At 37.9% G+C, this 143,153-nt stretch overlaps 12 protein-coding genes across 20 annotated transcripts; 5 read left to right on the top strand and 7 right to left on the bottom strand.

Moving 5' to 3' along the window:
• The first annotated feature begins 46,687 nt into the window (after positions 1-46,687).
• LOC110714914 lies at positions 46,688-50,699 on the top strand. Its single transcript, XM_021893469.1, has 5 exons — positions 46,688-48,135; positions 48,311-48,413; positions 48,602-49,434; positions 50,193-50,291; positions 50,378-50,699. The coding sequence occupies exons 1-5, from the start codon at positions 47,158-47,160 to the stop codon at positions 50,495-50,497; spliced, it is 2,133 nt and encodes a 710-aa protein (XP_021749161.1). The 5' UTR covers positions 46,688-47,157; the 3' UTR covers positions 50,498-50,699.
• Positions 50,700-51,156: 457 nt separating this feature from the next.
• Positions 51,157-52,597, bottom strand: LOC110714942 (probable xyloglucan endotransglucosylase/hydrolase protein 16). The gene is made up of 3 exons (XM_021893494.1): positions 52,255-52,597; positions 51,856-52,055; positions 51,157-51,747 (listed from the first exon to the last, which is right to left on the bottom strand). The coding sequence occupies exons 1-3, from the start codon at positions 52,555-52,557 to the stop codon at positions 51,312-51,314; spliced, it is 939 nt and encodes a 312-aa protein (XP_021749186.1). The 5' UTR covers positions 52,558-52,597; the 3' UTR covers positions 51,157-51,311.
• Positions 52,598-54,176: 1,579 nt separating this feature from the next.
• On the bottom strand, positions 54,177-55,675 carry LOC110714925 (xyloglucan endotransglucosylase/hydrolase 2-like). The gene is made up of 3 exons (XM_021893479.1): positions 55,341-55,675; positions 55,002-55,201; positions 54,177-54,790 (listed from the first exon to the last, which is right to left on the bottom strand). Exons 1-3 carry the CDS (start codon positions 55,608-55,610, stop codon positions 54,358-54,360), a joined length of 903 nt encoding a protein of 300 aa, XP_021749171.1. The 5' UTR covers positions 55,611-55,675; the 3' UTR covers positions 54,177-54,357.
• A 2,283-nt stretch (positions 55,676-57,958) lies between these two features.
• Positions 57,959-60,066, bottom strand: LOC110714789 (xyloglucan endotransglucosylase/hydrolase protein 24-like). Its single transcript, XM_021893338.1, has 3 exons — positions 59,650-60,066; positions 58,678-58,877; positions 57,959-58,551 (listed from the first exon to the last, which is right to left on the bottom strand). Exons 1-3 carry the CDS (start codon positions 59,944-59,946, stop codon positions 58,194-58,196), a joined length of 855 nt encoding a protein of 284 aa, XP_021749030.1. The 5' UTR covers positions 59,947-60,066; the 3' UTR covers positions 57,959-58,193.
• A 3,596-nt stretch (positions 60,067-63,662) lies between these two features.
• Positions 63,663-65,045, bottom strand: LOC110714924 (xyloglucan endotransglucosylase/hydrolase protein 24-like). Its single transcript, XM_021893478.1, has 3 exons — positions 64,697-65,045; positions 64,393-64,592; positions 63,663-64,236 (listed from the first exon to the last, which is right to left on the bottom strand). Exons 1-3 carry the CDS (start codon positions 64,985-64,987, stop codon positions 63,876-63,878), a joined length of 852 nt encoding a protein of 283 aa, XP_021749170.1. The 5' UTR covers positions 64,988-65,045; the 3' UTR covers positions 63,663-63,875.
• A 28,618-nt stretch (positions 65,046-93,663) lies between these two features.
• On the top strand, positions 93,664-95,241 carry LOC110714896 (xyloglucan endotransglucosylase/hydrolase 2-like). The gene is made up of 3 exons (XM_021893447.1): positions 93,664-94,040; positions 94,183-94,382; positions 94,742-95,241. The coding sequence occupies exons 1-3, from the start codon at positions 93,774-93,776 to the stop codon at positions 95,100-95,102; spliced, it is 828 nt and encodes a 275-aa protein (XP_021749139.1). The 5' UTR covers positions 93,664-93,773; the 3' UTR covers positions 95,103-95,241.
• Positions 95,242-97,573: 2,332 nt separating this feature from the next.
• On the bottom strand, positions 97,574-99,333 carry LOC110714799 (probable xyloglucan endotransglucosylase/hydrolase protein 16). The gene is made up of 3 exons (XM_021893352.1): positions 98,972-99,333; positions 98,561-98,760; positions 97,574-98,110 (listed from the first exon to the last, which is right to left on the bottom strand). Exons 1-3 carry the CDS (start codon positions 99,257-99,259, stop codon positions 97,714-97,716), a joined length of 885 nt encoding a protein of 294 aa, XP_021749044.1. The 5' UTR covers positions 99,260-99,333; the 3' UTR covers positions 97,574-97,713.
• A 4,575-nt stretch (positions 99,334-103,908) lies between these two features.
• Positions 103,909-111,988, top strand: LOC110714798 (putative E3 ubiquitin-protein ligase RF298). Its single transcript, XM_021893351.1, has 3 exons — positions 103,909-104,100; positions 104,650-106,792; positions 111,274-111,988. The coding sequence occupies exons 2-3, from the start codon at positions 104,654-104,656 to the stop codon at positions 111,814-111,816; spliced, it is 2,682 nt and encodes an 893-aa protein (XP_021749043.1). The 5' UTR covers positions 103,909-104,100; positions 104,650-104,653; the 3' UTR covers positions 111,817-111,988.
• A 2,192-nt stretch (positions 111,989-114,180) lies between these two features.
• LOC110715006 (thioredoxin domain-containing protein PLP3B-like) lies at positions 114,181-134,407 on the bottom strand. Of its 9 annotated transcripts, XM_021893571.1 has the most exons (11): positions 133,663-133,970; positions 131,336-132,381; positions 131,007-131,165; positions 128,783-128,815; positions 127,925-127,999; positions 117,291-117,338; positions 117,074-117,216; positions 115,019-115,091; positions 114,806-114,867; positions 114,552-114,649; positions 114,181-114,484 (listed from the first exon to the last, which is right to left on the bottom strand). In XM_021893571.1, the coding sequence occupies exons 1-11, from the start codon at positions 133,697-133,699 to the stop codon at positions 114,381-114,383; spliced, it is 1,878 nt and encodes a 625-aa protein (XP_021749263.1). In that variant the 5' UTR covers positions 133,700-133,970; the 3' UTR covers positions 114,181-114,380. The 9 variants fall into 9 exon arrangements, 7 of the variants coding, with proteins under 7 accessions (XP_021749263.1, XP_021749269.1, XP_021749270.1 ...); XR_002510183.1 differs by lacking the exon at positions 114,806-114,867 and having other exon boundaries at positions 133,663-133,984; XM_021893572.1 differs by lacking the exons at positions 114,181-114,484; positions 114,552-114,649; positions 114,806-114,867; ... (1 more) ...; positions 117,074-117,216; positions 117,291-117,338 and adding exons at positions 121,986-123,518; positions 123,665-123,726; positions 123,877-123,949; positions 127,571-127,683; positions 127,790-127,837 and having other exon boundaries at positions 133,663-134,407.
• On the top strand, positions 133,806-136,483 carry LOC110714817 (protein MAIN-LIKE 1-like). The gene is made up of 2 exons (XM_021893368.1): positions 133,806-133,856; positions 135,293-136,483. Exons 1-2 carry the CDS (start codon positions 133,806-133,808, stop codon positions 136,481-136,483), a joined length of 1,242 nt encoding a protein of 413 aa, XP_021749060.1.
• A 311-nt stretch (positions 136,484-136,794) lies between these two features.
• Positions 136,795-137,383, top strand: LOC110714927. Its single transcript, XM_021893480.1, has 2 exons — positions 136,795-136,984; positions 137,067-137,383. Exons 1-2 carry the CDS (start codon positions 136,799-136,801, stop codon positions 137,187-137,189), a joined length of 309 nt encoding a protein of 102 aa, XP_021749172.1. The 5' UTR covers positions 136,795-136,798; the 3' UTR covers positions 137,190-137,383.
• A 23-nt stretch (positions 137,384-137,406) lies between these two features.
• On the bottom strand, positions 137,407-140,103 carry LOC110714816. The gene is made up of 4 exons (XM_021893367.1): positions 138,816-140,103; positions 138,527-138,732; positions 138,109-138,406; positions 137,407-138,017 (listed from the first exon to the last, which is right to left on the bottom strand). Exons 1-4 carry the CDS (start codon positions 140,101-140,103, stop codon positions 137,407-137,409), a joined length of 2,403 nt encoding a protein of 800 aa, XP_021749059.1.
• Positions 140,104-143,153: the final 3,050 nt, after the last annotated feature.

Raw genomic sequence — 143,153 nt, 5'->3', positions numbered from 1 at the left:
GCGTTGCGCCATCTCTTTGATGCCTTCAATGCATAATTCCCTCAATCAGCTGTGTCTATGAATAGCGGACATAATTTTAATACCAATACATTCCCTATTACTTGTATGATATGGAATGCGCAAGGTGCCGGTAGCCGTGAATTTCTCACAGTGTTAAGAGAAGTGATTAGAGTCCACAAGCCCTGTGTTTTTGCACTGGTGGAAACACATATGGGGGGTGATCGAGCTCAACATATTGCTACTGTCCTAAACTATAGTGGCCATACTAGAGTTGATGCCCAGGGTTTTAGTGGGGGTATATGGGTGTACTGGAAGCCCGAATTGGTGCAAGTGGACCCGATTGTGCAACACAATCAATATATAACCATGGAAATTACAAGGAATGGTGAGACTCCTTGGTTTTTTACAGCGATATATGCAAGCCCCGACCCTTCAAAGAGAAATGATTTGTGGAATGAATTGAAAAATTTTGCAGCTCACAATGATAAACCTTGGCTACTAGCTGGGGATTTTAATGTGACTCGCTATCGTTGGGAAAGAAACTCAAGCTGTAATGAAACCACCAGAAGAAGTGAAAGGTTTAATGCGTGGATTGAAGACAACCAGTTACTCGAGATTGAATTTTCTGGTTCTTCCCACACTTGGTCTAGGGGGAACTCGGCTGACACTTATCAAAGTGCTAGACTTGATCGCACTTTATGTAACTCAGAATGGGGTATGCTCTTTGAAAGAGCCAGGGTCAAACATTTACCTCCGTTGCAATTTGTAGACACCCATTTGTGTCTCCCCAAAACCAAACCCAGCGATGAATACCTTTCACGTCGAACCATAATCGAATGAGGTGAAAGTGTGAAAAGTCTAGTGTTGCGGTTAGTTTTTGTTAAAAAAATTTCTATCTGTTTTCGAAAACCCACTCTATTTTATGAAAACGTCCATTCCAGTTTAGTTTGGTACATGATAAGGGTCCAATAATGGTGTAGTTGGATGGGGCTTGAAAACACCTTTCCAACGATATATTATAAGCCCAATTCCGATGAATATTGAGGAAGTTATGGCCAAAATACTAAACTAGGCCCAAACCGGATTTTACCTACGACCCAATGATCATGAGGAGGGTCCAAAGGTTTAATCCTATTCCTAAACTAATTAGGATTGATTAGAATCTTTTATAAGTTTCTAAAATATCTTAATTATCCTTTTTTGAAAAGATAAGATTAAGGAATTTGATTTAAATACAAACTTTCCTTTTTTTATAAAACTTTCCTTTTTTAAAGTCCTAATTCTATTCGGATTTAAACATGTTCAAAGACAGTCAGATATTATTTTCGTGCCTCATATTTTTTATCCAAATTTTATATGGTTGGATAGATCTTGAAATTATCTTTCCAATGATATATTATAATAATAATTCCGAGCTATAACGGAAAAGATATGAATAAGATATCAAACTCTATCCAAAACTGACACCGTATTACTATTTCGTTCATATATTTTATTATACAACATATTTTAATCTGATTCTAATTGGGTTAGAAAGTAGAATTCAAGATCTTTCCAACTACATCTTATTCATCTTATTCTGATTCCTGGATCAAAAGATATGATAAAAACAAAATCCGCAAAAAGTGCTGTCTACGAGTTTTATTTCGATTCGAATTTGGATTCTTTTCTTAATTCTTCGACCCTCTTTTTTTCCTATAAATAGAGGTCATATCTCCCCCTTTTCAATCATCAACTCTCATCAAGATTTTCTTGATTATTCTCTCTCTCTTTTCTAAACTAGCCTTTTCTCAAATAAATAATTCCGCATTCGCAAGATCTAGAAACACCTAGCCATATTCGAAGTTGCCTTCGCCCTAGACGTGAAAGGTTTTAATTTCTGAGGGTTTGGTCCCAAATCTCTTTCAATTATTTAATTTAATTGTTTTGATTATTTATTTTCCTTGAAGTTACTAACGTGTGTATTTTGTTATTAGAAAGAGGTACGGGGCATCAAAGTAAGTGCTTTAATTGATTAATTGATATTATGATGTAGAAATCATGTTTATATTGTTATTATGATATTCCTAGTATCATGTCTAGGTTAATTTTAATATCAAATATGATTGCTATGATGCCTTTTATTCTCTTCCTAATATTTATGATTGTTAGTATCATGTTAGGGCTAAAGATTTGATTTTTATTGCTTAGTGACATGCTAGGGTTTGTTATTAATCTTGTTAGTATCATGCCTAGGATCTTGCTGTGCTTTAACATGATTATGATGATTATGATTATGATTATGATTAGTAATATTATTATTAATGATGTTGATTATTTATTATGTTGCTTGATATATATTATATATTGTTATTGCTTGATCACCTTTTATGTATGTTTAAAGGGAATTGGTATTTGCAATCACGCTTGATAAGATAATTAATAATCTTGGTAGGTTAATTGTGATTATAATTCAAGTGATCGCCAATAATAGTTTATTTGTGCATTAAATTCAACCAACATAGATTAAACAGGTTTAGGGTTAATCCTATTGATTGTATGTTAGTCAGAAAGCGCACATGAATACGAGCAGAATAAAGTAGAGGCCTATTATTAGGGCAGGTTCAATCTCTTTTAGGTTGGATTTGTACCTTCATCCCCGAACCCTTATTTGGTTCATGACCTTATGGAGTTGGCGATCTCTTGGATCGTTAAGGGGTGTAACCTTCACCTCGTGAACGGTTTACAAGTTCCTTAAAAACTTGTTGGCGACTCTTTTGCTCTATCTTCTTCACTTTTGGACGCCACCGTACTTTAGTGTATGATCACAGTGGGGTTCAAGCTAGTGGGATTTTAAAGGCTTGAAATTATTTCCTACACAATCAGACCACACTCCATTGCTTATTTCCTCCAACGGATTTATTCCCCTTACCTCATTGAATAGACCTTTTCGCTTTCAAGCGGCTTGGCTAACACATGAAAAGTTTGAGGAATTCATTAAAAACAGTTGGCGCCAAAATGATCCTCTCATCCCTCTCCTCCACTCCTTCTCAATAGAGTTGCAAAATTGGAATAAAAATGTCTTCCACAATATCTTTCGTGAAAAGCGATCACTTATGGCTCGTATAAGTGGTATCCAATCTTCCCTTGCTCGTCAAAGAAACTCAAGCCTCATAAAAATGGAAGCAAAAATGAGACGTGAACTGGATGAAGTTTTCCATCAGGAAGAACTTTTATGGTACCAAAAATCAAGGGTGGACTGGCTGACTGATGGAGACCGAAACACCACCTTCTTCCATTTGAGTACCGTGGTGAAAAGATGGAGAAACAAAATTGTTGCGATCAAGGACGAAAATAACCAATGGGTCCATGACAAAGATCAAGTAAAGAGATTAATTGTCTCTTACTTTCAGAATTTGTTCACGGATGATGGTGTGCAGGGGCCCTATAACATACCAACTGGTATGTGCTCTCCTTTCACCCCAGACGAGTGGAATAAACTGAACAGACCGTACTCCAAGTGTGACATCCATTTTGTAATACAAAATATGGGTGCCCTCAAAGCCCCCGGACCCGATGGTTTTCAAGCACTGTTTTATCAAAAAAATTGGGAAGTGGCTCCGAATGTTTATTCCATGGCTCTTTCTGTCCTTGAAGGTAAAGGGCTTCCAGAGACTATCAATGATACCTTCCTAGTCTTAATTCCCAAAACGGACAATCCGGAACTTCCTTCTCAATTCCGTCCTATTGGCTTATGTAATGTGACCTATAAAATCATCACCAAGGCGATTGTAAATCGTATTAAACCCCTCCTTCCAAAGGTGATTTCTTGCTCCCAAACTAGCTTTGTTCCGGGAAGAAAAATTACGGATAATATTGTCATTGTACAAGAGATTATCCACACCATGAAGAGAAAGCAAAGCGGCAAGGGTTACATGGCAATTAAGATCGACTTTGAGAAAGCCTATGATAGGCTTAAATGGAAATTCATTAGAGACACTCTTACTGAGATGAAATTTCCAAGAGTCATGATCGAGGTAATTATGGAATGTGTTACTTCTCCTTCTATGAAAGTACTATGGAATGGAGAAAAAACCGAAGCTTTTCTTCCAACTCGTGGAATTAGACAAGGGGATCCTCTTTCACCCTATCTTTTTGTATTGTGCATGGAAAGGCTAAATCAAGTAATTGAAGAGGCCATTCTCAAAGATAAATGGAGACCGATTTTCGCTAGTAGGGGTGGTCCAAGTCTCTCCAACCTTTTCTTTGCTGACGACATAATGTTGTTCGCGGAAGCAACTATTGAACAAGCAGTTGTTGTCCGTGACTGCTTAGACAGATTCTGTGAAGCCTCGGGTGAGAAGGTTAGCTTACAAAAATCTCGTGTCTATTTTTCCAAGAACGTTCATTGGATAATAGTGCCGTGATTAGTGAAGCACTAGGGATGGATACTACAGATGACCTTGGAACATATCTGGGCATGCCAACTTTATCATTAAGAGTGACAAAAGAAACATTTGCTCACCTTTGTGAGAAGATAGACAGAAGGTTAACAGGGTGGATATCAAAATATTTGTCGTTATCAGGGAGAATAACACTCACCAAATCCACCATTACTTCCCTTGCAAATTATTCTATGCAAATCGCAAAAATACCCCGCTCTATTTGTGATAGCATAGATAAAAAAGCGAGAAGATTTCTTTGGGGTGGTAACAAAGAAAGAGCAAGGACTCGCCTGATTTCTTGGGATACCCTGCAATTACCGAGGGAAAAGAGTGGGCTGAGTCTTCGTTCAGCTCGACAATCAAACGCTGCCTTTCTAACCAAGCTCGGATGGAGAACTTTATCTGAACCAGAGGCTCTATGGTCCCGAGTGCTACGCTAAAAATATTGTCGTGGTAGGTGTGACATTGACATGTTCACTCCAACCACCAACATGTCTAATGTCTGGCGAGGCATCACAGAGAATGCGAATTGGATTAAAAAGGGCTCGATGGTTGCAATTGGTAATGGTAAAAGTGTAGGAGTTTATAGGTACTACGCAGCGGAAATAATATGAACCATATTCAATCAAGTACCAATCCCAAGAATCACATTCATAACACACAAGACACATAATCATACCTTTGACGCGTGAATTCCACGAAGCTATTCGACAGGCAAATCAGGGAGAGAACAAAGCCCCAAGCGTTGCTCCTCTACTTAGTCCACGAGATTTGAACGAGCCGTCCACCAATACTAGATTGGTCGAGTGATTGAGGAAAACCGCGATCACCACCTTTACGGACAACCGACCACCGCGACACACCACCGGCACCTAGGAGGAGGAGAGAGCCGTGAGAGAGAGAGGACTATAAGAAGGGGTGGGTTTCGTGTTTGCTAATTACGGTTTGATCACACTGATCAGCTAATTGCTTACTTGCTGCAAACCTAGGCACCTAGTCTATTTATAATCTCATTATAATTAGACTAGCGCACGAAGCCCAAAACTCCCCTGTCCACTCCATATGGCCGGCCACCTAGAGTGATGAGGCCCGTGATGGGCCTCGTCCTCTAATGCTCGATCTAGCCCCTTTCAGTGACCTTATAAGATCCGTCCAATTGGGCTTTGACCTATTTTACTAGTCCAAAGATCGTTAGTACCTCTAGCTATGGCAAAACGACGACCCAAATGTACGAACTTAATTATCTCCATAATTTGATCCAATTATATATCTAGTAATTGCACACGACGAAGACATAACTCCTTCAATCTCCCACTTGTCTGAGACAAGGGTGCAATATTCAAATTCCTTAAGTCAATATATGTGTCGATTTGATAATATGATTGCATCACATGTCGAGATCATATTAATCTACAAATTGTTTCTTGAAATCTGAGTTAGAATTACAAAACTAAATGATTACTGTGTAATGCATTTGAACGCGGCCACGTATTTTCTGAATTATCCCTCTTCAAGCGGCCATGACACATTTCCTAATTTAATAGGTAGACTCTATCCAATCTTGTGGTAACATGACTCCCACTCAACTTCTGAAATAACCGGGAAACACCCTTTATAATCTCTAGTTACGGCTAGACGTTTGAGTGTACCACAGTCACAACATCCATTGAATGAAATGAATGTTCCACTCATGTCAAAGGAATCCACTAATATATACGGAAGCTCTATACTTGAACTTCAAAGTAGGTCAATAGTTCGATCATGCATCATTCATGCATATCCAAGTGATTGACCGAGCATCACCATGCCCCTATAGCCCATGAAACTGCGCTATCCAATCAATCTTACATGCTAGTTCATTTATTGAAATCATTTACGTCCACTTTAATGATCTTGAACTAGGAACTTTAAATAATATATGAATTTTGTTCACCTGTGGGGTTTCATTTCACCTGGTCATCAACCTGATGAGCCCATCAATTCATAATTATTTTGGACATTTTATTTAATTTTCAAAACCATAATTAAATAAGAGAAATAATAATTTCTATTTTAAACATAATTCTGCAAATTGATGCATTTCTCATGTAATATGTTTTCTCAAAACATATACAACTTAAATTACATAACTTGCTACAATCCTAAGACTTTAATATGACTCTCATATTTTAGTCCATGGAAGGGGTTTAGTGATTTCTCACTCATAATAAAACTTTGCGTAACACGACCTTCCGCTGGTCAATGATCTCATAATTGAGGTGATATCTCATATCCTTTTGTTTGGATTTGTGACGTGACTCTGGCTCCTTTGTTCTTGGGCAAAGGTGACCTGTTAGTCACATAACATTTTAATCCGAACTTCCTCTGTACTTATCTGACTATAGTTTGATACACATATTCTGACATTGAGTATGCAACAGTGCTATGCTTTGAACTCTTCAAGCTCACTGTCCTTTTCCATCCAGACACAAACATGCATTTAGATCACCATCTAGAATCATCTTACCTGTTTGAAAAACTTTCATTTGTGTAACCTTTTGACAATTTGCTTAAATTACCATTTAACACAATAGCTAGAAAAATTCCTTTTAGTGCTTCTCAAGTACTCTAGGACTTTTCTTGGTAATTCTCCGTATGCTTATTCTGAATTTGCTTGAATTCTGCTACACATGCACAAGTCATATGCAACATCTTTCTTTGTAAATTTCATGGCATAAGTAATGGACCCTTTTGCAAAAGCATGAGGTACATTATCCATACAACTCAACTCTATTAGCTTTTGAAGGCATTGAGTCTTACTGAGTGTATTACCATGAAACATGGGAAGACATCCTCTCTTAGAGTCTTGCTTCATGAACTTGTCAAGATCCGTATCAATATAAGTCTCTTGATTCATTCCAATCATTCTTCAAGATTCACGTCAAGGACCTTAATTCCCAATATGTACTCAACATCTTCTAAGTCTATCATATTGAAACAATCTTTCTAATCACTGCTTGACTTATTCAAGCATTGATATATCATTTCATATGAACTGTATGTCAACTACATACTAGACTAAAAGACCAATTGCTCCCACTAAACTTCTTGTTTCTACAAGAATTCTTTCGTTCTACTAAGGAAATCAAACTGTTTGATTTCCTAATCAAAACGAATGTTCCAACTCCTTAATGCTTACTTCAATCCATAAATGAATTTCTGAAGTTTGCAAAACTTTCTAGGAATTTCTGGATTTCAAAACTCTTAGGATGTATCATATACATTCTCACCATCAAGAACATTTCATGAAAGCGATTTTGATATCCATAACTAGAATAATCCGAATAGGCTTACCCACCTAATAGGTTTGACCCTATTTGTAAGACTATTGTGGACTAACACATCTTTACAAACATGGAGTCCATACTGGATTTCATGGCTTTAAGGTCATTTCCTGAGTTGGCACTTATCCAAATCTTGATTGTAGGGCATGGATTCTAACCATTCCAATAGGAAAATTTTAGAATCCACTTTTTCTTAGAATTTCAACAAACTGTTTGTTTTGATCCCAAGTAACCTACGATAGGTATGAGCGACAATAGAATTATTCTCTTCAATTCTTTGAAGCCTTTCATTCTTGTGGGACGATAGAAGCCTCGCTAGTGGAATTAGCTTGCTTCGACACATGGTTTATCAAATTAGCTGATTTCATATGCCTTCGTCTCTGATGTAGTGTCATCCACATCCATTAGTTGCTCATCTCGAATCTCATCGAGATCTAACTTTACTCCCACTTGGCTTTGTAGGAAGACATTCTTTCTATAAAGACACTATCGCGAGCAATAAACACTTTGTTTCTACGCGATTGTAGGAACAATACCTCTTAGTTTCCATGAGAGAACCCATGAAGAACTATTTTTCTGATTTAGGGTATATTATGTCATCTTAGTAAACGTTTTACATTGATTTCATAACCCTTAATCCTGTTTAGAAAAGATAACTTTTGGAACATTTCCAAATCATAACTCTTATGACATCTCTTCTACTGCTTTGGTTAAGTTTCCCGTTTAGTATATTCGCAATTGTTGTTGTTCTAATGCATATCCTCAAAACGATATTTGTAAATCATTAAATCTTGGATCGAACAATGTCAAGCAAAATTCGATTCATTCTTTATAAACATACACTTTAGTTGTAATGTTTCTGGATTGTGAATTAATTCAACAATTCCCTCTAGATGATCATTCTTTTTGAGTAAATATTTATCACAACAATCATATTGTGGTGTTAAATTTTTCATCTCAAACTGATTTTACATTTCATTTTTGGAATTTTGAACATTTCAATGTTTCCAAGCTTTACTTCATTAAGTAATTATCGATATATTTACTTAAATCGTCAGTAAAAGCGATGAAATAGTTAAATTTATATGCTAATTTTGAACTTATTGGTTCACATACATCATATATATGAGTACCAAAAGGTCATTTTAGCTTCTTTTACCCTTTTTACTAAAAGGCAAATTGGTCATTTTAACTTATCAAGCATGACTTCTAATTCCCAAGTGATTCATAATCATATAAGAATGAGAGTCCATCCAAAACTGTGGATGTGCAAATGGTTTATGTGACCCAACTTTACTTGTTATAAGTAAGTGTACTTTGAATCATCTAAATTTACTTTTTTGATCTACTTATATCAATTTCATAAAACAAAATTAACTCATATCTAGAAAAATGAAAACAATTTATTACCTTGGTCATGGATCAACACTTGTCCAAGCCAAGTAAACTAAAATTCAGTATTCAAAACAAGAAAACCGAAATATTGTCTCATCAAAACTGGAAATTGTTCTAAAATCATGATAAACTAATCAAAAATTTAAAACTATGAAGCTATCTCTGGCCACTCAAACACTTCTAGTGAACCTTCAAGCTCCATTTCCATGCTAGCTTCACTTGTTTGCAGTTCCTGCGCAACATCACTATGTTAAGCACTGCAAGTTGGTATCTGTAGACACCCATTGTGTCTCCCCAAAACCAAACCCAGTGATGAGTACCTTTCACGTCGAATCATAATCGAATGAAACGAAAGTGTGGAAAGTCTAGTGTTGTGGAAAGTCTAGTGTTGCGGAAAGTTTTATTTCTTTTCTCTTCTCTCTGTTTTTGAAAACTTTATTTTAAGAAAACAGCCAATCCAGGTTAGTTAGTCCATGATATGGGACAATAATAGTGTAGTTGGATGGGGCTTGCAAAGACCTTTCCAACCATATATTATAAGCCCAATTCCGATGAATATTGAGGAAGTTATGGCCAATTTACTAAACTGGGCTCGGTTTGAGCTTTATATGCGGCCCAATGATCTAGGGGAGGGCCTAATATGATTTATCATTCCTAATGCAATTAGGAATGGTTTTAGTCTTCTAGATTCTTCTAGAAGGTTCTTTTCATTCCTAATTCAATTAGCATTGATAAGTTAACTTTGTTGACTTTTCAGAGTTTTAATCAAAATCAAATAGCATTTTCGAAGAAGTTATATTATTTTATCCTCCAGTACGGTAAATTTATCGGATTTTCGAAAACGCGTTAAAATCAAGCTTGGCATCCAACCCCAGGCCTTGGCGCCTGGCGCTAAGGCTGGTGTCTGGCGCCAGCTAGCCAAGGTTGGCGCCAGCTCTGTTTCCTGAGCGTCAGACTCTGTTTGGTTAATTTATCTTTTTTGGCTGATTTTCTCTATAAATATCGTATTAAAAACTCCGTTTTCATTCATCATCTACATCTATCATTCACCGATTTACACCAATTCTTTTAATTTTCTCTTAATCATTCATCTCTTTCTTTCATCTTCTTCCCTAAACTTTGTTTTCACATACAAAATTCCGCATTCACAAGATCTAGAAACACCTAGCCATTTTCGAAGTTGCCTTCGCCCTAGACGTGAAAGGTTTTAATTTCTGAGGGTTTGGTTCCAAATCTCTCTTTTAATTATTTAATTTAATTGTTTTGTTTATTATTTTCCTTGATGTTACTAACGTGTGTATTTTGTTATTAGAATGAGGTACGAAGCATCCAAGTAAGTACTTTAATTGATTAATTGATATTATGATGTAGAAATCATGTTTATATTGTTATTATGATATTCCTAGTATCATGTTTAGGGAAAAGGTTATAATATCAAATATATTAAATATGATTCCTATGATGCTTCCTATGTTCTTCCTAATATTTATGATTGTTAGTATCATGTTAGGGTTAAAGATTTGATTTTTATTGCTTAGTGACATGCTAGGGTTTGTTATTAATCTTGTTAGTATCATGCCTAGGATCTTGCTATGTTTATTATGCTTTAATATTAACATGAACATGATGATTATTATTTTGATGATTATTATTTTTATGATGATTATTCATGTTTATTCTAATGATTATTATAATTATTATGATTATTATTGATTTTTTATGTTGCTTGATTATTTATATTTATTGCTTGATCACCTTTTATTGCGTGTTCAAAGGGAATTGGTACTTGCAATCACGCTTAATAAGATAATTAATAATCTTGTTAGGGTTAATTGTGATTATAATTCAAGTGGTCGCCAATAATAGATTTATTTGTGCATTAATATTCAACCAACATAGATTAAACAGGTTTAGGGTTAATCCTATTGATTGCATGTTAATTAAAAAGCGCACATGAATACGATCTGAATAAAGTAGAGGCCTATTATTAGGGCAGAGGTTGGATTTGTACCTTCATCCCCGAACCCTTATTTGGTTCTAGACCTTATGGAGTTGACGATCTCTTGGATCGTTAAGGGGTGTAACCTTCATCCTGTGAACGGTTTACAAGTTCCTAAAAAACTTATTGGCGACTCTTTTGCTCTATCTTCTTCCCTTTTGGATGCCACCGTACTTTACTGTATGATCACAGTGGGGTTCAAGCTAGTGGGATTTTGAAGGCTTGAAATTATTCCCTACAGTTTTTGGCGACTCCACTGGGGAGGATTTCTATTTTAATTCCTGAATTTGTTTCGGCAATGATTTAGAATGAGTGGATGAGACTCGAAAAGTTCTAAGTATTTTATGTGCGTAATTTTGATTAACATTATTGTCATATGCATAAAAAGGATCTCATTGGAAAGACCATCCGTAATGAGTCAAAAACATAGGATTTTACACGTAAGAAATTTGAGGAATGTCTTTCACAACTAGGACTGAAATAACACCGTGCGAAACAGGAAGATTTTATCGAGCACAGAAAGCTGCTGAGGCATGTGGGAAGTAGCGTCAGGGGCTAGAGCTTGGCGCCAGTGTTTTAGTTGTAGCGCCAGACGCTAGTATTGGCGACAGGCGCTACAGTTAAAATCTGGCGCCAGTCTCTAATTGCTGGCGCCAATTTCCCCCAATACCGAGCCAGAAATATGCGTTCTAATTTCGACCGATTTTTCGTATTGTTTGCTCGATCCTACTTCCTAATTGAATTTTTTCTCACTTTTCTGAAACCCATATGTGTTCTACATATGGATATAACCCTCTGGGAATTCATGCTCCATCTACCCGATTGAACGCTCCGTGCAACAAAGGGTACATCCGAGATGTTGAATTCACCAAACCATGGAAGCGAGTTTTTTTCAAAAGCTCGCGGTGTCCCATCCACTCGCGCCAACCCTTCACGGTTAGGCTTCCGCGCGGTGCATCTGGACAATTAACCATGGACCCTCTTTGACTAAACCATATCCCGAACTTTAGAGAACTAGAGCCATGGTTAGGTTGCGAATGCATTGCATCATATCGTGCCTACTTGACTAATTGTGCATTATTTGTTGTGCATATATATTCTATGTTTCTCTTAACCGTTTGTTGACTTGTGTTGAGATTAAATAAATTAATGACTTAAAGAACTTTGCCTAATTAATTAATTAATTAATTTGGGTCAATAAAGTCTAATTTTTTAATTGGAATTGACCTAGTACGACTTTAGGCATACCCTAGTTGACTAATAACACCAAAAACAGTCCCAGACCGAAGCTCCAATACTGGCGCCAAGGTCTGAGCTGTAGCGCCACACTATGGAGTGTAGCGCCTGACGACAGATATGTTGTCTGGCGCCAAGCTCCACAGTGTGACGCCAGTCCTGTCGCTTGGCCGACAGTTCAGATTATTGGTCGAGTCATCACCTAGGGTCTAATTAACCAATTTTCTAATTAATTCGGTTAATTTTCGCTGTCAATAACACCTTGTTGAGTCATTAATCGAGTCTTAGTCATATAGTCTAGTCACATGGTCATGACACGAGTCTTAACGCACCATCTACACTCACTAGTCTTAGCACACACTTTGAGTACATCACCATGACCATGTCTTAGGTCCATGCATGAGTCGGTCTTTCCGTCATTTGAGTTGGGGGGTGCATTCTATTCCTAATTCTTCATATCCCTCCATCTAAATTTTCTTCACATTCTTCCATCTTTCTTCACTCCCTCCATCCATTGCATGTTGAATAAAGTTTGAGTCAAATAATTAATGATAAGTATCCCCAAATTCCTTTTCCACAGTACTTGGTCGAGGAGAGAAGGGCGATTAATCAAGTACAACCTCTTTATTCAAGTCTCACTTTTTGATAAACCAATTCGTCAAAAGAGGAAGGCTAAGAAGATAATGGCAACTCAAGAAGAAGTCAATGATCTTAAGAACCAACTGGCTACTGTGACTGAGACACTGAAACTTCTCACACTTAGGGTCGATGACCCCGTGAAGCAACAACAGATGAACCTCATGCAAGAGAGTCTAAGCAAGCTATCTAGTGACTATAAATTTCAGGGCATGAGTTCGCAAGGGGTCTCGCTGGACAAGGAACTTCTTCCACATAAGTTCAACGCCACTGACATCCCAAAATTCAAGGCAACAGATAATCCTTACTTTCATCTAAGAGCTTTTGAAACCATAATGAGTATTAAGGGTATCGATAAGAAGGTTTTCCCCTCCCTGTTCTCACTATCTCTTGAAACCGTTTGCCAACAATGGTACTTATCCCTTAACAAGGAGAAAACCTCTACATGGGATTCGATAGTAAACGCTTTCATTGATAGGTACAAGTGCAATATCCAAGTTGAAACCGACCATAGACAACTTGAGATGCTAAGACAAAAAGAGAACGAAGGCTTTACTTCTTTCTTTAATAAATGGAGGGAAACTTCCGCCAAGATGATTGAGGTCCCCACCAAAAAGGAGTCTGTGAGAATGTTTGTCAAGAATCTCCAAGAAAAGTATTCAAAGCACTTAAAATATCAACACAACTTGAATACCTTCAAAGCCGTCTATGACATAGGTATTGAAATCGAAGATGACCTCGCAAAGCAAAAAGCTACTAACAATAGTAACCACGGTGGCTGGAAAGGAAAGAAGAACGGCAATCCTTCTTCTTCCGAAAATGCCCACTCTAGTAATAATGTTAGTACCTTTGACCATAATGATGTCTTAGCCATGGAAAATCAAGGATCTAAAAGGAAACCCAGGCGGGAGTTCACATCCATTGGAATGACCTACGATGCTGCTTTCGATCGTCTCTATGATCGAGGATTAATCAAACCTATTGGCCCTACCGAGGATCCAACACCAGAAAATCGATCTTCGAGATGGAATCCAAATTCCTATTGCAAGTACCATCGAGGAAACGGTCATACCACTGATGAATGCTACAGGTTTTAAAACCTCATTCAAGATCTCATAGAGTCAAATAAGATCCCATCACCTCTAGCTAGCGAGAAGACTGGGTGATGATGACGCGAACAACACAAGAGAAGAGGCGAGCTTCAATGACAAGATTTCATGATCCCACTTTTTCTATTTCTTCTTCATTTTTTTCCTTTCCCCAATAAGTCTAGCATAGGCACCTTTCTCTTCCTTTAGATTTATTTTGTAGGATCATTATATATTTTCTTTTTTAATAAAATGAGCATTTATTTCCTTATATATGATCATCACATTGCATTGCATTAAAAAAAAATAAAAAAAATCCATGTTGAATTAAGCACAAGGTATACCAATGATTTGCGGCACCCCTTGTAGCCACATCATATCTCCTTTCACCTTTCAATTATACATCCTTTCTTCATAAGCCACTTTGAGCCTCGTCTAATAATAGACCCTTCTTTTTTAAACCTACATCTACCTAACCTTGGGATGGGATGGTGTGCAACTTATGCAATTTTCAAAGAACAAAGCTTAGTGATTTCAAAAAATCAAAATAGCAAATAAATAAATAAATAAATAAAAGTGTACAAAAGGGCAAGTGTTCCGATGTCTTTGATATGAAGATATCTTCGATAAGAACACGTCTCAGATTGCGTCTCTTATCGAGTGCTCGGTACCGTGCCTGAGAAACATGAATGCCAAGTGAGTGATAGACCGCATGATCGGGATTGCCCACACTTATAAAAATAAAATAAATGCTAAAGCAAAAAGAGCTAAAAAAGAGTAGAAAACCTCAAGCATGAAAATACAAAGATTCAAAAGCAAGGTTGCACACCTTGGGGGCTTATCTAGGGTCTTCAGCCTTTATCCCCTTCTTCTTCAAACCTTTAGCCTAACCACGTTACAACCCTTAAAAAGACCTTTTTTGAGGTATACACACACTTGTGCGAGGTTCGGCTAGAGCTGCGTTCGGCCTGATTCCTAACGGATACGTAGGCAACCTCACATCGAGTTGCGGCCGTAATAAACATGCATTCATATTCACATTAACACACTTGCACCATGATCATATCAAGGGATCTCTTGTGCTCATCCCTATTCACTTAGAGCTAGACTTGGGGGCTTGATCCTTACATCATTAGCTTACCTAGCCTAAGATTCACCACCATTTGACTCTTTTAAATAATATTTTTTCCACACACTTAGCTCTTGCGGCCTAGCTTTAGTGTCACTATCACACACTGCACATATACATGACCAAATATATTTCCCTTAGGAACCCTTTATCATGAAATCTTAACATAACGATGAAGCATGCCTTGTCACATCACTCATCACTTATAGTTGTCATTACATAGAAGTATGAAGTGCTTAGCCTCCGTGCCTAAGTTACCTAAATGCTTTCATCATTGAGTCAACAGTTGAGATAGCCAAGGATGGATTAATCCTTGCACCTTGAGAGATAGTATCAAACAACATTTGACTAAGCTCATTCAACATGCACCTTTAAAACTCCGATTCTTTTTTCGCGTCTTTCTTTTTCGGGAGAAAGTCGGTACCCTCCACAACAATGACGGAATTTTTTTTTCTTTTTTGCGTTTTCGAGTCGCACGATCACATTAGAATGCACACACGAGTCACGAGTCACATGTGTCAAGTCACATCGAGTCGAGTCAACATTGAGTCAGTCAATCACAGTGAATCAAGTTTGTACCCTGAGTCGTGTCAAATCGATGAGTCAAGCAACATTAAACCTTAGGTCAACCCTAAGATAATTAAAAATATTGGCAAAGTTCTATAGTCAAAATAAATACAAGTGCAGCAGAATAGGGAAGACCCTACTCCAATTCTTGGCTCCAGAGATATTTCAACAGCGACAGAGCTCGAAGCCTCTCAGAAAGGTGATTTCGACCTCATACAACAATTTCGGGTTCCTTGGTACGCCAGTTAGCCCCTATAAGCAATTTGACATGATTAAGTAGTCGGTTTGATTACAATTAGTGATCGACTTGACGAAAGATCGTCTAACTTAGCTTAAGCGCCTAAAACACTGGCTCATTACAATCGGTTCAAAAGCAAGCACTTAAACGACAATATTTCCAAATATGGATTGTCACGCATTCTTATTAAACGACAAAGATTTCCAAATATGGATTGTCACCCCCAACTGACAATATTTCTAAAAATGGATTGTCGTGCATCTTCTTCAACGACAATTTTTCCAAGATTGGATTGTCATCTCTGGCAAAGTTTCCAAGCGTGGATTGTCGTGCTCCTTCTTTGTTGGAAAGTTTTTCCAAGTTCGGATTGTCATACATTCATCGGCTTGTTGGCAAGTTTTCCGAGATTGGATTGTCATACACCCAGTTCCCTATAGCAAAATTTCCCAAAGGATTGTCGTAGGTCTCTACTCATCATAAAATTCGGCAAAAGTTCCTCAACGTGGATTGTCATTTATTTCAATAAGTGGCAAATTTTCCCAAAGTAGATTGTCGGTCAACTCTTTTTGCAAATGTTCCAAGACGCGGATCGTCAATAGTGGCAATATTTTCCCAAAAGGATTGTCGCATAGCGTTGGAAAATTTCCAAGGTGGATTGCTTTCAAGAGTTATATTCCAAGATGTGGATTATCGATCGTAGTAAAGTTCTTAAGAAAGATTGTTACGAAGCATTGGCAACTTTTCCAAAAATTGGATTTTGGCAAATTTTTCGAGGTACGGATTGTCGCTTCATCGTGGCAACATTTCCAAGGATGGATTGTTACGTGGCATTGACAACTTTCCCTAAATCGGATTGTCATACATCATACAAGAGTTGTGTTGGCAACTATTCCCAAAAGAAAAGAGGATTGTCATCACAGCAAAAGCACCGACATACTGGTTCACAAGAAGCAATGCGCCGACAACTGGCATAGCGACATTAAAAAGCAGTGATCTTTTCGAAGACTATCACAGCGGGAAAAAGAAGCTCTTTGTTCAGAACGTCAAAGCAGCAAGGTGGCATTCCCTAGCTTTCGGAAAGTTGTCACAAACAACTGGAGGTAATTTCGGGCGAAGTTATCTTCAATGGTATTCCCTAGGACGTGGAATATTATCAATACAGATGAGGATTTGTTTCAAGAGAAGCAATCTTCGATGGTATTCCCTTGGACGTGGAATATTATCAATGTGGAGGAGGATCGTTTCAGGCGAAGCAATCTTCTAATTTGGAAGCAGTTACAGGCGTAGCGGTTTTCAAGCGGGATGGCATTCTCTAGCTTGCAGGAGGTCATCAAAACAATCGGTTACTTTCAGAGACGTGTGCTCGACGGTGCAAGATACGCGTTTCTTAACTCTTTTATCTATTTAACTAATGCTAGTTTTGCAGGTATCTGCGTTGCAAGAGTGATTTAGGATCGCAGAACGTTCTGAATCATTCTCCGTCCCTATCGATACTTTGACTTTTGTTTTCGAAACTTGCGTTTCTCCAAACTTAGTCAAAGTGGGGGCTTCTGTAGACACCCATTTGTGTCTCCCCAAAACCAAACCCAGTGATGAGTACCTTTCACGTCGAATCATAGTCGAATGAAACAAAAGTGTGGAAAGTCTAGTGTTGCGGAAAGTTTTAATTCTTTTCTCTTTTCTCTGTTTTTGAAAACTTTATATTAAGAAAACAGTCAATCCAGTTTGGTTGGTCCACGATATGGGTCCAATAGTAGTGTAGTTGGATGGGGCTTGCAAAGACCTTTCCAACGATATATTATGAGCCCAATTCCGATGAATATTGAGGAAGTTATGGCCAATTTACTAAACTGGGCCCGGTTTGAGCTTTATATGCGGCCCAATAATCTAGGGGAGGGCCTAATATGATTAATCATTCCTAATGCAATTAGGAATGGTTTTAGTCTTCTAGATTCTTCTAGAAGGTTCTTTTCATTCCTAATTCAATTAGCATTGATAAGTTGACTTTGTTGACTTTTCAGAGTTTTAATCAAAATCAAATAGCATTTTCGAAGAAATTATATTATTTTATCCTCATTACGGTAAACTTATCGGATTTTCGAAAACGCGTTAAAATCAAGCTTGGCGTCCAACCCCAGGCCTTGGCGCCTGGAACCAGGCCTGGCGCCAGCTAGCCAGGGTTGGCGCCAGCTCTGTTTCCTGAGCGTCAGACTCTGTTTGGTTAATTTATCTTTTTTGGCTGATTTTCTCTATAAATATTGTATTAAAAACTCCGTTTTCATTCATCATCTACATCTATCATTCACCGATTTACACCAATTCTTTTAATTTTCTCTTAATCATTCATCTCTTTCTTTCATCTTCTTCCCTAAACTTTGTTTTCACATACAAAATTCCGCATTCACAAGACCTAGAAACACCTAGCCATTTTCGAAGTTGCCTTCGCCCTAGACGTGAAAGGTTTTAATTTCTGAGGGTTTGGTTCCAAATCTCTCTTTTAATTATTTAATTTAATTGTTTTGTTTATTATTTTCCTTGATGTTACTAACGTGTGTATTTTGTTATTAGAATGAGGTACGAAGCATCCAAGTAAGTACTTTAATTGATTAATTGATATTATGATGTAGAAATCATGTTTATATTGTTATTATGATATTCCTAGTATCATGTTTAGGGAAAAGGTTATAATATCAAATATATTAAATATGATTCCTATGATGCTTCCTATGTTCTTCCTAATATTTATGATTGTTAGTATCATGTTAGGGTTAAAGATTTGATTTTTATTGCTTAGTGACATGCTAGGGTTTGTTATTAATCTTGTTAGTATCATGCCTAGGATCTTGCTATGTTTATTATGCTTTAATATTAACATGAACATGATGATTATTATTTTGATGATTATTATTTTTATGATGATTATTCATGTTTATTCTAATGATTATTATAATTATTATGATTATTATTGATTTTTTATGTTGCTTGATTATTTATATTTATTGCTTGATCACCTTTTATTGCATGTTCAAAGGGAATTGGTACTTGCAATCACGCTTAATAAGATAATTAATAATCTTGTTAGGGTTAATTGTGATTATAATTCAAGTGGTCGCCAATAATAGATTTATTTGTGCATTAATATTCAACCAACATAGATTAAACAGGTTTAGGGTTAATCCTATTGATTGCATGTTAATTAAAAAGCGCACATGAATACGATCTGAATAAAGTAGAGACCTATTATTAGGGCAGAGGTTGGATTTGTACCTTCATCCCCGAACCCTTATTTGGTTCTAGACCTTATGGAGTTGACGATCTCTTGGATCGTTAAGGGGTGTAACCTTCATCCTGTGAACGGTTTACAAGTTCCTAAAAAACTTGTTGGCGACTCTTTTGCTCTATCTTTTTCCCTTTTGGACGCCACCGTACTTTAGTGTATGATCACAATGGGGTTCAAGCTAGTGGGATTTTGAAGGCTTGAAATTATTCCCTACAGTATCACATACCTAAGTGAAAGTTAAAATGTTTATAACATTATACCTGAGGTTGATGCTCCATTCTTCTTGAGGAAGTCATGGTATTTCTGGCAATTTCGCTTCCAATGCCTTTTCTTCTTGCAGTAAAAGCATTCACTTTCACTTGCAGACTTGGGCTTTGGAGTCGTCTTAGGCTTTTCAGGAGCCTTGGCAACTTGCTTGCCCTTGCTCTTAGCACTAGCCTTTTGCCCCTTCTTCTTGAACCCCTTTCCCTTTTGAATCATAAGAACTTCCTTCTTAGGTTCCTTAGGGATTTGTTTCTCAGCACTAACCAGCATTGCATGCAATTGATTCATAGTCTTTGCAGTGGCAGTCATGTTAAAATTCATGATAAACTGGTTGAAACTTTCTGGTAGTGAATGGAGAATGATGTTTGTTGCCAAATCATCACTGTATGGGTGCCCCAGTTTTTCCATACTTTGAATTAGGCCGATCAATTTGAAAACATGATCATGAACTGTGGCTCCCTTCTCCATCCTACAATCCAGAATCTCACGATGGAGCTCATACCTTTCAACTCTAGCTTGTTTCTTAAACAAATCTTTGAGTTCTTGCATGATTGAGTAGGCATCCTGGTCCTCAAAACGCTTTTGAAGACTAGGCTCCATGGTAGCAATCATTAAGCAAGTGATAGGTATAGCTCTATCATGAGCTTCCTTGTGCTTCTTGATCTCTGTCGCAGTTGGATTTTCTGGCAGAGGTCCTGGTAATGGGGTATTAATGATATCCTCTTTACCCTCGGATTTCAAAACAAGTCTTAGCATTCTTTCCCAAGTGGAAAAGTTTTCCCCTGTCAACCTATCCTTCTCAAGGAATGGTCGAAGGTTGTAAACGTTGTTGTCATTGTGATTACGGCTACCCATCTATGTCAAAATAAGGCAAAGTTTAATAATTATGTTTAAATTAAAATTAAAGTACCATAAACACATTCATTTGGTAACTTTAAAACACTTTATTCAATAATTAAGTGATCCCAATTGAATTTTAAGTGATTCCAAGATCCTTTATTTGTGCAATAATTGACCGGATTGAGGCCCTACCATCAACCATTACATTTTCAAGTTGAGTAAACTCTTTACTGATTACAGCTCTTGTAACTCTTGGTTGAATAATTAATCATCACATTCTTAATTATTACCCTTAGCTTCAAGGTTCTAAACTCTTTAGGTAACCTTGTTGAGTATAACCAATTAAAAGTGTAAAACGTGATTTACCCCCACTCCCCTAAGATATAATATGACACCCAGCTAAGTCATGACCCATCATAAAATATCAAAGGTTTCATCGGGTTTTTAATTGGAAAAGTTGTCTCAATATTACTGGGACCTAGATTTATTATGTTGTGATTATTTAGTGAACTCTAGCGCATCATCAATCAACATAAATAAAATCTAACATGCATAATATACTAATGAAATAAATCATGACATAGTATTGCCCCTTAGTCCTAAGAAAACAAGAAATGAAAAAGCTCCTACTTGAATCATCATGGATCTCCATCCACCTTGCGCCTTTGGGCCTTCACTTCATGGGCTTCTTTGGACTAACACTATTTAAATAACTATTCTATTTACTTTAAATAAAAGTTACAAAAATACTCAACGGTACGCAGACCGTATTTAGATTACAAAAATACATCACGATGCGCAAATCGTATTTAAGAATCTATGGGCCATACTAGTCTATATATAGCAACATAATATCATATATTATAAAAGTGCCATATAATAAGTCACTCAACATGCTTGTCTAAACTACAACATCGAATGTTCATAATAAAGTCAACGCATTTCCTAAAATATCTCATATTTTAATCATAATTAGATAATATCATATATTATTCATGATCGTTTATTAAATATCATATATTTAATTTAGTCATGAGATATAATCAAATCATATTTTAATCTAGAAAGATAAATCATATTTAATCTTCCATGATTATTGTAGGGAATATTTTCAAGCTTTAATCCCACTAGCTTGAACCCCACTGTGATCATACACTAAAGTACGGTGGCGTCCAAAAGGGAAGAAGATAGAGCAAAAGAGTCGCCAACAAGTTTTTAGGAACTTGTAAACCGTTCACGAGGTGAAGGTTACACCCCTTAACGATCCAAGAGATCGTCAACTCCATAAGGTCATGAACCAAATAAGGGTTCGGGGATGAAGGTACAAATCCAAACTAAAAGAGATTGAACCTGCCCTAATAATAGACCTCTACTTTATTCTGATCGTATTCATGTGCGCTTTTTGATTGACATGCAATCAATAGGTTAACCCTAAACCTGTTTAATCTATGTTGGTTGAATTTAATGCACAAACAAATCTATTATTGGCGACCACTTGAATTATAATCACATTAACCCTAACAAGATTATTAATTATCTTATTAAGCATGATTACAAGTACAAATTCCCTTTAAACATGCAATAAAGGTGTGATCAAGCAATAAATAATAAATATATATCAAGCGACAATAATAAATAATCAATCATTAGAATAAACATGAATAATAATAATCATCATCAAAATAATAATAATAATAATATTCGTAATCATCATAAATTATAACAATTATAATCATAATCATGTTCATGTTAATATTAAAGCATAATAATAGCAAGATCCTAGGCATGATACTAACAAGATTAATAACAAACCCTAGCATGTCACTAAACAATAAAAATCAAATCTTTAGCCCTAACATGATACTAACAATCATAAATATTAGGAAGAACATAGGAAGCATCACAACAATCATATTTAATATTAAAATTACCCTAGACATGATACTAGGAATATCATAATAACAATGTAAACATGATTTCTACATCATAATATCAATAAAATCAATAAAGTACTTACTTTGATGCCTCGTACCTCTTTCTAATAACAAAATACACGCGTTAGTAACTTCAAGGAAAATAATAAATCAAACAATTAAATTAAATAATTTAAATAGAGATTTGGGACCAGACCCTCAGAAATTAAAACCTTTCACGTCTAGGGCGAAGGCAACTTCGAATATGGCTAGGTATTTCTAGATCTTGTGAATGCGGAATTTTGTATGAAGAAGCAAAGTAAGAAAGAAAGAATTGAAAGAGATGAAGAGAGATGAATGAATGAAATCAATGTAGATGATGAATGAATGAAGATGATCGGTCCATGAAAATGAAGTTTTTAATACGTTATTTATAGAGAAAATCAGCCAAAAAGATAAATTAGACAAAACAGAGTCTGACGCTCAGAAAACAGAGCTGGCGCCAACCCTGGCTAGCTGGCGCCAGACACCAGCACTAGCGCCAGGCCTGGTTCCAGGCGCCAAGGCCTGGGGTTAGGCGCCAAGCCTGATACCAACGTGTTTTTGAAAATTCGATAAGTTTACCATACTAGAGGATAAAATAATATAATTTCCTCGAAAATGCTATTTGATTTTGATTAAAACTCTGAAAATTCAACAAAAGTCAATTTATCAATGCTAATTGAATTAGGAATGAAAAGAACCTTCTAGAAGAATCTAGAAGACTAAAACCATTCCTAATTGCATTAGGAATGATAAATCATATTAGGCCCTCCCCTAGATCATTGGGTCGTACATAAAGCTCAAACCGGGCCCAGTTTAGTAAATTGGCCATAACTTCCTCAATATTCATCGGAATTGGGCTTATAATATATCGTTGGAAAGGTCTTTGTAAGCCCCATCCAACTACACTACTATTGGACCCATATCATAGACCAATTAAACTGGATTGGTTGTTTTCCTTAAAATAAGTTTTCAAAACAGAGAGAAGAGAAAAGAAATAAAAACTTTCCGCAATACTAGACTTTCCACACTTTCGTTTCATTCGATTATGATTCGACGTGAAAGGTACTCATCACTGGGTTTGGTTTGGGGAGACACAAATGGGTGTCTACAGAAGCCCCCACTTTGACTGAGTTTGGAGAAACGCGAGTTTCGAAAACAAAAGTCAAAGTAGCGATAGGGACGGAGAATGATTCAGAACGTTCTGCGATCCTAAATCAATCTTGCAACGCCGATACCTGCAAAACTAGCATTAGTTAAACAGATAAAAGAGTTAAGAAACGCGTATCTTGCACCGTCGAGCATACGTCTCTGAAAGTAACCGATTGTTTTGATGACTTCTTGCAAGCTAGAGAATGCCATCCCGCTTGAAAACCGCTACGCCTATAACTGCTTCCAAATTTGGAAGATTGCTTCGCCTGAAATGATCCTCCTTCGCATTGATAATATTCCACATCCTAGGGAACACCATCGAAGATTATTTCTCTTGAAACAATCTCCATCCGCATTGATAATATTCCACATCCTAGGGAATACCATCGAAGATTATTTCTCTTGAAACAATCTCCATCCGCATTGATAATATTCCACATCCTAGGGAATACCATCGAAGATAACTTCGCCCGAAATTACCTCCAGTTGTCCGTGACAACTTTCCGCAAGCTAGGGAATGTCGTCCAAGATATCTTCTCTTGAAGTCACCTTCACTTAATGCGATAATTTTCCAAAGGAAATTACCGAAGATCCACGCCTGTCGATCTTTAAAAGTTCGCCTGAACTTTGCTCCCGCTATGCCTGTACGTCGGCGCTTCTGTTGCTTTGAACCAGTATGTCGATGCTCTTTTGCTCTTGAACCTATATGTCGATGCCTTTTTGCTAATGAACCTATATGTCGGTGCTTTTTTTTGGTAATGAGCCAATGCTTAGGCGCTTTAAGCTAAGTGAGACGATCTCTTATCAGGTCGATCACTTTATGTAATCAAGCCAATTACTAAATTGTGTCAAATTGCTTAGAGGGGATAACTGGCGTACCAAGGAACCCAAAAATATGTTGCAGAAGGCTAGCACAACCTCATCAGGTGGCTGGATGCTTTGGCGTCGCTGAAAAACCATCAGCGCCACCTTATTAACATTAGCGCCAGGCGCCAAGCAAAAATTGTGACGCCAATGCATAAGGCCTGGCGCCAGCACGGGGATTTCCTTAAATACCCCCTTCCTCTTCATTTCGCTGCTTTGTTCATCGCGAAACTGCTCGAAAGAAGTCCGAAACTTCAATTGCTCATTGCTTGCTCGTTTCTCAACCGAATTCGCTCAAATTTGTTGCAAATCAAAGTTCTTTTCATCTATTTTCCTGATCTATGTAAGTTTTCTTCAAACTCACATCAGTTCTTATGAATTCTTGGCATGTTTATTCACGAATTTCATGAAAATTCGAAACTTATAATGCTTAATTTGCTTTGTTTGTCAATTTTTATGCCATGAAACTGCTTGATTATGTTTGTATATTGCCTTGGGAGTAATTTGAGACTTGTTTGACTCAATTTGGTGAAGAAATGAGCAATTTGCCATTGTTGGACCTCTTAAGGTCGTGAAGAACAATGTGACTTGTTCTTGATGATTTTACTAGAAATTCTTGTCCAATTTGTCACAATAATCGCTATAGTGTTGCAAGAAATTTTTTAATTGCTTGAAAAATATTGTCATGCTCAATTTGAATTTGTGCTCTGTTTTAGTACTACGTACTCTGTTTTTGCGAACATGGTATCATGCGGCTAGGCGAACCTTAGATACTATAGAACCTTAATTCATGATAATTTTGCACAATGTAGCATGGCTAGACAACGAGGCTCGTTTCACGGTCCCGAAACACTAGACGGGAGCATGAGCCCGTAGAGGATGACATCACGCCTTCCACTTCACTTGGTCGACCGGAGTGGGATGAGCGGACCTTGTTCTTCGCCCCTGTCCACCACATTTCTGAGAGGGTGAGACAGGGCATTGCGCCCGGGAGGACACAGCTCTGGATGTGATGGTTTAGGCGATTTGTACAGGATGTACATCGCCAGGGATCTTGAGACGAGACTCCTATGGGAGTCTTGCGGACTAGCTACTCTGTTCGAGACCTCCGAGGCTATGGTTGCCTCCAGCGAGGGTCATCAAGTAGTGCGCGCTTTGGTGGAGTTCTTTTGGGACACCACCAATACCTTCCATTTCCCCTAGGGCGAGATGATGGTCACCCCCCAGACTTCAGTCTCATCACAGGACTGGAGTTCACTTCTGTGCCACTGCCGTTTGACAGTGGAATCGACGTCTTCTCTTCGGAGGTCGAAGAGCTATTGGGGCCGATCGCTATTCGGGCCTGAGCTGAGGTCGATACGACTCAGTTTAGTGCTAGAGGAATTCGCTCCTCGACGCTGGTAGCGGCTCTTGTTGACGATGCGACCACCTGAGAGCAGCGGGTGCGCATCTTTGTGCTGATGTTGTTGTCAGGGACATTCTCCACTGACAAAGGTAGTAGAGCGTTGCTTTACTATCTTCCTGCTGTCCGTGATCTTCACCGGATCGGGACTTATGACTGGGCCAGCTTGGCCTATGCTGACTTCGTTCGTGCGCTGAGGGACTCGTGTCGCCACCGGTCCTTTGGGACGAACGTTGCTTTGTTTTCCTTTTGGAAGGTCGTAGAGGTAAACATTTATTCCCTATAAAGTTTAGCCCTGCATATTAGTTAGCATTTTCTCACACTTCTAACTCTTTGTAGATCTGGTTCTACGAGTACTTTCCTTCCGTTGCGCCGGCGAGACCACCGCCGCGGGGATTTCCAGTGTGCGCCTCTTGGGGCGGCCACCATATGGACATTTCCACTACACATGTCCGAAACCAGATCATCGCGGTACGACTTTTATTATTTATTTTGCTCTTCCGCGGTGCTTTAGATATATTCTTGCCTGATTGATGCTTTTTATAGGGACCTGATGTGGTATACCGGCCGTGGGGCGGTTGGACAGTCCTTGGATTAGCCGCACAGTACTCTGCTGAACGTCGCTATTTTCTGGGGACTTATGGAGCGGTCGCGTACTTAGGAGAGATGGTCGCTAGACATCATTCTTCTGATGTCTTCGTCGTTCCTGCTGCTCCACCACGTCATATGCTCGACGAGGCGCGGTTGTCGAGCATGTCTGAGGGAGCTGGTACCCCTTGGCGGTCCCATGTGATCCTCGGGCGGTGTTATGATGAGGAGCTACTACCTTTGTTAGCTCCAGCCCCCGTACCGGCTGAGGATGTGAGGGTAAGTTTTTCTTAGCTTTATTTTCCACTAAGTAGCCCCCAAGTAATGCTTTACTGATTTTTTCTGTTTTATCAGGACGGTGCTACTGAGTTCGTGCCACCCCGTATGTTCATCCACTAGTAGGGGATGTACGAGCCGATCGAGGAGATGATTTCTCCAGCTCCCGAGGGCGAGCGCTTCGTAGAGCGGTCTATTCCTCACCACCAGACTAGGGTAAGCCTAGTTTTTTTTTTCAGAATCTTGTGTTCATATATCATGCATTTTTACTGACTTATTTTTCTAACAGTTTTCACGCGAGGTGGTTTCGGCGATGGCACGATACATAGATGCCTTCCGGAGCCAGCTCGTCCGGATGAGGAATACGGCCACTTGCCGTCGAGATGACGTTATCCGAGAGGTAGCTTCTCTGTACTCATTATTTTTGCATTGCTACTTTACTTTGTTTCTGATTTAACTCTTTTTGCAGGGTCAGCCTATCGCTTCTCACACCCGCGCGAAACCTGAGGGGCGGAGGGATCCAGCGAGGTCCAGCTCGAGACGTCGTTGCACTTCGTCAGGGGGTAGAGGCGGTCGCTCTGAGGCTGCTCGAGCTGACGTTGCAGAGGGCTCGGGATCTTCTTCTGAGGGTGCTCATGCTGCACCGGTGGGAGAGGCTACCACGGCTTTCAGAGGTGGTGAGATGTACGAGGTTGACTCGTCATAGCAGCAGCCTCCGCGTCCTCAGCCTCAGGTTGATCCTGACTGGAGTGGTCCTATATTGAGTCTTCCTCCTTCTACGGAGACTGGAGCTGGAGCTGGTGGAGAGGTGACTCCTCGTATGGCGCAATTTTATGACATGATGGGCCTACGTCCTCCAGCGCCGTAGTTTGTTCCTGTGTTTATTTTATTTTGACTTTTTTTATAGAACTTTACCTTAGACTCATTATTTATAGACACATTTTGTATATTTATGCCATTATGAATTTATTTGATTGTTATGTGTATGTTAGTGTGTGCAAGAAAAGTGTGACAACAATTTTGCGCAAAAATTCCGTCATTTTTATTATTGATGGAGGGTATCCGACTCTCTCCCCCAAAAAGAAAAAATAACAAAAGGAAAAAATTGAATAGAATGTCGGGTGTTTGGAATTTAAAATAAAGTCCAAAAGGAATAATATAAATTAAAAATAGTAGCTATATTTAATTAATTAAGAAAAAGGATAGAAAAGATGATTAGCAAAATTAAACGGAGCCATAAAGTCATTAACCGACTCGAATCTAATAAAAAAACGCAAGTTGAGCATGCGCGGCTGGTTTGGCAACTTGGTGCCAGCTGGCGCCACACTATGGCGCGTGGCGCCAGGCGCTACACTTAGCTTGTGGCGTCAAGCGCTGGCGGCTGGCGCCAATTGACGCTGATGTTGTATTTTAATCTGATTAAAATTCCTCACAGTTTCTGTATAAAAATCCCCTTGCCCAGTCGATTCTTCTCATAATTCCAGCGAATAAATAATTTTCTTCTTTAGAAAAACAATAATCATGTCTTTAGTCACCAAGACCTTCACCCAATACACTCATGAATGGTGTCGATCTCTTAATGCGAGGGAGAGAAAAGAATTAGATTTATTTCACCTGGGGGGAATTTATGGCATCAAAGGGGTAGATCTTGACCTAGACTTCATACATACCGCTTTAGAATTTTGGAATGTTGATACTCATTGTTTCAAAATAGGGTATGATGAGATTAGCCCTTTGCCGGAGGAATTTGGTGCTATCTTAGGCTTCCCTACAATAGACCTTATAGCAATCCCTAGAGTAGATGCATATTATTATAAGGATTTTGAGTGCTTCTTTAATTTAAAGGAAAGGGATTTATCAAGAATAGTGGATGGCAACATAGTCAATTTGAAAGAATTTGCACGCCATTATTTTGATAAACCTCTTTCTGAATCTTTTCATATATATAGAAGAAGGGCGTTCCTATTTTGCATACTTAACCAATTTTTTCTTAGTAGTGGTAAAACTAATGAGGGTCAATCAATTATAACCACTGTACTAGAACAAATTGAATCAGGGAGAAATCCAATGCCATTAATAGTTGGAGAGACTATGATTAGTCTAGATGAATTGAAAAGGGACCCAAAAGTGCCTCTTCGCGGTTCTCCAATTTTATTACAGGTAGAAAAATAATATTTTTAATTACAGAAATTAAAAAAATATATTTTTGTATTGTAATAATAATTTATTTGCATTGCAATTTTTTACAGATGTGGCTAATGGAGAGGCTAGGATTAATTAGCCCTCCGGACGATATTGAAAAATATACTCCCAATTGCTTCATGAGAAGGAAGAAACGCATTCCTAAAATTGGGCGTCATGGGTGGAGAAAAGTCTTTGAATCACGTGATTTCACTATCAAGTGGGTCGTCCCATGGTGGAAAATAGAAAGGATGGTTGGTGTTAACAAGCAACCTTTCTGCCGTCTTCCAAGCTTGTCTCGTGTAACTTATTATTATCCCTGCAGGGTAAAAAGACAATACGGCTTGCTTCAGAATATTCCTTCTGGGATCTTCGTCCTCCCTATGAGTATCTTGTATCTCAAGAAGTAGATAGATTCGATGCTTACTAGAGCGCTAGACCTTTATGGGAAGTGATTACACAAAAGGTTCCTCCTTCTTTGCCCAATGATGTAAAGAAGTGGTTGCTGAAGAAATCTTCCATTGATCAGGGTAGAACCGATGTGAAGAATCGTCTAGGTGACAGGGTGACTCCTGCCAAGGAACGCTTAGGTGCAAGAATTGAATTCAAAACACCTGCAATGCCTAGGAAGAAAGGTGTTACCAAAGACAAAGGGAAAAGGAAAGCTAACACCACAGACAAAAAAGCTTGGGTGGAAAAGAAGCATGGAGTGCTAGCTGAAGGGGAGACCATCTACTCCAAAATTGAATGTAGGTCCTCTAAAGGATGCCTACTAGCTAAAGTTATGGATGAAGAGGAGGAAGCAGACAAGAATTGGAAAAGAGCAAGAAAGGAAAAGAAAGATTAAGAGCATTGCTTAGCTTTAGATTTATTAGACTTAGATTGTTATTTTTATTTAAAGTTAATTTATTTCAGATTTATTTAAATTCCATCAATAATGTAATTTTATTTTATTAATGAAATTTTAGCTTTCAATTAAATTATTTACTTTAAGTTTATTTTATTAAAGCAATGAAAATCAAAAAAATTAATTTTCCAGAAATTCTTCGAGTACGGAAGTCGAAAATTTTCCGAAAAACACCGAAATTCGCCCAGATTTTATTCCCGAATTGGCGCCAGTCATTGGCATTTGGCGCCTGCCATTGAAGTCTGGCGCCAGGCGCCAATTCCATCAGCTGGCGCCAGGTTCTGTTATGCGACGCCAATAATTCGCCGATTTTCTGTTGAATTTTTAATTAAATCTTGAACGCGGAGATGTCAAAAAATAAAGTGGTCGCACCCGTAAAGGGTTTCCTACATATCCTTTCTTAAGGAATCAGGTCGAACGTAGCTCTCTTGAGTATCCTACTCAAGTAATTATGGGTAGTATTTCTTAAGTTGGTCAAGATTGGTCATGTTTGAGAATTCATTGCCATCCATATCAGTTAGTTTTGCTGCACCTCCTGATAGGATTGTCTTGTCAATGTAGGGTCCAGACCAATTAGGTCTAAATTTTCCCCTTAGGTCTAAAACATTTTTCCTTAGTGCTTTTAATACCAAATCTCCTACTTTGATATCTCTTGTCTTGACCTTCTTATTAAAATGCCTAGCCATACGAGTTTGGTAACACTGAGTGTGATGTAGAGCTTCTAGTCGTTTTTCGTCGAGTAGAATCAATTCTTCGTATCTTGCTCTAGTCCATTCGACTTCATCGAGTTTACTCTCTAGCGCAATGCGTAGAAATGGTATTTCTAGTTCGACAGGTTGTACGGCATCCATCCCATATACTAAGGAAAATGACGTATTTCCTGTTGATGTACGGATTGACGTGCGATAACCCCACAATGCGAAGTGAAGCTTGTCAGGCCAATCCTTATAATTTTCTGTCATTTTCTCGATGATAGTCTTTAGATTTTTATTAGCTGCCTCGACTGCTCCGTTTGCTTGAGGTCTATAAGGGGAAGAATGATGATGTTGAATGCCATATTTTTGTAGCAATTCTTCACATTCGGCTTGAAAGTGAGTTCCATTGTCACTTATCATTTCATGTGGGACTCCATATCGACAAATAATATTTCTTTCGATAAAGGGTGCTACATGTTTTGCAGTGAGTTTAGCGTACGATTGCGCTTCGACCCACTTTTGTAAAGTAATCGATTGCTACTAGGATAAATTCGTGGCCTCCTGTTCCTGGGGGAGTGACTTTGCCAATTATGTCAATTCCCCATGTAGAGAATGGCCATGGCAATGTGTAGGTGTAGAGCAAAGATGGAGGGACATGTTGTAAATTGGCATAAATTTGGCACTTAGGGCATCTTTTTACGTATTGATGGCAATCCCTATTCATTGTAGTCCAATAATATCCTTCTCGCATTATTTTCTAGACTAACATTTTGTCGTTTACATAAGTGCCACAGATTCCTTCGTGAACTATTCTCATTACTCTTTGTGCATCAATCTTTCCTACACATAAAAGAGCTCGACCTTTAGGTACCCTTTTATGTAGCTCGTTGTCTATGAGTACATATTGAGAAGCCAAAAGTCTTAATGCTCGTTTTTCTCTTTTGTCAGCATGAGGAGGATATTCACCATTGGTGACATAGTTGAGTATGTCCGTGTACCACGGTTCTTCTTCTTCTTCCTCTTCTTGGACTAAGTTGTCGTCTTCTATAGCCTGGATATATGCTGGTTTGTGCCTTTTTTCGATAGTTAGAGGCATTTGCTCGATTTTCGTGGGAATCCTAACCATTGAGGCTAATCTTGCCAAGGCATCGGCAAATTGGTTTTCTTCTCTAGGTAGATATGTATATTCTACCTTCTCTAACTGATCGGTAAGAGTTTCCAGATAGGTTTGGTAAGGGCTAGGCTTTCGCTCCTTACTTTCCACCTTTTAGATATCTGATTGATGATCAAAGAAGAGTCTCCGAATATCCTTAACTTCTTTACTCCCAATGCCAAAGCTGTTTTAAGGCCTACCACGCACGCTTCATATTCAGCAGCATTGTTGGTAACGTCGAAATCAAGCATTATGGAGATTTGAACGTGTTCTTCTTTAGGTGATACTAGTAGTACTCCAACGCCACATCCCTTTTGGTTTGAGGCTCCGTCGAAATACAAGGTCCAAGTATCATCTTCAGTGACCATTAAGTCTTCATCTGGAAATTCATTGTCTTGTATTGGCGTCGAGTCTTCTATTGGAAAATCTGCTAGAAAGTCTGACACCACGGATCCTTTAATAGCTTTTTGTGGCATAAACCTTACATCGAACTGAGCTAGATTTGACTATCCATCTTGAAATGCGTCCATTGAGTGTAGATTTCTCGAGCAGATAATTGAGTGGATCTAATCGGGAGACTACGAAAACGGTATGCACCAACATGTAATGTCTTAACTTAGTTGTGGCCCACACCAAGGCGAGGCACAATTTCTCGAGCGGTGTATAGCGTGTTTTGTATTCGAGCATCTTTTTACTTAGGTAATAGATTGCGTTCTCTTTGCCTTCTACTTCTTGTGCTAGCATGGCTCCCATTGTCTCTTTGGTAACCGTCAAATATAACCTAAGAGGTATTCCGGGAAGTGCTGGCGCTAATACGGGAGGATTTGCGAGATAGGCTTTGATCTTTTCAAAGGATTTTTGACACTCGTCATCCCATATTACTGGTAAATTCTTCTTGAGCTTCTTGAAGATCGGTTTGCATATTGTCGTCAGTTTTGATATGAACCTACTTATGTATTGCAACCGGCCAATAAATCCTCGAATCTACTTCTCAGTCTTGGGCGGTGGCATTGACATGATTGCTTTAATCTTGGTTGGATCTACCTCTATTCCTCTAGAGCTTATGACGTATCCCAAGAGCTTGCCCGAGGTGACTCCAAAAGCACATTTTGATGGATTCAACCTCATGTTATAATTTCTTAGCCTTTCGAAAAATTTCCTTAAGGCTACTTGATGGCCTGGACGGTCTTTTGATTTTACAATCATGTCGTCGACATATACTTCGACTTCTTTGTGCATCATGTCATGGAGTAAGGCAGTTGCTGCAGGTTGGTAAGTAGCACCCGCGTTTTTCAACCCGAATGGCATTACCGTGTAGCAGTAAGTTCCCCATGGTGTTATAAAGGTTGTTTTCTCCATGTCTTCTTCTGCCATGAGAATCTGGTTGTACCCTGCGTATCCATCCATAAACGAAAGAAGCGCGTGGTTTACTGTGTTATCTATCAGAATATCGATGTGTGGCAAAGGGAAGTCGTCCTTTGGACTTGCCTTATTTAGATCTCGATAGTCGACACACATCCTTACCCTTCCGTCTTTCTTTGGAACTGGGACGACGTTGGCGACCCATTCGAGGTATTTTGATACCTTGATGAAACCTGCAGTTATTTGTTTTTGAACTTCTTCTTTTATTTTAAGTGCTAGGTCGGGTTTCATTCGACGCAACTTTTATTTTACAAGTTTCATTCCTGGAATTAGTGGTATAGTGTGTTGAGCTATTTCTCTATTAATGCCTGGCATATCTTCATATGACCAAGAAAATACATCGATAAATTCTTTAAGTAAGTTAATTAATTCGGTTCTTTCTTGTTTATTCAATGTTAATCCGGTTTTAACTTCTCTTTTATGAGTTGAATCATTCGAGATGTCAACTGTTTCAGTTTCTTCAATTACCAATGTTTTCTTTTCAAGTGTTTACATTGCTTTAATAATTTCTTTGTCTTTTTCATCGTTAGCTAAGCAATGCTCGTCATCTTGGGTTAAGGAGGAACACAAGAAGTAAGGAGAATGAGAAATATTATTATACTTTGAGATCATTACATCAAAGAGTGATATGTCCTCAGGGACTGGATCACTAACTATCCTAGGAGAAGAAATAGGAGGGGGAGGTGTTACTACTAAGGACTTAGAAGACTCTAAAGGGAAAGACTCTGACTCAGACGACTCCTCAAACATCGGTCCCTGTCCTGTCGTGATTGATATCTTCCTTCCGCTTGGAGTAGTCACTTTGATAGTCTTGCGCCACCCTTGGAGTGATCCTTCGGCTGGAGTAATTAGCTTCGAGGGGTCGAAGCTTTCACTTTGTAGGACCGTTTGAATGAGCGAGGAGTTATCTTCTTCATAAGTTGGCTCATTCTTTTCTCGCCCAAACAGTAATCCCATGACGTTTAAGTCAAAGCATGGGGGTGCTTTCTCCTTATGGACGGGAGTTGGGATTTCATCAGTGAAGTAGCAATCAAAGAAAATCTCGAATCCCGGTTGTCTTATGCCGTTTACAACAAATGGCTCGGGAAATTCATGGCATGGATAGTCCTCTCCTTCTTTTATGAACTGACCATTAAGCGTAAGAGGGTACTGATCCATTGGAATTTCTTTCTTTTGAATGCGAGCATCCCTACGTGCTTTCAACTTTTCCTGGGATCGCTTGAGATCTTTCCGAGTCGGTTCAAAACCAAGTCCGAAAGTATCTAACTTAGGGAGGCCAAGTGACTCCAGCGGTTTTGCCATTCCTTTCTTCTTTCCTAAAGTCATCCCAGGAAAGTGTCCTTGTTTCTTCAGCATGGCGTTGACAATCATGTTGGAATGGGGGTCATGGAAAAGAGATGTCCTTTCATCCTCCTGGATTAAGGAGACTTCTTCGTTAAAGCCCCATAAGTCTTCGTCATCTCCGTCGTGTTCCACATTAATGATTGGATTCTCTATGGATTTGATTCTCATTGGCGAAGCATCGATGGTGATTGGAATTCCTCCAACTATAGCTTTCACTTGTTGGTGGAGGGATGAAGGGACGACCTTTAGATCATGAAGCCAAGGGCATCCCAACAATAAGTTGAATGAAGCTTTGATGTCCACTACTTGGAAAGTAGTAGCATGTTCTATTGCTCTTGCCGTTACATTTAGGGTAATCTTGCGTAGAGCTTGACGACGAGTATTATCATAGGCTCTTATTCCTTGTGTGGACGGAGCTAAGTCTTCATCCCTTATGCCGAGCATCCTCGCAGTTCTAAGTGGACAGACATTGATAGCTGATCCATTGTCTACAAGAGTCATAGGAACATTCATTCTTTTGCAGACTACCGTGAGGTTTAATGCCTTGTAATGTTTGTCACCTTCTGGGGGTAAATCTTTGTCAGAAAAGGTGATCAAATTAATCGGACTAGGAAGGTCACTTGTGAGGAAGTTGGCTATTCCCTCAGGAGTAGTGTCAGAATCTATCCCGATTTTATCCAAGGCATTCATTACATCCAACCTATGCTCTCGAGATGTTGCCAGAAGTTTCATACATTCATCTCAACTTTTGTCTTCTTAAACTGTTTAACAATGTCGTTGTCTTCGATGATAGGTATGGGAACTTGATGTACGGTTGGCATAGGTTGTGTTGAAACGGGAGGTTACATTCTCCCAGATCTTGTGAGGGCATCTATTGATGAATCTTCTTCAGCCCAAATGTCATCTGTGGTGTATGACACAGAAGGTGAAGGTCCTACTATGTCCTTTAGATAGACATCTTCTTCATCACTGTCCCAAACTCCATTAATGGTTATGTCCTCTTCTTGTTGAACTTGGACTAGTTTCTTTTCATCAATCATTTTCTGTACCAAATCCTTCAATTTGAAACAGTTTTCTATAGTGTGACCCCCTGATTGATGATACTGACAGTAATACCTATTTGTCCTTTTTAATGACTCAAATGGTCTCGGTTCGAGAGGTTTGACCTCGCCACTCTCGGAGAGCATTTCGAACATTTGCGCATACGAGATCCCAATCGGAGTGTAAATTCTATTGCTCTTCTTGGGATTTTCAGTGACTTGTAAGGGAAAGTGCTTTGCCTCATAAGTCATTCTCACTGGGGTGAATTCTCTTTTAGGTTCTTCTTTTGGAAGTGGAAGCTCATCATATTTCCTATGGAGTTCGTTCATAACTTTGAGAGCTTCACGTAGTAATTGCGATGCCTCCTTCATAGACAGTGTGAGCAATTGTATATCTTCCTTATTCGCCGGTTCTGGAAGATTATCCTTGACATCGAAAAAGATCTCCTCTTCTTTTCCTATGGCACTAATTTCTTCAACAGGTCTAATGAGATAGGAGGGGTCAACCTCGTTTTCCTCATCGGAGATAGCCAGGGTATGAGCTAGAGGTGCATTGTCGATGCTTGGCTTCTTACTGGCAGGGGGCAACGGCAGTTTGTTATTGTCGATTAGGTCTTGGATAGCTTCCTTAAGCTTCCAACAGCTTTCAGTGGAATGGCCCCTACCTTGGTGATACTTGTAGTGTGCATTGAGGTTCCAGTTAACCGACCTCTTCTCAACTGGTGGGTCCCCAAATGGTCCAATGGGAGTTATAAGACCTTTTGCATTTAATCGATCGAATGCGGTGTCATAACTCATGCCAATAGGAGTGAAGTTCCTCCTAAATGGTTTCTTCTGTCCTTGGTTGTTCATGGCAAGAATTTCTCCTAAATTAAAGGTGCTAACATTATTTGAGTGGGCGGTTTTGGAAGAAGAAGGATTGTCGTTCTTCTTTCCTTTCCACCCACTGTTGGAGTTGTTGTTGGCAGCTTTTGACTTAGCCAAGTCATCTTCAATATTGATCCCAATGTCATAAACGGCCTTGAAGATATGGAGATTATTTTGATAATTAAGATGCTTAGAATATTTTTCTTGGAGATTCTTGATAAACAGTCTCACAGACTCTTTTTCACTTGGCACCTCAATCATCTTAGCTAAGGTTTCTCTCCACTTGTTAAAGAAAGAGGTGAAGCCTTCATTCTCTTTCTGCTTGAGGATTTCAAGTTCTCTATGGTCAGTCTCGACTTGAATGTTGCACTTGTACCTATCAACGAAAGCGTTTGCTATAGACTCCCAGGTAGAGGTCTTTTCTTTCTCGAGATAAAAGAACCATTGTTGGCAAACGGTCTCGAGAGATAGTGAGAAAAGAGAAGGAAAGACCTTCTTATCAATACCCTTGATACTCATTATGGTTTCAAACGCTCTTAAATGAAAGTAAGGGTTGTCAATTGCTCTGAATTTTAGGATGTCGTTGGCGTTGAACTTCTGCGGAAGAAGATCTTTGTCCACCGAGACCCCTTGTGATGTAAGCTCTTGAAATTTGTAGTCGCTGGACAACTTGATTAAACTCTCTTGCATGAGGTCCATTTGTTGTTGCTTCACGGGATCATCGATCCTAAGTGCGAGAATTTTCAGTGTCTCAGTTACAGTAGCCAGTTGGTTCTTAAGATCATTGACTTCTTCTTGAGTTGCCATTATAACCCTAGCTTTCCTCTTGCGAGCTATAGGTTTGTCAAAAAGTTGGACTTGTACGAAAAGGTTATCATTGATTAACCGTCCTTCCTTTCTTGACCACGCGCTGTAAATTAAACCATTTTGCGTTTTAATTACTTAACTCGAATCAACTTGACTTTATAGTTTATTTTAAGGGAAAAAGAAAAAAGAAAAGGGTGCATATTTTTGGCAAAAATAATGTACATATTTTTAGGGAATTAAGTATTATTATTTTTTATATTGGAGGATTAATATCCGACTTACCCCCCTAAAAAAATGACGGAAAAACGCGCACACAAGACTCTCTTAATCATGGTCAAAGTATGTGTATTGGTGTGTGCGTGGAGTGTAAGTGACATGCTTGGACTCTTGTGTAAGACCATGGGACTTAGTGCCTAAACTCGATCATATTATTGACAACAAAATTAACCGAATTAAACAGAAGACTGATTAATTAGACCCTAGGTGATGACTCGACCAATAATCCGAACTGTCGGCCAAGCGACAGGACTGGCGTAACACTGTGGAGCTTGGCGCCAGACAACATAGCTGTCGTCAGGCGCTACATTCCCTAGTGTGGCGCTACAGCTTAAACCTTGGCGCCAATATTGGAGCTTCGGTATGGGACTGTTTTCGCTGTTATTAGCCAACTGGGGCATGCCTAAAGTCGTACTAGGTCAATTTCGATTAAAATATTGGACTTTATTGACTCAAATTAATTAATTAATTAATTAATTAGGCAAAGTTCTTTAAGTTTTCGAAAATCCGATAAGTTTACCGTACTGGAGGATAAAATAATATAATTTCCTCGAAAATGCTATTTGATTTTGATTAAAACTCTGAAAAGTCAACAAAAGTCAATTTATCAATGCTAATTGAATTAGGAATGAAAAGAACCTTCTAGAAGAATCTAGAAAACTAAAACCATTCCTAATTGCATTAGGAATGATAAATCATATTAGGCTCTCCCCTAGATCATTGGGCCGTACATAAAGCTCAAACCGGGCCCAGTTTAGTAAATTGGCCATAACTTCCTCAATATTCATCGGAATTGGGCTTATAATATATCGTTGGAAAGGTCTTTGTAAGCCCCATCCAACTACACTACTATTGGACCCATATCACGGACCAACAAAACTGGATTGGCTATTTTCCTTAAAATAAGTTTTCAAAACAGAGAGAAGAGAAAAGAAATAAAAACTTTCCGCAACACTAGATTTTCCACACTTTCGTTTCATTCGATTATGATTCGACGTGAAAGGTACTCATCACTGGGTTTGGTTTTGGGGAGACACAAATGGGTATCTACAATTATCCTAACAAATTTAGGAGATTCTATCCTAATTACTAGCCAATCAAATAATTTTAAAATCAATTATATCCTAATCTAATTATGGAATAATCACATTATTTAGATCAATTATTATCCTTTTGGAATATGCTCAAAATATCCTTTAACCACTTTAATTAGGATAATTACCAATTTAACAACTTTAAATATGGATAATATCAAATATAACAACTTTTGAATATTTGATTTTATCCGAATAAAACCAACTTTATCTTTTAAAATAAAAGATCATATTTTCAAAATATTTTAACTTATCCAAAATAAAATTGATTTTATCCCAAAATAATTCACAATTATCTTGAAATAATTTTAAAATAAGATAAAACTTTTTTTTTTTGAAAGAACCGTGACTGCACGGTTGCTGGCCACCGTGGTTGGCTAGCCGGAGCTAGCCACGGTGGGTGGCTGCTGCTGGCTGCTTTGCAGCAGCAACTGCCGCAAGGCAGCAGCAACCAGCAGCCACGGCAGCAGCGTGCAACGCTTGCACAGCTGCTGCCTCAGCCACCAAGACCGCCGCCCTCCCCTTCCCCTCCCTCTTGGACCGCCACCTGGTCGGCAGCCGCCGTGGCTGCGCCACCAAGCCGCGGTTGCCGGCCACCTAAAACAGTTTTTTTTTTGTGTTTTAATTTAATTAAAATAACACTTATTAAAATTAAATTAAATCAGTCCAAAAGATTAAAATTAAATCACATTTAACTTTAAAACTAGGGTTCTTCATAAAATTAATCCCAATTTAATTCTAACTTTTAAAATTAAATTGATGATCATACACAAAACCCTTTTATGCATAAATCAATTCGATTAAAATTATGAATCATAAAATAAATCGAATTAAATCAAAATCAAGCACAAAAATCATATTTTAGGGCTAGAATTTTCGAAAAATTCGAAATTTAGGGTTATGGGGTTCGAAATTTTCGAACAATTTAGGGCTAAAATTCGGTCTCTTCATGGCTATTTTGAGCATAATTAAATCACATTTAATCGATTTCAAAAGTTTAATCACATTAAATATAATAATTGAACCATAATTAAATTAATTTCTCCCTCTTAATTGATTATAAAATTAACGTGGACATCAAATAATCGTATTATTATGATCTAGTGCGTTCATGCAAGAGGCTAACTGATACCACTGTAGGAGCTTATAGGTACTACGCAGCGGAAATAATATGAACCATATTCAATCAAGTACCAATCCCAAGAATCACGTGCATAACACACAAGACACATAATCATACCTTTGACGCGTGAATTCCACAAAGCTATTCGATAGGCAAATCAGGGAGAGAATAGAGCCCCAAGCGTTTCTCCTCTACTTAGTCCACGAGATTTGAACGAGCCGTCCACCAATACTAGATTGGTCGAGTGATTGAGGAAAACCGCGATCACCACCTTTACGGACAACCGACCACCGCACAAACCACCACCACCGCGACACACCACCGGCGCCTAGGAGGAGGAGAGAGCCGTGAGAGAGAGAGGACTATGAGAGGGGTTGGGTTTCGTGTTTGCTAATTAGGGTTTGATTACACTGATCAGTTAATTGCTTACTTGCTGCAAACCTAGGCACCTAGTCTATTTATAATCTCATTATAATTAGACTAGGGCACGAGGCCCAAAACTCCCCTGTCCACTCCATATGGCTGGCCACCTAGAGTGATGAGGCCCGTGATGGGCCTCGTCCTCTAATGCTCGATCTAGCCCCTTTGTGTGACCTTATAGGATCCGTCCAATTGGGCTTTGGCCTATTTTACTAGTCCAAAGATCGTTAGTACCTCTGGCTATGGAAAAACGACGACCCAAATGTACGAACTTAATTATCTCCATAATTTGATCCAATTATATATCTAGTAATTGCACACGATGAAGACATAACTCCTTCAAAAAGAACCCTCTTTTGGGATTATAGTTGGGCTACGGATAGCCCCCTGCGTGAGCATACTATTCTTCCCATCCCTGAGGAGATCGAAGGAGCTATTGTGGAGGAACTTTGGGATACCAATCAAGGCTGGAAATGGGAATTGTTCGCCCACCTACTCCCCTCAAATAGTCTCAAACTAATTGCTGCACATAGAATTGCTGAGGACCAAGTATTGAAGACCTTAGATACTGGAAAGGCTCAAACTCTGGGAAATTCTCAAAAACAAATGCCCTGAATCTGATGAAGGAAGAAAACCAGATCCCTAAGAATCCCAAATGGGATTTAGCATGGACAACGATGGTGCAGTAGAGAGTTCGAGCTTTCCTGTGGCTAGTGCTCCATGACAGAGTTTTATGTAATACTAATAGGCTTAAAAGAGGGCTTACTGATGACCCTCGATGCTCTAGATGTGCTGGCAATGAGGATGAGTCTTTATTGCATCTCCTTCGTGACTGTCCCAAAGCTATAGAGGTGTGGAAAAGTATAGGCTCAGCTGCTAATTACCCATCATTCTGGACAGGCAACCTCCAGCAATGGATTGTTCGAAATTTGGAAGCCAATGGGCTTATTTATTCTGATAAATGGCCTACTTGTTTTGCTCTTACCATATGGTGGCAATGGAAGTGGAGAAACGTCACTGTCTTTGGAAGCAATCGTTCAATCCCTACTTACACTGGGGAATTCATTCGAAGCCAAACTAAGGATGTGTGGGATGCATTCCACAATCCTAGACGAATTATATCTCTGGGAAAGGATAGACAACATCCTAGAAGAGAAATTCTAATCAAGTGGAATACCCCCCCTCATGGTTGGATCACCTTGAACTCAGATGGGGCTGCAAAAGGTACATCTGGCTATGCTGGAGGGGGAGGAGTCTTGAGAGATAACAGCGGTGCGTTCCTAGGAGGATTTTCGGCAAACTTTGGAATTTGTTCGGCTCACAAGGCAGAACTGATGGCTACTGAGATGGGTCTAAAGCTAGCTAGAAGAAAGGAGATCAAGAAGCTCATTTTGCAAATGGACAACCAAGCTTGTGTGGAAGCACTCAAAAATGCAGACATCCAAGGAGGTGAATGCCATCATATTCTTAATAGTTGTCGTTTGTTATTAAGTTCTTCTAATTGGTCAGTTCATGTAGTTCATTGCTTTCGTGAGGGTAATAAAGTAGCTGATATCCTAGCTAATTTAGGAGTCATCCAAATGGAGAGTGTGGTTTATTTCGAGGTTGCACCTTCGAAAATTCATGCTCCTCTCCGTGAGGATATCATAGGAGTGGCTTTGCCACGTTTAGTAGTTTAATTTCAGTGTTTTTTGTACGGGTACCCCCCTCCTTTGCATAAAAAAAAAATAGATCTTGTGTTAGGCTTAGAAAGAATTAGACTAAAAAAAAAGAAAAAAAAAGTAGAATTAGACTAACATAGATATCATGTTCAAAAGGGATTATATCTTAAAATATGTAATCCCTTAATTGATTTGATTTAATTTTGATAATAATGGATTGATGGGGAGGGTGAGCCCCTATATTGAAAATTGTGAATGGTATAAAGTTTTGGATTACAAATAACCTTATCATATTCGATTATCTAAGTCGATCTCATGGACTAGATTGAAACGTAACAAAATACATAAACCTATCAAAATGCATAACTAACAAAGTTTACACGGATGGTCGGATGTAAATCATGTAATAGCCAAGCTTAGCTTGATTGTGATTATTCTAGTATATTACTCATTTTTTTTTTATGAAAAATGTTATACATAGCCCTTAGGGCTACATATAAGCATTAAATTTACACTTGAAAATCGTAAAAAGTTAAGAAATCATTAAAATATAAACACTAATTACACTAATTTACGCATGTGTTTTGTCATGAATTCCTAATTTTATACGGAGTACAATTTTCAAAAGTGTATTTAATGCTTATATATGAACAATTTTTACGCGAATTAATAAACACAAAAAAGAATAGTTAAAGTACATTGAAAAAGTAAATTGACATTGGGTATGCAAAAAAAATAAAGAGAGAAAGTAATAAAAGTACATGGGAAAACAAATTTTACATGAAAAAGTTAAATTTGTTCAAATATTGTTGCAAATTTGAGGGAATTGTGGTAAAAAATTAATATTAATAGTTGTTTGAAAAGGCAAATGAGGTAAACAATTTGGGACTAAAATTTTTCCGTATAAGGGACTATCAAAAGGAGACGGATGGAGTAATAATTTTTTTTACCAAACATTAAGGACATATTCTGATTGACTGAACTCAGCTGAAGTGAACCGAACTGAACTGAACTGAACTGATTAATTAGTGATTTTTAACTACGGATTAGTGATCTTTGATTATTTATTGATTATTTATTACTATACATATGTGTATATACAAATGTACATATTATTATTATTATTATTATTATTATTATTATTAATTATTGATGATTATTATTATTATTGTTATTATTAATATTATTATTATTTCAATTATTATTGTTATTATTATTATTATTATTATTTATTGATGATTATTATTATTATTATTATTATTATTTATTACTTATTGATTATTGTTATTATTAATAATATTATTTATTGATGATTATTATTATTATTTATTGATTATTATTATTTCAATTATTATTATTATTATTATTTATTGATAATTATTATTATTATTATTATTATTATTATTATTATTATTATTATTATTTATTACTTATTGATTATTATTGTTGTTGTTGTTGTTGTCGTCGTCGTCGTCGTTGTAATAAGAGGTTAAAAGAATGAAATTTGGCTTTATATCATTAGCAATATCATTAGACGTAAATTAAGAGCTGAACTGAACTGAACTGAACTGAACTGAGCTGAACTGAATTGAACTAAATTTCAACGGAAGAGAACAGGCCCTAAATGGGGTATATTTGGATTTTTTTTTGCCACATGTATGTTTTGTTTAATTATTTGGCACTCAGCCGAAATTATACAGTATAACATAATCATGATATCTTTGATTCTTTTCTTATCACATTATTGGTAAAAATTGTCTTACTCCGTATTACTCCCTCCGTTTTTAAATATTTGCTCCACTTTTCTTTTCCGACCGTTTTTAAATATACTTGCTCCATTTCCTCTTTTGGAAAGTTTTTACAATATTTAATTCATTTCTCACACTTAGTGGACCCAACATAATACTCTTTCTCCTCCTATTCTTCCACTATTTTTGTTTTTTACAATTTTTTATTTTCTCAATTACCCCACTACCTCCATATTTTATAACTTTCTCCAATTTCTCCTAAAACTCCGCGTATGGAGAAATGGAACAAGTATTTAAAGACGGGGGAGTAATAAAAGTCATGTCATTACTTTTTTATTCGTTCCAACATTAAAGTACAAACCATGTGCTTAATATATCATAATATGACATGTTACAAATCAATTACGTAATAAATTTTTATTTGTGGACTTGTTCAAATCGCGGCTTTACTAGTTTCAAATTTTCAAATGATCGTATTGTTATGTTTATTAATTAATTATGGAGTATATTACATTTTTTGTATGCAGTATAAGTTTTTAAAAATATATAAGCATAATTATCTTCATCTATTATACATAAAAGATTGTGAGAGTGTGAGACTATATATACATTGATAAAATAAATCAAATAAAATCTCACTGCCTCACTGGTATTTATTTTATAGAAATTTATCTATAGTACTACGTATTAGAATAATAGTTATGTTTTCCCAATTTATTATGTTGTTTTTGGTTCACTATTGGGAGTGCTAGAATAACTTTTTTTTTTTCATACAAAAAGCATGAATAAGAATAACCAATACACGAAGTAACGAAGTACGTACTTCATATAACATGATAATTTTTTTCACCCAATTTTAGATAATTGAGTTGTATATTTCATTTCCATTATAATTAATATATACATTCTTTTAAAATAAAATCAATATAAAATAACGAAGGGAACATGACTTATCTCATCAGGGCCAATACATTTAATGATGTAACTATTTCATAAAAAAAAATCTTCTTCAAAAACCAAGCAGCCTGTGTCCACACCATTATTTTTTTTTTGGCAGTAACATATCCAACCATACAACAATTACTTTGTATATTACTATTACCTAGTGATAGAGTATTTATATATAAACCTCTAAAGACTCTGCATGTTGGTTAGAGTCTCTAACCAACATGCACATAGTTTTTTTTTATTAGTTTAGTTAATTGGTCATTAATTAGATGGAGTACGTGATGGACGATATAGTATCAGAGCTAATGCGTGACATGCAAGAAAATTACACAACATAAGTTTTTTTTTTTTTTTTTTTTTTTTTTTTTTTTTTTTTTACAAACACACAACATAGGTTAATTGTACTGTTGTAATCTATATATAGCCTCATGTATAAGCTAAGGGAAATCATGCTTCATTTACAATAACTTCAAGTCTAGAAGACTTTTATGCAATTATGCAAGTGAATGTGATGAAAATATAAAAACATCTCGACTCTAACTACAAACCATAACTATTAGTTGGTTGTATCAGTCATTTTATAATACTCGGTATATATATTTGTTTCTAGAAAGTAAAGTAGGCGGATAACATAAGCATCTATCCTTTCGGATAAAATATATTTCTGGATGCATATGAATCGGCGATGAATCCAGAATTTTATGGATGGAGGTAACTTGAGAAAGGGTAAGGTAGGGCAGGCGATACCGGGTGAGAAAGACACAAGACATCACTAGTACATTAAAGGCGTACTGCAATTGATAGCTGCTTCTAGACGACCCATCTTCTATTTATCGACAATGTTTGTGACAAAAAACAAATGTATGCCCGTGACATTCATCACAATAATTTGTCCATGCATGCATACCTTTCTTCATGTCTCAAGTAAACATTTGTGACGCACTTACATACGAACTACTTGTATTAGGTACTACTTTTGTAGGTCCAATTATGTTATGCATGTATTACCATTAAACTAACCTGTCAATTCGGGTTGTTTTGGTTGTTTGGTTTAAGTGATTTAAATTGTTTGGATCAGTGTGAATCATGATAAATGGGTCAAAGCGGGTCTATTCTGGGTCATCTGAGATGGATTGGGTTTTCTTTTAGTAAAGTTTGAAATCGGATCAGGTCAAGAATTGACGATCTAATAACCCTTCATAAGGTATATAATTATAGTAGGTAAAGCATTTATATATGAAATCATCACTTCTTCTTAATTAGAATAAGCATTGAGTAGCCGTACGTAGCTACTTGTTTATTAGATCGACTATTAATCAACACTAATTTACTTCAATACTTTATCTTTAGTCAACTTATGGGTAAAAAAAATGTTTTTTCCTAAATCTAGCCGCCTAAGTGCCTAACCTAAGAGTTGATGTTTAATTAGGTCTCTTGCTCTGTTATGAATTTTATTTATAAAATACTCCTTATACAATCAATATGCAGCCATGCATGATTTGCGCTTTTACTTGAAACATAACATATACATTTTTTTTTATAAGAACATAACATATACAATTATACATGGTACCAAACATAAAAAAATTCAATAATCAATAAGGGGAAAAAAGAAGAAAAAGAAAAAAAGAGGTTTGTGTTTGAAATATACACACTGATACGAAACTATATAAGTACAATAGATAACTCAAAGGAAACAAATACTTACAAAAGTCCAAACTTGTCAATTAAAATAAACCAAGGAAGTATAACAAATGAACAATACTCCCACGAGTCCCACCATTTATTGTAAATGCCTAGTTTGATTTTTGCTCATACTATTTACACACATTACTTGACCAATACTAGTGCTTTACAGACAAGCATATTAGTACTTGTTAAAATTGTCTCACTATATATATTTCAAATATCAACTTTATAAAATATATATATTTACTGATAATTTTAAATATTACTGTATTGATTAAAAGGAAAATTTGTATTTTACTAGCCACAAATACCCATTTTTTGAAATTTCCACTAAAAAAATTATTTTAAATTACCATCCATAAAAGAAAATAATTAATTACACTTTTCGTTTAAAAAGCCATTGAGTTTAACATTTTAAAAAGATTCATCGATTTTCAAGCCAAAAACATGTTGGATAGATGTTTTGAGGGATCATTTTTGTCCTTTAGGTCCGATTTGAAATCAAAATTTACAAAAAATGATTGAAAACACCTTGTTTTGGTACTAACTGATACATTGATTTGCATGAAACACACAAAAGAGGCCTTTTTGTTAATTACTCCGTATTTGTCAATTTTGACTTCAAATCGGACCCGGCCTTTAAGCAAAAAAATGGCCCCTAAATCTTCTAGAGAGCATGTTTTGGCATGAAAATCGAAGAAATTTATTTAAAAACGTTAGATTTAACAGTTTTGGTGGTCAAGTCTATATTTTTTTTTATCTTTTATGTTTGGTAATTTAAAATATTTTTTGTTTTTTGGGTGATATTTTCAAAAAGTGAGTTATTAATGGGTAATGAAATACAAAATTTCCTTAAAGACTTAAAATAACACATCAACAAAATGAGGATAAAATACCCAATGTGAATAAATTGATACAAATTCTACAAATTCAAGTCCAATGACCCAAAAACTAGCCCAACCCAACAACCATTATTCCCGCCAAAACAAACATCAAACCCTCGCAATTTTCCCGCCACAACAATTCCAATTATATAAAGTATAAACTACCCACCTCTTTTTCCCGCCATTGTCAAATCTCCCACAATTTTCTCTCTCCTCACTCTTTCTCTCTCTTCAAGTCCGCCATGGAAGCTCGTACTCAAAGCTCGAGAAAGCGAAAGCAATCATCCTTTTCTTCATCATCTGCAGCAGCAAATTCAAATCCATTTTCTGGGATTTTAACCCGCCATAAATCCCAGAAGTTTTTCTTCCATCATAATAGATCTGGGAAATCTCGCAGAAGTCGCTCGTTTCCTTCTTCTCTTACCAATCCTAAATTGCCCAATAATCAAAGATTGCTTGATTGTAATGTTCGTGATGTTGGCGTTGAAGAAGATGATTCGATTTGCCAGATTTCGATTAAAGATCTTCGAGCTCGGCGGGTTTTCTCAAAGCCTGTTGGAGTGGATTCTGTGGGTAAGATTCGCGATGATAAAACTGGTAAGAGTGTAAACCCTAATTTTGATTCTGAGTTAAATGCTGGTAAATCGGATGGAAATGGCAAAAACCCTAGTTTATTGGTAATGGGGAAATGTGATTCAGGGGTTGAGTTTAAGGGGGAAGGTTTGAATGGTGAAAACCCTAATTTGGTAATGTTGAATAATTACGATAATTCTGGGGCTGAATTGAAGGTAAATTCAAATGGTGGAAACCCTAATTTGTCAATGCTGGACAAGTGTGTTGAATCAAACGGTGAGAATTTGAATGGAGGAAACCCTAATTTGTCAATGCTGGACAAGTGTGTTGAATCAAACGGTGAGAATTTGAATGGAGGAAACCCTAATTTGTCAATTGAAGGAATTGGCGCCAAAAATGATTGCGTAGCTCGGGTTTCAAATGATATGAGCCCTAATTTGAGTAAAAAAGATTTGAACGGTGAACATTGTGAGGAAGGTGTGCAGACAACACCTCCAGATGCTGCGGTTTTGATCAGGCAGAGTGAAGATCAAAGTGTCCTGAGGAGCAGAAGTTCTGATTCGAGGTCGCCGCCGAAGAAAATCAGTCCAAGTAAAGGTGGATTTGCTGAGGGGAAGAGGAGTTTTCCTAATTCCAAGAGAAATTTGGTGAGCATTATATTTTTTTCTCCTTACAATTTGTTTGTGTTCAAGTTAATAATTTCATTTATTTGGTGATGATTTGGCGGGAACTTAGTTTATGAAGCTTAGTGTTTGTATGAGATTATTTGCAACTTTTTGGTTATCTTTGTTTGTAATTTATGTTGAATTTATAATGCAATAGGGTCTCACTCCGTGCTCGAGGCTGAAGGTTTTTAAGGCCCCGAATTCGTTCAGCTACAAGAGACTGCTCCCTTTCCTAATGGACTTGTCAAAGGATACACCAAGTAATCCCTTAGCCCTCCTTTTATATGTTTCTAATTTTACATATTCGCTTGGTTCATGTAGTCGACTACACTTATGGGATTAAGGCTTTGATTGATTGATTGATTGATTCGTTTGATTATTTGTTTGTCAATCTATGAGTATGTTATTGTGGTAATCAATAGCCTTATTGAATAAATGTTTTATACAGATGCACCAAAAGTTAATCCAAGCATTAAAGTTGAGAAGGTGGAAGATAAGCCTCTAATTTTCTCCTCTCAAGAAAATGTCATTGATTGTCCAAAATTGGATGAAAAGCCAGTGGCAGCTGCAGTATGTTGCGAATCACCGGAAATGAATGTTGATGGTAAAGAAGAGGTTCTTTTGGACCTTAAGACTAATGTTTCTGATCCTCAGCAAGCTGCTCCATGTACCCCTGACAGTTGTTCTATTGAAAAGGTTCAAGAAACCCCAGTTTTCGATAAAATCCAAATCGAAAACCCTGTATCAGACGATCCCAAGAATGGTGGAGCATCTTTTGATAGCCAGGTTTCAAATATGGGGAAGTCTGGAGATATTAGTCCAATCGTCGAATCTGATCTTGCTGTCACATTGCATAGCCCCAAGAGAAGTGCTGAACCTTTAGGGGAAGAAGCTGTTTTAAATACTCCATCTCATTTGTCTCTGTCTTCTGAACAAGAATGCAGGACAGTACATACAGAGTCAAATTCTGTAGGAAATCCAGTTAATGTCCTTAACAACTCTTCCACCCTGGAAGCTGTTGTTTCTCCAAGTGTTCCTAGTTCCGGCCAAGCAAATGGTATCCTAAAGAGAAATCCCCGGGGTTGTCGGGGTATATGCAATTGCTTGAACTGTGCTTCATTCCGTCTCAATGCAGAAAAGGCATTTGAGTTTTCAAGGAATCAGTGGCTTGATGCCGAAGAACTTGCTATGGACTTGATGAAGGAGCTGTCAAACCTGCGGAGTATTTTAGAAAAATCTGTCAATGGATCTGATGCTAATGCTGTTGTCCCAGTTGATCAGGTAACAATTTCATTTTCATTTTCAATTACTCCATCTTTTGTGTTTGCTATGATATTGAGATTATTACGATGATCTATGTTGATGTTTGCGTTTCTTCTATAGAGAATATAAGATACTAGGATAGTGCTACACTATGGTTGCTAAATTTCATCTATACAAGTCATGGTCATAGTTATGGCAAATTTCGAATCAATGAAAAGCCTGAATGTGTTATGTTACAGTACTTGATGATTTATTTGATATACCTTGAACTTTTGTCTAGGAGAGGAGAAGGCTATGCCTCTGCACTCATGAATGTGCAACAATCTAACAAATACCTTTAGGTTGAATTTTAATCATAGTGATTAATTTATAAAATTTCTTTCTATATGATGATTTTGATTTATTTATGTATTACGCAGTATTTATCATAGGAGGTTCCAACAATATTCTCTATTATTTACTTCACCAAGAACATTTGAGGAATTGTCCTAAATTTTAGCCCACTTTTGCTTCTATGGAAAGTCTGTTAGTGGGGTTTTCTCTCCGAAATTATGTTGTTTGGCTAGTTGTATGGTAGTCATGGCATGAATGCTTACTGGAAGTAAACTATTCATCCCCTCTTCTGATTATATTGTGTTTGTGATGCTTTGAAACTATATTCTCAACTTTCTCCCTTTGTGGTCACATTAAAATCTTTGAATGTAATACTATTTCTAGCTAGAAACACATAAAGTAGAAGTCACTTCAATAGTTTTGCTGATCCAAAGTTTGTGCAGGTTCAGGAAGCTTGCAGGAGAGCTTCCCATGCAGAAGATACAGCAAGAAGTCGAATTGATCAAATGAGTGAAGATCTCCACGTTCATTGCAGAACCAAGGTAAATCTCATACACATTGTCCTTGATATTTCTTTTGACATATTAAGCTCATACGAAGTATATCTGACAATTTCATCTTGTTACAGCCTTTGCAGCGTCCTGGGGTAAATTTCTCAAGCTCTGTCCAAGAAAAGAAAGATCATAGGAGCCTAGGAGGAAGAACTTTTGCTAGATGTCGAAAAGTCTCAATGAGGATCTTGGACTAATGATTGGAAGACTTCTCTCAGTTATGGAAATTGATTATACCGTGGTATTGTTCTAGAGTTGAAATGTACTTGTCATTCATGATTGTAGCTTCTTGAAAAAAGGGGTGAAGGAAAGAATCTCATTGACTGACTCATGTAGTCATGTTTGTCGAAATACAATGGCTAAGGGATCACCTAATGACAGTTACTACTAAAACTCACATTAATGCATTTGTAAGTTATAATTTAGCTTATATTATATGATAGCAATAGCTGTGGGATTGTTATTGCAACTCAATGATCTGCTTCCCAAATTCATTCATGACAACACATAGCTTCATTGCGATGACTCGTTGATAGTTTGTCAGTGACATCTCAAGCAGCAATACATGTAACTATTAATAGGTACTAAACCATATCATATTTATGAATCATGTTTTCATGTGAACTAACCATTATTTCTGCTGTCATGTGGACATGTAGTAGTTTTTGGTATGCTTAGCTAATATCCTTTACTTTTCTTTAGTTTGGAAGAATGATAGTCATATTTTCGGCCACTTGATTACTTCACCGTAGCATATGTTTATGCTGTACTAAATATACAGGAATTTTTGCTTGGAGGCAGACTATAAAGAGGTTTAAAACATTCGAAAGAGGTCAACAAATTAAAAGGACTAAAACAGGACTTTTTATTTTTTATGAATCAAAGAATGTTAATAGATTATTGATCAATCAAATACAAAGAATTTCCAATGTGAAAAAAAAAAATCAATTTAATTTAATTTATGCCATATATGCGTTGATATGATAAGGATTTAGTTTCCACTTCTATCCTTTAAACCCTGTTATGCTTGCACTCAGTAGGATAGCCTTGAGGAAATCGCTTTGAATCACTACAATAATCATAGACCTTAAAATGCTTATGCACCCATCTCATTCTTTTCCTGCCATTTGCATCGAGATCATGGCTCCTCCATGAAGCACGCGTTGTCCCTCCATTAGCCGGCCTTTCAGAGTTGATGGAAGCCTCAGGTTCAAAAGCACAAGAGGAGGAGCTGCTACCTACAACACAGGCATCGATATTAAAGTTACGATAGTAGGCAGTGAAGGGGGCCTTGGACCAATCTGTCTTCACCAAGCCACCTTGAGTAGCCCAATCGTCAGCATTCCAAAGGCTAGAGTGTATTGTCATAGGCTGGTTCTTTGGAAATGCAACTCCATGTTTTTCATGGTTTCTGAATATTCTTATTGGTGTTTCATCCACCAAAAACCTGCAAGTTAAATCAATGTTCACATAGAGTTAAACATATGTTCAGAAAGAAAATAAAAACGCGCTCATAAAACAAACTAGTAATTGAAGTGGTGTTTAGCTTATTTACATGATGAGTTTTGTGTTCCAAACAATGGAGTAAGTGTGGAAGTTCTTGGTAGGATCAAACCATAGTTTGAATTGCTGCTCCCTGCTTCCTTTCCCCTGGCTGAACACATTCGTGTGGACGGTGTAAGGATTGCCACTCGAGTTTCCCAAGAACTCGAAATCAATCTCATCATGGATACCTGTGGTTTGATCAGCTGATAACTGCAAATTGTAATACAAAAATCAGCAAATTGTACAACTTAGCTGCCATTCAAATGCATATAATGCAAGGACTATAACTTGTACTTCTGTTAACTATTATTTGCAATTTTGGAATTTTTTTTTTCTCACCAAAAATATCCCAAATTTGCAGATGAAAATTAAGGTAGTAATAATAATAACGTGAAAAAATGGGGCTTACATAAAATGTTGTGACGGTGCCAGCAGAGTTACCAGGAACGAGTTTAATTTGCATATCAATCCTTCCATACAAGTATTCCTTCTGGGACCGAAACCCGGATCCAGTATACTTGTCTAGGGTAAGAGATAAGAGACGGCCATCCTGACCGAAGATCCGAACTCTGTTGTCTCCAAAAGTGGGCTGAAACTCATCCCTGAAGCTGCCTGCAGCGAAGGCCGTACTGCTGACCATGGCAGTAACTAGCAGAACAATCTTAGGCACAAGCAACTTGTACTTGTCATGCCAATGTGATGAAAATGCCATGTTTTTTCTTATAATGAAGAAGATTTATGTTTATTTGTAGTTGAGTGAAGAATATAGTTCAAGAGATAGGCATATATATACATGTAATATGGTGAATTATTAGTATTAGTAACGTAGATCTAATGCATGGTTTATAAGAGGGAAGGTTCTTAGCTAGTGTATACTTAACGCGGAGCTAACTGTGGATTTGAGAGTATAAGCTGGCCAATTATAATTTAATTAGTCAAAGTAATAAAACTCGTTAATCCATTTTCATCTTAATTTAGTATTGATGAAATATACTAATATGTTAAAAGTCAACGATTTAGACAATAGCTATAGTTATAAATTTTTTTGTTGTTCCTCAACACAAATTATTTTAATTAAGCATTTGGGAGCATGATGCATATCGTGTTTTTAGAAATACACACATCTCAAAGGACATGCATACTAAAAGAACATGCAAATCTAATGAAAAAGGAGATTAACTGAGAGCGAGTATGACGCACATTATACCTAGCTACGATGGTCATGGGTGGAGTAATTAGCAATTTCTTAATTTATTGGGTGTGTCATTTGATTACCGAGGTGAATCCAATTAATCTATTATAAGTTTTAAATTTGTTTGTATTGTTGTGCTAGACATGAGGCAATTGCAATGCGCTTTTCCTAAGCTAGGTATGTTATACGACAAGCTCATCATGTTGATAAAAAAAAGGACTTGACCCACTTATTTCGTGTTCGATTCGTGTTGTGTTGCCACGTCGGATGAACTTTTAATTTATTAGTTCGAATTAGGCATATAATTTAATACTTCCTTTGCCAAGACTCTTTTTCTCTAACAGTCAAAACAATACAAGTTTTGTCAAATGTATATGGTGGTACAAGAATTCCCTTTAATCTAGGTTGTCGTTCGAATTAACTTTCTAATTTAGGTGCTATTAATTTTGTGAGCATATCTTGAATTATGTAGCATGCACCCATATGTGCACCATGTTCAATAATGTAATTTAATAAAGGTAATGTCAACGCTTAAACTAGGTATCTTGTGAGTAGTGACTAAATTCATCAATTCATTATTAAGAAAAGTAAGCAACTTTAGTTTAATTAAGTCGTCTCTTATGGAAAACAACTTCCTCGGTTACTCACTTGCTAAGCTGCTTGTTGTTTGTCAACGCCAGTTCATTATTTCATGTAGCATCTTATCGCAAGATTTGCAACAATAGTAATCTCCTTCAATCTCAAGAAACTTCATACGAATTAGGTTTATTGGTTAAAGTCTCTGCGATGATAGACTAATAGTAATATACGCTCAAATATAAGATCGAGTATCTTCTATCAGCATATCACAAACTTTAATTTCTACCCATCAACAAAGAAATAAGAAATAAAAATTTAATGCACTAAATAGTGAATCCAACACAAATTGAAGGGTTAGTAAATGAAACATATGGAGTTACAGGGTCAATCGAGTTAATTTTTGATGCAGAGAGAGTTGAGGCAGAGAGCCACATAGGGTTGTGTCGAAGGAGCTTGAACTCCAAGTTCTGGATACCAATCCCAAAACTTTAATCAACTAAGTTAATTGAATTCCACATGTTAAATCGAATTAAATAATAGAATTATTTAATTGCGTAGTCATTGATAAGAAAACTTTGTGTACCAAAGAGTAAAAGTGAAACAAATTGAAGTAATGAGTACGGAGTAATCAATATTCATACATCAATTTGAGTTTATTGTGAAAGAATAAAAGAAATAATTTGATTACATAATACTTCTTGAATGAAAACATTTTTCGTCAAACCAAACAAAATGTCTCAATTAGTGCTTGCATTCAGGAGGGTAACCTTGAGATGAGAATCGCTTCCAATCTTTGCAATAATCATAAACCATGAAATGCTTCTGGACCCACCTCATTCTATTCCTTGATCTAGCATCAAGATCGTGGTTCCTCCATGTGCCACGTGCAGGCTTTCTATAGGTTGGCCCTCTAGAGTGGGCAAAGGATGTTGGGCCAGTTACGCAAGAGGAATGGGGTCCAATCGGCCCAACACAAGCATCAATATTGAAGTTACGAAAGTAGGCCTTAAATGGGGCCTTGGACCAATCTGTCTTTACTAATCCACCTTGTGTGGCCCAATCATCTGCATTCCATAGGCTTGAGCATATTCTCATGGGTTGATTCTTTGGAAACGCAACTCCATGCTTCTCATAGTTTCTAAACACCCTTATTGGTGTTTCATCGACCAAGAACCTGTAATTTTAAATTAATCATCAAAAGATTGATAAAAGTCGACCTATTTGTAATTTTGTATCATAGTTAAACATTTAAATACTGACATGCAATAAAATCTAACTAGATTTTTCAGACATAGTATACGTGACTATTTGTAGTTTAGAAAGTATATGCACAACTCTATAGAGATAAAGGGGCAAAGATAAATAGTTGATTTAATATGACTTACATGATGAGTTTTGGGTTCCAAACAAAGGAATAAGTATGGAAGTTCGCGGTTGGGTCAAACCAAAGGTGGAATTGTTGCTCCCTGTTGCCTTTCCCATGGCTGAACACATTGGTGTGCAAGGTGTAAGGGTGGCCACTAACATTCCCCAAGAACTCGAAATCGATCTCGTCGTGTATACCCGTGCTTTGATCCGATGTTAACTACAAGTCACAATGCCATAAGATTAACATGCAGCTTATACATATTATTGCTACAATTGTGTCACTAAATTTTTTCATGAACTAAACAAACTGAAATATAAACTACGGAATATAATTTTAGCAGCATAAACGGACTTACATAAAGAGTAGTAACGGTGCCAGCAGAGTTACCACCAACAAGTTTAACCTGCATATCGACCCTTCCATACAAGTATTCTTTCTTAGACCGGAATCCAGATCCGGAATACTTGTCTAAGGACAATGAAAGAAGCTGGTTGGTCCGGCCCCAAACTCGAACTCTATTACCACCAAAAGTAGGCTCAAATTCATCACTAAAACGACCTATACCATAAACACTAGGGCACACCATAAGAACAACCATCACAAAATATTTTGCTAAATTTCCCATAATGTTTACTACAAAAAAAAAATGATGATTTAAGTATTTTAATTTGTAGATAAGTTATAAGTTTGTGAGATGATTTAGAAAGAGTGTAAGATCAAGTGTATATATACTAGTGAAGTGTGAAGATAAGTCACATGGAATTTCAGAATGAGTAATGTAAGACAAAGATACAACAACTGGAGTTTAAAGCATAATTAGCTGGACTATCATCATGTTATTAACTTCATAATTTACTGAAACTTGATCCAATTGGAATAATAATTCTGTTTTTTTTTTTTTTTTTGTTAGTTTCCTTAGTTTTAATTCATACAATATTCCGAATTATTTATGTCTTTTATGGAGTTAAATCATATAGTACTAATATTGGGTATATTAACTTATTAAGTACACAAGAAGTTTATTTGTTAATTATAAGATCAAAGCTTAAGCCATTGGCAATTAACTCTTATTTTTTTATGATTATACAAAGTACATAATTATATTACTAATGGTTTTTATCTATATTCGATGATAATCTAGCAAGTTTTATCATGTGTGATAGCATGTGAATAAGAAGAACATAAGCTATGATTGAGACAATGATGCGGGAACAAGTAGATGGCTTTACATAAATTATTAGTTGGTTATATTCTTGTATATTAGGATTATTATCTAGTTTTATCATTTATTGTAATTTATTATTACTACGTAATTAATATAGTATTTTAGTTTTAGAACTTAATCTTTATAGGATTATGTTTAATTTAAGTAAAATTAGTTAGATGACAAAATAGTGTATGTTACTTAAATTTAGTGTCGATGCCATTAGTTTAAACCTTGAAGTCGTCATTGCCTTTTAAGCTTTGTCATAGGATCGTAAAGCAAGATCCATACTATTATATTAATGATTGAACCTTCACTATCTTTATCTTCATTGATCTTTAGTTTGGGCTTCAATTTATCTCATTAATCTTCTTTGAGATTCGAACAACAAGTCTCGTCTATTATAAATTCTAATATGCAATGGGAATACATTAGGAATAGATATCTTAGATATACATATTTATCATTTATTTTGATGCATAACATATATAGATCGATAATGTTATTTCATATTATTTATTTTTGCAATTGACAATGCTATTTTTTGGTAGGTTAAATTATGTTCTTTAATATAACATATATAGCTTGAAAGAGTATATTATATTTTGGTAAAGGTTATGCTCTTACTCGTAATGTTTAAGAAGCCAACCATATAATTGTACATACTAAAGAGGCGTTTGGTATAGTAATTTTAGATGTAGGAATCTGATTCCAATAAGTGTTTTTATTTATAATTGTTTAGTATGGGTTAAAAGTAACAAATACCCTTTTCGAGGGGTAACAAAATCCCTCAATTTGTTACCCTTGACAAACTAGTGGAAACCAAATATGTTTCCTTAATCACATTTTACTCAATTTGTTTCCATTCTACTAAGATACCATATGAATAGTAAAGGTAACATTTATCATTATCTTTTCCCTACTTATTTTAATCCTTCCATTTCATTTGTTTTTATTAAAAAAAAATAATTATTTCATTATTGAACAAGTCACATGATATGACACCTACAAGGGCTACAACATAAATCAAAATGAGGAAAAAAGAGAGAGAAAATGGGGCCAGGAAAGCAATAAAGTAGTGTACACCGTTTTTGTTTTGCTGTATATATATAATTAGATAATCCTTGTGCGATACTTAGCTTTGTAACTATAGTAAAAAAAAAAAAAAAAAAACTAATTGCATTATGTGATGTAGTTTTTAATTTTAATAATAATAATACCAATGACATAAGTCTTAATAACCAAAACAAGAGAAAATCGGAAAACAGAGTTTGCCACAAACAAGCTAGGCCCAAGGAGGTTCATATATACGTAGTACTAAAATCAATTGATGATAATAATAGGAGTAACTCATCATCTATCATATAAAATGAAATCGTGTATGATTCCTCTTTCTTCAATAAGTGACACTCATAACTAAAGCTAATTAAAATAGATTTCTAACTATATCTAATTTTATCATGTATGCACAACATTAGGCAATTTTTTTAAAAAAAAAAATTGTGTATGATGAGTATGCACACTTAGGAGAGTTGCATAATTTTAGGATATATTTATTTTATGTATGTAGCTAGGTAAGACTTCGAAGAAGACTCAAAGACTAAAAAGATACATGCACAATATATTACACATACGATCTTAAAAATTGGGAGTGGAATAAGTTTGAATAATAATTGATTTCATTTTGAAATTGCTTCACAATAATACAACAGATTTTCAAACTATTTGACTCAATCTTGTAACTTGTAAATCATGTATGGATTGAAAAATGAAAATCAAACACACTTAACCTTAGTTTATAATAAATATATTGATGTAAAAATAGCAAACGTATACGTTTTGATCAATATCACACGTACAATAATGCTTTTTATAGTAACTTTTCAAGAATTAAAACAAACGTTACTTCAACAATATAAGTAGAGCAATCTATCGTGAATAACAATGGTGTAAAAACTCAAAGCGATGCATATTTTGTCAAACAATATAATGTTGTTTGTTTCCCTACTCGAAACCGTGCTTGCACTCGGGTGGAAAGGCTTGAGAGAATCGCTTCCAATCGGTACAATAATTGTAGATCATGTAGTTTTTTTGAACCCATCTCAATTTCCTCCGGCTGTTTGCATCAAGGTCATGGGTCATCCATCTCCCGTTCCTCGCGGTGTTGATGTTAACGTTGCGGTAGTAGGCCGTGAAGGGAGCCTTAGACCAATCTGTCTTAACCAATCCGCCTTGTGTAGCCCAATCGTCGGCATTCCAAAGACTAGCGTATATTCTTTGTTGTTGGATTTTAGGGAAAAACGTTATTCCTTTGTTTTCGTAGTTTCTGAATATTCTTAAAGGTGTTTCGTCAACCAAGAACCTGAAAAGTCAAAGGTCTTACATTAATTAAAAATGACTAGTATGTGACAAGTTTTAGTAAAGAATTACTATACGTACGTTCATATTTTAAATGTAGCAAAAAAAAAAATAATTTAAGTGTACTTACATGATGAGTTTTGGATTCCAAACAATGGAATAGGTATGAAAGTTTAGAGACGGGTCGAACCATAGGTGGAATTGTTGCTCCCTGTTGCCTTGCCCTTGGCTGAACACATTGGTGTGGATGGTGTATGGCTGGCCGGAAACGTTCCCTAAGAACTCAAAATCGATTTCATCGTGCCTTCCCGTGCTTTGATCAGATGACAACTGCATATGATAACGTCGTAATGTATGATAAGCAACTATAATACGATTACTATTTTTAAGAGTTTGTACAAACCAAATTAAACTATGACTAACGGATAAAATAATAATCGGCCTTATTATAATTAGTACTATGTTCCCACCATCGTCTCTAAATGTTGTTCCTATTTTGTAAAAAAAAAGTCAAAATAAGAACAATATCTAGAGGCGGGAAAGTAATTAAATAACGTACTTCAAATAAAGTAGTTGTAAGTTGGTTTATCTAGCTTATTTGACCTTTAAGTAATTAATATTGCTAGCTATTAGCTAGTACTTGTTGTTTTACTCGGTCATCGTCTGGTAGCTGACTAGCAGTAAATATATTTTGAAATATATATCGTAAATCATTTACTCGTATAGTAGTTGTTAGACGTTTTAATGTAAAACAACCAGCTTAAATTTTGGAAAGTAAATGCTATAATAAAAGTCAGCACACCTTTCTAGTACGAAATAGTAAATGTTGCTCGAACCAACTTTTTTTACGATTGAGAAATTTGATTTTAATTGTTTCACCACTTTGATAAGCAGGTTACTCTAGCTCTCAATTAATATCTATAAGGTTTTCATGTATTGATTTTCTAACAAGGTAACTATAAATAACAACCAACGTTCAAATAGAAAGAACTTTTAGACACGATGTGATATACTAAATTAAAAAATTATTTAATTGCAACATGAGACCACTAATAAGTAACCAAGGATAATGCATGTTACCAAGTAATTGTAAGCAACTTACATATAAGGTAGTGACGGTACCAGCAGAGTTACCAGAAACAAATTTCATCTGCATATCAATCCTTCCAAACAAATACTCCCTCTTAGAACGGAACCCGGACCCTGAACCCCTATCTAGGGTAAGTGCAAGTTGTTGGCCACCAGGACCGGATACACGAACCCTCGGACCACCAAATGTGGGTTCAAAATCGGTGTTAAAGTTCCCGAGACCATAGGCCGTGGTGCACAACATAAGAGCAACCACGACCGAGGTTACAACTTTAAGCACAATAACATTATTGTCATGCCGAGTCCCCATATTTTTTTTTTGGTTGTAGTAGTAAAGATAAGAAGCTAAGTAGAGTGTGGGATGTGGTTAAGAAAGAGTGGAAGAAGAGGTATTTATATAGTAGTGTGAAGTGGATATTATGCAAAAGAAGGAAGATTTATTAAATTTTTTAGTAATAATAATATGTGAATGGAAAGAGTAACAACTATAGTAGGGACTAGGGAGTATTAGCTGGCTCAATAATCAGACTCACCCGAAAATATTGATCCAAAATTAATTTCGTGTTTTTTTTGTAGGTCCCTTTATAAATTGGTTGGCACTTAGCTAAGATAGTTGTATAGATTTTTTGTGTGGTTCATAATTTTATGAAACAATCATGCACGCGTATGTTTAAATGGCTATAATTAAAGCATAGGGTCGAAAAGTTAATATTTTTATTTATCGATATAAGTTTTTTGATATAAACGACTCTTAAAGTTGCATACAAAAATTAAATATATTTTTTGAAGTATTAGTTTAATAATAATGTATAACAAAATTAGGTCGATAATCAATAATGTTATTAATACTTAATAATTTTTAATTGTTATTGCATTATCTTTTATTACGATTGTAGTAATCATTTTCAATTTTTTTAAGAAAACATTCATTTTCTTTGTTGTATTGTGTGTGATTGGAAAAAAAAATAATTGATTAATGCATGTAGTTTACAAAGTATTTTTAATAAGTAATAAAGTACGGGTACTTTCTACTTAATTAAACAAAATTTTAGCTTTTAAACGTCGTTGTATGTATTACTTATTATTTTTCCAAACACGGAGTACGAATTAATATAAGTGTTAGAATTATTAATTTTCTGTAGTTGTCATAATTGTAAGTTGAATTTTCATACTCCTATCAATATAATGTAGAGCAATGCTAAATTGCTAAGCTATTTCTATCTCAATCCTAAATTCATCACACTCTTTCAACGTCAAGTGTAAGAAGTAACATCAACAGCTAGCTGCAATTGAAATTAGGTTTGTAGTCATCTTGTAACTTGCATGTAGTAAGTCAGCCTGGTTTTAGTTGGCATTTTTGCTCTACTATTTTCATGATTGTACTAGAATTTATGTAACAACTACATTATTGAAAGATTTTGCTATAAGTGTTATACTATTAATTATTATGAATTCAACTCTTATGTCAACGTGCAATGTCTATACATTTTCACACATAAAATTAATTTTCTAGAATAAATGGATTAAACAATATACAAGAATAATTTATATACTTACTACTCGATCATATATAAATTGTGGCCATTCAATTTATATGTATGTTTGTTTAACAAAGTTTTATCGATAACAATTTTCTTTGTACAACCAGTTAGGGTCTGTTTAGATTGACTGAATGAGCTGAACTGAACTTATTGGAGATTAATTGAACTGAATATTTTATGAGAGAAGGAAATCAACCGAACTGAACTGAACTTATTGGAGCTGAACTGAATTGAACTGAAAATAATGTGAAGAGAACAGGCTCTTAGTTGTACACTTGTACATACGATGTATACTACGGAGTATCTTGATTGTAATTTTCTTAGTCTTTAACAAGGGCATGTTGGTACTATATGATCGTTGATGTGACTATATGTGAACATGTACTTGTGTATCACTAATAACTCGAAAACAATGTACTTCAATGAAAAATACATTTGTCATCATAATATGAGTTAAGTACGTAATTAAAGTTAGTTGTTATGCATTTATTTATTAGATCACTCATCCATGCAAACACATTAACATGTACGCACATGCATTTGTGTGCTAGGGTAGGGATGAGAGAAGAAGAGTATCAGATTGTGGGTCAACTTATAAATGGATTTTCAAGACCTAGTCTAGGTTTCCTGAATCGAATATGCACAATCAAACATCAAGTCATCATATATAAGAAAATTTATACATCAATATATGACACGACATGACATAAAATTAAGAGATGATATGCCGCAGCCACAATTTTATTTATTGGGAACATACATTACATTGCCTTGGCACCTTAGCATGTGGGCTTGGGCCTTGAATTACTCATCCAAGAAAACCTTTATAAGTTCTTGACACGGCATGAACCATGGCCAATGGTCATTGGACCAATCTAGCCAACTAGCATGCGAGTTTGGGCCTTGAAATTCCTATGGAAACAAAATTTAATATATTTTTGATATAACATGACCTAATGAAAGAAAATTTTGAGCAAATTAAATTTACAAGGATTATGGCCATGTTTGGTAAAAGCTTTTGTTTAGTAACTTAGTCAAACCACATAAAAGTGGAGTATTTGGAAATCTAGTGTTGAAGGTATTTATTAACTTCGGAGTAACAGTGGTAACTTTTATCGAGAGCTAAAATTATTAGCTTTTGAAAAATTAAATGTAGTTGTGTATTTTGTTTTTGTTAACTCAATAAAATTAGAAAATTGTTGATCCACATACACTAATTACATGTACCGATGTACACATATCATTAGTTTGTTCTTTATCAATTGCAATATTTAGAGTTTAATGCTAGCTTGATTAATCAATCTTAGATGTACTTTCATTGATACTAAGAAGCATTTTTAGGCCTATTGTGCCATAAAATTAGGTGTAATTTTCCATCCTTATATTAGCTAAGTGAGCCTTACTAATATTGAGGGATTACGCTCTAATATTGGGTCAATCGAGGTACAATATGGCAAATTTTGCAATGGTGATTGTGACATATTTGGCTCTTAATCAAAAAGAAAGAAAGAAAATTGATGTTTTTTTTGGATTATTCTTTGGAGTTACAAAGACAAAATGCATGTTAGCTAATAAGGAATACTATCTATAAAATTCTCATCTGTCTTCCATTAGATTCTTGCATTATATTTCATATATATTTGTCTGCTTCTATAAACTGTTTTGTAATTTTCTGTAATCATCATATACTTGTATAATAATAACGTGGTCTCTATTATTCACCTGAAAACGATTTAGAAGTAAGTTTATATAAGCCTAAGATGTGTGATTCAATTAATTTAGACTTATCTAAATTTACCTTATCTCAACATATTTTGTCATTAATAAGATCAACTTATCTAAATTTATCATTTTTCTACAAAAAATGAGTACATTTTGATCCACTTACAAGTTACTCATACAAGCTTATACTCCGTAAAAAGTTTCATTCCTAAATAACTAATAATTAAAGTAGTAACTATTCAACCTTATAAAATACTCGTTTGTAATTATTATTTCTCCTATTCGCTAACGCAGGACAATTACATGTGGACATCAAACATATATATTTCATGATCCGATGATTTCAATAATTATTGGATTTTAGTTTTTTACCAATCTGCCAAATTTCCAACCTCCATATTGTGTATGACATCAATTTTTGTCTCACCGTATGTGGAACAAAACAATTTCACCCGTAAAAATTTTTGGTTGGTTTTTCCTTACAAAAATTGGTAAGATTTCATTCAACATTTTTTTTCCCCTTTTACTAAAGGCATACATCTATATAATTAAGGACATTTTACTATTTCAGGCATTATATATGTACACCGCTACTCTAGTCTACATCACCCCTTAGTTTATATAATAGAGATTTACGAGTACATTCTTATATTCCTACAATTTCTTGTAAATATTACAAGTAATAAGTTTTCCGATATATATCAGCTTTCTAATGTCGTTATTAATAACTAGAATTTGTTAAATACACCCGGGTGCACTTTAGTTTAATTATAAAAAAGAATCAATCAATTTGATTTTATTGAATATCTTATGATTACAATTACACATAAAAATGTAAATTCATGTATAAACCTAAAATACAAAGTGAAATGAATACAAGTATATAATTTATGAATAAAGAATCAAATTAAAATACAATATGAATTAAATGGTAGGCCATGCATGCAAATATATTATATGTCCATATTTTCACCCCTTAATTAAACTTGGCATGCTTGCACTCTGGAGGAAAAGCTTGAGAAAATCTCTTCCAATCAGTGCAATAATTGTAGATCATATAGTTATCTTGAACCCATTTCATTCTTCTCCTGCTGTTTGCATCAAGATCATGAGTCTTCCACTTCCCGTTCGTCGAGGTGTCGATGTTGAAGTTCCGGTAGTAGGCGTTGAAGGGAGCCTTAGACCAATCTGTCTTCACCAATCCTCCTTGTGTTGCCCAATCGTCGGCATTCCAAAGACTAGCGTATATTCTTTGGGGTTGGCTCTTTGGGAAAAATGTAATCCCTTTGTTCTCGTAGTTTCTGAATACTCTTAAGGGCGTTTCATCCACCAAGAACCTATAAAATATAATTAAAGCTTAATTAAAATTTGCTACATATAGTATTATATTGTACATACTACAAAGTCATGTAGGCCTTGTAAAATCGACTGGTACTCATGTTACTCGACCCGTTGCACAGATATTTTAATTTGGTACAATTAAATTGACTTACATAATTAGTTGTGGGTTCCAAACAATGGAATAGGTGTGAAAGTTGCTTGTTGGGTCAAACCAAAGGTGGAATTGTTGTTCCCTATTGCCTTGTCCTTGGCTAAACACATTGGTGTGAAGAGTGTAAGGCTGGCCAGTTACGTTCCCTAAGAACTCGAAATCGATCTCATCGTGTCTTCCTGTGCTTTGATCAGATGTCAACTGCAAGCAATGACGACATTTTAATCATCAATTATAAACCTTAAAATTTTTGTACTAAAAATATCATATAATATAAGCTACCAATTAAATTAAGATAGACTTACATATAACGTCGTGACAGTACCAGCAGAATTACCAGGAACAAGTTTCATTTGCATGTCAATTCTTCCAAACAAGTATTCCTTCTTAGACCGGAACCCGGATCCTGAACCCTGATCTAAGGCGAGCGAGAGTTGCTCGCTACGAGAGCCGGAAATTTGCACCCTATCACCACCAAACGTTGTTTCAAAATCGTCGAAAAAGTTGCCTGCGCCGTAAGCCGTAGAGGTTACCATAATAGCAACCACTAAAGCAAACTTAAGCACAAGAGCTTTATCATTTGAGAAAATTCCCATTTTTTTGTAACAAAAATAAAAAAGATGAATTATTAATGAATGTGTTAAAGATGATTAAGAATGAATAAAAGACGAGGTATATATAGATAATAGACATGCAAATAAAATAAGTTAGGAAAGTTCATAGTACGTAGTTTGAATAATAATGTAAGACGTAAAGGTAATAACTGGAGTAAGGAGTATTAGCTGGTCAATTATTAAATTCAACCGAAATATTATTGATTGTATTTTTTTTATAATTTTATTTAGGAAATATTGATCTGAAATCGAATTGTGTTTTCTTTTTTGGTGGGTCCCTTGGATTTGGTTGGTACTCTAGTTCTACCGATTTTGTGGAGAAATAATTGTTTGAAATTATGGAATTGTCTGTTTTTAAATCATGCAGCACCGAAAAATACTTATTTTGCTGTGTTTTTTAGTGAAAAAATTCTGAAATTATTCAAGAAAATTATTGTTTAGTATTTAATTCTACTCTGTTAAAAATATTGGTAAATATCTTACCTCAAATATATGTATGACAACCTAAAATAAAGCATTTTTTTATAAGTTATTACAATATGATTTTGTTACTAGATGTTGGTACACATGCACAAATAAAAACTTGCAAACTAGCAATTGGCATTCTATAGCGCCTGGTTTATTTTAGATTGTCTTGGGAATACACCTTTAAGGGTTGTTTGGGTCCAATTTAGTCCAATTGGGCCTAGGCATTAAATGATCCAATTAAAAGCCCAAGGTCAAGGTTCAACTCTCCAATGGTGCTAAAGTCAAAGGTCAGCCCTCAAAGCAAGCCAATTGGGCTAAGGCCCAACTTCTCCATGTATGAAGAGGTATAAAAGCCATCAATATTCATACATTCAGTAGATTGATTCATTCATAGATTCACATATTCTCATATATTCTCATATATTCAAGCAAAGCCTCAAGCAACTAACTCTCTTGCATAGTGTTCTCTTTCTACACATTGTACTGACTTTAGCATCGGAGGGGCCTTCCTCGGCAACACCCCCGAGGCTAGTTTACGTGTGTTTACTGTGCAGGAAACCTTCGGCCCAACATAACTTGGACCGAATCCAGTCTTCTCCGTTTCAGCGGACCTTCGGCAAGGTCCCATTGTTTTCACCCGAAACAATTTGGCGTCGTCTGTGGGGAAGACTTTCAAAAATCTTTAAGCCAAATTTCTAACCAAGATCATCTTGCAATTATCTTAGTAGCAATGGCTAAGAACCGCAAGAGCAAAAGCCTCCGTCAAGGAGCGGGCGAAAAGCCTAAAACCCCTACACCATCACCCTCGCCGGACCGGGACTCTCCCAAGGGTGCCGGCTCGGGGGGAGGATCATACAAGGAGGATTCCCTTTCTCCCGTAATTCATGACTCTCATTATAGGCCGAGTCACTCTCGGTCTAGCAGGGGTGAGTCCGATCATAGGACACATTCGGTGCCCCAAAGCCAACCATCGGCTGCGCGCCCTCATTCCCATACTCGGCCGAGGATCCCTTTGACGGGGCCCAGCTCGGAAGAGGTGGAAAGAGCGCTGGCAGTGCTCATGGAGGCGATGAGGGCACAAAATATGCCACCACCTCGTGATCGAACTCCTCCGCATACCCGGCATCAGCGGAGGAAGTTAGACCATGATGGTGGGAAGCTTCCTTCCTTCCGGGAACTGGAAGAGTGGGAAGAGGATTCCTGGAAAAATGAAAAAGAGAGGAAAAAGAACCCTCAATTTTTAAAAGGATCCTCCTCCTCAAGACCAGAAGCGCATAAGAGCAGCAGCTCAGCTTCTCGGCCAGAATCTACTCACCGAGAACCTGAGACTGCTCGCCGAAGCGTCCTTGACCGACTCGGCGGCAAGGAACCGAGCGTGCGCAGTCGCCTCTCGTTCCCTGCAGCCGAGGCCCAGACTTCCCAGCCAGGGACGAAAACCACTCCTACCTCTCTAAGAGGGCGGAGCGCGGTCCCTTCGGCCAGGAACAAGGGCAAGGCCGTTATGCTACCCGCCAGTTCACCATTCGAGCAATGGATACTGGAAGAGCGCGTACCCACGGTTAAAATACCGTCGCACATCACATATGACGGGACCTCGGATCCGAAGGATCACGTGGCCTCGTATGAGACTCATATGCATCTTTGCCCCAGATCCGAGGCGACTTGGTGCAAATATTTCCCAACCACTCTCAAGGGGGTCGCGCAAGCGTGGATCTCCAAGGGAGTAAGGCAAGGCTCCATAACAGGGTGGGATGATCTGTCCTCCAAGTTCAGGAGCAAGTTTTCCACGGCAAACCGCCGAGAGAAGACTACTGCAGAGCTCATGAGTCTACAACAGGGGGAAACCGAAAGCCTCCGAGACTATCTGACCCGTTTCAGTAATGAGTCATCCAGCGTCTCTCAGCTGGACCAGGGGCTAGCCGTTTTTGCAATACAGAATGGCCTTCAGCCCGGAAAGTTCCTAGATTTCATGGTCATGCATACCCCGCAGACCTTGGAGGAAGCTCTGAATGCCTCGGATAAGTTCATCCGAGCCGAAGAATGGAACAAAGCGAAAACCCAACCTCAATTTGGGGGAGGGAAACAAAGGCAAATACCCTTGTCTGAAGGCCAAGGCCATAAGGCAAAGGGAAAGTCAAAGGCCTCGGAGCAATCTTTGGCCAGCGACCCAAAGAAGGAAAGATTTGCCTCATACACAGGCAGATACGAGTCCTACACTCCGCTCTCTCTTCCACGCGCCAAAATTTACAGCGTGACGAAGGAGGAGCAGAGTTACCGAAAGCCGAGACCACTCCCAGAGTGGTATCAGCGAAAAAATAAAAATCAGTGATGCGAGTTCCACGAGTCTTCGGGACACAACAGTGAGGAGTGTATCCAACTGAAGGACCAGATAGAGGACATGGTCCGGAAGGGATACTTGAAAAAATATATCGCGGATCACCGCGAGAAAAAAGAGTCCGAGAAGTCAGCAAAGGACTCTCGGCAAGACCTCGACTTCCCCCGGAAAAACAGTAAAAAGCCGGAGGGGAAATTCCCTCCGATCAATGTTATCTCAGGAGGAATATACTCTCGGAGGGAGCACAAGCGACACCTTAGAGCTTTGACTCACCAGGTGAACAACGCTGACATTCAATCTCCCCAGTCGCCGATGCCGAACATGACGTTCACAGCCGCCGACTGCCGGGGGATTACGTTCCCTCACGAGGATCCGTTGGTGATCATCGCCACGGTGGCCAACCACAACGTCAGTAAGGTCCTTGTTGACGGTGGCAGCGGAGCAAACATTCTGTTCCGAAAGGCCTACAATCAAATCAAGTTGAAGCCCAATCATCTTACGCCGGTACCCTACCCGGTATCCGGGTTCAACGGGCTTCAACTTATCCAGATGGGAAGGTGACACTTCCTGTCACCATCGGCTGCGATGAGGCAGCCAGGAATGTCATGATTGAATTTTTGGTCATCGACGCTCCTTCAGTGTACAACGTGATTTTGGGGAGACCCATAATTCATGAGATCCAAGGGGTCGTCTCAACTTATCATTAGTTGATGATTTACGTCTCAGACGCCGGCTTCCCCGAAAGGATACAGGGCAACCAAAAGGACGCCCGAAGGTGCAACTACCTCAAACCATCCAATAGTCGCCCAGATGACAAGGATGAGGAGGAGAAAGAAAAAGAAAGAGAGCCGAGCACAAAAAAGCCGAAAGGCCTAAGTGCTTCGGCCCAAGGATCTGTACCCAGAGGTAAAGGGCCCGAAAGGGAAAAGGCTAGCTCTTCAGCTGAGCCGCAAGACTCAGAGAGCCAGCCGAAGAACAAAAAGACTGGGACACCTGCCGACATTGGCAGCAGGCCAGATTATGAAGAGTCCAGTCCATCAGCAATGGACATGGACCAACAAACTGAGACAGTTGAGTTGGCCGAAGGAGACGTTGAGAAATGTGTAACAATCGGGATGGACCTTGATCCGAACACCCGTTGTGAACTTATTCAGCTCCTTCGAGACAACAAAGATGTGTTTGCTTTCTCGGCAGCTGATATGCCCGGGATAAGTTCAGACCTCATCTCCCATAAGCTTAATGTTGACCCGACGTGTCGACCAGTTAAGCAAAAGAAGCGGAATTACTCCGCCAATAAGAACCGAGACATCGCAGCCGAGGTCAAAAAATTGTTGGAGGCAGGATTCATCGAACCTTGCCAATATCCAGAATGGCTGGCAAATGTGGTGATGGTTCAGAAGCCCAATGGTACCTGGAGGATGTGCGTTGACTTCACGGACCTAAATAAGGCTTGTCCAAAGGATTTCTATCCCTTGCCGAGGATCGATCAGCTAGTCGATTCGACAAGTGGCCATGCCTTGCTTAGTTTCATGGACGCATTCTCGGGGTATCATCAGATCTTTATGCACCCCGACGATCGAGCAAAGACAGCATTCGTCACGAACGCTGGGGTGTACAATTACAAAATGATGCCCTTCGGATTGAAAAATGCGGGGGCAACCTATCAAAGGCTGGTGGATCAAGTTTTCGCCGATCAAAAGGGCCGAAACATGGAAGTCTATGTTGACGATTCGATCGTCAAAAGCAAAAAACCAGAGGACCATGTAAAGGACCTGGCTGAAACTTTCGCCACCTTGAGAAAGCATCAAATGAAGCTGAATCCGAAGAAGTGTGTCTTCGGCGTGAAGTCAGGGAAATTCCTTGGGTTCATAGTCAGCAAAAGGGGGATTGATGCCAATCCCTCTAAAGTCAAAGCGGCGCTCGACCTTCCTGAGCCGAAAACGAAGCGGGATGTTCAGCGGCTCACCGGAAGAATGGCAGCCCTCTCGAGGTTCATTTCCAGAGCTTTGGATAAGGGGTTACCTTTCTTCAAAGCCCTGAAACTCCCAAAAACAAAAGAGCTCGTTTGGGAGAGAGAGAAAAAAGAAGCCTTTAAGCAGCTTCGGGAGCATCTGGCTCAACTCCCAACGCTGGCTAGCCCAGCAGAAGGAGAAACTTTGTATCTGTATGTGGCCGTTAGCCCAGCCACCATTAGTGCAGTACTGCTGAAGGAAGAAAGCAAAAGTCAGCAACCGATCTATTTTGTCAGTCATACTCAGACGGATGCCGAGACTCGCTACCCTCTACTCGAGAAAGTCGCTTTTGCGGTAGTAGTAGCTGCTCGGAAGCTTAGGCCCTATTTTGATTGCCATCAGATAGTGGTCTTAACTGATCAGCCGCTGGAAAAAGTTCTCGGCAAAGTTGAAAAATCTGGTAGGCTGGCCAAGTGGGCTTTTGAGCTCACCGAATTCAGCATCAGCTACCATCCGAGGGCTGCCATTAAGGCTCAAGCTCTAGAGGATTTCTTGGCCGAATGCTCATACCAGGAAGCGCTAGACAATGAAAAGAAAGTCTGGACCGTGTTTACGGATGGATCTTCCACCGAAAATGGTTCGGGGGCAGGAGTAGTGATAACCTCTCCCGAAGGCAAATCCTTCGAGTATGCACTAAAATTTTCTTTTAAGACTTCGAACAACGAAGCCGAATATGAGGCAGCAATCGCTGGCCTAGAATTGTGCATATCCCTGGAAGCCGATCATGTCTGCCTGAAAACAGACTCTCGGCTAGTTGCATATCAGATCAGCGACAGCTACGAGGCCAAAGAGCCCTCCATGATAGCCTATCTTGCCAAGATCAAATCAATCATTGCAAAGCTGAAAACTTTTGAGGTTCAGCTGATCCCAAGGGGTCAGAATACCCAAGCCGATGCACTCTCCAAACTTGCCAGTTCAACTCTCACTGAGCTGAACTGATCTGTATATGTGGAAGTGCGTCGAGAAAGAAGTGTCGACGAAGCACCTGAAGTGTGCTGCGCTGACCCAGAGCCTAGCTGGATGGACCCCATCCTAGCTTTCAAGCTTCGGGGAGAAACTCCCGAAGATAAAGCTTTGGCCTCCAAGATGAAGAGAACCAGCTCTAGGTTCATTGTCTTCAGGGGGGAACTTCTGAAAAAGTCCTTCTCAGCCCCATTGCTGAAATGCGTGGGACCAACAGATGCAGATTATATTCTACGGGAGATTCACCTCGGCATCTGTGGGAACCACATTGGGGGAAGAACCTTAGCCCACAAGGCATTGAGAGCTGGATATTACTGGCCCACCATGATCGCAGATGCTAAGGAGCTGGTCCGGAAATGCAAAAAATGTCAAAAATACGCACCAGTTATCCACCAGCCAGCAAGGGATCTTCAGCCGATCCTTAATCCACTCCCGTTTGCCCAATGGGGACTGGATATACTAGGACCATTTCCAGAGGTTGTGTACCAAAAAAAATGGCTGATAGTTGGTGTTGACTACTTTAGTAAGTGGATCGAGGCCGAAGCAGCCTCGAACATTACAGAGCAAACTGTCAGAAAATTTATCTGGCAGAATATCATCACTCGTTTCGGCATCCCGAGAGTATTTGTCTTCGATCATGGGAGGCGATTTGATAACTTACCACTGAAGCGGTATATAGACCAGTTCGGTATCAAACTGGCATATTCAGCGGTATGCCACCCGCAAAGTAACGGACAAGCCGAAGCTGCAAATAAACAGATCCTAAATGCCCTCAAAAAGAGGGTGGAAGATCAAAAGTCCAAATGGCTGGAGGAGCTCCCTGGAACCCTTTGGTCCCTTCGGACAACTGAAAAAGAGGCAACGGGCTATTCACCTTTTGAACTGGTGTATGGTGCCGAAGCCGTCCTTCCAGTGGAAATTGGCTCTGAGAGCCTTCGAGTGCACCACTTCTCGGCTGAGAATGAGCGACTGATGAGGGAATCTCTCGATTTCCTCGACGAAGTAAGAGACTCAGCCCGAGACAGAATGGCCGCCTATAAGCAGAGAATCAGCAAATTTTATAACCGAAGGGTCCATGCAAGGCCTCTCAAAATTGGAGACCTTGTCCTTCGGAATGCTGCTGCAGTTCAGAAAGGCCGAATCCATGGGAAACTCTCAGCTGCATGGGAAGGACCTTATGAAATCTATGATGAGCTTCAGCCAGGGACATACCGACTTCGGCAGTTGGATGGAACTGAGTTGAAAAATCAGTGGAACGCTGATGTACTGAAAAAATACCATGTGTAAACCCTTCGGGGCAGAACAATCTTTGTAAGTACATTTTCAATTAATGAAAGGCCTTGGAGCCGCCATTTATATAAATGTTTACAACTTTTTATCCTTTCAAAATTTTCTTTGTTCTATCTACTTTTTAAGGGTTTTTTATTCAGCCTCGTCTGAAACCTTCGCCTTCGGGTAACTGGGTTTCAGATTGCTGACAAAACTCGTCTTTTTAAAGAACACTGGTCTTTCAGCTGAAGTCAAACTTCAGTAAGACTTGTTCTCCAAAGACATGAGTCCATGGACAATTCTGGGATATTGCCTTAACTGAGCCTTGTATCCCATAGAGCCATTATCCGAAACATTGCCTTAAGTTGGCCCTGTGTTTCGGGTATCCATTTTTCAAAGATAGACAGAAAATCAAGGATAACAGCAACAGTTGAAAATTGTTTAATCAGCCTCGTCTGAAACCTTCGCCTTCGGGTAACTGGGTTTCAGATTGCTGACAAAACTCGTCTTTTTAAAGAACACTGGTCTTTCAGCTGAAGTCAAACTTCAGTAAGACTTGTTCTCCAAAGACGAGTCCATGGACAATTCTGGGATATTGCCTTAACTGAGCCTTGTATCCCAGAAAGCCATTATCCGAAGCATTGCCTTCAGTTGGCCCTGTGTTTCGGATATGCGTCTTTTAAAGAACACTGGTCTTTCAGCTGAAGTCCAACTTCAGTAAGACTTGTTCTCCAAAGACATGAGTCCATGGACAATTCTGGGATATTGCCTTAACTGAGCCTTGTATCCCAGAAAGCCATTATCCGAAACATTGCCTTCAGTTGGCCCTGTGTTTCGGATATGCATCTTTTTAAAGAACACAGGTCTTTCAGCTGAAGTCCAACTTCAGTAAGATTTGTTCTCCAAAGTCATGAGTCCGTGGACAATTCTGGGATATTGCCTTAACTAAGCCTTGTATCCCAGAAAGCTAATATCCGAAGCATTGCCTTCAGTTGGCCCTGTGTTTCGGATATCCACTTTTCAACTGAAGTCAATCTTCAGTAAGACTTGTATTCCAGAAGCACTGCCTTCAGTTGGCCCAGTGTTTCGGATACTCATTTTAAAGAGGTGAAGAAATTGTTTATTCAGCTGAAGTCATACTTCAATTTCTGGGGGGGCAAGAGGCTGTATCAGTGCAAGTTTATGTTCGGCAGAATGAAAGAAACAGTAAAGCATTCAAAAACAAAGCAGCTGAAGAAAAGAGCATCAAATTAATAATTCATGCTCAGAAATTGAGCTACAAGTTCAATTAAACTGTATCGGCAGCCGCCCACAAGCGGAAAATAACAGCTGCCGAAATACGTACATAAGCAAAAAAATAAACTATTGTACGACAAGGCAAGCTGAAGCAAAAAACAAGGCAAAAAAAATTCAGAAAGCGGCAAGTCTAAAGTTAAGCGCATGATGAACCGCAAGATTCTGAAGACGACTGCCCGAGGATCAGACTGATCAGCGTTGTTGAGCCCCATGGTGGCCTCAGCCCCAGCAGCAGAAGAAGCAGGCTTTGCACTCTGCCGAGCCTCCCTTTCCCTCTGTTCAGCCTCCAACTCCATTCTCTCAGCTTCCTCTTCGGCTTCCTCAGCCTTAAGAATTTCAGCTTCGACTGGAGTTGCATACTTCATATGAGGGTCTTCGGGATTCTGGACCCATTCAGCACATTTGGACCAGTCCAGCTTCGGCTCAGCATGAAGGCAGACTCTTCGGCATACTCTGAACCCGTTTTTGAAACCCATTTCATATTCTTCCTGGGTATAGACACGGACTTTGAGTAGAGCCTCAGCATCAGCCAGCTTCTTCTGGGTCTCCTCCAAGTCTTCCTTGGATTTCTTCAGCTCATCTGCGAGCTTGGAGGAGGAACCTTTCAGCTCATTCAGCTCCTGCTGAACTTGGGAAGCCTTTGTCTGAGCCTGGGCCACTTCAACTTTTTTGGCCATCAGTTGATCCTCAGCCTCATGGAGTTTAGCCCTCTGAGCTTCAGCAGCAGCAGCAGCCTCTGAGAGTTGGACGTCCTTGGCCTGGAGCAGCTCTTCAGCAGCCATTCGGCTGGCTTCAAGAGCTTCAAGTCGTTGCTGCACTTCAGCTTGTGCAGCAGCTCTATCCTGAATACGGCTCTCAACGGCAGCCTTGAATTTGGAGACGTCCACTCCCATGTGCTCCTGGAGGAATTTTTCCCCTTCCATCAGTGGGGGAAAAACTTCTTTCTCCATAGCGTCGCAGAAGGTCTTGAGGGCTTCAGCAGCTTTTTTCTCGTACTCCTCACCCTTCTGCTGCTGCTTGCTTCAGCTTAGCAAGCTTTAATTCCTCTTCAGCTACCTTCTTGTCGTGCTCAGCAGCGTCTACCCTATCTTGTAGGGTATCTATCAGCTCTACAGTGAGAGTCTGATTGTGCACGAACTGAAAACAGGAAGACAAGTTAAAAAATAAAAATAATAATAAAAATAGAGCTGAATTTTAGAGGAAATAAAGGCAAGGAAAATCACCTGCATCATCAGCAGTTGGTTAGACCTGGCTGGGTCAGGAACTGATCTGCTGGATTCGCCCATCCCAGCAGTGGCCTTCAGCGACCAGATCCTTGCCCTATCTACTTCGGACATGCCAGCAAAATCGCCGAAGTAGGTTGCAGCTCCTTCTCGGTTCTGACCCCATATGAGGTCCCAGATGTGGTCTGGGATTGGAATTCGGGGGGCCGAGAAACCCATTTCTCCAGATTGCAGAGTCTGGAAGGAGGGAAAGGATGACGATGGAGCTTGTTTAGCTTTGGATGGCTCAGCATCATCCTTCTCAGAGGAGTCAATTACTATGACCTCCTCTTCTTCAGGGGTGAGGACGAAAGCCTCAACCTCTCTTGCGATGTCTTCCGTGAAACCCTCAGCACTGGGTATCAAGGCATCCTTATTTTTGTGCTCAGCAGCACTCTCCTTAATTGCTTCTTGGACCCCTCCCTTAGATTCGGGAGTTCTCTGATCCACCTCCATCTCAGGAGGTGGCGGAGGGGTCTTTGGAGGTGATTGGGGTGGTGGCCGGGGAACCCTCGGCGATCCATTGCCTTCCTCGGGTTCCCTTATTGCAACGCCGATGGTCATCGGCCTCCGCTGAAAGTCATGCGGCCCGATGATGGCCATCCTTCGGCGCCTTTTCTGAAGGGGCTGCTCGTCCATATCTGAGTCTGAAGACTCTTCTTGTATTTAGTCTTCGGGACGAACAGGGGCTTTCCCTTCTCTGTGTCTGTTACTCTCTTCAGACTGTAACAGACAGGGGGGAGGAAGAATGTGAGTAAAAAAAAAAAAAAAGAAAGACAGTTAAGTCTGAAAGCTCACCGAGGTCTTCAGCAAAGCCTCGTCTTCTTCAGCTGCCCTAGCTGCAGCTTCTTCTTTAGCAGCTCTGGAGGACCCTTCTCCTCCTTCGCAAGCTTCGAGAACCCGTGCAACCTCTTCGGCTGTACGGGCAGCTTCAGCTTCTTCGTCCAGCAGCTGAAACCAGGGGTCTCTCTTCTTCCACCAAGGCTTCTGCCTCTGATACAGAGCAACAGCCTCAATTTGGAAGTGGGAAGAGTCTAGATGAACTTCCCTATGCCTCGGTTCAGTGATAGACGGGGCCCGTTCAGTTACAACTCGTTCTCGGTTGACACCAAGACGAGCGTAGTTAATGCCAACGTTGGTCTCGTCCCGCTCTGAAAAAGAAAAGGGGAAAGGTCAGTTCAGATAGGTTGGCACAGCATAAAAAAGCGAAGCGAGAGAAGAAAAAGAGATAATTAAAAAGCCTTGGCCCCAGCCGAAGAAGCTTACCATCCTTAAACTTTCGGCTGAGGCCAACAGCTGCTAGCATGTTCACTTGGAAAACATAATGCGTATCGGGGAGCCAAGTCTCCGGGATATGCTGCATTCGGCCGCTGCCCCCCCCCCGGTTCGGCAGCTTGCCGAAGATATGTTGTTGATCAAGGTTCGGATCCGGCCCGTTATCTGCGGGGGGACCTAGACTTCCCATCTCGGGATCAGGCTCAGCAAGGTACCGGGGAGCGCTGAAGACGCAAGGGTGGCCCGGATCTGTGGGTGCCCTAACCCAAATCCATTGACCTCTCCAGTCCTTGTCTGAAGAGTCGTTCGGCCACATGGTTAGGTACTGGGGCCGGGACTCAATCCGGTACCACCCAGAACCATGGCTTCCGTGCCCACTTTGAATATTTGGCACTAGCCGATGAAGCTTTTTGAAGCAGTGCAGGTTCGGCACATACTTGAAGAACTTGCAGACCCATAAATATGTCATCACCCTTCGGATGCTGGTGGGAGTTAACTGGCATAGGGAGATATTGTAATGGATCAGCAAGTCTCGGACGAATACGTCCAAAGGGAACCTCAGCCCGTACTGAAGCTGTCTTGTGTACACCCCCACATACCCCGGGGGTGGACGATGGATTCTATCGGATGCCGCGGGTATTCGGCACCAATACCCATCAGCTTCAAAAATACCGTAATGCAACTCAATTTGCTCGGCAAACCGATATTGTTCGGCATTCTCCACCCACCATGAGTAGGGGCGGTTCTTTATCATGGCCGAAGCTACTTCGGCATTCTCCCACTCTGAAAACCCGGGGAGGATATCCCAAAGGACAGCGGGAACTTCATCGTCCCGTCCAGAAGCGCTCGGCCCCTCCGTTCTCTAAGGAGGAGCCGAGGAAATTGGAGTCGCCCTAATCCCTTCAGCAGGGTCAGACTCTGGCCTTTGTCCATTCCAGGTCCCAATCCTGTTCCTAGGATCGGGAATTGGCCTTGCTCTTCTTGGAGCACGGGCTCTACCTCTAACTCCTCTTGCCATTGATTATTTCGAAGAAAAAAAAGTCGAAAAAAAAAGGGAAGGAGTTCGAATTCGAAGAAAAATAAACTGAAATCAAAGGAATTTACCTTAATCTGAAGCGAAAGTTGCCGATTTACGAGTTCGTAGTGGCAAGTCTCAGTTTCTAAGCTTAATGCTCGGGGAATTTGCGAAGTTTTGATGCGGGTTCTTGGTTTCTCTCGAGAATTCTGGGTTTGTGTTGGTGAATAAGTGAGGAGAGATGACGCGCCTCTGTTTATATCTCCAGGAATGGAATACGGAGAGTCCGCGTTTCAATTTCTCTTAAATACTCCACTAAGTAACCGTTAAGCACACGATCTTGTGATTAAATTGCCCATTATCTGTCCAACTTCCACAATCATCTGCCTTAACCGTTGTTATCTCATTAATTACGGTTTAAATTCAAATTTTTGGATTAATTAAATCATTTACTTCCCTCCTTTTCTGAATTAAATCAAACCCGACCCGTCATCCTTCCAAATCGGGTCTGGGGGCCAAGTTGTTTGGGTCCAATTTAGTCCAATTGGGCCTAGGCATTAAATGATCCAATTAAAAGCCCAAGGTCAAGGTTCAACTCTCCAATGGTGCTAAAGTCAAAGGTCAGCCCTCAAAGCAAGCCAATTGGGCTAAGGCCCAACTTCTCCATGTATGAAGAGGTATAAAAGCCATCAATATTCATACATTCAGTAGATTGATTTATTCATAGATTCACATATTCTCATATATTCTCATATATTCAAGCAAAGCCTCAAGCAACTAACTCTCTTGCATAGTGTTCTCTTTCTACACTTTGTTGACTTTAGCATCGGAGGGGCCTTCCTCGGCAACACCCCCGAGGCTAGTTTACATGTGTTTACTGTGCAGGAAACCTTCGGCCCAGCATAACTTGGACCGAATCCAGTCTTCTCCGTTTCAGCGGACCTTCGGCAAGGTCCCATTGTTTTCACCCGAAACAAGGGTTATTTGTCTTTACATACAAAAAGTCGTTAATGTATCTGTAGGCACGAAAAATTTATATAAATGCCACATTGGATATTATATGGGTCAAAAGTCAATTTGTTGACTTAATGGTTTGACTATTTATTTAAAATTAATTATTTTGGGTGAAATAATATAAATTAGCACATTTTAATTATTTTGATTAAATTTGTTCATTTAATAGTAAAAACCTATTTAAATGGGTTAAGCTACATAAATGAGTCAAAATTACCAAGTCAAAGGCCCAATTCCAATGTACATTTAACCCTAACCCTAGGTTTCATACACTCTATAAATAGAGCTCTCTTCACATCATTTGGGGAGAGGAAAAATACAGAGAAAACCTCTCAAATACTCTAAACCTCTTCAGAGAAAACCTCTCATCAAAATTAAATACTCTAAACTTCTCCAAAGAAATCCTCTCAAAACCTAGAAGAGGAACAACAAGCATTCGGCATGTCGTTCTGCTCTAGAAGATAACTCGTGGAAGAGATCAAGCCTCGACGACCCTCAACACGAAGGAAAGAAGAACATCAAATCATCAAGAACTCCAGTTCAACCTGTACATCAAATCTTCATTGATCGAGATCAAGCCTCGTCGGCCCTCAATCAACAACCCAAGTCAAAAGTCTACATCAGATATCTTCGATAGAGATCAAGCCTCGTCGGCCCTCAATCAAGAGTCAGCTCAGCCCGTGAAACAAGTCAAAGATAAAGTGGAGATCGAATCAGAGGAGCAAATTAGAGATTGTACCCATAAATTATCAAATTAATAAAATTTACACTTTGTTTCATTTATTTTGAATCTATATTTGGCAGATTTTAAAATTTGTGTTTATAGTATCAATTTATTTGCTTTATTTTGTCAAGCTAAACTTGATTTAGTGAAAAAATTTGTACCTTCAAACTTTGAAGTTTAGGTACTTTAAGTGCGGAGATTCTTTACCTTTTCTCCTCATTCTCGCTCTAAATCGTTTTGAGTATTAAATGCTATTGTTTGTTGGTTTTGGGTTGTATCACATGTGGGCTTTCTACTTCCCTCTTTGGTTTTGGGCTATATCACATGGTAGGCTTCCTGCCACCTTCTTTATGATATGGGCTGGCCCAAACACAAAGAAAGGGTGTAACAAAGCTAAAGTTTAAAAAATACATTAATTTTTTGCAAGTCAAGTTATAAAAATAAAATTAAAAAAAAAAAACAGAAAAAAAGAAAGAATTGACCAAGTTTAATCCACACTCCACACTTCAAACAAGTTGAGTTAAATGCAAAATAAAAATAAAAAAATGCAAATGAGTTCAGTTCACGCACGGCTAATAATTAAGTTTAGATTAGTAAAATTCAAATGAAAATAATGCAAATGATTAACTCCACAGTCAACATGGTACATGTTTGGGTCCAATTTAGTCCAATTGGGCCTAGTCATTAAATGATCCAATTAAAAGCCCAAGGTCAAGGTTCAACTCTCCAATTGTGCTAAAGTCAAGATCAGTCCACAAGGCAAGTCAATTGGGCTAAGGCCCAACTTCTCCATATATGCAAAGGTATAAAAGCCATCAATATTACATTTGTACATTCATTCAAACAAAGCCTCAAGCAATTAATTCTCTTGCATAGCATTCTCTTTCTACACACTGTACTGACTTTAGCATCGGAGGGGCCTTCCTCGGCAACACCCCCGAGGCTAGTTTACGTGTGTTTACTGTGCAGGAAACCTTCGGCCCAACATCACTTGGACCGAATCCAGTCTTCTTCACTTCATCGGACCTTCGACAAGGTCCCATTGTTTTCACCCGAAACAATTTGGCGCCGTCTGTGGGGAAGACTTTCAAAAATCTTTAAGCCAAGTTTCTAACCAAAATCATCTTGCAATTATCTTATTAGCAATGGCTAAGAACCGCAAGAGCAAAAGCCTCCGTCAAGGAGCAGGCGAAAAGCCTAAAACCCCTACACCATCGCCCTCACCGGACCGGAACTCTCCCAAGGGTGCCAACTCGGGGGGAAGATCATACAGGGAGGATTCCCTTTCTCTCGTAATTCAAAACTCTCATCATAGGCCGAGTCACTCTCGGTCTAGCAGGGGTCAGTCCGATCATAGGACACATTCAGTGCCCCAAAGCCAACCATCGACCGTCCGCTCTCATTCCCATACTCAGCCGAGGACCCCTATGACGGGGCCCAGCTCGGAGGAGGTGGCAAGAGCGCTGGCAGTGCTCATGGAGGCAATGAGGGAACAAAATATGCCGCCACCTCGTGATCGAACTCCTCCGCATACCCGGCATCAGCGGAGGAAGCTAGACCATGATGGTGGGAAACTTCCTTCCTTCCGGGAATTGGAAGAGTGGGAAGAGGATACCTGGAAAACTGAAAAAGAGAGGAAAAAGAACTTTCAATTCTTCAGAGGATCCTCGACCTCCCGACAGGAAACGCATAAGAGCAGCAGCTCAGCTTCTCGGCCAGAATCTGCTCGCCAAGAACAACCTGAGACTGTTCGCCGAAGTGTTCTCGACCGACTCAGCGGCAAGGAACCGAGCGTGCACAGTCGCCTCTCATTCCCTGCAGCCGAGGTCCAGACTTCCCAGCCAGGGACGAAAACCACTCCTACCTCTCTAAGAGGGCGGAGCGCGGTCCCTTCGGCCAGGAACAAGGGCAAAGCCGTTATGCTACCCGCCAGTTCCCCATTCGAGCAATGGATACTGGAAGAGCACGTGCCCACGGTTAAAATACCGTCGCACATCACATATGATGGGACTTCGGATCCGAAGGACCACGTTGCCTCGTATGAGGCTCATATGCATCTTTGCCCTAGATCCGAAGCGACTTGGTGCAAATATTTCCCAACCACTCTCAAAGGGGTCGCGCAAGCATGGATCTCCAAGGGAGTAAAGCAAGGCTCTATGACAGGGTGGGATGATCTGTCCTCCAAATTTAGGAGCAAGTTTTCCACGGAAAACCGCCGAGAGAAGACTACTGCAGAACTCATGGGTCTGCAACAGGGGGAGACCGAAAGCCTCCGAGACTATCTGACCCGTTTCAGCAACGAGTCATCTAGCGTCTCTCAGCTGGACCAGGGGCTAGCCGTTTTTGCAATGCAGAATGGCCTTCAGCCCGGGAAGTTCCTAGACTTCATGGTCATGCATACCCCGCAGACCTTGGAGGAAGCTCTGAGCGCCTCGGATAAATTCATCCAAGCCGAAGAGTGGAACAAAGCAGAAACCCAACCTCAATCTGGGGGAGGGAAGCAAAAACAAACACCCTTGTCTGAAGGCCAAGGCCAGAGGACAAAGGGAAAGGCAAAGGCCTCGGAGCAATCTTCGGCGAGCGACCCAAAGAAGGAAAAATCTGCCTCATACACAGGCAGATACGAGTCCTACACTCCGCTCTCTCTTCCACGCACCAAAATTTACAGCGTGACGAAGGAGGAGCAAAGTTACCGAAAGCCGAGACCACTCCCAGAGTGGTATCAGCGAAAAAATAAAAATCAGTGGTGCGAGTTCCACGAATCTCCGGGACATAACACTGAGGAGTGTATCCAACTGAAGGACCTGATAGAGGACATGGTCTGGAAGGGATACTTGAAAAAATACATCGCGGATCACCGCGAGAAAAAGGAGTCTGAGAAGTCAACAAAGGACTCTCGACAAGACCTCGACTTCCCCTAGAAGAACAGTAAAAGGCCAGAGGGAAAATTATCTCCGATCAATGTTATCTCGCGAGGAATATGCTCTTGGAGGGAGCACAAGCGACACCTTAGGGCTCTGACCCACCAGGTGAACAACGCTGACATTCAGCCTCCCCAGTCGCCGGTGCCGAACATTACGTTCACAGCCGCCGACTGCCGGGGGGTAACGTTCCCTCACGAGGATCCGTTGGTGATCATCGCCACGGTGGCCAACCACGACGTTAGTAAGGTCCTTGTTGACGGTGGCAACGGAGCAAACATTCTGTTCCGAAAGGCCTACAATCAAATCAAGCTGAAGCCCAAGCACCTTACGCCGGTACCCTACTCGGTATCCGGGTTCAATGGGGCTTCAATTACCCAGATGGGAAGGTGACACTTCCTGTCACCATCGGCTGCGATGAGGCAGCCAGGAATGTCATGATTGAATTTTTGGTCATTGACGCTCCTTCAGTGTACAACGTGATTTTGGGGAGACCCATAATTCATGAGATCCAAGGGGTCGTCTCAACTTATCATCAGCTGATGATTTACGTCTCAGACGTTGGCTTCCCCGAAAGGATACAGGGCAACCAAAAGGACGCCCGAAGGTGCAACTACCTCAAGCCATCCAGTAGTCGCCCAAATGACGACAAGGATGAGAAGGAGAAAGAAAAAGAAAGAGAGCCAAGCACAAAAAAGCCGAAAGGCCTAAGTGCTTCGGCCCAAGGATCTGTGCCCAGAGAAAAAGGGCCCGAAAGGGAAAAGGCTAGCTCTTCAGCTGAACCGAAAGACTCAGAGAGCCAGCCGAAGAACAAAAAGACTGGGACACCTGCTGACATAGGCAGCAGGCCAGATTATGAAGAGTCCAGTCCATCAGCAATGGACATGGACCAACAGACTGAAACAGTTGAGTTGGCCGAAGGAGACATTGAGAAATGTGTAACAATCGGGATAGACCTTGATCCGAACACCCGTTGTGAACTTATTCAGCTCCTTCGGGACAACATAGATGTGTTTGCTTTCTCGGCAGCTGATATGCCCGGGATAAGTCCAGACCTCATCTCCCATAAGCTTAATGTTGACCCAACGTGTCGACCAATTAAGCAAAAGAAGCGGAATTACTCCGCTAATAAGAACCGAGACATCGCAGCCGAGGTCAAAAAATTGCTGGAGGCAGGCTTCATCGAGCCTTGTCAGTATCCAGAATGGCTTGCAAATGTGGTGATGGTTCAGAAGGCCAATGGTACCTGGAGGATGTGCGTTGACTTCACGGACCTAAATAAGGCTTGTCCGAAGGATTTCTATCCCTTGCCGAGGATCGATCAGCTAGTTGATTCGACAAGCGGCCATGCCTTGCTTAGTTTCATGGACGCATTCTCGGGGTATCATCAGTTCTTCATGCACCCCGACGATCGAGCAAAGACGACATTCGTCACGAACGTCGGGGTGTACAATTATAAAATGATGCCCTTCGGATTGAAAAATGCGGGGGCAACCTATCAAAGGCTGGTGGATCAAGTTTTCGCCAATCAAAAGGGCCGAAACATGGAAGTCTACGTCGACGATTCGATCGTTAAAAGCAAAAAATCTGAGGACCATGTTAAAGACCTGGCTGAAACCTTCGCCACCTTAAGAAAGCATCAAATGAAGCTGAATCCGAAGAAGTGTGTCTTCGGCGTGAAATCAGGGAAATTACTTGGGTTCATAGTCAGCAAGAGGGGGATTGATGCCAATCCCTCCAAAGTCAAAGCAGCGCTCGACCTTCCTGAGCCGAAAACAAAGCGGGATGTTCAGCGGCTCACCGGAAGAATGGCAGCCCTCTCGAGGTTCATTTCCAGAGCTTTGGATAAGGGGTTACCTTTCTTCAAAGCCCTGAAACTCCCAAAAACAAAAGAGCTCGTTTGGGAGAGAGAGAAAAAAGAAGCCTTTAAGCAGCTTCGGGAGCATCTGGCTCAACTCCCAACGCTGGCTAGCCCAGCAGAAGGAGAAACTTTGTATCTGTATGTGGTCGTTAGCCCAGCCACCATTAGTGCAGTACTGCTGAAGGAAGAAAGCAAAAGTCAGCAACCGATCTATTTTGTCAGTCATACTCAGACGGATGCCGAGACTCGCTACCCTCTACTCGAGAAAGTCGCTTTTGCGGTAGTAGTAGCTGCTCGGAAGCTTAGGCCCTATTTTGATTGCCATCAGATAGTGGTCTTAACTGATCAGCCGCTGGAAAAAGTTCTCGGCAAAGTTGAAAAATCTGGTAGGCTGGCCAAGTGGGCTTTTGAGCTCACCGAATTCAGCATCAGCTACCATCCGAGGGCTGCCATTAAGGCTCAAGCTCTAGAGGATTTCTTGGCCGAATGCTCATACCAGGAAGCGCTAGACAATGAAAAGAAAGTCTGGACCGTGTTTACGGATGGATCTTCCACCGAAAATGGTTCGGGGGCAGGAGTAGTGATAACCTCTCCCGAAGGCAAATCCTTCGAGTATGCACTAAAATTTTCTTTTAAGACTTCGAACAACGAAGCCGAATATGAGGCAGCAATCGCTGGCCTAGAATTGTGCATATCCCTAGAAGCCGATCATGTCTGCCTGAAAACAGACTCTCGGCTAGTTGCATATCAGATCAGCGACAGCTACGAGGCCAAAGAGCCCTCCATGATAGCCTATCTTGCCAAGATCAAATCAATCATTGCAAAGCTGAAAACTTTTGAGGTTCAGCTGATCCCAAGGGGTCAGAATACCCAAGCCGATGCACTCTCCAAACTTGCCAGTTCAACTCTCACTGAGCTGAACTGATCTGTATATGTGGAAGTGCGTCGAGAAAGAAGTGTCGACGAAGCACCTGAAGTGTGCTGCGCTGACCCAGAGCCTAGCTGGATGGACCCCATCCTAGCTTTCAAACTTCGGGGAGAGACTCCCGAAGATAGAGCTTTGGCCTCCAAGATGAAGAGAACCAGCTCAAGGTTCATTGTCTTCAGGGGGGAGCTTCTGAAAAAGTCCTTCTCAGCCCCATTGCTGAAATGCGTGGGACCAACAGATGCAGATTATATCCTACGGGAGATTCACCTCGGCATCTGTGGGAACCACATCGGGGGAAGGACCTTAGCCCACAAGGCATTGAGGGCTGGATATTACTGGCCCACCATGATCGCAGATGCTAAGGAGCTGGTCCGGAAATGCAAAAAATGTCAAAAATACGCACCAGTTATCCACCAGCCAGCAAGGGATCTTCAGCCGATCCTTAATCCACTCCCGTTTGCCCAATGGGGACTGGATATACTAGGACCATTTCCAGAGGTTGTGTACCAAAAAAAAATGGCTGATAGTTGGTGTTGACTACTTTAGTAAGTGGATCGAGGCCGAAGCAGCCTCGAACATTACAGAGCAAACTGTCAGAAAATTTATCTGGCAGAATATCATCACTCGTTTCGGCATCCCGAGAGTATTTGTCTTCGATCATGGGAGGCGATTTGATAACTTACCACTGAAGCGGTATATAAACCAGTTCGGTATCAAACTGGCATATTCAGCGGTATGCCACCCGAAAAGTAACGGACAAGCTGAAGCTGCAAATAAACAGATCCTAAATGCCCTCAAAAAGAGGGTGGAAGATCAAAAGTCCAAATGGCTGGAGGAGCTCCCTGGAACCCTTTGGTCCCTTTGGACAACTGAAAAAGAGGCAACGGGCTATTCACCTTTTGAACTGGTGTATGGTGCCGAAGTCGTTCTTCCAGTGGAAATAGGCTCTGAGAGCTTACGAGTGCACCACTTCTCGGCTGAGAATGAGCGACTGATGAAGGAATCTCTTGATTTCCTCGACGAAGTAAGAGACTCGGCCCGAGACAGAATGGCTGCTTATAAGCAGAGAATCAGCAAATTTTACAACCGAAGGGTCCATGCAAGGCCTCTCAAAATTGGAGACCTTGTCCTTCGAAATGCTGCTGCAGTTCAGAAAAGCCGAATCCATGGAAAACTCTCAGCTGCATGGGAAGGGCCCCACGAAATCTTTGATGAGCTTCAGCCAGGGACATACCGACTTCGGCAGTTGGAGGGAACTGAGTTGAAAAATCACTGGAACGCTGATGTACTGAAAAAATATCATGTGTAAACCCTTCGGGGCAGAACAATCTTTGTAAGTACATTTTGAATTAATGAAAGGCCTTGGAGCCATCATTTATATAAATATTTGCAACTTTTTTTTCTTTCAAAGTTTTCTTGGTTCTATCTACTCTTTAAGGGTTTTTATTCAGCCTCGTCTGAAACCTTCGCCTTCGGATAACTGGGTTTCAGATTTCTGACAAAACTCGTCTTTTTAAAGAACACTGGTCTTTCAGCTGAAGTCAGACTTTAGTAAGACTTGTTCTCCAAAGGCATGAGTCCATGGACAATTCTGGAATATTGCCTTAATTGAGCCTTGTATTCCAGAAAGACATTATCCGAAACATTGCCTTCAGCTGGCCCTGTGTTTCGGATATCCATTTTTTTAAAGATAGCCAGAAAATTAAGGATAACACCAACTGTTGGAAATTGTTTATTCAGCCTCGTCTGCAACCTTCCCCTTCGGGTAACTGGGTTTCAGATTGCTGACAGACTCGTCTTTTTAAAGAACTCTGGTCTTTTAGCTGAAGTCAAACTTCAGTAAGATTTGTTCTCCAAAGGCAAGAGTCCATGGACAAGTCTGGGATATTGCCTTAACTGAGCCTTGTATCCCAGAAAGCCATTATCCGAAGCATTGCCTTCAGTTGGCCCCGTGTTTCGGATACCCATTTTTAAGAAGTAGAGAAATTGTTTATTCAGCTGAAGTCATACTTCAATTTCTGGGGGGACAAGAGGCACTACCAGTGCAAGTTTATGTTCAGCAGAATTGAAGAAACAGTAAAGCATTCAAAATAAACTGTTTGTACGACAAGGCAAGCTGAAGCAAAATACAAACAAGGCAAAAATTCAGAAAGCGGCAAGTCTAAAGTTGAGCACATGATGAACCGCAAGATTCTGAAGACGACTGCCCGAGTTCCTATGCTTCAGCCCGAGGATCAGACTGATTAGCATTGTGGGGCCCCATGGTGGCCTCAGCCCCAGCAGCAGAAGAAGCAGGCTTTGCACTCTGCTGAGCCTCCCTTTCCCTCTGTTCAGCCTCCAACTCCTTTCTCTCAGCTTCTTCTTCGGCTTCCTCAGCCTTAAGGATTTCAGCTTCGATTGGAGTTGCATATTTCATATGAGGGTCTTCGGGATCCTGGACCCATTCAGCACATTTGGACCAGTCCAACTTCGGCTCAGCATGTAGGCAGACTCTTCGGCACACTCTGAACCCGTTTCTGAAACCCATTTCATACTCTTCTTGGGTATAGATACGGACTTTGAGTAGAGTCTCAACTTCAGCCAACTTCTTCTTTGTCTCCTCCAAGTCTTCCTTGGATTTCTTCAGCTCATCGGCGAGCTTGGAGGAGGAACCTTTCAGCTCATTCAGCTCCTGCTGAACTTGGGAAGCCTCTGTCTGAGCCTGGGTCAGTTCTTCCTTTTTGGCCATCAGCTGATCCTCAACTTCTTGGAGCTTAGCTCTCTGAGCTTCAGCAGCATTAGCAGCCTCTGAGAGTTGGACATTTCGGGCTTGGAGCATCTCTTCAGCGGCCATTCTACTGGCTTCAAGAGCTTCCAGCTTTTGCTGCACTTCAGCTTGTGCAGCAGCTCCTTCCTGGATTCGGCTCTCAATGGTAGCCTTGAACTTGGAGATGTCCACTCCCATGTGCTCTTGAAGGAATTTTTCCCCTTCCATCAGTGGGGGAAAAACTTCCTTCTCCATAGTATCGCAGAAGGTTTTAAGGGCTTCAGCAGCTCTTTTTTTCATATTCTTCACCCTTTGCTGCTTCTCTTCAGCTGCTGCTTGCTTCAGCTTAGCAAGCTTTAGCCCCTCCTCAGCTACCTTCTTGTCATACTCGGCAGCGTCTACCCTATCTTGTAGGGTATCTATCAGCTCTATAGTGAGAGTCTGATTGTGCACGAACTGAAAACAGGAGCACAAGTCAACAAAAAAAAAAATAATAATAACTGAAACTGAATTGAAGAGCTGAATTGAAAAAGAGAAAGGCAAGGAGAATCACCTGCATCATCAGCAGTTGGTTAGACCTGGTTGGGTCTGGAACTGATCTGCTGGATTCGCCCATCCCAGCAGTGGCCTTTAGCGACCAGATTCTTGCCCTATCTACTTCGGACATGCCAGCAAAGTCGCCGAAGTAGGCTGCAGCACCTTCTCGGTTCTGACCCCATATGAGGTCCCAGATGTGATCTGGGATTGGAATTCGGGGGGCCGAGAAACCCATTTCCCCAGGCTGCAGCGTTTGGAAGGAAGGGAAGGATGACGATGGAGCTTCTTTAATCTTGGATGGCTCGGCATCCCCCTTCTTCTCAAAAGAGTCAATTATTATGACTTCTTCTTCTTCTTCAGGTGTGAGGACGAAGGCCTCAACCTCTCTTGCAATGTCTGCCGTGAAACCCTCAGCACTGGGCATCACATCATCCTCATTTCTGTGCTCAGCAACACTCTCTTGAACTTCCTCTTGGACCCCTCCCTTAGGTTCGGGAGTTTTCTGATCCACCTCCATCTCGGGAGGTGGCGGAGGGGTCTTTGGAGGTGATTGAGGTGGCGGCCGGGGAACCCTCGGCAATCCATTGCCTTCCTCGGGTTCCCTTATCTCGACGCCGATGGTCATCGGCCTCCGCTGAAAGTCATGCGGGCCGATGATGGCCATTCTTCGTCGCCTTTTCTGAAGCGGCTGCTTGTCCATGTCTGAGTCTGAAGACTCTTCTTGTGCCTGGTCTTCGGGACGAACAGGGCTTTCCCTTCTCTATGTCTATTACTCTCTTCAGACTGTAAAAGACAGGGGGGAGGAAGAATGTGAGTAAAAAAAAAAAAAAAACACAAACACAAACAAGACTAAGTCTAAAAGCTCACCGAGGTCTTCAGCAAAGCCTCGTCTTCTTCAGCTGCCCTAGCTGCAGCTTCTTCTTCAGCGGCCCTGGAGGACCCTTCTCCTCCTTCACAAGCTTCAATAACCCGTGCAACCTCTTCGGCCGTACGGGCAGCTTCAGCTTCTTCGTCTAGCAGCTGAAACCAGGGATCTCTCTTTTTCCACCAAGGCTTCTGCCTCTGATACAGAGCAACAGCCTCAATTTGGAAATGGGAAGAGTCTAGATGAACTTCCCTATGCCTCGGTTCAGTGATAGAGGGGGCCCGATCAGTTACAACTCGTTCTCGGTTGACGCCAAGACGAGCGTAGTTGATGCCGACGTTGGTCTCGTCCCGCTCTGAAAAAGAAGAGGGAAAAGGTCAGTTCAGTTAGGTTGGCACAGCATAAAAGAGCGAAGTGAAAACGGAGGAAAAGAGATAATTAAAAGGCCTCGGCCCCAGCCGAAGAAGCTTACCATCCCTAAACTTTCGGCTGAGGCCGACAGCTGCTAACAGGTTCTCTTGGAAAACATAATGCGTATCGGGGAGCCAAGTCTCCGGGATATGCTGCATTCGACCGCTGCCCCCCCGGTTCGACAGCTTGCCGAAGATGTTCTGTTGATTAAGGTTCGGATCTGGGTCGTTATCTTCGGGGGGACCTAAACTTCCCATGTCGGGATCAGGCTCAGCAAGATACCGGGGAGCGCTGAAGACGCAAGGGTGGCCCGGGTCCGTGGGCGCCCTAACCCAAATCCATTGACCTCTCCAGTCCTTGTCTGAAGAGTCGTTCGGCCACATGGTTAGGTACTGGGGCCGAGACTCAATCCGGTACCACCCAGAACCGTGACTTCCGTGCCCACTTTGAATATTTGGCACTAGCCGATGGAGCTTTTTGAAGCAGTGCAGGTTCGGCACATACCTGAAGAACTTGCCCCCATAAGTATGTCATCACCCTTCGGATGCTAATGGGAGTTAGCTGACATAGGGAAATATTATAGTGGATCAGCAAGTCTCGGACAAATACGTCCAAAGGGAACCTCAGCCCATACTGAAGTTGTCTTGTGTACACCCCCACATACCCCGGGGGTGGACGATGGATTCTATCGGATGCCACGGGCATTCGGCACCAATACCCATCAGCTTCAAGGATGCCGTAATGCAACTCAATCTGTTCGACAAACCGATACTGTTCAGCATTCTCCACCCACCATGAGTAGGGGCGGTTCTTTATCATGGCCGAAGCTACTTCAGCATCCTCCCACTCCGAAAACCCAGGAAGGATGTCCCAAAGGATGGCGGGAACTTCATCGTCCCGCCCAGAAGCGCTCGGCCCCTCCGTTCTCTGAGGAGGAGCCGAAGAAATGGGAGTCGCCCTAATCCCTTCAGCAGGATCAGGCTCTGCTCTCTGTCCATTCCAGGTCCCAATCCTGTTCCTGGGATCGGGAATTGGCCTTGCTCTTCTTAGAGCACGGGCTCTACCTCTAACTCCTCTCACCATGGATGAGTTTCGAAGAAAAAAGTCGAAAAAAGGGGAAGGAGTTCAAATTCGAAGAAAAATAAACTAAAATCAAAGGAATTTACCTTAATCTGAAGCGAAAGTTGCCGATTTACGAATTGGTAGTGACGAGTCTCAGTTTCTAAGCTTAATGCTCGGGGAATTTGCGAAGTTTTGACGCGGGTTCTTGGGCTCTCTCGAGAATTCTTGGTTTGTGTTGGTGAATAAGTGAGGAGAGATGACGCACCTCTAATTATATCTCCAGAAATGGGAATTCTGGGAGTCCGCGTTTCAATTTCTCTTAAACACCCCACTAAGTAACCGTTAAACACACGACCTTGCGATTAAACTGCCCATTATCCGTCCAACTTCCACAATTATTCGCCTTAACTGTTGTTATCTCATTAATTACGGTTTAAATTCAAATTTCTTGGATTAATTAAATCATTCACTTCCCTCCTTTTCTGATTAATCAAACCCGACCCGTCATCCTGCCAAATCGGGTCTGGGGGGCAAGTTGTTTGGGTCCAATTTAGTCCAATTGGGCCTAGTCATTAAATGATCCAATTAAAAGCCCAAGGTCAAGGTTCAACTCTCCAATTGTGCTAAAGTCAAGATCAGTCCACAAGGCAAGTCAATTGGGCTAAGGCCCAACTTCTCTATATATGCAAAGGTATAAAAGCCATCAATATTACATTTGTACATTCATTCAAACAAAGCCTCAAGTAATTAATTCTCTTACATAGCATTCTCTTTCTACACACTGTACTGACTTTAGCATCGGAGGGGCCTTCCTCGGCAACACCCCCGAGGCTAGTTTACGTGTGTTTACTGTGCAGGAAACCTTCGGCCCAACATCACTTGGACCGAATCCAGTCTTCTTCACTTCATCGGACCTTCGACAAGGTCCCATTGTTTTCACCCGAAACAGTACATATATGTTAACGCTTCAGAGAATAGAAGAGGAAGGTAAGGAAATCTCTTACACCCAAATTGATGATGAGGCCCGAATTTATGAGCTGAAAATGAGATAGTGGTTTTCCTACCAAGTATCAACTCTACCAAAACTGTTACTTTTTCCTAGTTAGTTATTGTCAAGCGAGCTATGAACTAAACCCATATTTTATACAAAGTATTTGGATAATATATGGCAATGTAAGGCTCAGGAAGTCAAAGTTGCCAATAGCTTTGAACTTTGGGACCAATTTTTAATTAAATAATAAATAAGAATTGGCAAAAAATAAATGGAAGTGTCTCATTTATTTGAATGAAATTGTAACAAGTTCAGCTTGAGCAATTCTCAGCTCGTTTAATTATCACCCCTGGATTTAAGATTTAACCATAGACCAACCAATTCAAGAACCAACTCTAAAAAAAAATAATGCTTAGTTTGGTTAATTTGGCAGTCATGCATATGCTTTTAATACAAACCATCCATGTATAACAGAACTGAATTAACCAGAATTCCTTAGCAATCTTCATATGATCTTCAAATCTTTTTCTTGTATTTTTAATGCAATCTTATTTGTGTGGTGCTATATACTCGGTATATGTTCAATGTTTTTGCAGAGGTCTGTAAGTGAAAATTTATTATATCTTGTTTGCTCTTACTACTAGGTAGGTATACTATTGATTTTTTGTTAATAAAAAATTCTTCAAATGAAAAAAAAAAAAAAACTGAAGGGAGTATTATTATTTGAGCTTGTCCCAATCTATCAAATGATAAACAAATTTGTGGGGTCCGCGCTTAATTAAAAAAATTGATTTATTTACGAAAATGTTATTTGATAAAAAAATATTCATTCCGGCTTGAATCGTGGAAAGTTGGAAACAAACATATTTTGGTAGGTTAGGAGAAGGGTTCTATCACATAAATCGTAATCTCTCACTGATCAATCTGGCTTGAATTATTGAACTTAGTCATTGAAAGTATTAGGAGGAGAAAGGTAAGAGAATCACCACCCCAAACCACCTCCTTGAGGTTTAACACCATAATCTCTTCGGCCTTCGCTGTGAGATATGAACTAACTTTTCACTAGTTTCTAATTTCCGTCTCTCATAAAATACTTAGTTCAGTTCAGGTCAGTTCAGCTCCAATCAGTTTAGTTCAATTTAGTTCAGTTTAGTAAATCAGAAACAAGCCCTAAGTGCATAGATCGATGTAACACTAAGTATTCCATATAAAGCTATAGATTGTGTATTTATAGCCGTGAATTACGGCCTAAGATTGATTACTGAAATAAATAAACAGCAAGACAATAAGGTGTCAAAAAAGTGAGTCTCAATTCAACTAACTTAACGTCAATTACTGAAGCTTCAAAGGAGTAAATTTCAAACACTAGGAAACAATTATGTAGCGTAATATATTGTGAAATAATGGACCATATTTCGGTGCCTGAAAACTTAGGACATCTTCACATGAATTTCAGATACCAACAACACTTCTAGGATAATTGGACCGATAACTAGCATAAGGTCACCGACCAACTAGACCAAGACAAACATTTGTCAAAACTAAAATATTGAAATTTTATACCATACATTATCAATTTACGATTTACAATATGTATTTCACTATTTTGTAATTTAGCACCTTCAATTTCCAATGTTAATTCTGAAATAATTATTTTTTATTAGAATTTTTAGCTTAGCGTATGCACATTTATATGTGTGAAATACTTATTGTGTTATTGAAAGGACGCAAACGCGTATGTTAAGAAATGTCATTATGAAAAGAAAAAAAAGGAGATACAAAGTATGTTGGTATTGTATTTTGGGTAATGCTATACATAGCCCTTAGGGCTATATATAAGTATTAAAAACACTCTTGGAAATTGTATAAAATTAGGAATTTATGACAATTGATATGAAATTAAAAAATATAATTTAATGTATTATTTTATCATAATGTTGTGTTCTTTTGGTGCATATTCAATATTATGTACATAAATAATAGAGCATGCCATTCTTGAACTAAAAATTGTTGTATAATATTTGTGAGAAAGTAATAATTGATCCAATGAAAAAGGATGGAAACATGAAATAAATGTTAAGATAAAGGAAGACCATGTAACCATGTTACACACTCCCTTGATTCCTTTTTTTGACTCTATGTGTTATGCCTTGTGGAGTTGTGGTCAAACTCTGTTAATCGTCTATAACAATTATATACTACTTACGTCATCTTGTGGGATCTTGTTAGTTTTGTTTGGTGTATATTTCCTAACACAAATAATAATATTAATGATCGAAGGTACCCGTATAGTCGTATACATTAGTGATCGCCCAAAATACTATCATAGATAGAATAATTTGAATCCGATAAGACATTCATTTCACTGGAAAAGTAACAAAGAGATAACTTGTGTACACTTTATTTATTACACAATATTGTTAAATATCTAAAAAAAAATGAGTACACCATTTGAAAAAAAATAATTTAGAAAGAGGTAGATGATGAAGACATAGCCAAATAAAGAATTGGACAACCAAAGCCCACAGCAAATCTACAGTTGGTAACGCTTCTGATGCTCTCCGCGTTACACTCACCTAGGAAACTACTATCGCGTCACCTTCCATGTGATCCATTAACGGTTTACAACAATTTTATCTATTTTTTATAATCAACGGTCCAAACTATTATATTCACCCTATATATATATACTACCCTTGTATACCATATTGTCACACAACTATTATATCATATAATTTCTCAAACAATCACTTCTTTAGTAGTTCTTCATATTTAGTCCTTTTTTCCCTTCTAGGGAAAAATTACATATAATTATGGGTCATGAAAAGATGCTTCTTGTTGTTGTTGTTGCTCTTATGGTGAGCTCTAGGGTTTATGGTGCAGGAGGCAACTTTCGCGATGAGTTTGAACCCACATTTGGTGATAATAGGGTTAATATGGCTGGCCGGGACTTGTCACTCTCATTAGACCAGTATTCGGGATCCGGGTTCCGGTCTAAGAGGGAATACTTGTATGGAAGGTTAGATATGCAAATGAAATTTGTTGAGGGTAACTCTGCTGGTACCGTCACTACTCTTTATGTAAGTCCGCTTTACTTTATATATTGTCTAGTTATCTAGACTCATTTCATATTATCTGTCACTTAATTTAAAATATTTGTTACTTATATTGTTGGTCGATGATTTAATTTAATTTGCTCATTCTTGGCATTTTGGTTTGCAGTTGACATCTGATCAAAGTACCGGAAGACATGACGAGATCGATTTCGAGTTCTTAGGGAATGTGTCCGGACAGCCTTACACAATCCATACCAATGTGTTTAGCCAAGGGCAAGGAAGTAGGGAACAACAGTTCCACCTTTGGTTTGACCCATCTAAGGCCTTCCACACCTATTCTATTGTTTGGAACCCAAAACTCATCATGTAAGTATAATAGGACACATGAAATTGTTTCTTTAATTATTTATAGATGTGTCATTGACAACAAGACCTCATAATCTTTGATAATATAAAGATGTAAAATAAAAATAAATATACTTGTATATGAACAATCGTGGGATTATATGTATATAAGGGTCAAGGAGTGAAAGGATGGTAAGTCCCTCCATATTCCCCCTAAGTGGTTGGCGGGGGGTTGATCCTTAATCCCATTTTGTGATAAAAGGGTCCCTCGTATTTTACATTTTTAGTTCATATAGCCGACTCTACTTATGTGATTAAGGCTTTGATAAATTGATTGTAATAAAAACACGTCCTAACTCATTTGTCACATTTGAATGCAGGTTCTTGGTTGATGAAACACCTCTTAGAGTATTCAGGAACTACGAGAACCATGGAATTACATTCTTCCCAAAGAACCAAGCACAGAAAATCCATGCTAGTCTTTGGGAAGCCGACGATTGGGCGACACGAGGTGGATTGGAGAAGATAGATTGGTCTAAGGCACCCTTTGTAGCCCATTATCGCAATTTCAACATCGATACCTCACCAAATGGAGCATATAGAAACCATGATCTTAATGCTCAATCTAGGAGGAGATTGAGGTGGGTTCAAAAGAATTACATGATCTATAATTATTGCACAGATTGGAAACGATTTTCTTCAAGTTTCCCTCCTGAATGCAAGCATGCCAAGTTTAATTAGAAGGGTTCAAAAGGATTATTATTTACTATTGTTATACACTAGGCTATTGTAATTTCATATGAATTTAACTCAAATTTGTTCTTGTATTTTCAATTCTTATAATAAAAATTATTATTATATTCTTCTATATGCATTGATTTTATGGAAAGTCAAGAATAGTGGCCATCCTTGTTTGATTTTGTGACATACAAGAGACTTTTTTTTTGCCTAAGTTGTTGAAACAGAGGAATTTGCATTGACCAATTGATGCAAATATAGTAAAGTTAGACACTTGTTTAAAAAAACAAAAAAAATCAAAATTTTCCTTTTTTTTTACTAATTAATTGTAGTAGTTTGAGAAACATAAAGTATTTGCTTAGCTTTTTGCGCCGTATTTAAAGATAACTATAAAAATGAATATAAAATGCCACTTGTCATCTATCCAGAGAAAGAGTTTAAATTACTTTTGAAATTAAAGATATTAGAATCTTTTATTAATGACTTTTATTATCCGCTATACATATTACGAAGAACTATATACAAATTTTTTATTCTTATTTTGACAGAGCCTATATTCCTATGTTCCTCATTAATCATGGCAATATGGCATATAGAACTATAGAAGGGGTTTTAATTCAAGTAGAATGAAAGATCAAAACTTATAAGAGTCTGAAATTTTGTTAAGAGCTTCGTAAATTAGTATCCAATCTCTTATCCTTTTGAATTTTTTTATGAAAAAATAAAAAAGAATTTTCTATTACAATAGAGAATTATGGCAATAGAATGCAGTGCAACACTTTTAGAGTACTTTGTTTACTCCTTCCATCAATCCATCCTATAGCAGTGTGCCCCTTTACATATTCACATCTACTTTTTGTTTTCGTTTCAATTATTCAATTAATAACTATACATACAAGTATACAACGCAAAAAAACAAAAGAAACAAATAAAAGTTACATAATTGTTATAGATAAATTTGCTTTATTAGTGACGAGTATTACAAGAAACTTATTCCATATAAGCCGTCACTCCTAAGTCCTAATGTATTAGTACAAGCGAAAGTCAAAACAATACAACTAAGTATAAAATTACTTGATTAAAACCTAAAATTCATGATAAGTTCAACAAAATTACATATGACTATGTTTTGAAAATATATTTAGATATTAAATTTCATAAATAATACAGTCTATTAAAATTTCAAATAAGACAATCAATTAGAAACGGAGGAGTCCTCCTAACGAGCCGGATTATCTACTTGTATGTAGCAATGTCGCAAATCTCATATACTTCAAGTCGGAATCTTTGGCAGAAAATGTGGAAAGATTGACCTCGAAAAGCATAGCAATAAATTAAATCAAGGCTAACATGCAACTCTTTAATGCATTGCATGAGTCAAATATTCTTGAATAAGGTCACCAATTGCATCTATATCACTATATGAGGTATCCTAGACGAACCATGTGAGCTATGTTGTATAATCCCAATTCATAATTCTTAACCTTGCAAATCCATTTTGTCTCTTTATTTATTTATTTAATCTGTATCATCATCATTTCACATGGTTTCTATTCTGTCTTTGGATCATTTCTTCATGATTAAGCATTATAATTATATTATATTTACAATAATAGAACTATCATTTATCCATATCATTCATTTATATTCATCGTTGATCAATATAGGTTTTTTCAGTTCGGATCAGAAAACTTATTTCATCCTTTATTCCTATTTATTTAATTGTATCAATCCATTAACTTTATTCATCCACATAAATCGACACTAGCTAGGTTTTGTATTTATTGATAATAATCCTTAATATTAATATTAAGTTTTAATTGGTGTGTGTGTGTATATATAATTTTAATATACCAAGATATTATTACTGTTGTAAAATGAAAATAGTATTGTAAATCGATAATAATATTAAATTTCGTGTTAACTACCCTATAAGGCTATAAGAGAACGCAACCTATTAGGTATCTAAGACTCCAACACTTTCTTTATTTACAATTGAAGCAGCTGGTTGACTGAAGTTTGATAATTGACTAAAGTCATCTACCAAACCTTCATTAGGACTATATATTGGTCTTCAGTTAAACTACTCATAAAATAAATTTTGGTTAATATATTTTATTTCATTAATAACTAAAATAGCGATCTTTACGTGAATACGTGCATGCAATTACCTCGTTGACTTGACGAATCACGACTCACCGTTAACTTGTTGACCTAGAGTCATATACTTCGTATAAAAGATTTTTGTGTTATGCATGTAATTTGTCATGTGTGTAATCTAGTTATTAAGTGTATAAATCAGTTTATTTTCATACAATCTTTTTCCTTAAATTGAGTAGTATTTTAGGGATTATGCTCTAAAGTAAGGAAGTCAATAAATTAATAAAGTTATAAATCTTACCAATGAAAAAGCCCTAGGAAAGCCACTGAATTATTAATTAAAAATAGCTACATACATAAAGACATACAACACATTCATTAAAAAGAATAATTATAATTTATTTCATTTGATGAATTAAAAGTAATGCAACATCGATCACACATTATATTCTATATCCTTTCAAATAAATCGTAAATTTAAAAATAAAATTTGAATTATTAACTCTTTGCTAATCTAAATTCGTGAGTGCTTGCATTCAGCAGGATAACCTTGAGAGAAACGCTTCATATCTGCACAATAATCATATATCATGAAGTATTTTTGAACCCATCTCAATCTTCTTCTACCCCATGCATTGAGATCATGAGTTCTCCATGCACCAAGTGTTGTTTTCCCATTGGTTGACATTGTAGCAGCCGTTCTAGGGGTGGCACTGTCGATGTTGAAGTTGCGATAGTAGGCCGTGAAGGGGGCCTTGGACCAATCTGTCTTAACCAAACCACCTTGAGTAGCCCAATCATCGGCGTTCCATAGGCTAGAGAACATCCTCGTGGGTTGGTTCTTTGGGAAAGGAACTCCGATATCCTCGTGGTTTCGAAATACTCTTAGTGGTGTTTCATCAACCATGAACCTAAAGAATTCAATTTAAATTTAAGAAATTTATAAGTTATTCTAATATATATACAGTACTTAAAAGACAATTGGTTAAACACTAAATGTTATACTTAATTTATTTGTTGTCGTGTTTTTATAAGACATGTGAGTACAATGCGAAAGTAACTTAAAAATGTTTGCATACATATGAGTGATATGACTATATGAACACACCTTTTAGTTGAATTGGAAAAAAAATGTTTAAATTTTAATCTTACATAGTATGTCTCTTAATACTTAAACCGTCTAAATAATAGTGAAATCACTTCAGTTTATTTGTACATGGTACATTTATTCGCTTCAAAATTAGACACTTTTATTCTATGTACGTACTTAATAAAGAATGTATACAAAATATAGATATGGTATACGGAATATAATGGCAAGATTACTATATTTTGTTGTTTGTGTGTTTTATATGGCTTACATGATGAGTTTTGAGTTCCAAACGATGGAGTAAGTGTGGAAGTTCTTGGTGGGATCAAACCAAAGATGGAATTGCTGCTCCCTATTGCCTTTTCCTTGGCTAAACACATTGGTGTGGAGAGTGTAAGGCTGTCCGCTTACATTCCCCAAAAACTCGAAATCGATCTCATCGTGTGTACCCGTGGTTTGATCAGATGACAACTACGCATATACAATAAAATTCACACTACAATCAGGAAATTAAATTTAACTTTTACCTAAGTTACGTATACTTATTCCTGGGCGGTATTGATTATATATGTTTATATCTCATATCTCTAACATAATTAGTGTGATGTATGTGTATTTGACAATGTACGATTAGGTTGCTAATACAAAAATGAACTACATAAAAATGAGCAAGAAAGCTTACATAAAGAGTAGTAACAGTGCCAGCAGAATCGCCAGGAACAAGTTTCAATTGCATATCGAACCTCCCAAACACATATTCCTTCTTGGATCGAAACCCGGATCCGGAGTATTTATCCAAGGAGAGGGACAGGGATTGGTCACCTTGGCCAAATGTCCGGACTCTATGATCACCAAAAGTTCTTTCAAACACTGCATTGAAGTTGCTTGCATAAGCACTACTAGTGAAAGCAAGTACACTCACAACAAGTAACTTAAGCATCATTAGTAGCTTAAATGATGAAATATTCATGCTTAATTAATGAAGATAATGTTGTAATGAATGATGATTTATCATGAATTAGTAAGATTATGGAATTATAATTATGGAAAGACAAAGTTATATATATAGTCATAGAGGAATAACGCCGAAAGGTAACGAGAGAAACACCTAGTGGAAAAATGGTTAGAATTAGCTGGCTATGTACTAAAAGTGGCCGTTACATGATTTGTAGTGTAGTCTTCATTATTATTGCCATGGTGTGTTTGTAGGGTAAAGGTCTCTTTTAAATAATTATAAAGTTAATTTATGATCATTTTTTAGTATTTATATTGATCTATGGATGGAATCCAACTATGCATGGTTCATTAAAACTTACTATAAAGTTTATAACAAAAAAAATACCAATATAGTAGTATGTACAATCACTATGCATGGCATATCATTACTTTGGTTCATATAGCTGACTCCACTTGTGGGATTTAGACTTTGATCAATTAATAAATTGATAATTAATAGTATATATGTACAATCAATTATATAGCTCATTTAGAAAATTAAAGTAGTGATGATTTATGATTGAATTATTCTAATATACTAGCACTTAATTAAGCGAGACTGTGACAGGTGAGGATGTATTGAGATGACATGACTATTTAAAACATGGAATTTGTTATATAAACCCAGGTGCAATGTACACCCAACTAACCTAAAGTTAGTTTTTGCTCTTCATTTGATGATTAAATGAAGAAAAAAAATCATCAAAATGAGAACAAAATACTCATGAGTGTTTAGTGCACCGTGTATATGTATCTATTATAATAAGGACTTTTAAAATTGGTTGAGATTAAAAGATAATAAGTGTGTATTCATTTCTTGAAGATCTCAGCTAGAGGATTCCATTTACACTAACAATAACAATATTAGTTTGATTTGTTTCACTTCCCTCAAAAAAAAAAAAAAAAAGTTTGATTTGTTTCACACACACAACTTTTTTTTTAAGGATAATTTTGTAACAATTGAATGTATCAATATTGATAGATTATAAAACATATTCCTGGGCCTCAACCATCAGCTCGGAGCCATCGTGACACAAAGGTCACGGGTTCGAATCTCATCCACCCCCCACTTTCAAGTGGAACAATTGGTCTTGGCTGCACTCTAGTGCAGCCAAGATAGCTACAACAAGTGAGGCCCAAAACGCGCGGCCCAAATAAAAAATGAACATTTAGTTAAAAAATATGAATACGAAAAAAATGAACATGTAATAACAAAAAATGAACGCGTAAAAAAAATGAACATTTAATACTAAAAAGTGAACATGTTATAAGGAAATGATCATTTATTAAAAATGAATTTGATTATCATATAATCATAAATTTGCTAGACCACGACCTTAAAAATGAACATTTAGTTAGAAAAATGAACACATAAATTTTTTTTTTTTTAAAAAAAAAAAGAATATTCAGTAATAAAAATGAACATTCAGTAATAAAAAGTGAACATTTAGTATATTAGAAATGAACCTTTATCATACAACCATAAAATTGGGATCATATACATCGGAAATTCTCCAACCTAAAGGCAAATTCATTGTACATATCATATACTTCTTCATCACTTCTTACTTGTTTCTTCACTAATTCAGAGTCTTTGTCTTCTACAAATACAATTAATCTGTACTCACTAAAATATAACAAATAATCAGAATTTTCATAATCATCACAAAATATGTTCATAATAATTATTTAGAATGTTCATATGTATAATCATCAATACATGTACAATACTTAAAAATGTAAATAATAATCACTCTATATATCATATGTGTTCATAATCAATAACTGATATGTTCGTAAAGAATAACGAAACATATATATTCATAATAAATTGTTCAGATTTTCAACAATAAATGTTCAGATAGTTTAACTTTCAACGTATTATATTTTACTTTCAACCTAATAAAACTGAACATTTATTATTAAAAAATGAACACTTATAAAATGAACATCTAACAAAAAGTTATGAACTTTTAGAATATTAAAATGAACATGATTTTCATAAAGGTTCAAATTCATTGTACATAATTATTAATGAATAATAAAGATAAAATAATTTGTTGAAATATGTTCATTTTTTTATGTATTTAATATTCATTTTCGGTGTACTAAATGCTCATTTTGTAAAAGATGTTCATTTTTAAATTTCTACGTATTCATTTTTATTTTTTTTTACAGAAATTATATTCAATATACACCTTAAATCTAATCCTGATTCATCATAGAGAAAATAATTATTGATTTGTAACATGATTAGAAATCAAAAGAAAGAGAGAGAGAGAGAAAATAACTATAAATTAAGCAATACAATTGATATTCATTAACAATTAATTAAGCGATTTAATTGATATTCATCACAAACTCATAATAATTTCAAATAATCAAATAATAAATCATCATGCATGATCAACGAAATCATACAAAAAACAATTAGAAATTGATAAAATCTAACCTCCATTGTTTTCTTTGACCTCAACTTTCTCTCTCCTCCATTTTTTCCTTTCCTCTTTGATAAAGCCAAATGATTGAATCTGAAACTCATAAATTTAGAAAGAAAGGAGTATACGCATCAAAACACGAATTACTAACTCAAAAATTTATATAAATAAGAAGAAAATTTTAAAGATTGAAGGGAAGTGAGGTAAAGAGGAAAGAGAATTTTAAATTGAGAAGAAAACTGAAGAGAGAGAGAAATAATAGAGCTAAGGAAGAAGAAGAAGAAGAAGAAAGAGAATTAAGATATGAGGAAGAAAAAAAAACTGATGTTCATTTTAACGTCCTATATGTTCATATTTAATGTTGTTGCAGCTAGCTTGGCTGCACTAGAATGCAGCCAAGAATTATGGCAAGTGGAATATTAAGCGCAGGGTATGAGGAGGGCCCATGCTGCATCCACACTTCTAACCCAACGAGCTCTCGTGTGAGAAGGCGTGATAGAATATAAAACATATTCCTGGACCTCAACCATCAGCTTAAGTTTTTGGTTGAGATGGTCCTCTAACAAATACTGTAGAATTGTAGACCATTGGTTAAGATCCAAAAGGTAGAAAATCAGAGGAGTTGGAAGCAAATTAAAGTCCAATGCCTTATTCTTAATTTCCTCACCATCAAGAAAAGGCCCTATAAATATGGGCCTCCCATATATGACTGGGCTTTTACCCAAATCCATATTATATACTACGTAATATTAAGGCATGATTCACATCTATTGTATATTTGTACGAGTAAATGTCGACTTTCTATCAACAATGAGAATTGGACCAACTCTTTTTAAAGTTGAACAAATTCTTGTAATATTCTTTGATAAGACTATAGTGACATATTTTGAGAATCATAGAATGAAATTCAAAGCGCAACTAACATATACCACTCATTTTGAGGCATAACATGATATTTCTTGGAAAAGCTACAGCAATATGCAGGAAGAATGAGAGTTTTAACACCTACCATGTTACTTATAGGCAACACCAAAAGGTTATTTGGAATTAATAACTCATAAACCCTTATTGAATTTATGATTGAATGGAATCAAAGAGCCACAAAGCCCCAAAACAAACCAATTACATAATTCATTCTCCAAGTGGGTTTTCTTAATTAATTTGAGTATCAAGAGATGATTGTTAGCTATTATTCTTTAATGTTGTGATTAATTCCAATTAGGCTAAACTAAACAACTATGAGAAATTAATTTGGGGTCAAATAGATTTAAACTCTTACATTTATCAAAATACTACATGCTATCCAGGCCATCATCATATTTGTAGTTGCACTATCAACTCATACATTAAGCTTTGACTAATCTATATATTTTCACTAATTGGTTATGTAATTTGCCTTACTATAAGTTACTCATGTACCAACTTAATTAAGCTTTCGATTACACCATAGCCACCAAAGAGAGAATTTTAGCTCACATTCATAATGATCTAACAAATTTTGGCATTAAAAATTCAATTAATGCTAGTCACTTACTTGATGTTGATTTCACACAAATGAGAGTACAGTCCAATTAAGCCTTTGCTTACACCATATCATCCAAATTGAAGCACATATTCAAGCTTTATAACAATCAATTATTACAATGTAAGAACCATAATAATGTTTGTGAGCTATGTTGAATAATGCCTTGTGCCGAGCTTATGTACCATGGGGTTGGCTAGGCTTAGCTTACAACTCCAATCGATAGCTACATGTTACATGTCATGCTAAAATTTTTCCAAATGGTGGGTAATTAGCATGACTCAAGCTCATAGAACCATAATGATGATTGTGGTCTATGTTGAATCATGGTTGCGTACTCGCGTGCCTAAACCAAATTTTACATGTTATAGCATGTTTTGTCATATCAGGCATTATAAAAAAAACCCAAACAAAACACATAGAAAAACGTGTCATCACTGTCATGTCATGCGTAACTCATGTTCATGTCACTTTTTTTTGCGCCTAACCGACCCCATATATTTTTAATGAGTCAATTTCAAAATAATCATAATAAATCACCAATACATTTTATACACATGGATAGGACCTCCAAGGATTATTAAGGAAATAAATCATAAAGATTAAGGGAATAAAATCACAATTATTTTTATGGGCAAATTAGGAGAAGAGAAAGAGCATTAACATTAACATTAACATTATTACATTAACAATATAGAAAAAGGGGTCCTTTTGCTAAGCTCTCAAGTCTGAATACTTTGTTCCTTCGCCACCAAAAACCTTTTGTTTTTGCGGTCCTCAATCACACCACCACCGCCAACAACAACCCAAACTTTGCTCAATCTATTCGTTAATTAGCTGCGCTCTTTTGATCTGGTAGTGAATTTAATCTCTACCCTTTTTCTATTTTTCTCTGTTAATCAATAGGGTTCTTTCGTTTTCTTGTTGTTTGATTGATTTTGATGCTTTTTTCTTTGTTGGGTTTTAATCGGAATTGGTAAGATTCCCTTTTTTGGTTTTTGTATTTGATGTTAATTGGTTAATCAGCTTCTTTAATCAGTTGAAATTCGAGCATCATCAATTAGTTTGATTTTCTTGGGAATAAAGATTGACTCTTTTGTTGTTATTTTATTGGAAGATCGATTAAAATGATTGTTTTGTTAGTGATTACTGATAGATTGTTTAATTGATGATGTTTTGGTATCGGGAAATTGAAGTGATTCTATTGATGAAAATGGGCTGATTTTTATTTTATTTATTTTGGAATGATTTTACATTTGCTTAATTAAGAGGGATTGTTGGATAAAGTGTATAAGTGTGTAATTTGACTGTTAGGGATTGGTTTAGACTAATTGGTGGGATAAAATGTTAAAATCTGATGAAATGTACTTGTTTGTGGTATATGGTGGATGTGTTAATTGGCAGCTGAATGATGGCATCAATGGTAGCGAAAACGAGTACTAGTAGTTGTAGTCAGTTATCACCATTGTCTATTCAAGAGAAAGGAAGTAGGAATAAGCGGAAATTTCGGGCTGATCCACCTACAAGTGACCCTCATAAGGTCTCTCCCTCGACTACAAATGATGGGACGAGTTATGAATTCTCGGCTGAGAAATTTGAGATGGCAGCTAGTCATGCACATCCGCCTAGCCCTTGTGATGTTTGTGGCGTATGTCAGGACCATTCGGATAATTTAAAACTTGACCTTGGATTGTCAAGTGCTTCTTTGGGGGGTTCGTCTGAGGTGGGTTCTAGTCATCCTAGAGAAGAAGAGGAACATGACGACTTCCAAGATGCGGATTGGAGTGATCTTACTGAAACTCAGCTGGAGGAGCTTGTTTTGAGCAATCTTGATACTATATTTAAGAGTGCAATTAAGAAAATAGTTGCTTATGGATACACCGAAGCCGTTGCCACCAGGGCTGTTTTGAGGTCTGGTCTTTGTTACGGGTCTAAGGATACTGTATCAAATATCGTGGACCATGCTTTGGTATTTCTTAGAAATGGGCAAGATATAAGTCCTTTAAGGGAGCATTGTTTCGAGGATCTGCAGCAGCTGGAGAAGTATGTATTGGCAGAGTTGGTCTGTGTACTCCAAGAGGTTAGACCTTTCTTCAGCACTGGAGATGCAATGTGGTGCTTGCTAATATGTGACATGAATGTGTCACATGCCTGTGCCATGGATAGTGACCCCTTAAGTAGCTTGATAAGTGAAGGATCTCCAAATGACAGTTCAACCAATCAACCTCATTCCCATTTGAAAGCCGAGTCTAAAAGTATAGAAATGAGTCTTCCTAGTCCCTCTAAAGCTGTTGCAAGCAATGTAAATCAGACTGGTAAGCACAAAGTTGCTGGAGTTCCTAATCTCACCAAACCAAAGAATACCAACGTTCCGAAAGGAACAACTGCATCAAAAGAGCGTTCAACTTCCTCACAACCTAATTCCATAGATAAGCCTTTCAGTGCTGTAGGTGTATCACATACTCTTTCTCCGGAAGAAAAATCTGTGTCAAGCAGGAAGACACATTCTGGCAATTCAAAAAGAGAATCTATCCTTCGGCAGAAATCTATTCATCTAGAGAAAAGCTGCAGGTCCTATGGGGCAAAAGGGTCTTTTAGAACGGCAAAGTTCAGTGGTTACATCTTGGATAAAAGAATCAGACCCACGTCTGATTCGGCTACCCTTAACATGAAGAGTGCCTCCTTGAAGATAAGCAAAGCAATGGCAATGGGATTGGAATTGGCACATGAAAATGGAAGCCTCAGTTTTTCAGCCTGTTCTACAATTTCCTCCACTTCACCTTCATTTACTGTAGAAGCCCGACGTACCGTATCCTCATCACCTGAGACGAATCAAACTTCAGTGACATCAGTGGCCAAAACCAAGCCTGATGTGTCAGCTGCTGATACTGAACTTTCGCTTTCACTACCGGCAAAAAGTAATCCTCCTCAAGTGAACCAAAGCTGTAATAGTGAGGCTTCTATCCCTAGTGCTGCTGATATACCCTATGATAAGTCTCTAGCTCAGTGGGTACCTCAGGATAAAAAAGATGAGGTGATTATGAAGTTGGTGCCTAGGATAAGGGAATTACAACACCAACTTCAGGAATGGACAGAGTGGGCAAACCAAAAGGTAATGCAGGCTGCCAGGAGGCTGAGTAAGGACAAAGCTGAGCTCAAAAATTTGAGGCAAGAAAAAGAGGAAGTGGAACGGCTCAAAAAGGAGAAACAAAGCTTAGAGGAGAATACTATGAAGAAGCTTTCTGAGATGGAGAATGCATTGGGTAAGGCTAGTGAAAAGGTTGACCTAGCAAATGCTGCTGTACGGAGACTCAAGGTGGAGAACGCATCACTCAGGCAGGAAATGGAAGATGCTAAGGTACGTGCAGTGGAGTCTGCTGCAAGTTGTCAGGAGGTCTCAAAGCGAGAGAAGAAGACATTGATAAAGTTTCAATCGTGGGAAAAGCAGAAGAGTATATTCCAGGAGGAGCTTGCAACCGAGAAACGTAAGTTGTCTCAGCTACAGCAGGAACTCGAACAAGCTAGAGATCTCTATAACCAGCTTGAGGTATGTTCGTTTACACTGTTTGATTTCTGCATTTTGTTTTCTTTCTTCTCTTTTGTGTGAGTAAAAGAATTTCTGGCAAATGCTAGCTCATTGGCTCGTTGCTTCTAATACTATAAAACATTCCGGATGAGAATAAGTTGGTGGATTATTGAAGTTCATGTGATTGTCAGTGAGCACAAATACTGAAAAGCTAATTCATGCTTTGATGAGCACTAGTTCAAAAGGTTGACTGTTTAGGAGTCAGGGATCTCTGCTTATGTTTTACTCTTGAATCATTTAGTTGACTAGTTCACCCTTTCTCTTCTCTGGAAAATTTGTCATATTACACTTGCTAACTTATGAGCTATACTACTAATATCCATGAAGGGAAATAATCAATAGATAAACAAAATTTAGAAGCTGAAGTAAATCTTACTTCAGTATGACTAACAATAGATAATCATCTCTTCCTTGTAGTTCAAGATCTATATTACATATATACATGTTAGAAGGTATGTGCCTGCAGCTTGACAAGGCAAGACGAGTGAACAACTGAACATGGCTTTTGGCGTTCTTATTTAGGTAGTAAATCACCAATTTTAGCTCTAGCTGCTGCAGTAATAACTGGTATTCAGTTTTCTTCCTGCCATAACAAGCCAGCTTCTTGAGTTCAATCTGACATTTGCATTGAATGTTTTTTTATTCCATTCGTCTATTCCCCCCCTTCTCTTTCTTCCCTTAGATCCATTTCATGATTTTTTGTTTCTATCCTTTTGAAGTTGTGTTTTAGGCCTCTACATATATCTAGTATGCGCTTAGGCTTTAAGGAAGTAAATACTAGACTTGAACTTGTGGTTTGTGAAAAGCCATTTGCCAACACATCTCCTGGTTGATGATTTGTTTTCTTGAGTTGCAATGCTTAGAAAGACTTTCCGCCTTAATGATACAACATCCTGCCCCAATCCATTGATCATCCGTCTTTTTCTGACACTGAACTACCTAATAGTTGTTCATTTTGAAAATACTACCTCATAAGTTTTCTCATACACTTTCTCATACACTTTGATTACACTACCTTTTGATGGCAACCATTACTAATTCCATTTCTGGGCCTACTCTATCTGGTTCATCAACGGTTTTCCGTCATTATTTTTTTCCTGGATCCGTCTCATTTATCTTCGCATTAGCCTAAAACTCCTCAAACTCCTCTCTAGATCCAATGCATCTCTCACTCTGTTTCATTATAAACTAATATTTAAGCATTTTGAAATTTTGATCAACTAGGTTTACAACAGGAAATATTATTCCTTGTTAATTATTTCAGGTTTAAGTTTTAAATTTTTTGAAATGTTATTCTGAATTAGGTTTAATATAGTTAAAAGTATCCAAAGGGTTTTGAGTTTGATGAAGGCATGCTTTTTTCATTTATTTTCATAGTTCAGACAAAACCCATGCTTTAGTCTTTCAGTTTGTGCCTCTTTTTTTTTTTTTTGTACTTTTTTTGATTGTTACAAACAATAAATTAAATATGTTTAAAAAAAAAAAAACGATAAATTAAACATTGGATGCAAAATTAAACAACCAATTTCAGCAAGTCAAATTTAAAAAGTTAGGCATAGGAGGGAGGTATGATAGTTTAGTCATATTTTGTTCATTAAAATGGGAGTAGGAAATGTGGGCCCTGTAGACAAAAGTTGTGACAAAAATCATCGAAAAGGTTGTTTTATTCTTAGAAAAACATTGATTTGGTAGTTATTTAAATTAAAAAGAAAAAAAAAAACCTTTTTAGGTAATTGTTTCCAAGAGTGGAACAGATGCAAGTAGTTGCTCACAGATTCTACTTAAAAAATATCTCTGATATCCAACAATAACAATATCCTCCTTCTATGCCATCTATCTTCTTCTCCTAGTTTAAGGCTTTCATCTTGGAGTAAGTATGCCCTCGCTTGCTTATAAAAAATATTATTGGAAACTCTTATCTTTATCTGCATATTCAGCTGGTCAAATTTTATGTATACTATTGATAACCATGGCCCTCTAGGAGGTGTACTGTGTGGGGAAGAATACATCCTGATGTTGGAAGGTTATGAGTTTGCATGGATCAAGCCTTTAAGCAATTTTTTTTTTTTTTTTAAGGGAAGCCTTTAAGCATATAGTTAATCATAGTGGACAACTATTTGAGGATGAAATGCTTTTTTCCTCAATCTTGAAATTTTTGCAGTGGATAATGAAGTTTCAATGCAGATATCTCACTATTTCGGTTCAAAACCACGTTGATGTCTCATAATCTTATTCACATTATGTGCTTGTTTTATATGTATTGCCCATTATGAAAATATTTGCGAAGGAAACTTTTAAATCTGATTCTGAAATGTTGATGGGCTATGTTTATTAGGACTTCATTTTACCTCAAGTACTTAACATGGGTTTGGACATTTGACACTTCATTTCTGACCAACCATAGAAATTTTTCATAAATGGCTGCACTTGGATACATACACATGCTATAGTTACATAGCTTTTAAGTGGTTCTAAAGGAAGCTGATCATTCTGGTGGGTCTGCCCCGTAAAGATTAGAAAATATTTGTGGCATTCTAGAACATCCATTCATTTCGAAAGAAATGTAGTCGTATGAAAACATATTCTCAATTAGTACAGTAGTCTTTAGAAATCTCTATATGAAGTAACTACTGTAATGCATATACTAAATTGTAGCAGCAGTGCCTTTACAACCTGCTAGGTAGGTACAAATGAAAGTAATGGATATAAATTAAATGTAATATTGCAAGGTAAGTACATGCTAATGTCTATGCCCTATGGTAGTGCAACCTCATCCTTGAACATGTATCTTTCTGTACAAACTTACATTACCACCCAATTTCGCCCCTCAAGACCTCAAGTAGACGAGTGGTAGTAAAAATTTATGGGTGAACTAAGCATTAACATGGCCTTTGGCATATGTAGGACTTTCCTTATAAATTTATTAACGCCTATCTAATGCGCTGTTGATTTCATTCATCTCTGAAAAAAGTTTCTATAGTGTCTTTTATATTCTTAGGTCACCTACAGAGGCAGATCCACAGAAGGTATCACTCTGAAGGTGGTTGTAATTGCCAAGTATAACTGAAAATTTATGCCAATGGCATAAACTTTTTGTGTTTACTGCTTCTTGCCCTTTCAAACAAAGAAAGTGTAATGTATTCTTTTGTGCTATTTGTTGCATCTCTGTGATTACCATGAACTATCTTGATTGAAGCCAAGGATACAGATACTAATGCTTGCTTATCATCTTATGAGTTGATTTATTTACTGTGCACACATGTTAATAGAAATGAATAATGTTATGGGTAAAGATCTCAATACAGTATTGCTTCTAGAAGAATAACAATAATTGCTTTGTCCTTTTTCTTAGGCTACACATATTTTAATAAATCTAATACAAGTATGATATTGTATATTGGATAAGTTTAAGGTTTCCCTTGTTTAGTTGTATCTTTCATCTGTATTAGCAATTCATCTATTCTTTATTAAGACTGTAGTAAGTACATGCATTTCCTCTAATAGCTGCGAACATACACTTAAAAATTAGCAATTCAATCCTTTGTTGCTAGGGTATCACCCAATGAGTTGTAACTTGTGCAGGTCACTGTTAAAAATCAGCAATTCTATTTAGAAAATCTGTGCCTGGGAGCATTATTACAATATTACCCAACCCCTTTCCCTCTGCAAACCACATTCTGGAACATGCAAACTACGATATGGTTATCTTGGGTTCCAGTTCTTAGTCGTCCAGTCTAACAAGCTGCTACATACACTTCCATACTTATTCCTAGCTCCTAAAGGCATGGTGTTGCTTGTGACACTCTCTAAAATCATTCTATTGCTTACGTTTTGTAAGAGTTTTTCTGGTTCTGTATCCTAAAAGTTGGTTAAGCTTTATAGATCTTCAGATTAGTGTAACAAAGTTAATGTAATCAATTCATCGTGACACTTGGCAGATTTATTTGTCACTAATAATTAGTGCAATCTATGTGCATAAGTTTCGTTGCTCTTGTCATCATTAGCAGCTTCATGCTCTTGTTGGGCTCCATTATCCCCCTCACATTCTTTGTTATGGAAGTGCGCTTGCGTCCAGAAGAAAAGACATGTCCCTGCTTCTTGACTTCATTCTGTCAGCATATGTTTGAGAAGTTTGCAGCTCTTGGAGGATCTGTGTGATTGTAAATACCGAGTCTTAGACTTGATTAGTATTTTACTGGTGAAATTTGAAGCCTTTGAGTTTCAGATCTTGTTCAGATGGAATGTTTCTAAGGACTTGCTTTGTAAATGGACAAACACAAAAGGAATCTCTCAGTACATCATCATCTGGAGAAGTCAACAATCCTACTATACGTCGTTATGTTCTTTGTTGCTTAAAATCTCTTGTTTTATACTTCCACTGTATCATTATTTTTAACTTGAGCTTTCTGAATTCTGATAGCCTGAGTGTACAATATTTACAGGCTCGGTGGAAGCAGGAGGAGAAGGCAAAGGAAGAATTACTCGTTCAAGCAAACTCAATTAAAAAAGAAAGAGAACAGCTTGAGGCATCTGCAAAATCTAAAGAGGATGCCATAAAACTGAAATCAGAAGCTAATCTTCAGAAGTATAAAGGAGATATCCAAAAGCTTGAGAAGGAAATTTCTCAGTTGAGACTGAAGACCGACTCATCAAAGATAGCAGCTATGAAGAGAGGCATTGATGGAAATTTTGCTAGCAGGCTCACAGAAGCCCAAAGTGCACCTGCTGCTAAAGAATCCAGGAACACACACAAGTCTAGAATTGCAAACGGGTTTCAAGAATTTACTGCTGTTGGAGGGGTAAAACGAGAAAGGGAGTGTGTGATGTGCCTCTCAGAAGAGATGTCTGTAGTTTTTCTTCCCTGTGCTCATCAGGTGGTTTGCAAAATGTGCAATGAGCTCCATGAGAAGCAAGGCATGAACGATTGCCCTTCGTGTAGGAGCCCCATATCTAGGCGCATCTGCGTACCTTTTGCTCATCCTTAACCGCTATACTTCTCCCTGAATATAGAGCTCTTGAGTGTTTTGAATAACGGAGACAAAATGTTTTTGAATAAATACACAACATTTTGAACAATTGAGTTCAGAAAGCTTATACCAGTACTCAATACAGCCTTGCATAATGAAATGAAAGGGTCCATTATATTATTGATGATTATACCATGTGCATTAGTTTCAGTCTATGTTGATGCCTGCTTCCTATTCTGTTTTCTGAATACTGAGGTGAGGTCTGAGTTGGTTTGTTTATACTACGTATGTTCCTTCAGTCAAATTTGTCATCCAGTTTTTTAAATGTAGGATTTGAAGGCGATATCAATTTATATAAATTTAACGTGAGAAATTAAAAGCCACTCTTCAAAAAGTAGAAGTCATATCTGCTTTTCCTTCTTTTTTTCACCACTAGTTTGACAAGAAATATATTACTCCCTCTGTCCCTAATTGTGGGTTATGTTTGGAATCCGAGTGAAAATTGGGAAAATTACAACCAACCAAAAAGAACGGAAAGAGTATTTAAAAACAATGTTAGGATGTCCTAAATTTTGAAAGTTAAATGGTCTCAGTACTAAAACATCCCATATACTGTATAGTACTTTGTATCATGCGTGGATCTTTACTCTCCCTGTTTCAGTGAAGTCTTGGACATGTGAGTAAAGTAGCTAGCTTTAGGAAAAAACAATTTTTTTACCAAGAAACTACCCAGTTTATAATGAAGGGTTTTGCTATACATAGCCCTAAGGGCTATGCATAAGAATCAACAATTTCATATCATTAACTCTATTTTTCTTGTTCCAATGGAATCTTATAGTATTATTAATTTAAGTTATTATTAATTTAATGTAATATTGTTTATGGGATAAGTTATTATCAAAATGCATTTATTAATTAACCCATTAAAGCTATTTTTATTTTCCTTTCAGGATTAAACTTTTGTATTTTATTTAATTAGTTAAGCACTAACAAATCTAACATCATACCAATAGAAAATTATATATACTGTAAAAAAGAAAAAATTTAAGTAGTATTAATATCCAAAATAAACACCGTGCAAGTCAATATTTTACCCACATTCTTTCAAGAAACAACATATAGCAACCAAACCATCTATTAGATAATACTAAGTGGACAATACTGCAATATATTAGTGTGCTGCTAAGATATTTATTTACAAAAAAAAAAAATTGTTTATACGCCTGATTTGGTTTATTAGGAGATAAACTTAAGTTATTATCATCCTTTTCAAGCTTTTAATGGAGTACTATTTCCATGCCTAGCCAATCTTCATTGTTTCAAAATATTTTATTCATACATATCAAATAAAATAAAGGTATTTTACTAGAAGTGCCACATACGATCTCGCATATCTTCGGCACCCAAACAACCAGTTGAATCCATCTTAGGATAGATTGGACTGGAGAGAGTATGATGATATTGAACTTTATTTTTTATTTTTTATTTTTTTTTATTTTTGGAAAAAGCATTTTCATGGTAATTAATTGTGTAGGTAAGAAAACTAGAAAAGTATTAGTTACATTTTTGGGATGGATTAATTCTGGATTAATAGTAATATAAGATTCCATTGGAACAAGAAAAATAGAATTAATGATATGAAATTGTTGATTCTTATGCATAGCCCTTAGGGCTATGTATAGCAAAACCCTATAATGAATACTAAAATTAAATTACAATGCATGTCTTTTGACAACTTCTTGAGCACGGAAAGAACTAAGAAATAGATGCACTACATCTAGAGGTGTCAAAAACTAACCTGACCAATCTAAATTGATTTGACTTATCCCGAAAAAAAAAATTAAAAAAAATTAAAAAAATTAAAAAAATTAAAAATAAAACTTGATTTAGATTTTGACTCGTTTAGACAAAATTAGTTAGCATGAATGACACTAGTTCAAAAAAGACTCAACCCGACCCAGGAACCCGAATTTATACCTCTATCTACATCAGCCTGGCATAGTTGTCATTCGCCTGTTTTTGTTGTTACTCCGTATATTGCTACTTTAAAACTTTAGTTATAAGGAATGCGGGAATGCTTTTGAAGTTCGTCGGGAGGGAGTAGGTCTCGTGAATATAATTCTTCCAGTTTATGCATTATTTGATTATTTCATCAGAGTAAATGTTATTTCCTCAAAAAAGATCAGATATTTCTTTTGTTCCTTGAGATTAGATGCTGTATGCCTGTATGTTCAAATACTGGCATAATTCCCTACCATTATTGTCCAGTTCGTTTGTCGCAGTGTCAACATCATATTAACAATAATAACATGAACATGATTCATTGTAAAAGAAAAATACACAAGATGCAAGACGCAAGGATAGTCTTACCTCAAGACTACGTGTGCAAAATACTCCATATAAATTTTGTTAAATATACTTTCATATTATAAGTTTTCACTAACACAACACACAAGGATTATGAGCCCAAAAAAGTTGAAGATTTGCTTACAGAACTGATTATCGCCCGGGCTTGATAATCAGTACTACATAATACAAGGTTTAAAAAAAAAAAGGTTGCCTTCTATCCTTCTGTAAGATCACTAATCAGAATCTGAACCAAGGTTCAATGATGATCTGACTGACGTGCGTTTACTTTCAGAATAATCATCCTCGTCTTCATCTTTTTCCTTCTCTTTGATAATACCTGTAAACAACTGGTCAGACACATAGTAGCAAGCACTGCAACCCTCAAACAATAAAAGGATTTCTACCTTTCTTGATCAACAGATTTTCTAGTCTCTTAGTCGGGAAATCATCTTTAGCTCCAAGGTCTTGAAACCCTACTAGTCTATCACCAGCTATTCCTTTCCTGAAATTCAATACGGAAAGCCATATTCAGATGGCAAAATTGTAATCAACTGTGGTGTTCAATGTAGAGAGAATAGAGCATTTTTTGCACAGCAGATATTGATGAACACTCATAGAATATGATATGGATACGATACAGAGAAGATGAGAAACTAACTTGAACAATATAACACATGGCAAAGTTTTGATTCCGAGTTTGGATATGAAAAAGGGGGCATTCTGCATTTGGTGTACAGAGCCAGTTTGTCATCCGCAATTTATAGGAACTTAAGATTGTGTAAAACTTACGTCTTTTAGAGACACCAAAACAGAATCAGAAGACAAACAACTTCATAAAGCAACATCAACAACATATACTAAGAAAGCTAACCTCAGCGTCCAGTCTTAAGAATTTAGTACCAAGGTACTTGGGTGCAAGAGCCTTCAGATGCTTATCCATTATCCTGGAAAAGATACAAACAAGTACTTAATCAAATTAGGCAAGCTATGTAAAAGTTTCTGCATTACAAAAGTGTCAGCTCAGAAAGCTGCATATTCAACAATGATAACCACAGGAAAATTGAAATGCTGTCTTTCAGCAGCAGCAATGAAAAAAAAGGCAATAACAGTCTCCATTTCCCTTAGAAGCCACTTGGTTGAATATATTTTTTTAACTCAATTTCCCAATTTTCCCTTTTAAAGTTCCCCATTAACCCTCTACATCAAGTCCACCTTTCTCTTGAGACTTGAGTATTACCTTTCTCTTGAGACTTGAGTATTACCTTTCTCTTGGGACTTGAGTATTACCCATTTTCCTCTACCCCTCTCCTCTACACCACCCAACCACCACCTACCAGCTTTTTAGCTATCAGCTCCCAGCCACAGGCCAACATTTTCCCACTTCCCGACCAACAAAAACCATCCACCCACCTAACAGCCTCACAATGAATCCACCACTGCCTACAGCCTACCCATCTAATCCACAGCACCAACCAACCATCAACATATAAACCACAACTGCACCACTAACCCCTTTAAATATCTGTCACCTCCCATCATCATCATCATCTCCTTTTCTATTACTGACCAATGAAGACAAAGAAAGAGACTGAGCCGCCAACCTTTTTCCTGAAGCCATGGCTTACTTTTGACTCCTTGGATGCTTGACATGGTAACCAGGTTACAGACATGAAATTCTAATCACTTTCACCACCAAGAATGCAAGTTTGTCAATTTTATTTTAAGGCATCATCGGTAGATAAAATGATGTTGAGAGATGAAGGGATAACTTCTGGTAATCTGGTGGTTGTGGTGAAGCTTAGTTAGGGAGAAGGACACCTTTGACAAAGTGGGAGGTGGTGTAGTGATGCCAGTGAGGGACACTGATTCTTCCATTTACAAGTGTCTCGCAAGTGGCATCATGTTGGCCGGTTGTGGCCCTTTGGGTAGACAGAAAGATGTGTTTTTCTTTCTTTTACTTTGGCAATCAAACATTGAATAAGGATTTCAAATTATAATCATTAACCGAACCATACAAATAGATAAAATTCCCTTTCTTGATTCCTTTCACCTCACTTCCTTTCCTTGATTTCTTTCCGTTTTGAAGGAGTGAGCCAAGCAGCCCCTAAAGACGTTTGGATCCACTATTCTATACCATGAACATGAATTAGATTCTGTTTGTCTTCTTTCATCTTTAGAGGATGTTATAGACCTGGTGTCTACCACCACTAAGCCAACAAGGAACACAGTAGCACACTAGCACTAGAGGATTAAAGCAATTAAGAAAGCACTAAGGACTTAAGGAGGGGGAAGCATGGGACTGATTCCTGATTCTGTATGGCAGCAGTAGAGGACAAGAACAATTAATATTAGAAGACGTTTTGAATGTGGCTTTAGTATATAAAGTGTAGTAGTGAAGGCTATAGGACATTATGTTAATTGTGAGGTAACCTCAAGTTACTAGGAGAGAAAACCTAAGGTTATCAAGAGAGTAGAAACTTTTTAAAATATGCTCAAACTCTTTCCCTTTTTGAATGAGTAGAATCAAGGTACATAGCATACCATAGAAGAGAGGAAAAATGAAAGACACAATCACAAAAAGAGGTAGGATGTGCAGCAATTGCAACTGTTAATTGGTGATCATTGGTCAGGCCATATAACACCGGGACAAATTTTTTGGCCACAAATTCTGCTTTAAACTCAGAAAAATGCGCTTACGAGTTACTACATTAATAAGTTGAGCAGGGGGGCATAATCCACAAGATGCCGAGACCACAGAAAGAACAGATATTTTTTTGCTATAGGCAACACAACTTAGAGATGGAATGGGGTATTAGTGTATTAAATATCACTAAGAACATGCTAGAGGAGAAAAAGGTCTCAATTATTATTTGATGGCTTCAAATTGATATAAATATTAAGTTAAAGAGGCAGAGTAGGTCCTTACTTGCATCGATAAAACTCCCGATGGTAGAAGTGGCAGATAACTAATTCGCTGCCAGTAACTTCACCCAAGAAATCCCCTTCAGTTATGTCTCTATATTCTCCATGGCCTTGATTCTTCATTTTTTGTCGCTTCTCAGCCTCTTTCTAAGCAAAATACCATAGGGTGAATAATTTAAGGACTTTTGGTAGCAGATCCAATACTAAGAGATAATTTAAACCTGTAGTGCTGCAATTCTCTCAGCATGCAGTTTCTCTAGCTCTGGATCCTGGCGTTACAGAAAGAAACAATAGTTGAGCATTCAAGAAAACACATAAGTGACATGTAACCTAACTGCAAGTGATCTAAAACTTACATCCATCAACTCATCAAGATCTATATCGTCAATAACTGAACTTGATGCCTGTGTCTTCTCTTGAACAATCATTTCCTGTAACACCAGTTAAGTGAACTGTTTACAAGCCATCGAAACATCAAAGAGATGGAGGAACACGATTATTCAACAAGCAACCCAGCGAGGCTTTAAACATCATCCCTACTAAACCAACGTAATAATATAGTCTTAGCATCTGTCTCCTACATCTGACTATAGCCATGAAATTTAACACAACAAACACCACAACAAAAATTTGCAAGCAATAGCATTCTTTCTTGCGAAAGCATATCCACGTAATACTCTCCTACACTCGGGTCCATTAATTTTAAAATATAGATGTAAAATCAAAACTAAAAGAAGGGTAGGGTTTTCAAGAAACCAAGCACATTGTGATCCGGAATAAGATAGTATCCTGCAGACTAGTAACACTAGACAAAACTTTATACGCTTTGGATATATCCCAGCACATCACAAACACAGGTACTCCGTACTTAGTTTTCGCACACACTATTAACCTTTAAAATCTCAATATGTGCTTCTGGTTCTCATTCTTGGCCACAATGTCCAATTGAAGTTGTAACTAACCAACATTCCATTTTTTTTTTAAAAAAAAAAAAAAAAAAAAAAAAACCAACCATTCACTAATTGTTGAATTCAAGCTAAGAAAATCAACATTTCCATGGCTTTAATTTGATAAAATCCCACGATTTACACGAATACTGACCAACTTTAATACCCTGAAAAGTTAAAACACATGCTCAATTCGAGCTCCACGTTCATGGGGGTAGTCTCCAATTGGACAAATTACTAACCAATATTCTAAAACAAACAATTCAAATTGATAAAACTAACATATTTGGAAATGGGAATTGCATTAAAGCTAATTCCAAGAGATAAAACAAATATAAATTATCAAAAAAAAAAAAAAAACATTGAATTTTATTGATCAAAGATGAATAATGAGAAATGGGAAAGGGTAAAGAGAGAAATTCACCTTCTGAAGATTGCGGGCAGCAGCAGCCATAACATTTCCCATAGCTAAATTAGAGAAAGTCGATTTCACTGAATCTGGATCCATCTTTTGATGAACTCACTTCTTCGGTGAAATATCAACCTGAAATTCAAAAATACCAAAAAAAAATCAACCAATTCATAAACCCTAGAAATCAAAATTAAGAACCATACTCCCTCCTTTCCAGATTAATTGACAAATTTCAACCTTTTGCAGTATTCATAGTATACTAAATTGACAAAGAATACACATATTAACAAATCTAAAAACTAAAACGATTAAATCGGTAGAAAAATATCAGATGAATGTTGAACAAAATAGTGTATAATAGAGAAAGAGGGGATGATGAATACCTGGAAATCGAGGAAAGGGAAGAAGATGAAGAACTGCTGGAGAGAAGAGAGTGAGAAAGGAAAAGATGAGGAGATGAAGATCGTGCGCTAATAGCCTAATACTTTCTTTTTCAAAGTTTGGTTCATTAAAGGGCAAATTTGTAAATGTACACAATGTGTCAAAATACTCATTGGAGGGATAAAAAGAGGAGGATAGGGAATTAGAGATCAGTGCGTTTCTGATGCGGCAGGGTGTCAAATCAGCAAATGATAAAGTAACCTCACTAACCTAGTAACCCAACTAACCCAGTAACCCCTGACTCACATGGTAACCCCTGATTGGACCAAGTAACCCCTGGTCGAGCAAAGTAACTCTTGACCAAGTAACCCCTGACCGACCTAGTAACCCTGACCGAACAAAGTAACCCCTGACCAAGTAACCCCCGATCGAACCTAGTAAGTAGTAGCCCCCTAATAACTCCTAACCAAGTAAGTAACCCCTAATCCTACACCACCTCAAAGCCTTAGACTCCACCACACCACCACCACCTCTCGTACCCACTGCCCCACGCCACCAGCCCCAACACCACCAGCCGCAGCACTAACCCCTAACACTAAGCTACCCAACCTAACACTGACCAAACCCGAACCCGAACCCACACCCAAAACCCACCCTAACCACCAACAACCATGCTGATGTCACCAAATCTGATCCCAAAACCCACCCTAACCACCATGCCACCACCAACCATGCTCAGCAACCCACACCTAGCCCCGATACGCACCCACATTAACACTGACCTAACCCGAACCCACACCCAAAATCCACCCTAACCACCAGCAACCACGTTGCTGTCACCAAATCCGATCCCAAAACCCACCCTAACCACCATGCCACCACCAACCACGCCCAGCAACCCACACCTAGCCTTGATACGCACCCACCCTAACACTGACCAAACTCGAACCTACACCCAAAACCAACCCAACCCACCCTAACCACCACGCGCAGCAACCACGCTGCCACCAACTCCGCTGCCTCAAACAAATCCAAATCCAACCAAAACACAACCAAACCGGAACAAAAAAAAAATTTAAATCGAACAAATACCTTAATTATTAACAATGGCTTCAAATTTCACTTCAAATAGGCTAAAAAGGCCAAATTCGACCATTAAAACACTAGATCTAGAGTTTTCATGGCTGAATTTGGCCTTAAAAACCTCTAAGTTGTTTTCCGACGACGGAGTACGAGGAGCTTCACGATGACCACGAGCTAGGTTGGAGCGTCGACGACGATCTGGGTTGGATAAGGAAGTCGACGACCATAATTGGTAGTGTTTTTGGCTCGATCTTTAGAGCCACTTTTATTACTAATTGGTGTTTTCGTAGTTTTGGTTGAGTTTTGTAGGAAATTGCACTTTTGAAGCATTTTCCCGGGATTATTTGGAGCAACTGCGAACATTGGAGGAGCACGACCATTTTTGGTAGGTTAAGGCCGGTTAGAGTCATCGAACCGGTGATTAAAGGTTCGACACATGAGATAATGAGGCATTTGGACCGAGTATTCAAGCCCCAAAGAGGAAATCTGAATTGGACCGAAGAATCGAAGCCCAATCGAGAAGTCCAAGATAGCCCAAGAGCCTCGTCCGAACAGGCTCCCCCCACCCTAAGGCGCGCCCGACCGAGCGGGGCGGAATATGAAGGAAACAACCCTTCGTCCGAGCTCGCGCCCGACCGGGCGCGAGAGAAGCTTCGAGGTTCAAAAAGGCGGGTCCGATCAGGCTGTGTGGCGCCTGAACAGGCGCACGTGTTCGAGAGCTTGTTTTCGGCGATTTTTACTTAGTTTCTAATTAGGATTTTAGGAGCTTAGTATAAATACTTTTTGAGTTGTTTTGATACGATTATTTCTCTCTTACTCTCTCTTTTACCTCTTCTCCTAGACTTTCTCTCTCTACTTAGTTTTTAGATAAAACTTCTCTCTCTACAACTTTGTTCTTAATTCAACTCTTTATTTCCGTCAACTTTGGTAACGATTTCTTCTCATTTAATTACAGTAATTTATTCTCTTTCTTTCATCATGACTTGTTTAATTGGCCTGCTGCCCAACACGGCCCGCCATGCACGTGGATCGTGCCGTGAGCTGGGGTGCGCCAAGTGAATGTGAATAATGAAGGATTATAATCTTTCAAATTGAAATAAATAATCATTCACATTTCCCACTTGCACAAGGAATGTTGAACCAGGCACGTCAGGTTGTAATTATATCCCAACATGGTTTTTCGGGCCATGTTCTGGGTGGTCTTGTGTTTGAATTCTCTCTGTGTCCTCGTATTATTTTAGCCGTGTCCGGTACCACTGCCCCTCCTATTGATGATATATCTTCTATCACCCGTTACTTCCACTCATCTAGGCAGTGCTGGTTTTGAAATCTCAGAAACTGAAGTCGTTGTCTCAGAATATACCGAATAAGCAAATGTACCAGAGACAAAATCGATTTGATCTTGATGTGAGAACTACATTATAGCTGTATTGAACTTGCAAAGGAGAGTGAAGCTTTCTATGCAGGAAAAGGTGGTTGGTTTGCTTGAGGATTTGGATTTAAAGATGAGAAAAAGAGGTTAAAATGTGGATCCTAGTTTTGTTTTACATCAACTGGAGCACCATGAGAAGGAGAGACATTTGTTGCGGTGGGTTGTAGCATATGGATTGCTTCCGATACAGGTCGAAAATAGGGATGTTAGTGAATTATTGGACGATGACAATTGTCCAACTGTTAGGCTTGGCTAGTTTATGAAGGTTTGGGCTGTTTGGCTGGTCTTTGAAGTGTTTAGTTTTGCTGGGTATCGAAAGTAGGTAACAGAGGTAAACGAGGAGTTCCAGTAGGATTTAGGTCTGGCGCTATAAGGAAAGGGAGTAAAAGGCTTCTAATAATGGCTCAATTCCTGTATAACATCTGACATATTTGAACCTTTCCATCTAGAGTGTCCATGAGCGACTCTAAGGATAAAATTATTGCAAGCTTTTTCAGCTATTTGGCACATTCGATGATCAAAAACAGACTACAGAAATCTACATTTTAATTGGCATTCTAGAAAACAATAGCTAATGCATTGCAAAGTCTGCAACTAAAAGGCATAAAGAGGAAAACAAGGATAAGCTAATTGCATGAGCAAGCCGAGCAACTAGCAGTTATCAAAAGAAACAATTAGATTTCAGCAGAATACTACTCATATTAGATTATTATATACAAAATACAACATTTAATGTTTAGTCGATTCAACTTAAATTATGGTTGGCATAGTTTAAATCGTATAGATCTGGATAATTTCAAATGTAATTGTCTATACAAATCCTACTCATATTATATGTAGCAGCTCAAAGAGTGAGCTTACCAAATTCTTTGCATTTCTGGAAATTCCATGGCTTGACCCTCTGTCTTCTTGCTCATCACCAGGTAGAGCCCTATAACATGAAGAAGCCTCCTCTGTATCTGAAGCTCCAGGCCTTTTGATTGAGTTGTACAGGGGAAGAAGCTAATGAAAGATTCAACTGGCAGCATATCACATCACATTCTTCTGCTGACACCATGTTTTGCTGCAAAGACGGTAAACCTGAACAATCCTTTGCTCCAACTTTGTCCGACAATGAAGCATCCATCTTAAATCCCAGGCATGTTCCAGCGTCTGACAAATCGAAAGATGTTCAACAAAAGCTTTGGTTGTCCCCAAAATAATTCCCCGTTCCCGTTTGTGCTCCCCTCCCCCTTCCCGTTTAGCCCACCATGGCAGACCCCCAACTCCACCAATACCCTGGTTTAGATGTCATCTGCGGATCTGCCTAATTTAGTTGTTATAATGCTAGTTTAAAACTTTAGTTCTACGAAATGCGGGAATGCTTTTGAAGTTCTTAGGGAGGGAGTAGGTCTCATGAATAATTCTTCCAGTTTATGCTTATCTTCATCGGTCGATATTTTTTCCCCAAAAAAGATTCAGACTATTCTTTTGTTCCTTGAGATTAGATGCTGTATGTTCATATACTGGCATAATTCCCTACAATTATTGTCCAGTTCGTGTATCGCAATGTTCTTCCTTTTTTCTTCAGAGCATTTGTGAATTTAGTAAGCAGATGTGTCATCATTTTAACAATAATAACATGAACATATATCATTTTGAAAGAAAAATATACAAGGCCCAAGGATAGTCTTATCTTAAGACTACATGTACGAACTACTCCATATAATTTTGGAGATATACCTTTCACATTAAAAGTTTCACTAACACAAAACACAAGGATTATGAACCAAAAAAGTTGAAGAAGGGCTTACAGAACTGATTATCACACGAGCTTGATGATCAGTACATAATACAAGGTATTTTAAAAAAAAAAAGTTGCCTTCTTTCCTTCTGTTAAATCACTAATCGGAATCTGAACCAAGGTTCAATGATGATCTGACCGATGTTCGTTTACTTTCAGAATAATCATCCTCGTCTTCATCTTTTTCCTCCTCTTTGATAATACCTGTAAAAACAACAGGTCAGACACAGAATAGCAAGCACTGCAACCCGTTTCAATCAATCAATCAAAGCCTTAATCCCATAAGTGGGGTCGGCTACTGCAACCCGTTTAAAGTTTCTTGATCAACAAATTTCTAGTCTCTTTGTCGCGAAATCATCTTTAGCTCCAAGGTCTTGAAACCAAACAAGTCGATCACCTGCTATTCCTTTCCTGATTCAGGAAAACCAATTCAGATGGAAAAATTGTATCAACTGTGACGTTCAATGTAGCAAGTATAGAGAAATTTTGGCACAGCAGATACAAATGAACACATAGAATAAGATAAGGATACAATACAGATAAGGTGAAAAACTAACTTGAACAATATAACACATGGCAAAGTTTTGATTCCGAGCTTGGATATGAAAAAGGGGGCGTTCTGCAATTGGTGTACATCGTCAGTTTGTCATCCGCAATTGATAGGAACTTAAAATTGTGTAAACTTATGTCTTTTAGAGACACTGAAACAGAATCAGAAGACAAACAACATCATAAAGTAACATCAACAAAATATACTAAGAAAGCTAACCTCAGCGTCCAGTCTTAAGAATTTAGTACCAAGGTACTTGGGTACAAGCGCCTTCAGATGCTTATCCATTATCCTGCAAGAGATAGCAAAAACCAACTTAATCAAATTAGGCAAGCTACGTAAAAGTTTCAGGCATCACAAAAGTGTCAGCTCAGAAAGCTGCATATTCAACAATGATAACCACAGGAAAATTGAAATGCTGTCTTTCAGCAGCAGCAATGAAAAAAAGGCAATAACAATCTCCATTTCCCTTGAAGCTACTTGGTTGAATATTTTTTATAACAATCTCCATTTCCCTTGAAGCTACTTGGTTGAATAATTTTTTTACTCAATTTCCCCATTTTCCCTTTTAAAGTTCCCCATTAACCCTCTACATCAAGTCCACCTTTCTCTTGGGACTTGAGTACCACCCCATTGCCCTCTACCCCTCTCCTCTACACCACCTACCAGCTTCTTAGCTATCAACCACCACCTACCAGCTTCTTAGCTATCAACTCCCAGCCGCAGGCCACCATTTGCCCACTTCCCGACCAACAAAAACCATCCACCCGTCTAACAGCCTCACAATGAATCCACCACCGCCTACAGCCTACACATCTAATCCACCGCACCAACCAACCATCACCATATAAACTGTAGAAACTATAAAGAAAGAGAAGAGAGATACAAATTTGATTAATCTGTTTGCATTGGCACATTGAAAATGGAGATACTCTAGGCCTATATAAATAGGCTTACAACTCTAAAAACTAACAAAGCTATAAAGTAGGAATTAATAACCAAGTGGGTAACAAACACTACACCACTAACTCAAGTACTTTGAATTATGTTCTAATAAACTGATATTTAGGAAAATAATATGCAACTAACGTTCCACTAGTTTTGGAGCACTAATTACTGACTACTTTGAATCAATCCAACATTCCCCCTTGATTCAAAGTCTCATACTATACACTCGACCAAACTTTGCTTCTAACTTCATCGACTTGCAACGACGGACTTTGACTTGAACTCGACACACTTTTTCAAATCTCAATACGAACACATAACCTCACACTCGACTTTAGAAGAGCTTGCAATCTTTTTCTTCAAATTTCATAACATCTTGCTAGGCGTTTCAATTTGTGATGCACATCTCATCACCTACACAAAATTTGTTGATGCACATTATCACCAATACAATATCGTCGGAGCACTTCTCTCCGCACAACCAAACCTCGACATTTTTTATTCATGCAATTCTCATCAAATTCTCGATCTCGTTAATGAACATTTTCACTAACTTACATTCAATGGAGTACAACTCTCCATTAACTCTCTTTGACGTTGTCTTGCATTTTGACCTCGTCGACTTGTTTTGTGATTACTGTTGCAACATCGGAAATCATCTTTGCATTAATTATGACTTCCACACTATCAAATTGCTATTTATCTGACACCCACACACGTAAAGATTACTCGATCTTTACCTTAAACAATTTTTGCCCTCTTTTTCAATTACATGGGCTAAAAGGGAACCCATCAACACAACAAACCAACCATTACTTCCATGGTCAAACACAAACACGCTCACTATTAAATAAAAAAATAAAAAAAATAAATAAAAATAAATAAAAAATTCAATCAATTTGTTTTTTAATTGCTCACAAACAATAGAATCAAGTTGCGTTGCTTGCTTCCATACTCACTATTTTTTTTAATACTCTCTTTCTCCCTTTTTCTTTTTTTCTTCTTCATCTCTTTCCCTTCTCTTTTTCCCGGATCTAACCTGAAACTCTTGATACCACGTTGAAATAATAAAAAGAGATGAGAGAAGGGAAAGAATAATAAAAGTTGTATTCAATCCATTGAAAAAAGTAGTACATAGCAACATATATATAGCGCAAAATAACTAAGCTATAAGGAACATGATCTCATGATCATAGATCATGCTAACATTAACCCACTAAATTAACCCACTACTATTATGAGTCCACTAACACAACTAATACTTAGTAGAGCATATTCTTATACATTAGGAGTTAACTAATCACTAACAATTTGAAGCAAATATTCCAACAAACCACAACTGCACCACTAACGCCTTTAAATATCTGTCACCTCCCATCATCATCTCCTTTTCTATAACTGACCAATCAAGACAAAAAAAGAGACTGAATCGCCAACCTTTTTCCTGAAGCCATGGCTTACTTTTGACTCCTTGGTTGCTTGACATGGTAACCAAGTTTCAGACATGAAATTCTTATCACTTTCACCACCAAGAATGCAAGTTAGTCAATTTTATTTTAAGGCAGCATCGATAGATAAAATGATGAGGAGAGATGAAGGGATAACTTCTGGTGGTTGTGGTGAAGCTTAGTTAGGGTGAAGGACACCTTTGACGAAGTGGGAGGTGGTGTAGTGATGCCAGTGAGGGACAGTGATTCTTCCACTTACAAGTTTCTCGCAAGTTACATCATGTTGGCTCGTTGGTTGTGGCCCTTCGGGTAGATAGAAAGACGTTATTTTTACTTTCTTTTACTTTGGCAATCAAACATTGAATAAGGATTTCAAATTATTATCATTAACCGAACCATACAAATAGATTAAATTCCCTTTCTTGACTCCTTTCACCTCATTTCCTTTACTTGATTTCTTTCCATTTTGAAGGAGTGAGCCAAACAGCCCTTAAATACATTTGGATCCAGTAATCTACACCATGAACATGAATTAGATTCTGTTTGTCTTCTTTCAGCTTTAGAGGATGTTATATACCCGGTGTCTACCACCACTAAGCCAACAAGGAAACAGTAGCACACTAGCACTAGAGGACAAAAGCAATTAAGAAAGCACTAAGGAGAGGGGAAGCATGGGACTGATTCCTCATTCTGTATGGCAGCAGTAGTGGGACAAAAACAATTAATATAAGGTTAATGTTTTGAATGTGGCTTTAGTATATAAAGTGTAGTAGCGAAGGCAATAGGACATTATGTGAACTGTGAGGTAACCTCAAGTTACTAGGAGAGATAACCTAAAGTTATCAAGAGAGTAATAGCCTAAAGCTATTATCCTATCACTTTTGTATCGAAATCTCTGCCATTTTCAATCAAAGACTCGAGCTTTATCTTTAACTTTTCTTGTTCAATAGAACTTATAATCAGAAAATTCTAGACTATTACAGAGGACCTCCTTACCAAACCATTATTCACATTGAACACTGCCAAGCCTTCTCTACTAATTTCTACTATAGAAACTTTTTAACATAAGCTCAAACTCTTGCCCTATTTGAATGAGTAGAACCAAGGTAGTTCATACATAGCATACCATAGAAGAGAGGAAAAATGAAAGACGCGATCACAAAAAGAGGTAGGATGCGCGGCAATTGCAACTGCTAATTGGTGATCATTGGTCAGACCACATAACATTGGGACAAATTTTTTGGCCACAAATTCTTCTATAAACTCAGAAAAATGGCCTTACTAGTTACTACATTAATAATTTGAGCAGGGGGGCATAATCCACAAGATGCCGAGACCCAAAGAACAGATATTTTTTAGCTATAGGCATGAACACAAATTAGAGATGGAATGGGGTATTAGAGTATTAAATATCACTAAGAACATGCCAAAGGAGAAAACGGCCTCAATTATTATTTGATGGCTTCGATAAAATAATTGATATCAATATTAAGTTAAAGAGGCAGAGTAGGCCTTACTTGCATAGATAAAACTCCTGGTGGTAGAAGTGACAGATAACTAATTCGCTGCCAGTAACTTCACCCAAGAAATCCCCTTCAGTTATGTCTCTATATTCTCCATGGCCTTGATTCTTCATTTTTTGTCACTTGTCAGCCTCTTTCTAAGCATATATACCATAGGGTGAATTATTTAATGACTTTTGGTAGCAGATGCCAATACTAAGAGACAACTTAAACCTGTAGTGCTGCAATTCTCTCAGAATGCAGTTTCTCTAGCTCTGGATCCTGGAGTTACAGAAAGAAACAACAGTTGAGCATTTAAGAAAACACATAAGTGCCATGCAACCTAACTGCAAGGGATCTAAAACTTACATCCATCAACTCATCAAGATCAATATCGTCATTAACTGAACTTGATGCCTGTGTCTTCTCTTGAACAATCATTTCCTGTAACACCAGTAAAGTGAACTATTTACCAGCCATCGAAATTCAAAACATCAAAGAGATGGAGGAACACGATTATTCAGCTACAGCAACCCAGCGAGGCTTTAAACATCATCCCTACTAAACCAACTGCTAAAGGTTAAAAATATAGTCTTAGCATCTGTCTCCTACATCTGACTATAGCCATAAACTTTAACACAACAAAAATTTGCCAGCAATAGCATTCCTTCTTGCGAAAGCATATCCACTTAATACTCTCCAACATTAATTTCTAAATATAGATGTAAAATCAAAACTTAAACAAGTGTAGGATTTTCAAGAAAGCAAGCACATTGTGATCCAGAATAAGATAGTATCCCACAAACTAGTAACACTACCTTACAAAGACAAAACATCATACGCTTTGGATATATCACAAACAAAGATACTCCGTATTAGTTTTCGCACACACTATCAACCTTTAAAATCTCATATATGTGCTTCTCATTCTTGGCCACAATGTCAAATTGAAGTTATAACTAACCAACATTCCATATTTATAAATAAATACACACCAACCATTCACTAATTGTAGAATTCAACCAACCCATAAACCCTAGAAATCAAAATTAAGAGTCATACTCCCTTCGTTTCAGATTAATTGACAAAATTCAACCTTTTGCATGATTCATAGTGTACTTAATTGACAAAGAATACACATATTAACAGATCAATAAATTTAAACAAAATATCAAATGAATGTTGAACAAAAAACTGTGTAATAAAGGAAGAGGGGATGATGAATACCTGGAAATCGAGGAAAGGGAAGAATGTGAAGAACTGCAGGCAGGAGAGAAGAGAGTGACGAAAGGGGAAAAGGAGAAGATGAAGATTGTGTAAGTACTTTCTTTTTCAAAGTTTGCTTCATTAAAGGCAAATTTGTAAATGTACATAATGTGTCAAAATACTAAAAACAAAAGGATAACTTAACTTTTGCTACCACCCAAACACTGAAATTTTTTCTATGGAGGCGGATGCTCAATGCTCCGTGCATCCGATTTCTTTTCAAAAAAGCGGAATGAATATTTAGGTGTTCAGTAAAGAACATACAATTATTTTATAAAGAACATTTAGCTATTTTATAAAGAACATCACATATAGTTGTATAGTAATGAACATATTGTTGTTTTGTAAAGAACATATAGCTATTTTGTTAAGTAAACATCGAACTTTATGTTCTTTATATATATTTAAAGAACATCGGTAATATAAATAAAGAACATGATAATTAGAGGTGGCCAACTTCAGCCCGATCCGATCCGGCCTGAAAATAAGGAGGGTTTGGGTAAACCTAAAAATGCATTATAAATCCGACCCCAAAAAAGCCCAAAAATCCCGCTATTCCGAGTTTGGGCACGAGATATTATGTTAAGGCTCGGTCCGACCCGAATTTTTGATCACTTGTAATGATAATTTAATGTAATGAACATTATTTTTATTCAACCACCGTAATCTAAAGACAAAATTCAAAAAAACATTTCAAAATAAACAATTAACATTTTGTCACAAATAAAAGTACATTATACTGACAATCAAATAACATTAAGATAAGAACATTATTTAACATTCTATAGCATGTTCTTTTCATTTTAACGGAATGTTCTTTACATTTCTATACAATGTTCTTTACAATTCTATAACAAGTTCATTTCACTTTAACCAAATGTTTTTTACATTTCTATACAATATTCTTTCCACTTTTATATATATATATATATATATATATATATATATATATATATATATATATATATATATATATATATATATATTGTGCTAATAGATTTGTTGTTTTATTCATTTTATATCGTATAATAATTTTTTTTGTAAAGAATATAGTATAATTTTTGGTTGAGTTACTTATTATTTTTTCATTTTTACCATTTTGTGTTATTTCACTTAAATCATTTGTTATTTTGCTAAAAGATTATTGTATTATCTTACTTACTTTGTGTTATTTTGCTTGAACTTTTTGTTATTTTTCAAATGTATGCTATTTTTACACAACAATATGCTAATATCTTCTGAAAATAAAAAACGAGCTCAATTAACTTTGCTGTTAAAATTTTATCAAATTCTCACAAATATAAAACACTCAATTTGATTTTTTGGGTTTAATATATTTATCTGATTTTGGTAATATTTTTTTTTTTTTTTTTGAAAACTGATTTTGGTAATTTGAACGATTAGCTCTTCAATTAATAATAGAGTGATTGAAGAAGATGGATCTTGAATGTTGCAAATGAATATTGAGATGAAAAATAAAGTAAGACAAAGGGAAGAGCAGGAGAACAAAAATAGGGGAAGGGAACTTCTCGAATTGTCAGTATCTGTAAGACAAATTCCTTGATTCTTCAACTTTGATGAAATAGGTTTAGTTCGGTTCATTAGTATACTACTACATTTAAATAAAATCAAATCGGATTAAAAAAAAATTCAATGAATTCGTTACAAACAAACGATTGTTGCAAGGAACGCATCTTATGAAGTGAAGAGAGAGAGGTACTCCCCAGGAGTACTATAGAAATTGCGAAATATAATCGTCAAATGTAAAAGATTTTTCAAGAAAAACAGAAGAAAAATTCACAAATTAAAAAATATATAAATAAAAATTCACTTAACTATTATTGAACAAGACGTTGACCTTCTTCTCATGAGCTTCAACATGTTGTCAAGTAACATCTTAGCTTCTTTTGTCACTGAACACGATGGATGACTAAAACAAATAAGAATGACTTCCTCCAAAACAAATGAGTTTCTCAAAAAATATTTAACCACTTCCATTTCCCATTGTGTACAGTAGTAGTATTACTATCCTATCCTATTAATTTTTATTTTAATAATAATAATAATCTAGTTAAAGTTGGTACTTCATAATTTATACGTAGTATATGAAAGAATACATGAATAGTGAAAGTCAAGTTATAACGATTAATTAATTGAGAGAGGAGTAAAGGTAAATGACACTAACCTCCATAAAAGTGAGTGTTTCCAGAAAAGGTGCACGGTGTAGGAGCTCTATCAATACGTTATTCCAATTATAATAACCCTCACAGCCAAGCTGCAAATGCTTGAGGTTACCAAACAAAGGCAGCTTAAGATTTATTATTGTACCACAAGCCATCAATGCCTACAAACAAAAGAGCAATATAATACCGTCATTGATCAAATTAAATACTAGTGTATCTACAACTTTGGAATATTTTATATGAAATATCTCAAAGATAATACCCTAAAGTAACAGAGATAGTAAAAAGGTAATTTAAACTTGTTAAAGGATGGATCAAAGATAAAACTAACCATTGTATTTGTAGTCCTTGACATGAGATACAAACTTTGGACATTCGACAACCCGCTGAAAATACCGAATATAGAACCATCAAAATAAAGGTCTGTAACATCGACTTGAGCATTGACTAGATTGTTCATTTTGGTGATGGAGTAGATGACCACCGCAGAGTCCACATACGTTAGATGCTCGAGATTAGGAACATCAAGCTCAAACTCTCTCCTTGGGAGCCTTTTAGTCGTAAAACTCGTAATATCAATCCATGTATTACCAGAAAAATTGATAACTAATCTACGAAGAGATTGTGAAGTAATGAGATTTATATTTATAAAGCATTCAGCATTGAGTACCAAGTCTTGGAGGGATGGACAACTAGCAACTAGCATAGCCACGGAGTCATCGTTAGGAGTGTGCTTAAGAAAAGTAAGATGGATTACCTTCAAGTTTGGCAAATGAATACGAAAGGAGATGTTGAGATCAAGATTATTAACATTAACATCGAGTTTCAACACTTCTAGTGTTGGACAACGATATAGGGCTGAGGGTATCTTACTAGGTTTCCTAACACGAGCTATAATGTCGAGCACCTTAACCCCACAGGCTAAGGGAAAACTGATCCAAGCATCGAGATGCATAGGGTCCAATACAGGGAGACAACCTTCAAAACATAGATTATGGAAACAGCCCTTCCTTTTTCCAAAGTGAAGTATGTATGTGGATATATCCATATTGTTAGAGTGACATAGTTGCAATACCTTATCAACATACATCTTGAAATTAGGGAAAGAATCAATCGTGTGTGGAGTACGCATCAAACAATAGTCATGACAATTAGGTGTGTCATCGAGGTTAAGGTATGTTACCCAAGTAAAAACACGCCTCCATCGCCTTGACAATACACTTGTAGCAACCGCGTCCTTTAAGGGAATGAATGCAAGTATCTCACCTAATATATGATCGGGTAAATGACTGATCCTATCTTCTTTTATGAGTGTTGTACCTTCATTCCCATTTTGGAGCTTGTTGAGCATCATTCCACCACAAAATTCCAAGACACCTAAAAATTACAATTAGAATCACTATTATAATTATCATAGACAATTAATAAGCATAAAATATAATAATACCCAATAATTGAGAAAATTATATCCATTAGAAGTATGTGAGCATTAATCTATGATGTATTATCACCACAAAAACTAACGAAGTATCCATAAGAAAAGATAAACACATAAATTTTATGTAACCAATTTTCCAACGACGTCTATATATATATATATATATATATATATATATATATATATATACTACCTCCGTTACATATTATTTGCAACGATTTAACAAAGTAGAGAAGAAAAATGTCTAATCGTTGCAAATAATATGAAACAGAGGTAGTATATATTAAAACCGAAGGCAAGAATTGTAATCATGCCACGTGTCATTATTTTTGCCATGTGTCATCATTTTTGCTACATGTCGTCATGAATTGATAAATGATGTGGGGTTGATGTGGGGTCATGTGATTCATGTCATATTAATACTAATCATCAATTTTTCTTCACAAAAAATTAATGTTCATAAATTCTAATTTTTTAATCCTCATTCTTTCGTTTGCTCATCTATAATTTAAAGAAATTTATAACGGCAGATAAAAATTCAAAACAAACTAATATCAAGTATAAAAGTTAGGTTAGTGCATATTTCATAATTCATAATGAATTTTGTTTTGTTCAATAAAACTTAAACAAAAAAAATGATTTTTTTTTTTAAATTGTAAAACCATCAATAGATTTCACTTTAATTTATTAAAGTTATTTTTTTAAAACAATTTACTATAGTTTTTTAAATAAAAAAATTTGACCCGGGGCATAACTCGGGCCTCAAACTAGTTGACAAATTAATACTCTTACTCAAATACTCATACTAATACTCCCTTTATCCCTATTTGTTTACCCCGACAAAAAAAAAAAAAAAAGGGGGGATTATATTGTTAATAATACCATACAGCTAATATTGCAATCCAATTAAGTATTTTTTTTTAAATTTTTTGCCTCAATTATCTTCAGCTATGCATCATAAACATTATATTGTTAATTAATAGAGACGAAGATTCCAATTGAGTATTTTTTTTTTTCCTTTTCTGATTATTACGATTAATTGTTAAGGTTAAATTTGCTCTCTTCAAATGAAAAGTTCTGAATGGAACCGCTAATAATCATTCATGATTATTTAAGGATTAACACGATTGCACAAAAATGAATACAAACACATTCAACTGGACAAATTAAATATATATCATGAGACATTAGAATTGGTAAACAAATTTATTTTGAGTTACCTGAATGATGCTCTGGAGGTGGATCGGAGGCACCCATCTATCTCAATCCAAGATCTGAATATAGTCTTTATTAAATTAAGGTTTTTTTTTTTTTCCTAGAATGGAATCCCAACTTTTATTGAGATGAAAATTGAGGGATATATATGGAGTACAAATCAGTTGGGTGTTGTTATTTGTCGCTCCCATTTTACCGGGTAACGGTCCCTTTTTGTCTTGAAATTCCAATTTTACCCCTAATATATAAATACGGTTTTTTTCTTCCCGACCAACATTTCTCACTTTCTTACTTCTCTCTCTAACTCTCTTACTCTCCAACTCTCTTACTCTCTAACTCTCTAAAACACTCTATTTAAAAAAAAAATTCAAAAAATTTTCTTCATTTTTTAAAAAAACAAAAATCATCATAAACACAAAAAAAAAGGGTGATTCGAGGCGGATTAGGCTGAGATTCGGAGGGAGAAGCTTCAACGGCGCTGGTGGCAGCGGCGGTGGCGGCGATGGTGGCGAAGAGGTAATTTTTTTTTTTTAATTTCGGATCCCAGGAACTTCCGCCCAAAAATTTCGGAAGTTCCATGGAGGATCCGTCTGGAAATTTCGGATCCTCCATGGAACATCCGGAATTTTTGGGCGGAAGTAACATCCGCCCAGAAATTCCGGATGTTCCATGGAGGATCCGGAAATTCCAGGCGGATCCTCCATGGAACTTCCGAAATTTTTGGGCGGAAGTTCCTTTTTTTTATTTTTTTTTTTGCCCGTTAATAAAATTGTTAATTTAAATATTTTTTTTTTCGGATTTTGTTTTTTTTTGTTATTTAGAAGTGTTATGGTGATTATTGTTGATATTATTATTATTGTTGTTGTTATTATTATGGTTAGTATATTTTGTAATGTAATTATTTTTAAAAATATGATAATTTTTATTATTTTGTTGATATTAGGTTTTTATTATTAATGTTAAGGTTATTGTTTTTGTTGTTAATTTGTTTTTTTTTTTTTTGGATTTTGTTATTTTTGTTGTTATTTTGAAGTGTTATGGTTAGTATTATTATTATTATTGTTATTATTATTGGTGATATTATTATTATTATTATTGTTATTTTTATTATTATTATTATTATTATTAGTGTTATTATTTTTAAAAATATGATTAGTATTATTATTAAACTAATTTGATATTAGGGTTTTTATGGTCATTGTTGTTGTTTAATTTTTGTTGTTGTTGTTGTTGTTGTTGTTGTTGTTGTTGTTGTTGTTGTTGTTGTTGTTGTTGCTGTTGTTGTTGTTATAATAATATTATTATTATTGTTATTAGTTGTACTATTATTAATATTTTTAATTATGATTAGTATTATAGTTGTTGATATTAGTGTTATTATTATTGTTATTATGGTTATTGTTGTTGTTGTTAATTTGTATTTGTTGTTGTTGTTGTTGTTAGTTAGTTAGTTATTGTTGTTGTTAGTTAGTTAGTTATTGTTGTTGTTAAGTTTATTTGTTGTTGTTAATTTGTATTTGTTGTTGTTGTTGTTGTTATTATTGTTATTATGGTTATTGTTGTTGTTGTTATAATAGTATTATTATTATTATTATTATCATTACTAAAATCGGATTATTTTTTTATTTTATGTAGATCGAGGGTTCTGGTGCTCGACATGCAATATCACGGCGTCTGAATGCGTCTGTTAGGAGACAAACATCTCGATCTTCACCGCTTCAGCCCAAGCAGCAGCAATACGGGTGTACTAGTGGTTGGTCGAGAGACCAACAGTCTGGTAGTAGTCGGCCCTTGTACTCTGCAAGTGGAGCACCCATATCTGACGAGGAAGAAGAATGTTCGACTAGTCATGCTGGTGACCGGGATGAAGAACAGGACCCTCAGGATTTCCATATGGTATATAAGGGTCAGTCTGGGAGATTTGTTGGTAGTGGATCGAGTCAGCCTACTTCCAGCTCTGCAGAGGCATGGTTAGTGCAGGAACCGATGCCGGGTGGGCCTGAGGATGGGTCAGTAATCCCTAGTTTTGGCGGTCACGTGGCACGGTATATCTGGATGGAGCAGGAGCGTAGTGTTTTGCGTTGTTTGAGTAGGACAAAGTTATGTTCTGACTTGTTCACTTGGCGAGGTCGTCAATCTGTGGAGGACCTTGCGGCGATTGATGCTAGTTGGTTGTCTCACTTGCCCGGCCTGATGTTTAAGAGACTTGATTGGCCGTTGATTTCTGCTTTTGTTGAGAGGTGGCAGCCAGATACGAACACCTTTCACATGCCATTTGGGGAGATTACGATCTTGCTGCACGATGTGTACAACATACTTGGGTTACGGGTTGCAGGCAATATGGTGACCACTACTCCTAGCACAGACGTGTTACGGGACGCGTGCTCGGTCACCATGGATATGACTCCAGATGATCTGTCTGAGGTTTGCGGCACAAAGACCATTTGGCAGGGTAGTGGGGTGTTGACTGATAAGATTTTTGAGTCGACATTGGCGGTTGACCGGGATTTTAGTGAGCAGCTTGATGCATACTTGTGGTTAGTGCTTGGAGGTACACTGTTTGTAGACAAGAGTGGTAACCGTACGCATCTTTCCTTCCTCCACGAGCTATGTCACACGGATGTCCCTATTAACGAGTATGCTTGGGGAACAGCTGCACTGGCCTACTTGTATCGGCAACTGGGCACGGCATCACGGAAAGGTGCTGATTCGATTGCTGGTTGTCTCACGCTTCTGCAAGCGTGGATTTACGAGTACTTTCCGTGCTTTCGGCCACAGCAGGGTACCTTGACCCGGGACCTTCAAATGCCTCGTGCGTCTGCTTAGGATGTTGGAGCGGGATGTCCTAGCAAGAACCTGGAGCGCCTGTTAGCTTTTCGTACTAGGATTGATGCGCTTACTGACCCTGAGGTGAACTGGCTACCGTACGGAGCTGATCCTGCATTACGAGTGCCTCCCACTTTATTCATTGGCTGCATCCAGTACCGTAACATCATTGAGTCGTACATGCCTGATAGAGTGGTGCGCCAGCTTGGTTTCGTGCAAGGCATTCCCCGCGAGATCATCAGGCCAGAGAAGGCCAAGAGGCCGACTAACTTGAAGATGTATCGGGTAGACTTCCCAACTGAGATGACAGCTGTGATGTGGAACAGGTTTGTCCCTGGGGTATCTCAGAGTGTTGTTTTAGGTGCCCTACCCAGGCTTAGTGCTGCAGCTCCTTCGGTTGCGCCTGGTTACATGCAGTGGATGTACAGGTTTTCTCACCCGCGGGTATCTCCAGGTGCAGGAGTTACAAGCAACCTGCCTGAGCAGACTAACACTGATTACGTAAGTATTTATACTTATTATTATATTAACAATGACTTCTATGAATTTTTGTGTTTATAATATGTTATTGTTTGATTTGCAGTGGATGGGTCGGTCCATGGAGATTCACCAAAGAGCACTAGCTGAGTATCCTGAAATGTCGAGTGAGACTCGAACAATGACTGAGCAGCTTGTATTTGATTGGAGGTCAAAAATGGGACTTTAGATTATGTTGATTAGATGTTCTGTTAGTGGTTTTAATTATGTTATGAACTTATTTTTAATTTTTTTTAAAATGTAATGCATAAACTGGACACTTATTTTATTTTATATTTGATGTTTTGTTGCATATCATGTTAGATTAAAAGCAAATACATTTAAAATTAATTTCATAATTCTAATTTTGTTACAAATGTTCAAAGTTAGTGAATGTACATTACAAACTACCTAACTAATGCATCCCACATGTCCCTTCTCAATTGATATGCTTGATCCCATCCATTGACACTATCCTCGTGGTGTTCCGTCCACCAACCGGCGATCGGCGGGAGTGGTGAATCAGGTACAAGGTCAAGACGGATAAAATGTGATCCACCAACTGTAGCAATCACAAACTCTCGAGTCGGTGACCGAACCCCGTTGCGTGCCCTAAGCGGTAAGACTGTGATGCATGGGTAGTAGCAAGTTGGTACTAGGCCTACTCCGAGACAAATCACACTTGCGTTGAACCACGTAGCAATAGGAAATAAATCTTGAATTGTAACCATCCAATGTCGCTCCCCGACAGCCCCACCATCCCATCGAATACGCTCCACGTTCATCCAAAGTCGCCCAAGCCCGTAAATCCGTTCGTACAAAGCAGGATGACCAGCGATCTTGTTCGCTATTGTTTCCCGAGCGTCAAACCACTGATTTTGATCGCCAAAGAAGAAGTCGGCGACACAACGAAAGCCACAGTTCCCATCACCAATGACATCCTTCCAAAACGTAATGTACGGCAACATTGGGGCTGGAAGCAAGTTCAAATACCTGCATTGACTAATGTCACTTGGATCTACAACACAAAATTAAAAGATAAATTATTAGTAAAGCTACAAGTATTAAGTTTACATATTTTTATATTAAATATAGAATTTTAGTATTACCTGGTTCTGGGTCACCACCACGTTGAGTGTGTTGACGGTTCACATGCTCGAAATAGCTACGATCACGCCTAGTGTTATTTCTCTTCGGTCGACCACGAGTGTTAAGGTTGATATGTGGTTCTTCAAGGTGTGAATGATCTGGATGTAGCTCCTCTTCAATGATTCGCGTTACATTTCGACGTACGGCCGGGTCACTTTCCATGACTTCGTCGATTAGGGACCGAAAATGTGCAGCCTCCTCGGTCGAATCATTTACCACTTCAGGAATGTTAACACCATCACCAATAACCAGTATCTTCTAGAAAGAATGAATTTGGCTGCTATACAATCCTGTCTGTGCAACTATCGAATCATGTATCTGGCAAGCACATGGAAGACCATGGGTCATACGCATAGCACATCCGCACCGTTCATGGACCTGGTAACTCAAATCCCGCATCCTTTTCGTCTCCTTATCCAGAACTTTCAAACAATGTTGAGACACTTTGCCATTTATACGTGACAGCGGCAACTGTCTGTACATCTGACCAATTTTAGACCTTGATGCCTCCAACTCATTACGAATTTGTATGATGCGATTACCAATATGATAATGGACTCGGGCCCATACGGTATCCAAAGCACCTGCCAATGATTCTAATTAGTTAATTCAAATACAATTACAATTTCGTAACAACCAGAACAACTAATAAAATCATAAAACTAACCTGTGGATGATTCAAACCAAGTTTTCACTGCTGAATGTTGGCTCTCAACTCTGCAGTTGGTGGTGTTACCAAAATGAAGAATCTGGTTCGTCCAAAATTTCACAAATTTCTCCTTATGACAAAGCCATGTTCTCTGAACATACTGAATCACTTCCGGATATTTTCCCCACCTCACTTGCATGGCAGTTAGAGCACGATCATACTCCGCCTGTGTTGTTGCATTCACGATTTTGAACCATCTCCCAGCTCTAAAACTGACACCAGCCGTCTTGTTTCCAAACATCTTCGTCACCTTAGCCTCCACATCTCTGTTGATGTGCCATAGACAGAGTAAATGTGACGTCCCTGGAAAGACTTCTCTCAAAGCCGCACAAAGCCCAAGATCACGGTCTGAAATAAATACAGATGGCTCTATATCAAACCCAATCAACTCCCTTAATCTCTGCAACACCCACCGATAGCTAGTCGTGCACTCGTCGCGCATGAAAACATATCCAACTAGAAAATTCTGGTTTGTCGGTGTCACGCCTACTACCTCAAAGAAAGGCATGTTATATCGATTGGTCTTGTAAGTAGAATCCATACCTATGACATGTGGGTATGTGCGGAGTATGTTGACCATGATCGGGTGCACCATAAATGCATGTTGCAAAACGTTGTGATCATCTTTCGTGACCCAGTAAATGTATTTACTCTCTCTCGCCAGATGAAGAAATTGCTGAACAACTCCTCTTCCTTCGGACATCTCCATCCTGAAGTCATTTCGGCAATTGTAAATGTGTCGGATGTTTGGATGATCATCAGGAAATTGCTCGGCAATAGTGGACATGATGTTACGGGGAGCAACCTTGGACTTTGTCATGTCCCGCACAACCTGTTTTGCACCCGGACTCAATCCGCTCACTTTACGGTGACCCTCTGGGTACACAATCATTGGGTGGTTATGTGTCCCGATGTGATCATTTTTCGCAATGATCTTCCAACTTTCGGTGCTCACGTCATAATATATCTTGATGTAGAATGGACAACCATTAGCTTTGGTTTTGGTGTCCTTCCGTATCGCGTTCTCCAAATCTCTCGGCTTGCTCCTTCGTGACCGATCACATCGCAAATACCGATACGGCCGACCATCTTTGGTTTTGTTATAAGACGATTTCACCAATATAAATCCCAATTTTATGGAAACACCATCAGCCCATGTAACTGCATCGTCAAATGTAGGAAAAAACGTATCGGTGACAAAATTCCCACTATAATTCACACCGTCACCGCCTTCCTCAGATTCCATATCCTATAATTATTAAACAAAACATGCTTTATGTCAAAATAATAATAATAATAATTATTATTATTATTATAATTATAATAATAATAATAAAAAAAACAATACTAATAATAATAAAAATAATAATAATAATAATAACAATACTAATAACAATAACAACAAATACAAATACAAAACAATAACAATATTAATGATAATAAAAAATTATAATAACAACTACAAAACAATTTATAAGACCATAACATTAATTAATTAATAAATAATAATAATAATAATAATAATATTTTCAATAATAATAATAATAATATAAATAATAATAATAATAATAATGAAACAAAAAATAAACATATTACTAATAATCATATTAATACAACAAAATTACATTAATTATCAAATACTAAATCACAACAATAATCACAAGACCACAAAAAAATACATCAAAAAAAAACTTAATAAACATAAAAAAAATTAAATAAACGTACTTAACATTTAAAAAAAAAATATGAATAGGGACATCCGCCTAAAATTTTCGGATGTCCCTTGGTACATCCGCCTAAAATTTCCGGATGTACCATGGAACATCCGGATTTTTTAGGCGGATCCCATCTTCCGCTTGAAATTTCCGGATGTTCCATGGTACATCTGGAAATTTTAGGCGGATGTACCTAGGACATCCGGAAATTATAGGCGGATGTCCTAATTACCGAAAATAAAATAAAAAAAACTTACAGAATGATCCGACGCATTCTCCGGCGTACGTATGTTCCACTCGTCGTCCATGACCCAAGACCCGTCGGAAAATTTCACGATTTTTAAAAATAGAACATTTAGGTGGTCGTGGGGACCGATTTGGTTGCAAGGCCATGGGGACCGATTTTGGGAGGCTCGGGACAGCAATGTCGTGAAGTGAGGGGACCGTTTCATGTATGGTGTCCAAATGGGGAACAAGGTCCTTTTTATAACACAAATTGCATAAAGGGCATAGTGGTCCATTCAAGTTAAAAAGGGAGCGTTACCTGGTAAATTGGGAGCGACAAATAGCAGTTGAGAATCAGTTAGATCCGGTTTTCCTTGAGAATGAAAAAAAAAAAGAAAAAGAAAGTCAGCCAGTTCGATGTTTTCGATGTGTTTATGAGTTATGACACAATGCCTTCATGTGTTAACCAAACAACATTTATATTTTTGCTCCTATTTTTTGGGCTTTTCTGTTTTTAGAATAAGGTACAACTGTACAAGGTTGGTTTTTTTTATTTATTTATTATTTTTTTTTTAATAATATACAACCTCCGGAACACATTATATGCAACTTTTGCCAAAAACGGAAAATTCATATTAGATGCAACTTTCCCATTCTTTTCTTTTTTAGTAATTTTTTTAATATCATAAACACAATTAAGCAACTAAATTAGATCGGGGTTTAAGAGGTTTTTAGGGTAGTTTCGAGTAGATCGAGGTTAGTGGTGGAACGTTTTGATTGGTTTTGGGGTTTTCGGGGTGGGTTTGACGGGACTTGGTCGGGGTTAATGGTGGTGTGGGTTTAGGGTGGTTAAGGTGTTTTGGGGTGAGTAAGGGTGGGTCGAGGTGGATCGGGGTAAGTGGGAGAAGATTTCTGGTGTTTTGGGGTGAGTGGGGGGGGTTGATTTCGAGTTGCTTAAGTGGTGGTTATTGGTGAGCAAGGTGGGTTTGCGGTGGTTCTGGGTGAGTAGTGGTGGTTTTGCGATGGTTTTGGGTGAGTAGGGTGGTGGTTTTGCGGTGGTTCTGGGTGAGTGGTGGTGGTTTGCGGTGGTTTTGGGTGAATGGTGGTGGTGGTGGTTCTGGCTATGGTGGTAGCCTAGTGGGCTGACTGTTGTTGTTGTTGGTGGTGATTAATTGTCTTCATTCTCTCTTCTAGCCTTAATTACTTATTCTTTAATTCATTAATTAATTATTATGAAAAATTTTCTTGGGTTCCGTGCAGTGTTTTGCATATACACAAATAGAGACATAGAGTTGATCATGGATGGAAAAACTTGCTAAGCCCGGTCCTCTTGTCCCACTTATAAACGGGCTTGGACAATTATTTTCAGAAAAAAATAATAATTAAGAGGGCTTAGCTCGGCCCGCTAGTGTTAACAAGCGGAATATGGCCGCAAATTTTTGCCTAGGTGTAGGTAGCGGCACTTGCACCCCTCTTACTTTCATAATGACGTCATCCTATATTTTTTCGGATTTCGAATCACATATGTAAATGTTCAATTTTGAAACCATATATTGATCAATATATAGTGTTACAAGACTAAATCTAATCATGTTAGGAGATCTAATATGATAAGGATACAAATACAAATATATCCGATAACTACGACAAATATCATCAAAATATAATATATATCATTGCTAAGAGTGATAATTCGTTGTTTACTTTCCGGCAAGGAGATAATATAGCTTATTTGCCTCTTTATGTTGATGATATTATATTAACCACATTTAATGACAGGTTGTGAACATGAATCGTTTCTCAGTTACAAACTGATTTTCCTATGTCAGATGTGAGGCCTTTGAGCTATTTTGTGGGGATTGCAGTGACTCGTACACCGTAATATTTATTTATGTCTCGGTAGAAATATGCACAGGAGATCTTAGTTTTTGCAAGTATGGCTTCTTGTAAACCCGCATCAACTCCTGTCGATACTAACTCTAAACTTAGTGCAGATTTGGGACCACCATTCCGAGATCCTACTCTATGTAGACATCTACTTTTGGCCTTTTGTCCCGACCGGAAGTGCTATGACGATAACTAAAATCTTCTTTTTGTTGGATCAAAGTGAAGAATGCTTATAGACAACTGATTAAGTCACAAGAATGAAAAACGACTAGCCTGACCCAAAACAAAATGAATTAAGGTCCAAATTAACTAAGCCCGATCATAATTAGGCTTAAACTCGAGGTTAAAACCTATTTTTGACGAACTAGTATGACTTCTTCTTGAGTTGCCATTATCTTCTTAGCTTTTCTTTTTCGACTGACTGGCTTATCAAAAAGTAGAACTTGAACGAAAGTGTTGTCCTTGATTA

Source organism: Chenopodium quinoa, unplaced genomic scaffold (assembly GCF_001683475.1).
Source record: "Chenopodium quinoa cultivar QQ74 unplaced genomic scaffold, ASM168347v1, whole genome shotgun sequence".
Lineage (NCBI taxonomy): Eukaryota > Viridiplantae > Streptophyta > Magnoliopsida > Caryophyllales > Amaranthaceae > Chenopodium > Chenopodium quinoa.
Note: the sequence above shows the minus strand (reverse complement) of the source record. Positions and strands in the feature narration are given on the sequence as shown.

Coding starts and splice junctions, on each gene's coding strand:
- LOC110714925 (XM_021893479.1), bottom strand. CDS start 55,610: ATGGGAAATTTAGCAAAATATTTTGTGATGGTTGTTCTTATGGTGTGC. Junction 55,202..55,340: donor GCACCGTTACTACTCTTTAT/GTAAGTCCGTTT, acceptor TGTGACTTGTAG/TTAACATCGGATCAAAGCAC. Junction 54,791..55,001: donor TGGAACCCAAAACTCATCAT/GTAAGTCATATT, acceptor TTAAAATTACAG/GTTCTTGGTCGATGAAACAC.
- LOC110714942 (XM_021893494.1), bottom strand. CDS start 52,557: ATGGCATTTTCATCACATTGGCATGACAAGTACAAGTTGCTTGTGCCT. Junction 52,056..52,254: donor GCACCGTCACAACATTTTAT/GTAAGCCCCATT, acceptor TACAATTTGCAG/TTATCAGCTGATCAAACCAC. Junction 51,748..51,855: donor TGGAACACAAAACTCATCAT/GTAAATAAGCTA, acceptor TTTAACTTGCAG/GTTTTTGGTGGATGAAACAC.
- LOC110714789 (XM_021893338.1), bottom strand. CDS start 59,946: ATGGGGACTCGGCATGACAATAATGTTATTGTGCTTAAAGTTGTAACC. Junction 58,878..59,649: donor GTACCGTCACTACCTTATAT/GTAAGTTGCTTA, acceptor TATCATATGCAG/TTGTCATCTGATCAAAGCAC. Junction 58,552..58,677: donor TGGAATCCAAAACTCATCAT/GTAAGTACACTT, acceptor TTGACTTTTCAG/GTTCTTGGTTGACGAAACAC.
- LOC110714817 (XM_021893368.1), top strand. CDS start 133,806: ATGGAGTACAAATCAGTTGGGTGTTGTTATTTGTCGCTCCCATTTTAC. Junction 133,857..135,292: donor TGTCGCTCCCATTTTACCGG/GTAACGGTCCCT, acceptor TATTTTATGTAG/ATCGAGGGTTCTGGTGCTCG.
- LOC110714927 (XM_021893480.1), top strand. CDS start 136,799: ATGTGGAACAGGTTTGTCCCTGGGGTATCTCAGAGTGTTGTTTTAGGT. Junction 136,985..137,066: donor AGCAGACTAACACTGATTAC/GTAAGTATTTAT, acceptor TTTGATTTGCAG/TGGATGGGTCGGTCCATGGA.
- LOC110714896 (XM_021893447.1), top strand. CDS start 93,774: ATGGGTCATGAAAAGATGCTTCTTGTTGTTGTTGTTGCTCTTATGGTG. Junction 94,041..94,182: donor GTACCGTCACTACTCTTTAT/GTAAGTCCGCTT, acceptor TTTGGTTTGCAG/TTGACATCTGATCAAAGTAC. Junction 94,383..94,741: donor TGGAACCCAAAACTCATCAT/GTAAGTATAATA, acceptor ATTTGAATGCAG/GTTCTTGGTTGATGAAACAC.
- LOC110714798 (XM_021893351.1), top strand. CDS start 104,654: ATGATGGCATCAATGGTAGCGAAAACGAGTACTAGTAGTTGTAGTCAG. Junction 106,793..111,273: donor ATCTCTATAACCAGCTTGAG/GTATGTTCGTTT, acceptor CAATATTTACAG/GCTCGGTGGAAGCAGGAGGA.
- LOC110714924 (XM_021893478.1), bottom strand. CDS start 64,987: ATGGGAATTTTCTCAAATGATAAAGCTCTTGTGCTTAAGTTTGCTTTA. Junction 64,593..64,696: donor GTACTGTCACGACGTTATAT/GTAAGTCTATCT, acceptor CATTGCTTGCAG/TTGACATCTGATCAAAGCAC. Junction 64,237..64,392: donor TGGAACCCACAACTAATTAT/GTAAGTCAATTT, acceptor TATATTTTATAG/GTTCTTGGTGGATGAAACGC.
- LOC110714914 (XM_021893469.1), top strand. CDS start 47,158: ATGGAAGCTCGTACTCAAAGCTCGAGAAAGCGAAAGCAATCATCCTTT. Junction 49,435..50,192: donor CTGTTGTCCCAGTTGATCAG/GTAACAATTTCA, acceptor AAGTTTGTGCAG/GTTCAGGAAGCTTGCAGGAG. Junction 50,292..50,377: donor ACGTTCATTGCAGAACCAAG/GTAAATCTCATA, acceptor ATCTTGTTACAG/CCTTTGCAGCGTCCTGGGGT.
- LOC110714816 (XM_021893367.1), bottom strand. CDS start 140,103: ATGGAATCTGAGGAAGGCGGTGACGGTGTGAATTATAGTGGGAATTTT. Junction 138,733..138,815: donor TTGGTTTGAATCATCCACAG/GTTAGTTTTATG, acceptor AATCATTGGCAG/GTGCTTTGGATACCGTATGG. Junction 138,407..138,526: donor TGCGGGATTTGAGTTACCAG/GTCCATGAACGG, acceptor CATTCTTTCTAG/AAGATACTGGTTATTGGTGA.
- LOC110714799 (XM_021893352.1), bottom strand. CDS start 99,259: ATGAATATTTCATCATTTAAGCTACTAATGATGCTTAAGTTACTTGTT. Junction 98,761..98,971: donor GCACTGTTACTACTCTTTAT/GTAAGCTTTCTT, acceptor GTATATGCGTAG/TTGTCATCTGATCAAACCAC. Junction 98,111..98,560: donor TGGAACTCAAAACTCATCAT/GTAAGCCATATA, acceptor TGAATTCTTTAG/GTTCATGGTTGATGAAACAC.
- LOC110715006 (XM_021893571.1), bottom strand. CDS start 133,699: ATGGGTGCCTCCGATCCACCTCCAGAGCATCATTCAG. Junction 128,816..131,006: donor AAACACTCACTTTTATGGAG/GTTAGTGTCATT, acceptor TCCTGCCTGCAG/TTCTTCACATTCTTCCCTTT. Junction 114,868..115,018: donor TCTTAAGACTGGACGCTGAG/GTTAGCTTTCTT, acceptor CACCAAATGCAG/AATGCCCCCTTTTTCATATC.